The following is a 144,179-nucleotide window of genomic DNA, read 5'->3' as shown; positions in this document are numbered from 1 at the left end:
TGTATTTTGTTGTTCAAGGTACGCTGCACGAAATTTCACTTAAGAGTATTCTAACCTTAAACATTTACCACTACTGCATGATCCTTCGGCCGCTGGCCTACTTAAGGTTGATCTCTGGCAAAAGTATAATAGTAGAGCAGATAAGTCGAAAAATTGTGCAAAATTTGACTAAAGCATGAAACTTTCACCAGTGTTAGTACATTTTATAAGATTCATTTTAAGATCAGGGTGTAAGTCTGAATTGACCTCTGATGACCTCCAAAGGTCAATGACCTTAAAATTTGATAAAAATTGATATGTTGCGTCATTGATTAATGCTAAATATGGTAATGATGTACTAAAAACTCATTTTGTTACAGTGGGATTGTCTTCATGTTCCATAGAACCCTGACAGGTTTCTACCTTTGACCTCTGATGACCTCCAGAGGTCAATGACTTCAAAATTTGATTAAAATTGATATTTTGCGTCATTGATTAATGTTAAATATGGTAATGATGTACTAAAAACTCATTTTTGTTACAGTGGAATTGTCTTCATGTTCCATAGATCCCTGACAGGTTTCTACCTTTGACCTCTGATGACCTCCAGAGGTCAATTATTGACCTCAAATTATCAGAATTTTTATATTTGGTGCAATTGGTTGATGATAAACATAACGATGTCCTAAAAATTCATTTGTGTTACAACTGAATCGTTTCCCTATTCCTCAGATCTAGGGAAATTATTTACACGTCTCTGCCTTTGACCTCTGAGGACTGTGACAGGTCAATGACCTCAAAATATCAAAATATTGATATTTGATGTATATTCAATGGTTAACTGTATACCTGGTGTGTAATCATGCATTATGCTATTAGCATTTATACTACATTGTACAAGAAGTGTCTTCTCATTCCACAGAACATTGGTCATTACCCTGTGTATATCCAACTTTTACCTCTAAGGTCAATGTGAGTTCAGACTTTTAGAATATCACTAAAAATTTGTGTAGGATTGCAAATATTGATGTTTGGCTTCATTGCTTTAATCCTAAATATTTAATCATGTACAAATCACGCCTTGACGTTGTAATCAAAGTATGTATGCACATTCTACAAAGCATTGGTTCATAGTAACAGGTCTCAGGAATGTGAGCGGTCAATTACTTCAGAAATAAAGCTTACGTGTCTTCAGTGATGGCAGTGACCTCAAATATAATATTTATGTTTTGGTTAGTTATGCAGACTAGCTTGCATGAAATTATGTGCAGCATTATCCAATTTGCACTGGACAAAATTTGTACGCTTAAACATGGAAGGTGGGGAGAGGAGTACCATATTTTGGGTTGATGCTTAAAGACCTAATAAAATGCTTGCAAAACGTTTTAATATGCAAAAGAAATGTAAAATATATGTCATGATTATCAATGTAAATATGTTGTCAGTGTCGTTCCGGTTTTTATCGCTTCTAGAAACTCCCCCAAATATCACATTTTTGGAGGACCTCGTTGCAGCTTTCGCGAAAAAGATAGTCACGTGACCAACACCCCTGAACCGACTGATGACGTATAAGCACGGAGTTGTGCTCAGTTAGCAGACGCCGCTCAGCACAAGCACTCAGATTACTAGCTTGGTACACGCCCGTACACGTTAGCTAGCCCGGCCAGGCCCGGGCCCCGCGGGATGTGCGCTCCCGGTCGACCCACTGACTGTCGACATGTACGCATTAGTACCACGTACATTATCACTAAGTTAGCTTGCACAAATACCTGGTACCTCGAGCATAATGTCTTCCCCTATATGGGTAAACTTCGACATTTATGATGATGATGATGATGATGATGATGATGATGGAGACTGCAGCTCTGACGATAGCGGAGAAGAGGAGGCACATGAAGTTGAAGTGGAATATGGGGAGGGAGAGGCAGCCAATGAACCAGAACGTTATCGTGGGGCTGCATCTCCCCCGCTGCCAGTGCAAGAGCGTATGAACATGGCACCAAGTCCGAGAATAGACCTCACGGAAACGATCGCCTGGGAAATACAGAGTGGTATGTCTGGTATACCCCCATATAGTTTAACGTTAGAAGGGATATACTGTATTCTACATGATTGACATTGTAAGTTGCAACTGTTTGTCTAGTAAGTAGTAGAAGAACAGACCCAGCTCGCTCACAAAGTGAGCGGCTACTCCGGCCGCAGCAAGCGGGAGCGTCCCGGCTGTGGCCTGGCCCGTTGGCCGGCGCTAACAAGTTAAACTACTAATGCTAGTAGTAGTCTAGTAGTAGATCTAGTAGCAGTCTACTTTATAGTAGTCTACTAGTAGTAGTACTAGTAGAAGTAGTCTACTAGTACTAGTAGTAGTACTATTACTACTAGGTCTAGTAGACTAGTAAGTAGTAATAGCAGAATCTTTGGTAGTAGTACAGAGGCTACACTCTAACGTTTAATAGGGGGATATGTTACAGGGTGGGTCGTGGCTCAAAAAAAAAAAAAAGACCTAACCAGTTTCCCATGGTCAATTTCTGCAATATTTGTTATCAGTAATTTAGATGCGCCATTTTCTAAGAAAAACGATACCAAGAATGATCGTCAATTTTGGTCGAGTAGTTTTTGTTTTATGCTACAAATCATACTGTGGAAGGAAGCCCCAACGCCGTGCTTATCTCCCGATGAACGCCACGGTGGGGCTGAATTCACGAGTAGGTCTAGGCCTATAAAGCAGGCGAGCCGCCGTAGTATTAGTACAGACACGCAGTGGTGGTGGGGATCTATCGTGAAATAGGCCCCACCGCAGTGCGCGGGCACCGTACCCGTGCGTTTATAGCAAGCAAGGGTAGGTCCTCCTAGGGTTTAGGGTTAGGGAGGGTTGTATTTATGGTTAAATTGGGCGTTAAATTAGTCGAGGGCCATATTAGGAAGTCATTTTCGACGCATTCACGAGTATTGATCTGACTGTGGAAGGCAGCCCCACCGTCATGCTTACCTACCGATGAACGCCACACGTTGGGGCTGAATTCACGAGTATTTAAACAGGCGCGTCGCCGTAGTATTACTATTTAATAGTACAGACACGCAGTGGTGTGGCCTATTTCACGAGTTTGCCGAAAATAATGGATATCCAAGCGTGTCACAGTTGTAATCTGTATTATTGGCAGTATTAAATCCGATACAATTCATTAAATATTCTTTTGTCTAAAGGCTTAGCCAATGACAATAGTGCAGCTCAGCACCTGCTTTGCGCTCGCTAGCTCGCTCCCCCGCTAGCGCTAGCCAGCCGCCGCCGGCCGGCTGTCGCTGCGCTGCGCTAGCATAGCTCGCTGGCTATGGCTAGGCTGGTCGGACAATCAATATCGACGACTCCGTTCTTAGACGTCATCACAATTTAGAAGTGATAGTGCGCCGCATGCGGCGAAAGTATAGACAGTTTTCCGAAACCGAGGAAATTGCATCCATTATGTTAACAAATATAGAACAAAATTCAGAACAGTAAAAAAACCCGCACAACCATAGAATTACTTAGAATTTAACATTTAATATTATTACATCATTGAGAAAAAAATGTCTAAACCATTTTATTAGGTCTTTAATAGTTTGTGAACAGGCATATGGCAAAGTCCCTTGAACTGGATGAAAGGGTGACAGATGCTAACCAGAAAACAACAGGTCCACCTCATCAGATGTACGTCACGAGTCACACAACTCGAGTCGTACAGCCCATGAGTTACGCAGCCCATGAGTCATACATCCCGTGACCTAAACACTAGATAAACAAGGTCAATGAGCTCGACATCATATATAAAAGGCCCACAAGCTGTGCGGTCCGCAAGCTCGACACTCGAGGAAAACAAGACCCACGAGATTAATATATGTATTACATCAGAAAGCTTAATCTATTCAGTGTAGGTCTTGTGGACCTCCCCCTCCCCCCATGTGTCGGACTCTTATGGGCCTGGTTTGCCTAAGTGTCAAGCTCATGGGCAATGCTACCTAGTTTCGAGCTGGCGGGCCTGTGTTGGTCAGTGTCAAGCTCGTGGGCTGTATGGTTCCGGTGAATGACTCATGGTCCTGGAGCATACAGTGACGTCATGGACCATCTGGAAAGCGACATACTGTAAGGCATAACATGCATTCCACATGAAGCAACCCTGTGTCTTGCAACTTGCTATATTGTCATCCAATTAAGTTTGGGTCATTACGTCAGGCAATTTTGGGCATTTTTTCAATGACCTATTTAGGAACCTCAATTCCAAATAGTGGAACTACTATTTACTCTAATTGTCTTCTTTATGCTCGATACTCCTTAACACTTGGGCCTGGCCAAGAGTTGTGCCCCCATGCCCAAATATTGGTTGTTTCCAATATGCCGCCATCCGGTTTGCATCCAATGTGTGAATCAGGGTACGCTGGCAGCGGGTAATATCACTCACCTGCATGATCCGGTTAAGACTCTCTGCCAGCAAGTGATGATTCAGTGTAACCTGCTGAAATTGGTCTAGATCTATACCCTCGAGCTCTTTCAAGACACGGCAGCAACTACGTCTTCAGTGAAGCACGCGGTCGGCACACAGATCCCCTCCACGACTAAACTGGATAGACATCCTGAGGTCAGACCAGCGTTCTCATAGGTGCACAGCCACTGTATGCGATCATCAGAGTCTTCCTATGGCAATATCTAAACAGTTTGGGTGAAGGCAAGCTTGTCTCTATGATGAGTGCATTGCACATAGAGTACAGGATGCACGAGATGATAAGAAAGCTTCTTTTTTGACTCGCGGGATAGGCTACAAGCCTTTCTCAGGCAGAGGTTCTGAATTATCGGGTCGTGCTCAGTCTGCACACAGTGAGCTGAACACCATATCAAGTATACGTGTGTAATGATTATGTGTAATATGGGAAAAATGCATGGAAAAATCAAAATGCATGTTTATGTATTTTACGTGGAATCAGTTCCTGTCTGTTGTCTTGGAAGAAATGCATCAATCTTGCAATGTTGTTGTTTATCATTTTCCCTCTCCATCACGAGTTTATATGGAACGTGTTGATCAAAGTTTTTGTGATGTCGGAAAATGCGAGGCTGTACTGCAGGTGGCCTATTGAATGTGGCGTGTAATTTGTTTTTCACAGTATATTGGCATGTTTAACAGACTGTAACTCACCAAGATGCCTCTTGAAATGTTTTGAAAAACTTCTGCTTGATTTTACATGAGCGGATGATTATCAGTTGTCTTTCTGCTTTTTCATCTTGTGTGAAACAAAGTATTGTTTCTCTTCAAAAGATAGCGTGCCAAGTAATCTGCACTTACTGTTGGTGCTCTATCGGCCCTATAAGATATTCAAACCCACCTTCAGCCTTGACATCCGTAGGCGTTGTGGTGTCGAGCGGGATCTGAACATCTCTCATGAAGCGAGACTTCTCTTTTCTTTCCTTTTCCCCACTAACAATGTGAAACAAAGATATCCGTAGGCGTTGTGGTATGTAGACGTGGTAGAGCGAGACTTCTCTTCTCTTTTCTTTTCTTTTCCCCAGTAACAATAGTCCAGGCTAGGCTCCATAGAAAGTGCACCCAACCTAGTTTTTTGATATGTACAATTTTTTTGATGGTTTCTTGTCAATTCGAGGGTGCTGATTCCAAATCCGATTGATGCCACTCGCGTAACCTTGAGCATTTTCGGTAAAATGCAAAAATCCAAAATGGCCGCCAGATATGCTAATTTGGCCGTGATAATCACAATAATGTGCATTCCGTGACCAATTATTCCACCAAACTTTGTACATTTCTGTTCCTAGAGCTACTCCATGTGCATTTACAACAGAATTTTCATTTCATATAGGTTCATTTGGTATTCAAAGCTCATTTTCAATTCAAAATGGCCGCCATTCCTATGCTCATGTACAATATGAATGACAAAAAGTATGCATGGAAATATGTAACAAATTTACTGTATTTTCAGTTCCGTACCTATGCTGTTATAAAGTGTTGCATGTGCAATGCAAATCTGATGAGTGCCGCTAGCAAAACAAGCAAGCAAACAAACTAACAAACAGAAAACATATTGTTTGTAGGCTTATATATTCTTCTTAAAACAAAACTTCAAAATGGATGCCACTCATATTCCTCTGTACAATATGAACGGCAAAATGCACATGGCAATAAACAAATTTTCTTTTTTTGTTTTCTGTCATGCAGCTGCACTGGTTATCAATTTGGGTGCTGATTATAAATCAGAAGGTTGTCACTAACTAACATAACAAAAAGCTGTTTTAGTTGTGATGCAAACATCCAAATTTGCTACATTGTATCTTAATCTGGATTTTCCCCTAGGAATTGGGGAAAAACCCACCAAAACTTGAATTGACGCCAAAATCAAGATCTTTTATCAGAAATTATTAGATATGAAAATTTCATACTTATTTGCCTTGAGATGTTCAACATCATAATATTCACTGTGTTTATTGAATTAAAAGGCTAAATCTTAGATGATGACACAAATGAAATTTCGAAATAACTGTTCTGTTCTACATTATCTAAAAGCGATATTACACAAACTCTTCAACCCCCTCATCCAAGAAAGAACATGAGGCAGGGGAAAGTGGAACCAGGGGACCACCTCGCTTCCTTTCGTCAAATCTCTGAAATAAAGAAAAAAAAATACGCCCCACATTTTGCCATGTTAACCCAGAATAATGATTTGCTTGAAAACACAAATGACAAATGACCTTCTGTCTTATCTGTATATCGTAGATAAGATTTACCACTGGCTCTGTGATTGCATGATTTTCGCTACTTGCTCAAGGCTGGTTAAAATGTAACAGCATGGACAAGTGTGTTTGAAGGATTACAAAGAGTTTGGTAAAGTATCGCTAGTGGTACCACTATATATATATTTTTTTACTTTATTATAGTAAACAGAAAGTCCATCACACCACAGTAGTCCTATTTTGAAATATCCAAGATGATTTTGTATTTTGTCTAGGAATACAATCACTTTGCAGGGGCGGATCCAGGAATTCTGTAAAGGGGGGGGGGGGGGGGGGGCGTGACTAATATTTCTGGTGGCACTTCCGGGTTTCATTTTATTTTTTTTTATTTCTTTTGTTTTTCACGAAAAATAAAGGGGGGGGGGGCGTGCGCCGGTTGCGCCCCCCTCTGGATACGCCACTGCTTTGTAATGGAATTGACGCATATGATGCTGCCACTGTAAAAGTGACTCATTTTCTGTCTGGACATGAGTACTTTGCTCACACCTTTCCTTCAATGATGAGTTGTGGAATCATGGAATATTTACCAATGTTAATATAACGCAGAAGAATCATGATGAATGTACGTGTAATGAGTCCATTTCAGTCAAGGGGCTTGTTTTACACATGTTTGCCCCACCTCTGTTGCTGCCCAACCCTCGGTTCCGCGACCCCTGCAATCCTGCAATTGTCTTACAAGGGGAAGCGTTTTGTCTGACAAGTTTGTCTGACAAATTTGCTCTCAGCCAATCAGATACAAGGATTTTAGTAGCTTATAACAGCTTGTCAAAAAAAAAATCTGACAAAACGCTTCATGAAATGCCCTCCCCCCCCCAAACAACCTGCCATCAATGCGTTTGAAATCCCACAAGCCAATCTATAGATTTCCCTCCTTCGCTTCAAAGCTTTGACCCCAAAACAGGGTGGTGCAGATGTTGGTCTGATGTCACCTCTGATACCACCCAAGTTACAAAGCCAAAGGGCTTCAAAGGGTGGTGAAGCAAGTCTTTGATGTCTTCATCCTGTTTCTATGGCCAAAAAAAAAAATCACCCTCTGACCCCAGAGGAAGTACTGAACATAATCAGATGTGGTTGCAATTAAGGCAATTGCAGGACTGATATGCATCTTTAGCATGAGAATCTTGCAAATTTGTGGCTGATGTCACCTGCTGCCAAATATCCAATTAAAGAGATCTTTAAAGACAATAAAAATGAAGAAAATAAAGTTTGCTCGATAATATCAAGGTGTTACTCCTAAATTATATCATAACAAAGCGATGGAGGTCATTATCCATTTAAAACTTGCCTCAGAACTCCCCCCCCCCCCCTCCAACTTCTTGCTGGAAAAAAAGCTACATTGTGAAGGGTTGTTAGTTCTGTTATTAATGTTTTTGTCCACAATCATGTATTTCTACAGTACTGTATATGATTTTTCTGTACCTTATTGATAATGGTTTTAGAGGAATGCATAGAAGCTTTGCTTTCTAGCTTCCCCTCCATTTTTAACACTTGATAAATGATATGCATCTAGGCTTCTTAATATATTTTGTTAGTATTACACTTTTATATTCAACTTGCATGTAGAATATGATGGTACATTATTGATTTCTTTTTTGGCGTGGTGTTTAATGCACTTAGTATATATATTTTTTGTTGAAACAAAATAAAAGATATGAAATTGTGTTAAACATCGCAAGGTTTATGATTGTTAAATGCTCAAAACTCCATCCGTAATTCTTAGTGAAAATCCTAATTTATGTGTTAAATTGGGACTTTTGCATCACAAAAGAAAAACTTTTTGTTAAGAACATCCTTCAGATAATGATCAGCACTAAATCTTAACAGACAATGTAGCTGCATGTCAGAAAAAACAGCAAATTAGTTTTCTATTTCCACGTATATTTTTGCTATTCATATTGTACAGGAGAATAAGAGTGGCGACCATTTTGAATTTTTGCATTTAGAAGAATAAAAATGCATGTAGGCCCACTATATTGTAAGTGGCACCCAATATATTAGTATTGGACATGCAACACTTTATAACAGCATAGATACGGAACTGGAAATACAGTAAATTTGTTATATATTTCCATGCATACTTTTTGCCATTCATATTGTACATGAGCATAGGAATGACGGCCATTTTGATTTGAAAATGAGCTTTAAATACCAAATGAAACTATATGAAATGAAAATTCTGTTGCAAATGCACATGGAGTAACTCTAGGAACAGAAATGTACAAAGTTTGGTGGAATAATTGGTCACCGAATGCACATTGTTGTGATTATCACGGCCAAATTAGCATATCTGGCGGCCATTTTGGATTTTTGCATTTTGCCGAAAATGCTCAAGGTTACGCGAGTGGCATCAATCGGATTTGGAATCAGCACCCTCGAATTGACAAGAAACCACCAAAAAACATTGTATATATCAAAAAACAAGGTTAGGTGCCTTCTAGCCTGTACTACAAACAAGTTTAGCAGGAAACATAGAAGCATTCGCACATACTGTTTACATTTCCCATCACATGCTTTTAACATCGGAATTTTCATGTACACATTTTGCCTGGAAAAGAATTACCAAGAAATTTTCAACACAATACATGCTCAGAAGAAGCCATTTGGTTCATATATACTTTACTCGACAGAGTGATTTATAGGGGCCTACTTATCACTGTCCACGTACTCGAACAGTTTTCGCTAAAGATACAAGTATGTTCACAAGACTGCAAACAATAGAATGATTTGCCCCTTAACATATCAGACTACAACATCTCTTGAAATGTCTTCAAACGTAAATTAAAGTCATTCCTCTTATAAGATTACTCTCGGTCGACGAATGAGGTCCTCGTCTGCATGTCATTGTCGATCTCGTCAGTGTAACTGCATGGGCCGTCCGTTGAGCGGTCTGCCGTCACGCTGTCAGTAGGCCTATTCTCTTCATCACCATCACTCTCCACTTTGTATCAGTCTGACAGGGCGCTTCAACATCTCCGATGACACCAGTTGACTATTTGGAGTTTGTAATAGCACTCCAAATTGGCGTAAACCAAAGTTTTGTGTTATCGTGACTCTTAGTTTTTCCTAATGTCCTGCTGCTCGCCGGTTCAGTCATGACAGTCAGATCCTCATCACATTCACAATGTATAGGTCGATGGTGCATTCAGCGTCGATAAAGATTAGTTGGTTGTCTTGGAGGGGGGGGGGGGGCAATGATGTACCAAGAAAGGGGAACTCCTGACTTTATCTCTGTGGTCTCCAACTATTCTCAAAGTTCCTCAAAATTCCAAAATACTCTGCAGCCTTTGCTTCACTACATAGTGTGAAGCCGCTCCCACTGTGCTTGCCACTCTAACTGATTTCTCGGCTGAGACATGTTTTTTTATAACTAATTTACAAACAAACTTCCTTTCCCTAAAGCATTTCATTGGCTCAATCTTATAATGGGGTGTGGCGTTCACTAGAAATTAATTCCTTACTGGTCAAATGTTCAATTTGCTCCTCCTATTCGTTTTTGTGAAAACTCAATTTTCTATGATTCATGTCAATTTCTGATTAAGTCGCCCACTGTCTTTTAGTTTCTTCATTCACTTGTTCTCTGTAACCACTGGTAAAGACTTTATTGTTTCTTGGATATCAAAATGATAAACCAAATGAATATTAGTGTCCTTATGGCAACCAACGTCATCGTTGTTCTGGGTCATTATCCCTGAATTTGTCTTTGGAGTTCCTGTTTGACCCACTCCACTAAACAATAAATGCTAAAATAGAGGAATAAATTCTGGCAGGAGGGCCACCTTCCAGCTCAGAGGGTCACTTATGTTTGAGGATCAGAGGGCAAAAACACGTCATCACGTCATTCCCCGTATTTTGGCGCGGGGCTTTGGGGATGGAGAGTGCTGACCACTAGCGGGGAAAGTAGCCAACATCAAACTCATAAATTCCTATGACCATAGACTTTTCTTGGAAGAGGTGGTTTTGACCCAAAAAAAGGAAAAAAAAAAAGAAAGGAAATAGCTGGAAGGAAGATAAACGGTTTCATAAACTCCAAGAAGGGGAAAAGACTGAGCATATATTGACCTCACAGGGTGTCTAGGAAAACGACTGCAGTATTCTGTTTTCTTTTACTTTCTATCCTATTCTATTCTATTCTATTCTATTCTATTCTATTCTTTATTATAAACATGTGCTAGTAGCCATCTGGGCTACAATTGTGTTTGTTTTGTACATCCTCTAAAGGTCACCAGAGGTCAAAGGTAGAGCCCTATCTGTGCTCTTTGGAATATGAAGACAATTTCTTGTAAAACAGGTATGCTTGTTTTGTACATGTTAACCATGTTTATCATTAACTATTAAAATGTCACTACATATCAATATTATGATATTTTGAGGTCATTGACCTCTACAAGTTCACCAGAGGTCAGAGTTAGAAACCTGTCTTTGCTCTTTGGAATATGAATACAGTTTCATTGCAAAACAGATATCCTTGTTTTGCACATCTTAACCATGTTTATCATTAACTAATAACATCACAGATCAATTTTATGGTTTTTGAGGTCATTGACCTCTAAAGGTCATCAGAGGTCAAAGGTAGAAACCTGTCAATGCCCTGTGGAATTAGAAGATTTATAGTACAAATGCATATTTAGTGCAGCGTAACCAAGATCTAAGCCTATCATTTACAAATGCCTCCAAACATCAATATTCTGATATTTAAAGTTCATTGACCTCTGGAGGTCATCAGAGGTCAAATCAGACTTACCTCCCGATCTTAAAATGAATCTTATGGTATGTACTAACACTGGTGAAAGTTTCATACTTCAGTCAAATTTTGCACAATTCTCGTGATTTTGAGGGCTTAACCGCTCTACTATAATGACTTTCCTTGTCATGTGCTTTTCTGTTACAGTGACGATCAACGTTTTACATTTCTACTACTTGACAGCTTCATCTGCCAGACCTTTTATTCAAATCTTGGTCGCTAGTCCGGTTATTGGCGCTGTCGTCGTACAACACCTGATAAACTGTCACATGTTGCACATCTCAATCAGCAAGGCGCGCCGCGTTTATGCCCTCCATATTAATATTTGCAGAGATCCTCCCCAACGGCAGTTAAGAAATCACGCCATCCGGGCCAACAAACCCTCGCCTGCACATCGGATACCCATAAAAGGTTTGCAAACCATCCTGGTGATAACCAGGGTCCACCTCCCTGTGATAACCGCTTCCCAGTGGATCTCGTCATCAGAGCTCCTGTACGTGCTGTGTCTGATAGCCGGTTATTTATAGATGCCGAAGTAGACAAGCGACTTAACCAGCTTTATAAACATGTTGACTTGCTGGCGGAACCCACTGATATACTACGTAACCAACAAAGCATTCCGCGAAGCCGCGAATAAGCAACTCGGGAGAATTAGGCAAATCGCCTTGTCGTGACATTTTGCGGACTTTGTAATGTAAATTAAACGCTAATTCCTGTACGGAGGTTCAACCAATGAATTGAAGAGCATTTGTTGTTTTTGTTTTTCCTTTACCTGTTTTGAAATACTAATTAAGCTGTCCATCTGCAGTCAACCAACCTCATGTACCATTGTACCAGAGTCGAATTAATAATCTGTGATCGCTCTTCAGTGATGAAAAATTCCAAAAGTTGTTGAATAATATCTCCCAGAACTTTATTTTCATTTAGAGGCGAGTCATCGGATTTCCTAATGTGACCTATATTTTCATTTGGTTTGATTTGCGTCCATCATTTCATTATAAATCGATTAAATCGACTCGTACTCGTCTGCATGGTTTATTCATGACTTAAAGGTATTAGCCCACATTTGTAAACCTGCAGCAATTGGTCTCATAGTTAGCATGGAGTTTGGGTATGATTGCAGTAACACCTGTGCAAAATTTCGTTCCAATTAGTCCATTACTTTCATAAAAATGAATGAAAATGCACCGTATGCATGCGTATAACGCTCGCTAGCTCCGGTCCACGTATATACGTACTACATGCACGCGATACATGTGTAAGTTACATATACGTAGCTAGCCCGCGCTCGTAATTCGATTTTGGGTCGGGTTGACCCGGTTTGAAAATTGATTTTAAAACGATGATTTTCTCTCTTTTATCGAATGGTATGGACAAAGAGCAACAGGTGAGGTATGTTACTGTTATAACTTGTACTTGAAGTCATATTGGACCTGTTTTATGCAGTTTTGATTTCCGTGGGTTTGCAAATGTGGGCTAGTACCTTTAATGTAATGTAGTCATAATAATTATTCATCCTGTGTTCCATTACAAAGACGAGAGATGCAGAGTTCGGCTGGATTGCGCATGCGCTGCTGATGCGTTTGATGCAGACGAGTATCCGTTCAACGGGAAAAATCTTTCACTCGTGTTTTTGATATATCATTCAGCGGTGGCCAATGCGGGTAGATCCGTAGTCAACATAACGTAAAGGCCTACTTCCTGATCAAAAAGTCAATTTTAATAACTTGAAATTCTGTTGTATGACTACGCTACGGATTCTTCGCGCTGTTCCGGGGAGAGATAACCTTCATTTCTTCAGACATTATTTTATCCACTTTTTCGTGGAATAGGGGAGGAAAAAGTCAGCGTTTGCTACAGAAGCAACCAATGCAAGATTGTTGAAAACGTGGTACTACAAATAATCATCTGATTATTAAGCTATAAATTAGTTGGGTCGCGTTTTACATGTATCGTCTTTAAGCTAATTTTCTGACTTTTTTCCTTCTGAAATTCAAGCAAGCATGGATGTGCCGGTGAATTCCTCGGAAGATTTCGTTACTAGCAGTGAAAATATTCTCGACGCATGGGCAGGTGAAAGACTAGGTGTAGTGGTAGCATTGTGCCTTTCTGTCGTTCTGTCTACTTCGTTAAACATCTTCACAGTTGTAGTTTTGAACACGAGGACAATCTTTAACGAACTTGACGCTTTTCTGCTGAAAATACTCTCCGTAAATGACATCACGTTATCGTGTACAAGCGCCGCATCGACATTGCTGCTCCAGGTTGTGTTAGATATCCCCGGAAAATTCTTGTATTTGGTTGTTCAAGGAACGCTGCACGAAGTTTCACTCATGATAATTCTAACCTTAAATATTTGCCACTACTGCATGATCCTCCGGCCGCTGACTTACTGGAGGCTGATTTCCCGCACAAGGATCATGATTTTCCTTTTCCTGTGCTTCTTTGCTACATTGACAATAAACGTTCTGCATTTCTTCTACATGGCCGCCTCGTCCGCTCGGCCCTTCATTCAAATATTGGTCGCTAGTCCGTTGTTTGGTGCTATCATCATACAGTTCGTGATAAGCTGTCACATGTTGCAGATTTCAATCAATAAATCTCTCAGAGTTCGTGCCCTCAATGCCTCCAGTGACCCTCCCCGAGGGCAGATTAAACACAACCAACCAAACCGGGCCAACAAGCCCTCACCAGTACGCCGGATACCCTTCAAAGGTTTGCAAACCGTCCTGGTGATAACCGTCTCCCAGTGGTTCTCGTCATCAGTGCTCCTGTACGTGCTGTGTCTGGTAGCCGAATATTTTGAGATGCCGCAATGGATAGGCGACGTAAACAGCTTCATGTACATGTTGACTTGCTGCTGGAACCCGTTGATATACTACATAACAAACAAGGCGTTTCGTGAAGCCACAAACGCTCAACTCGGGAGAATTAAACACAATCTCCTTGGCGTGACCTTTTGCAGGGCTGCAGAATAATGCGTTTTGAAGCCTTGCTTCTCAAACGTTATTTTTTTTTTAGTTTGCTTGTATTTGTTTGATTTTTTTTTTAATCTGACACCTTCTTCAAAATGCACATTTTTTGTTAGAGGTCCAGTTATATCGAACGCAATTGTTTGTTGTTGTTGTTGTTGTTGTTGTGGGGGTTTGTTTTATTCATAATTTCGGTTACTCTTCGCCAGAGGTGAAACCGGAGACGCGAAGGACATTTCTTCTCTCTTTCGTTTTTTTTTTTCTTGTTTTAAGCTGCTGAGCAGCCTATCTGCCTTCATCAAATTTTATTAATTATTTTACCGGAGCAGAAGCGGTAAAAATGGTCATTTTATCATTTTTTTTTTAAATTAAAGATCCATTTCAGGATTTATTGAATGTACAGAAAATCTTTCTAAACGTGTTCTCATGTAGAAAAGAGTCAACAGAGTTCTTGCTGTGACTATCGTCATTTTGTTGGATTTGTGTCCACTACTTTGTTGAGACTGATTTAATGGAACGTTATTATTATACATGGTTTTATTCTATGACTGCATGAATAATGCAATCATAATATATATATATATATATATATATATATATATATATATATAAGAAAACCGATAAGTCCATTTTTGAAGATTTTGAAGTACGGTCTCTGTCATAAAGTACAAAATAATACCTTTTGAATGAAATATTGGTCACTACGGGTACATCTTTGAAGTTATGGTCAAAAGAAGCAAAAATTTTCTTATTATTCTCTTTATTTTTCTTGACCTTTAATCGCAAATATCTCCATTTGGCAAATATGGACTTATCGGTTTTTGCAAACAAACTCTTCATATATATATATATATATATATATATATTCCGTGAGGTGTGCATGTTTCAAAAAATGAAGTTGTTGCCAAGTTCCGCTGGACAGTGCATGCCCTGCTGATGCGCTTAAAAATCGGACGAAATTCGTCGAACGGGAATAATCTCTTACTCGTTTTGCTGTAATCATTCAGGAGTGGCCAGGGGGGGGGGGGGAGATCCGGATCTAACCCGTACACGTATGTCATAATGCTTGTTCACTGACTTTGAAAGCAACCCTCTCCCCACACTGTCCTTCCCCTTGGACTGCCAACATTTCTTTCACAGGCTTCTCTATTTTTGATGACCCCGTAAATCCGGAGTACTGCTCAGTACACCCCATATCTCAGGCAGGTGAGCACTCGTTCCAACACTCAGGACATCTCAAGACATTGTGGGGGCCCACTTCCGGGTTTCATGAGCTAAAACGCAAAAAATAGGAAAAAAAAGAAAAAAGGTCCTCAGCTCATCTTTCCCCTTCCATTTCCCGTTTTGTTTGTCTATTGGTTTTTTTTTTAGCTGAGAAAAAAAAAGTCTTCAGTGGAAAAACATAACCTTACCGGGCTCACACTTATAGATTTCCATCTATTTCTATTTAGTGCCACTTAAGTACTTCAGGTTTAAAAAAAAAAGTGTGGGGGCCCAAAGTGATGGCGCCTTATGTATTCCTTTGTATGATGCACAAAAAGTGTGGGGGCCCGAGCCCTCACAGCCCCCCACAGCCCCCACGGTTCCGCCGGCCATGAACCCCCTCCCCCACCCCTCCTTACATAAGCTGTCATTATAGCGCCTTTAGAGAATTTGTGTGTGTGTGGACTGTGTGTGTGCGTTCAAAATGGAATCTGACCTCAATAGAAACGACACCAAATAAGAATCTCTTTTAAGATGAATTTCTGAATTTCAGAATAGTCCAAAGGTGGAAAAAATGCAAGAAGGAGAGGAAATTATTATTTTTTGTGTGTGCAGGACTTAGAATCTATTCTAACCATTCGATCCTGAATGACTGAAGATTTTCACGAAACATGAGATACAACTTCATTCTCATACTTATTATTTAACCGTTGTAGCGAGGTATCAGAAAAAGATGTATATTATGGAAGGTGCGTAATTGCCATTTTGTAGTCCGAGAATGATATTTTTGAATGTTTCAATGCACAAATTAATAGGCGTTTTTAAAAAGTGACAGCTTATATCCTGTAAATTCTTCTTGATTGTAATTGAAATTGATGTTCAGTGGCGGATCCAGAGGAGGCACACCAGGCGCACGCCCCCTCTTTAATTGTATTTGTTGTTAAAAACAAAAGAAATAAAAAAAAACACAGAATTCCTGCATCCGCCTCTGGTGTTGGAGAACAGGTTACAATTTAATCGTAGCTTTCTCTGTCTTGTTTTAGCTAGTCTTGTATCATATACATTATACTATTTTGTGTGTATGATTTTATCCTCCTTACTATCAGCAATCATTAACCTGAACATCCATTGATTTTTCACCAGAGATCAACAGAAATCAACATAGAAATGTATTAATTAAAGATTTTTGTTTGGGTGAGGTTATTGTCGAGACTCAGGACTTTTTTTTTCGATTTATGCATCATGCTGGAATGGTCATGATGGTCATGTTTGTGCGTCTGAAGAATTGAGAAACGAAGAACAAATGAAATAAAGATCGAATTAAATTACACAGTTGTTATCATGCATATTTTTGTGTCATTTCTGCATTCTCTCTCTCGAAAAATATGAACGCACAGGTAATATCACAATGGCTACCTAACAATGCGATTGAAAATGATTTAAAATGAATATTTGAGTAGCTTTCTCTTTAAAGTTCAGACTCTACGTTATTTTGTCCAGTTCCATGGGATGCATTCATTATGTATTCTGAAATGTATGAACAGACTACCTGTGAAAAAATGAGGTGTAATGATTGCTAAATATGATAATAAACGCAAAAGGCATTTGGCGTACGTCTTTCCAACATACCTTAGTAATATTTCGTGATATCAGAAAATATAAGTGAATACACATACATACACACACACACACACGCACACACACACACGCACGCACACACACACACACACACATGAAAAATACATAACAGAATGTTGCATTAGATTATTTCGATCGACACCGTTCTCACTGAGGAAGTACATAAGAGCTCAGTCTAAGCCAATTAGAGTCATTTTAACTTTGCAAGTGATCAGCGTCACGGTGTTTTGTACGAGATATAAAACACATATGTATTCCAACGCCGCCTATAGCAGTTTAATCTCTTCTCTTTCTTTCTTTCTTTTCATCTAGATCTATGTCTCTCCCAGTCTCTCTTTCTTCCAGGGAGATGCATAATATCCAAGCCAACGCCATCATTATTGGGAAGTTTGAAATAACTCCCTCATGGTAATTTTCGTTAACTTTAATCTGCGAAGTTAGCCATGATAAGCGATTAACTAATGTGTACATCATGATTTCTAAAGTGATTTGTTGATTTGTACCACGCAGAAACAATTAATGAAATGAAAATAAGTGAAATGAAATGAAATGAAACTATTCAACGATATACAATGCATTATCAGTCAAACGTCCATAAATGGAAATCAATGTAACCACTGCGATTTGTTCTGTCATCATTCCGTCCTATAAAACAGGAAATGTTGTGCAACCGGATGTAATTATGGATTACTAGTGATCTTGCCATGGGAAACCGACGTGAACGAACAGCGTTTCACGATTGGCCATTCCTGATGAAACAATAATAGTGAAGTGAAGAGATGAGTTACCAGATGATCATCTACATGTATACTAAATATTACTTCTGAAAGTGATGTAAATGAGTTCATGCTCGATTTGACATTTTTTTTTAAAAATTATTATGATTTTAATTTCCCCCTTTCAACGTTGGGTTCAAAGACGAAAGTCATTTTCACATAGAAGGAAATTCAAAGAAGTTTTGCCTGGAATCAAATGATAATGTCCAGGAAAATCTGCGTGCATCAAGTTTGGCAAAGACGTGATAACTATTGGCGTGTACAAGAGTTCTTCCAAACCCACGAAAAAGAAAGCTTATGAGTATCAAAACCTGATTGACTCCATCAAAACCCTATATCACTAGACTATAATATTCATTACGCATTCGTGAATACCATACGGAAAGTTTGAGTTTCCGATAACATTGAACTATACTCAGTCGAAGTATATTGGGCAAAGCAGCTGGCAAAAATTCTGGCTCCAATTCTTTGCAATATATTCCGGTTGTCATATGAATTAAGTGAAATACCAAATGATTGGCGTGAAGCAAATGTTGTACCAGTCTACAAGAAAGGTAATCGATCTACTCCTGTAAACTACCGCCCCATTTCGCTGACATGTATTTGCTGTAAACTAATGGAGCACGTTTTAGCCAGCAAAATTATGAAGCACGGGGACGAAAATAACATCATTTTTCCCCTGTAATATGGCTTCCGTAAGAACATGTCATGTGAACAACAATTACTTGGTTTCACAAGCGATTTAAATAGGAACTTGGATGCAGGACGTCAAACGGATGTTATAGTCATGGATTTTTCAAAAGCTTTTGACAAGGTTGGGCATGAGCGGCTTTTACGTAAACTGGACTACTACGGTATCAGGGGGAAAAATCTGAAATGGATTCAAAGTTTTCTCAATGGAAGACGTCAGAGGGTTGTTTTGGATGGTATTAAATCTTCTTCAGTAGCGGTAGGATCTGGAGTGCCTCAGGGGTCGGTTCTTGGGCCTTGCCTCTTTCTACTTTACATCAATGACTTACCTGATGGTCTCGCGTCAAAGGTTCGCCTTTTTGCCGATGATGCAATTTCTTACATGACCATCGACAATCAACATCATACGCAAAATCTTCAAGAGGAACTAAACAAAATTGGTGACTGGGCGAAAAAATGGATGATGGATTTGAACACAGATAAGTGTAAGGTTTTGACAATATCCAGGAAAAGAAGTAAGGTGCAACACGTGTATCGTCTAAATAACGCCCCTCTTGAATCTGTTGAATCCGTGAAGTACTTGGGTGTAACCATCACTTCTGATTTGAAGTGGACCCAACACATCAACAATACTGTCAATAAAGCCAATAACGTGCTTGCATTTCTAAAACGCAATCTTCGCATAAAATCTTCTGATGTTAAAGTCACAGCTTACAAAACGTTGGTTCGACCAATAGTTGAGTATGCTTCCACAGTTTGGGACCCATCTACCAAGAACCTAATCCACCAAGTGGAAATGGTCCAGAGAAGAGCTGCGCGATTCACTTTAAATCGCTACCATAACGCCTCGAGTGTCACCAAAATGCTACAAGAACTTAATTGGACCACTCTGGAACAGCGCAGAGAAAATGACAGGCTAATTATGATGTACAAAATACACAATAATCTCACTCCTCTTTCAGCACAGGACTATATCATCAAACAGGCTACTCAGTTAACGAGAGCCTCGCAACCACACTCCTATCAGGTACCATATTCGAGAACTGAATCGCATCGCCATTCGTTCTTCCCAAGAACTGTAAGGAACTGGAATTCCCTGTCGTCAGAAATTGTTTCAGCGCCATCTGTGGGATCATTTCGAAACCGTCTAACGGTTGATCACAGTGGCTAGTATTTTCGTCAAATTGTCTATGTGCTTGTAAATATCTGTAAATAAATTGTATTATAATGTAAATAGCACCAGTCTGCAAGAATCTTCAGTCTATTGAAGGAGGCAGACTTAATCAGAAGAAGAAGAAAAGCAATCATTACAGAACCGTCAGTATTGCCCTGAAATACATACATATATATGTGACAGTGCACCTCAAAACAAACAAAAAGTCGCCAGACACGAATTTTTAGTTATGACCATATTCTGAAAGAGCAGACTTTAAGCTTTAAAATGATGTATAACTCAAATCAAATGGACTCTTCTAACCTATCTAAATATTGAAAAGAAAGCACAAACTCAGGAAAAGTGTGAACTGAGAAAAGCGGCTCTGAAGTACAGTGTCTATTCAAGCGCTTAATCTTTAACAAACCGTGTTGGCTGTGCGATGAATGGGACAAAAATCAGGAAGTAAACCACCAGAGTAAAAACAATGAAGGGATTATCAAATTAAACTGAAATTAAGCATGCCTCATTAACACATTCTGTCCATAAGTAACGCCAACTTTCAAAGCAGTAGTATGGTCCTTTCAAAAGTTATTAGAGTTGAAAGTGAAGAGTGTGGACAAGGTTTAGAAGTGAAAAAGGGATTCTAAAGACACACCTAATCACGCTATTCTACCAAAAATGTTCGAGATAAACTGCTACAAAACACACTTTCCTGCCCGTTTTATGATACCAAATTTTAGCATAATGTAAAAGAAGACCCGCTCTTTCAGAAAATATGAAAAAGTCAAGTTCGGCGAGGTTGACCCATTTCACTTATTTTCAGTCCTCACGCAAAATCAGTGTGTGCGACTTTATGTTCGTTTTGAGGTGCACAGTCACATATATATATATATATATATATATATATATAAGTAACAAAGCTGCAACAAAATTCATGCTGTATTCACCAACGGTTTATTTCTTCACACAAATTTTCGAAAATTTGTGTGAAGAAATAAACCGTTGGTGAATACAGCATGAACTTTGTTGCAGCTTTGTTACTTATCTTTTTATCTTGCTAACACGTGGACTACCTTATCAACAAATATATATGTGTGTGTGTGTGTGTGTGTGTGTGTGTGTGTATATAGATATATGTGTATATATATATATGTGATTATATATATATATATATATATATATATATATATATATATATGTAAATGAAAAATATTTCAGAGGAAGTGACAAAAAAAGTCGGCCTAATGACAGCGCTGTTTAAAAGCAAGAATTAAAACCTTTGATAGAACTTGATACTTATCTATTAAAGTGAGGGAATTCAAACAGGTTACTCCACGTCTGGAATTGACATAGTTTTCTGGCATATTCATAATCAAGATTGCTCCTAAAGTACATACTGGCTGGAGTGCTCTCCAGGGAGTGGAGAGTGAGCACTGTCAGTGCTGGTTGGAAATAATGTATCCAGTGACCGGGGTAATAACATAGTCTGTATTAAAAGCGCATTGAGATGCTTAACAAGTTTGAAATGCGCTATATAAAAACCAGCTATTATGATTATTATTGTTATGATGATGATGATGATGGTGATTATGATTATTATTAGTAGTATTATTATCATTATTAGTATTATTATTATTGAGACTCATTAGGTCACATAATCCGACTAAAAGAGAGAATGCAGCGTTAGCAAGCAAAGACAGTTAAAGTGTTATAACGAAATTGTATTTCTTAGATAAAATGATAATGTAGATCACAACTCGTGATAGAATAATCATCCACAGAGACTTAAAAGGTAGAGTTGTACATCACAGCTCTTCATTCAAAGAAAGAGAATGCACCAGTTAACTTTGGCATCTTAAAGTCAATCTGTAACCCTCAATAAGACATTTCAAGTGTGAAATATTAGAGAGAGAGAGAGGGATGGGGGAGGAGGGGGAGAAGAAGCCAAAATAAATGTGAAATAGCGCAGAAAAAAAAAAGTTGAAAAGAAATCAAAGGTTAAAAGAAATAATTAAACATAAATGGCAGGATGTCAAAAGTAAATAAAAAAACTTTAAAAAGCTTGAAGATAGTTGAAAAAAGGCTCATGAGTCACATACAAATGGGTCATACAGCCAAAGAGTGAATAGCCAACGAGCTAGACACAAAAGGTAACAGGATCACAAGCTAGACAGGGGCGATCCATGGAGGACCGGAACCGGCGCACGCCCCCCCCCCCCCTTTATTTTTTGTTGAAACAAAAGAAATAAAAAGAAAAAATGGGGGGCGGGGTGCGTGCGCCCCCCCCTTTATTTTTGTAAACGCGCCCCCTCTTTACGGAATTCCTGGATCCGCCTCTGCTAGACACTAGCCAAACAAGGCCCACGAGCTCGACACTAGACAAAAAAAAAAATTCCATGAGCTCAACACCACGTAAATTAAGCCACGTGATGCCTTATTTGCCTGGTGTCCAACTCGTTGACCTTTTTATAGCTCGTAAATCTATCTTACTTGATTTTGAGCTCGTGGGCCTTGTGCACTAATAGAGTCTATGGGCTGTATGACTCGGGAGCTGAAAAACTCGCGTGATGGGCAGTAGGACTCGTGAGGTGTACAGCTCGTGGGCTGTGTGACTCGTGAGTGTAGAGTTCGTGCCGGGCAAGTAGGCACACATCATTGTTTTCGACAAATATCCATACCTTTGCTATTCAGCATTTACGTGATAAAAATAACATTTCTAAAACAATTCATGGAAATATTTGCATTGATACCTCTTTCCTGTAGTCTATTCTCTGCATTTTTATTTTCTTTAAGTATCATTAATGAACGCAAGTGATGCAACAATGGAGCTTTTCAGGTCTATCTTAAACGAATGGGGAACCTTTTTTCTGTCGACTGCAAAAACGGACTTCGTTGTATACCAAAAAAAAACTTTGTTGACTGTTCCGATATTTTGACCAGTCAATAAGCCACCTTATAGGTAGTTAAGTGGATGATGCTAACATAAGAACATACGTATATAAAATAATTCTGAGACAAGAACATACTGATATAAGAACGTACTAATATATTACAAAGAGCATGTTGGTATAAGAACGAGCTGATATAAGAACATGCTGATATAAGAATATATCATGTCTGAACGCATACAACGCTGATCTGAAAGAGAAAGTTCAGTTCGACCACGTTAGCACTAGAAGATTTGGTTGATCTTTACGGGAAACGGACTCTTCGAAGTGAGAGGACGGACACCGACCGACAGAATCGAAGTTAATCAGAATGTGCAAAGTGATCAAGTACTACTGTAAGCTGCTATTTTCGCGAATTTAGCAAGTCACTGTTGGATCACTTAACAAAACGCAAAAATACCTCGAATTGACACTCACATATAGTGCACTTTTGATAGCCTCGGAGTCAATCTCGCGAAAACAACATCTCACGATAATGTCGTGTCCTCCTCATTCGCGAAAATATTTGTCCGCCATAATAACAGCTCTATATACAGTAGTGTCGTCAAACCATGAACAAATAAGAGCAATGCACGAGACCATGCGATCTAGATGACATTTATTCGTCGTTCCTTCTATTGTTTTAAAAGTTCACGCCTACATGCAAGAAAAAATAAATCCTGGTTAATACTTGTCTTATGATTGCATTCGCAGCTTCCCGAAACTTGCGATTTGTGGCGTAGAAGATGACGACGTTCCATGAAGAGTTAATCGAGGTGGTAAATATAACTACAACCGTGAACCATGGGGGAAATGCAACATAGTTTGTCTTTTCGATTATATAGCATATCCAAGGGAGCCAAGCAATGCAGAACGCTCCATTTATCATCATCAGCGTCTTTAATCCCCTCAAATTAGGCCGTTGCTGAAGTCCTTGAAGATTGTCGTGTGCATTACCCGCTGCCTTCCATGCAGCCCATCTCATGTTGCTTGGTGGCGCAATTTTGACCATCTTTCGGTGTTGCTTAATGACAATGAGAAGAATATGAGAGGTAGTTGCTATTTGAATGACAATTCCTATAAGAACGGGAGTGATCGCGATCGCTATCTGTTTTTCACTTGTATAAAACTTTATGATGAAAATAATGACAGTAATAAAATAGGATAAGAAAACAATCGAGGCTTCCCATGCCAGAATATTTCGCTTCGATACCAAACTCACGAACCGCAGTGGCCTTAAGATCTTCAGATAACGGCAAATATTAATTGTTAGAATCAGGCCAAGACTTTGGTAGTAGAGTGGAGTCCCTATGATATATCGAAGGGCATCAGAAGTCGTTTGACTCAAGAATATTGGTGCTGTCACCTGGGATAGAGTACAAACGCCGGCAAACGCAAGCAGCTTGTAAAGCAGTGAGTCGATTTCTTCAAACGAATCACTCTTTGTAAGAATGAAAAGGAGAAATGAGTTAGACACCACAGATATTGGAAACATGGTAACTGCAAGATAAAAAACTTCCTTTGAATAGTCAATGAGGATAGTTTCCGTTGAAAACTTGTCATGTCCGGATGTTGTTGCTATGGTGTCCGCTGGGGTTGGTGTTTGGTTCGTCATCTCAGTCGCAGTGAACAAGAATTGGAATAATGGCTCGATTTGACAATGTACTATGTCTCTTAGATGGTGATCATAAAAACAGGTTACTGGAACATGCAAGAAGATGCTTCCCAATCATATGAGACCGTGTGTAGGCCGCTTTCTGACGATTCCACAGTCAAATGGCAATGACTGCGCAGATGGGAGGACACTATTTTGATCATGCACGATAATAAGACTGTTCAGCTAGACAGAGGTAAAAGGATTTCTTTTTCACGCCGGTCTCTGACGAGATGATAAACGGTCAGTGCTAGTCTGAAGTCCGTATGCCCTTTACGAGCAGACAACGCAATATGACATGTCATGCTTGTACGTAACGTTAGTTTGCTCAGTCCTCCAGACATCATATATCTACCACCTTCTAAGTAATTGCTGGTCGTTTGCTGGCGAGTTGACAAGCATATACTCAAGGCTATAAATAAGACAGAGTTCAAAAAAGAAAAAAGGAAAAGAGACAAATACCTCTAAATCTTCTTTGAGGAAAAACAAAAAGAGCCACACTTCAACAAGCTGTCACGATTAGTTTCCATTTGTCACATGTGTCAAAAATGTCTGTGATAATAATGTCCTAAATTAGCTTCAGCATGAGATAATCATGTAGTGTGCATGCGCGTAATCATAACATCAACGAGATGTAATTTATGATTTTTGGTGGTGGTGGAGGGTGATTTATACAATTCCTTGCCTGCGAACTGTCGAAGGAAATTACACTTGATTATCTATGAAGCTTCACCTGAGATTCATTTCATTCTTATATCAAATCACACACGGGCGACAGGTACACACACACACACACACACACACACACAATAATTTTATGTATATATATATATATATATATAAATATATTTTCTGGTGATGGTGGTGGTGGGGGTATATATATCCAAATCTAGTGAGTCTACTTCTTTGAGAGACATGACCTCAATTCTTATTCTTATCAAATTACACACGTTCTTATATTAAATTCCTACTACTTCACAGCAAAAAGCGCTCTAATTGGAAGAAGAGAATTGAATCATTGGGTATTGATGTTGTTGTTGTTGTAGTTGTTGTTTATTGAAACTAACAGAGAAAAAAGGGGGTAAAATGTTTCTGGGAAAGGGGTTAACTGGAACAGTTGAATTTCACATCTGACAAACAATGCTAACACCATTGTGTAAAACTTAGTTAATGATCGAAAAATTTTCCCTTAGATATGGCAGCTGGGAATTTAAATTGAAATATGTTATCTTTCCCTACGTGATAGTGCTTGGAAGTATGCACAAGGAAAAATATAATGCAGACACAGTCATATATCCATGAATCTTCAAGATATCAGTCGTGAGCAGGTTAGTACGAGAGGCTGGCTTGTATGAATGGACGGAACAATTATGTATATTATATATATATATATATATATATTTTTATATATATGTATATATATATATTATATATATATATATTATATATATATACATATATTATATATATATGTAAATATTATATACATAAATATATATATATATTAGTATATATATCATATATATATATAATTATATTTGCAAAGCGAACACACACACACACACACACACACAAGACACATTACCAGATCACGGATTGAGTATGATATATCTCTGCCCAGCTGGACGTAAATGCTCAGTTCCACCTCAAATAAAGTTTAATCAAATCCTGTTAGAACTACAATGTTCAAGTAAAAAAAATTAATGGATAAGGTCAAATCAAACAGACAAGCAATAAAAGTTCCAATGCCACAATTGCAATCTATACAGCATACATTGTATATATGTAATAGTAATATATTTACACTGTTTTCATCACATAACTATATACAATTAATATATATATCATATTATATACATTTTATGTAAACTTTATTGATATGAAAATATTCAATTAAGATGTAACGATAATGACATAGTCTTAAACCTATCCCATGTGGTATGCATCATACCAGTGTAATTAACTAACAATAGATTTCATCTAATGACAATAACGCTGCCAGCGCTTCGCTTTTGCAATTTTGCAGCAATATGATACGAATTACATGATCTATACTGAGTATCCTTATGATAACGTGAAACAAGGAAATCATCAAAATGCGAAAATTTGACCTGCACGTCAATGGGAAGTTTGAAAAGAGAAGAGGTGTCATCTTTACCTCATAATCTATGTTTTGCGTCTGACCATTATCGCATCTGTTATATCACCAGTTCATCAGTGAAATACCTAACGAATTCAGATGCCGACAATTGTAAAATGTCTATCATGCTTTATGCATATTCCCATAAGCACATCAAACTGCAGTCTATACGTTTTTGTTTGGTTTGTAGTGCATCATTTCGTTATTGTTTTTGCATTATTAATGTGCACAGAGGCATGCTCATGAATCTAAGTTGTAAAAACATTATGCGCCATGATAAGAATTAGGGTTTGTATTTTGACTTTCCTTTTTCAATGAGTCAAAATCAAGTCATTTAATCAAACCAAAAGAAAAACGTTGATACAATAACCATTAGAAATATTTTACCAAAAAAAATCAACAACCGCTGAGTGGAGATCTATTACATTCATCACTCTACAGAAATTTGTGAATTGACCCTGAAGAAGTGCATGAATGTAGGGAAATATTGCGCTTACTAAAAGTGTGATGGAATGATTCAAACGAAATGCGCCATGATAAGAATTAGGGTTTGTATTTTGACTTTCCTTTTTCAATGAGTCAAAATCAAGTCATCTAATCAAACCAAAATAAAAACGTTGATACAATAACCATTAGAAATATTTTACCAAAAAAATCAACAACCGCTGAGTGGAGATCTATTACATTCATCACTCTACAGAAAATTGTGAATTGACCCTGAAGAAGTGCATGAATGTAGGGAAATATTGCGCTTACTGAAAGTGTGATGGAATGATTCAAACGAATAAGGATATGTTACTCCGAAAAACTACTTCAAGTTAAAATAAAAATCAATGCAGTAAGTCAAAAGTAATTGATTAATATATAAACATCAAAATACATTGAACAAGAGAGTTTTCGTAACAATGAATCTTATTCAAATATCGAATGTATATATTGCAAGCAGTGAGCACTTCTTACCTGACAGCCATATCAAAACAGAGTCAAATACTTTTTTTCATGATGTTTATCTTTGTCCACTGCACTTGGTTTTCTCAAGAAAACATATGATATAAAGCATTTTTGTACAAACTTTATGCGGTACCTCCTTGCTCTGATACAAATATCTAAAATATTAACAAAGTGAGATATTATCTTTTTACTGTACACATTCAATACTTAACATATATTATACTGACAAGCGTTAGAAGCATTTGTGACGGGGATTGAAGTTGAACAATTAAAAACTCATTAGTGACAATAAATCACTTGACAATCATGAGTGTGCTTTCTTTGTCATGAAATTTCATTAGGGCTTACATTAAAATACTGTACGTGATATACAAATGTATATCTGAAGCTTCAGTCCAACCGTGCCGGCTACAATAAAGAAGGGACAGTTTCGTCACAGGTGGAGTAAAAGATCCTTTGGAATAAACCGTCCCCGGACATGGGTAGCCGACACTAACTTGGTTTTTTTTTTTCCTCTCCGATGGCCTGAAATGAATGGAAACATAACAATCTATTTTGAGCTTCCGATCGGGCCAACCACAGCAAAATTTGGTGGCCCGATATTAAATTTTGATATGGTTCTGGCATCGCTAATGTCGAGCCTTGCCGAACTTCCTATCTGATACCATCTACAAGGCATGCCCTCCGGGGCCAGTGGAACTTCCTTTTATGATTATGGGGAGTGGAGGGGGTCGTGCTTATGGTTAGTTTAGTCGGGGATCACTGATTTTTCACACACTTCCGTTCTTCCGCCTCCAAATGGAAATTTGAAGGCAAACCCTTGTGTTTCATTTCCTTTTTATTCCCCCCTTTTTTTTGTTTCGGGGAGGGGATGGGGGCTTGGTTTCTTTCCTTTTGCTATTACAAAGGGCCAAAGGGGTGCGTGGGGGAGTGTCCCTCCCCGCCCCAAAGCAATCAATGCTTTAAAAAAAACCACCAAATGCAAATGACTACAGGACCGGACGATATTCACATGTTGTTCATTCTATTGTTTTAAAAGATATTCCTACGGGCCAGCGATATTCCTCCTTGCTATTACTTGTCTCATGATTGCATTCGCAGCTTCCCTGAACTTTCGATTTGTGACGTAGAAGATGACGACGTTCCAGCAGGAGTTAATCGACGTGGTAAGTGTCACTACCACTATGAACCAAGGGGGAAATGTTACGTACTCTGTCATTTCGAAGAAATAGCATATAAACGGAAGCCAAGCAATGCAGAACGCTCCATTTATTATCATCAGGGTTTTCATTCCCTTCGCTTTGGGCCGTTGCTGAAGTCCTTGATGATTTCCGTGTGTCTCCATGATAATACGGTCACTCTTTGCTTTCCGCACAGCCCTCATCGCGTCGTTTTGTGGCGCAACTTGCACCACTTTGCGGTGTTGCTTAGCGACGATGACTAAAAGATGAACTGTAGTTGCTATTTGAACAACGATCCCTATCATCACGGGAACGACTGTAAACGCAATTTGCCTTTCACTCGTGTAAAATGCTATAATGAATATAGTTCCAGTAAGAAGATACGAAAAGACAAAAATGAAAACTTCGCAAGCTATGACATTTCTCTTTGATATCCAGTTCGTATATCGCAGTGGCCTTAAGATCTTCAGATACCGGCAAACATTAATTGTCAAAATCATGCCGAGACTTTGGTAGTACACCGGAATTGCCACAAAATATCGAAAGACATCCGAAGCGATTTGACATAAGAAAAGTGGTGGGATGACCTGGGTCATCGTACAAGCCCCAGAGAAAATGTCTTTAACCGCAAGCAGCTTGTAAAGTAGTGAGTCAATTTCTTCGAACGAGTCACTTTTTGTGAGAATAATAAGGAGAAATGAGTTCGACACCACGGACACTGGAAACATGGTAACTGCAAGACAAAGAACAGCCAATGAGTACTCATCGCGGACATCTGCTATTGGACATTGGTCATCTACAGATGTCGTTGCCATGATTTCCGGTGTTAGTGTTCGGTTCATCATCTCAGTCGCTATGAATTAGGACTGAAACGGTGACTTGAGTTGATAATGGGCTAATTCTCTTGTACAGTGCGTCATAAAGTGTAATAGGTTACCGGAAGGAGCAACAAGACATTTCCGAATTATACGACATAACGGTGCAGCCCATTTTCTGGCGATTGTACATGACTTAGTCGAATGCGTTTCAATCCAGAGGTACTAAATTGTGCAGCGAGACTGAAATATCAGGGCTCTTTTTTCCACGCCCGTCTTTATAGATAAGAAATTAAAAAAAAAGAAAAGTCAGTACAGCTCTGTAATTATGGTGTCACTTTGTTAGCAGATAATTAACACGATGAGTGTAAGCAAAGTTTGCCAAATCCTCCAGAATCAGAATCGTACCACCTCTCTAAATAATTGCTGATTGATCGATTGCTGACGCGTTGCATACTCATTGTAATGATCATGACTCCTTCTCCCCCGCCCCCCCCCCCCCAAAAAAAAGGGACAAGGATCTCCAAAAATTGTACGGAAAAAAAAACAACAACAACAAGAAACACATGTCGGCAAGCCTGGGGGATTCATGATTATTATTAGTTTTCATGTGTCAGAAATGTACGAGACTGAGTGAAGTCTCCTAAATTAACTACCGGGGTAGCAAAACTAGCGTTTGATCAGGGGTTTGGAAAGAATTATATAGTCATCTCAGTGTGCATGCGTATCATTAGCGATTTGCAAGAAAGCTTTCTTTTCTATCAAGGTTGTTTATGCAATCTTCTTGTTTGACATGACAGGACATTTTTGTTTTGCTTCATACGTTTAACAAAGCTTTCGAAATGTCAAAGAAAATTGTGCTGGGTTCTAAAGGAAGCTATATTTCTTTTCTTCCCGTTATAGGTATTACTAGTATCCAATCTATTATTGTATCAGATCACACACAGTGCCAGACGGAAAGACAAAGATCGAAATTTCGCGAGTTTACTCCCGTTAGATACGTTACTAAAAGTTTCAAGCTATCAAAATGTATCACAATGTACACTCAGCAAATAAAAAAAGAAGAAAGTAAACACTTTTTCCCGTTGATATTTTTCATAGAAACTTTAGATAAAAATCAATGTGTCATATACCATATCAACGATTTTTTAAGTGGCTATCAACCTGGTCGGTTTATACAAAGGGAGATTTTACGTATGAGTGAACACATTTGTTTTTGTCCTCCAAGGCAGAAAAGTAAAAATTGCAGAATTGGACATATTGAAATTCATTTGCAAATGCCTTCCAAGATAGCAATGATAAAAAAGATCAATTTAACGCAATGTGAGACATGAATGAAACAGCAGAAATACGTTTCCGTTACCTTGTTTCCCTTCATAGTAAAAAAAAAAACATAGTGGGGAAACTGAAGGTGCAACGTAAGCATTTTCCGTCATTTCAAACTTTAAATGACATAGGGAACAAGCCGTAAAGGTGATAAAATCGACAGAATTTCTTCATTTTACCTTTTACTGAAGGAATTTAAGAATGCATGAGACAAATTCAAGATCCAAATATCATTCAAAATTTTCTTAATTTGGAATAACGTTTCAAATTTAACTTTCTTTGTTACCATAATTTTTTCTCTTATGTCTTTTGACTGCAGATTTGACAGAAGATTCTTCATTTTCCTCCATTATTTTTTGCCTTTCTTCATCTTTGGAGGTTTACAGAGACATTATTGAGATCATAGGTTGATTTTTGCAAATTAATTTGCATTTCTATTGTGTTAAATTTCTCTTTTGTTCCCATTATTATATCAAAGAGGAAATACACTTGAATAACAACTTGTCCATTTTGCAATTTTTACTTTTGTGTCTTGGAAGAGAAAAACGAATGTGTTCACTCATGCGTAAAGTTAACATTTTCATTGACCTACTAGGTTGATAGCTAATTAAATTACCTTTAACATGGTATATAAAACACCATTTTTAGCCAGATAGTCTATGAGAAAGATAAACTTGAAAGTGTTTACTTTCTTTTTTTGCTAAGTGTATGTCGAGCTCGTATGCCTTATTTGCCTAGAGCATAGCTCGTTGACCGTATCATTGCTCGTAAATCTATCTTACTTGATTTTGAGCTCGTGGGCCTTGTGTACTTATAGAGTCTAAATCATAAGGGTTGTATGACTCGTGAGGTGAAAAACTCGCGTGATGGGCAGTTTGACCCGTGAGGTGTATGACTCGTGGGCTGTGTGACTCGTGAGTGTAGAGCTCGTGTCCTGCACCTAAACACACACCATTGTTTGCGACAAAGACCCACACCTTTGCTATTCAGCATTTACGTGGTACAGATAGCAATTCTGAATCAATTCATGGAAATATTTGCATTGCTACCTCTTTCATCTAATCTATTCTCTCTATTGTTATTTCCTAAAAGTATCATTAATGAACGTCAAAGTGATGCAACAATGGGGCTTATCTGGGCCCTATTTCATAAAGCTGTTCGTAAAGTTGCGAACAACTTACGAGCGACTGGTGATCAGTTCTTAAATGCTGAATTATGGAAATTCTGATAACTATAGCACATCAAAACTGATCACCAGTTGCTCGCAAGTTGTTCGTAACTTTACGAAAAGCTTTATGAAACACTCCCAGGTCTATCTTAAACGAATGGGGAAAATTTGCTGCCGACTGCAAAAACGGACTTCGTTGCATACCATAAAAGCTTTCTTGACTGTTCTGACCAGTCAATTAGCCATAAATGCACATTATACGTAGGCCTTATTAAGTGAATAATGCTAATGTTAGAACATACGAATATAAAATCATGCTGGGACAAGAACATCTTGATATAATAACATGCTGTTGTATATAAGAACATTATGTCTTTACGCATACAAAGCTGATCTGAAAGTTCAGTCCGACCACGTTACACTGAGAAGAATTGGTTAAACTTTGAAGGAAACGGACTCTTCGCGAGTAAGAGGACGGACACCGACCGACAGAATCGAAGCTAATCAGAGTGTGCTGAGTGGTCAAGTACTACTATTACCGTTATTTTCGCGAATTCTGCAAATCACTTTTTTATCGCGAATTTAACAACACACAAAATATCTCGAGATAAATGGCACCCCAGTGCACTGTTGATAGCCTCGTAGTCAAAGTCGCGAAAACAACATCTCCCGAAAATGTCGTGACCTCCTCATTCGCGAAAATATTTGTACGCCAAAATAACAGCTTTATATACAGTAGTGTCGTCAAACCATGAAAAAAAAAGGAGCAATGTACGAAACCATCCGATCGAGATGACCTTTATTCGTCGTTCCTTCTATTGTTTTAAAAGTTTACGCCTACATGCCAGAAAAAGGAATCCTGGTTATTACTTGTCTTATGATTACATTCGCAGCTTCCCGAAACTTGCGATTTGTGGCGTAGAAGATGACGACGTTCCATGAAGAGTTAATCGAGGTGGTAAATATAACTACTACCGTGAACCATGGGGGAAATTCCATATAGTTTGTCTTTTCGAATATATAGCAGATCCAAGGGACCCAAGCAATGCAGAACGCTCCATTTATTATCATCAGCGTCTTCGATCCCCTCAAATTAGGCCGTTGCTGAAGTCCTTGAGGATTTTTGTTTTCATCTAAAATAATATGGCCACCCTTTGTCTTCCGTACAGCCCATCTCATGTTGCTGACGTTGCTTGGTGGCGCAATTTTGACCATCTTTCGGCGTTGCTTAATGACAATGAGAAGAATATGAAAGGTAGTTGCTATTTGAATGACAATTCCTATAAGTACGGGAGCAACCATGACCACTATTTGTTTTCCGCTAGTATAGAACGCTATGATGAAAATAATGACAGTAACAAAATAGGATAAGAAAACAATGAAGGCTTCACATGCCAGGATGTTTCGCTTCGATATCAAATTCACGTACCGCAGTGGCCTTAAAATCTTCAGATACCGGCACACATTGATTGTAAGAATCAAGCCAAGACTTTGGTAGTGGAGTCCCGGTAACATAGCGAAATGCATCCGAAGTAGTTTGACTAAAGAATAATGGTACTGTCACCTGGGATAGAGTACAAGCGCCAGTGAAAATGTCTTTAATCGCAAGCAGCTTGTAAAGCAGTGAGTCGATTTCTTCAAACGAATCACTCTTTGTAAGAATGAAAAGGAGAAATGAGTTAGACACCACGGATATTGGAAACATGGTAACTGCAAGATAAAAAACTTCCGATGAATAGTCATTGAGGATATTTTCCGTTGAAAACATGTCATCTACAGATGCCGATACCATGGTGTCCGTGATTAGTGCTTGGTTCATCATCTCATCAGTCTCGATTAACAAGGATTGAAGCAGACTTTATGGGTTGACAGTGTGCTGGCTACACTGCTATTTCTCTTGACCGGTGCTTCACAACGCAGGCTGCAGGAACAGGCAATAGCACGTTTCCATATCACAGGACGTAAGGAAACCGTTTTTTGGCTATTGATGTACATAAGTTGACTCTATTTTAATCCAGCAACTATTGATCTGCGAGGCTGAAATATCGGGGCTTCTTTTCCACGCTCGTCCCAGAATAGATAAGTAATAGAGGGTCAGATTAGTTCGTCACTATTGATAAGCAGATAATTAGTACGATATGACTTTATGCATTTTATTAAAGTTTGACCCGTCTTCCAGAATTAGAATCTATACCACCTCTTTATTTATTGAGTGCTGATCGGTTGCAGACGCGTTGACAGGCATACTCATAGATAATTATAATCATGAACCCTCGCCCAAGTTCTGCCCCCCCCCCCCCCCCCACCAAAAAAAAAAAAAAAAAAAAAAAAAAATGACAAGAATCTCCAATATTTTGTAGACACACACACAAAAAAAAAAACAAGCACCTTTCAGCTAGGTCAGACAATTACCAAGGATTATTAGTTTCCATGCGTCAAAAATGTGTGTGATGCCTCGTAAATTAAACATCGCGTAAGTGAAGATAACATTTGATAGTCGTTTATTGTGTGCGCTCAGCATCAGCGGAAAGCAATTAAACTTTTCTTTGCATTTTACCTATCCAGAGGAGGTCGCACGGGGCGCGGGCAACTTTTTATTATTATCATTTTGTTAAAACTGAAGAAATAAAAAGAATCCGGCCCTGGTATCCGTAGTCTTCCTGCTTGATATGTTATGACTTTTGTTTTTGTTCGATACATTTACTTGACGCTTGCAAATTGTCAAAGAAATTGTGATGGGTCCCAGATGACGACGTTCCTTTATTATCATAATTATCTTTATGGTTGTTGTTACTATTGTTATTATTATTATTATTATTATTATTATTATTATTATTATCATTATTATTACTATCATTATTATCATTACTGATATTATTATCTCCATCATCAATATCATTGTCACGTTATTGTAATGAGACATTTCATTCTTTTTTTTTATCACGCACGGCGACAAACGAAGAAGAGTATATTCCTTTTGAGATGGGGTAATCCCACAAGACACTCACGAATCATCGCACCCCACGAGTTCGACATTGAAAAAAGTCCATTACTCATGCAGCAGTTCGACACTATAGGCAAATATAAGGCCCATCTAAGTTTGACACCAGGAAAAACAGCCCATGAGTTTCTTATCACAACACAGATCCCGTGGGCCTAATTGTTAACATCAATAGTGTCGAACTCATGCGGTTAATGTGACTCGTGTGCTGTGTAACTCGTGGGACGTATATTGACTCATGGGTGTTGGTCTCGTGACGTGCACCCTTCAGGATTTGCTACTGAAAATTTCAAATCATTGGATGCTAATATCAGGCTACTTTATTACTTAATATCGGAAGTGCCTGATAGGAAGGAGAGAACGGGGTAGCCAGACTAGTGGATTGTCACAACAGATAAAGAGAGAGAGAGTGAATTTCACGATATTGGTGACTAAGCCTATTGTTACCAATATTATATCAATCTTTTGTTGAGGATTTCCTAGAAACAATGCCCTTCTGAGGAGGATGTTTTTACTAAAATTGAACAATAATTATCCTATCATTTTCGACGACAAGATAGACCTTGGAAACGCGCACATGAGAAGTGCAAAAATCGCATTTATAATCACCGCATGAACCTGGGAGATGCTATTCTTTAGGAGGCTGCATAAGAGGCCGGAGTGGGATGACTGTACAGCTGCGCTGTTATCTGATATAAGTCAGAGGCCAACATAGAGAACTAAATTTCATTTTGAAATACCAGACCTTGACAGTGCGAATATGAAAACAGGGGTCCTGGAGGAAGCGTTGCAGACCATAGTTCTGTGTGCTGTGATGTGCAGACGTCGACAAATTATACGTCCAATGCTTTCTTAGATATCTCCTAAAATAACAGCGAGATACAGTTTTTTTTTTGTGTGTGTCGTTTCATGTTTGTTTGTTTGTGTGTGTGTGTTTGTCCTTGCATCGTTAATTTACACCGAAGACTCTTGAATTCCAAATAAAAAAAAATAATACGTCATGATAGTAATTGTGATTTGTTTTTTTAACTCTCATTTATCATAATTAGTAAAAATCAAGTTATCCTAAACTGAAATAAAAAAAGATAAAATCAAAAGTGGAATTATTTCACAAATAGCCCCGCAATGAGTAGAGACCTATTACATTTATTACTCTCCAGACATTTGATTGAAAACTGACCCTGAATAAGTGCATGGAATATAGAGACATAGTGCGCTTATACTTCAAGTATGATGAAATGATGCAATTGAGTAAGGGCACAATGTTACGCCGGAATTAAATCAATTTAAGTTAAAAATTCGATGCCGGAAGTCAACAGTCATTAAAGGGCCAAGAAAATTTGAACAGGACATTTTTGTAACAAGAAATGTCATTCAAATTTTTCTACTTTTATTGTTGTAAGCAGTGAGCATTTACATCTCACAGCAAAATTTGGTAAGGGTCAAATATCATTTTTCTTCTTTATCCACTGCACTTCGGTTGCCTCAAGCAAACCAATGATATAAAAGCCAAAGTAAAAACAAAACAAAACATGCAAAAACTTAGTGTGATACCGCCTATGTATAATGCAAAATAATCTGATAATCTACAAAGAAAAAATATCAGTTAGGTACCAAAGTGTTACTGCACACTTTAAGTATTTTACATCTACCCATCAAGCGTATAAACATTCTGACTGGGATTGAAGTTAAACAATTCAAAACTCTTTACTGACAATAAGTCAGTTGACAACAATGATTACACTCTCTTTGGTATTGAGTTACATAAGTGCTCATGTTCCTCGTGTAATATACAACATTGATATGCATGTACAAAATACAACAAAAATTATTTGAAGTTTCATTCCCACCACGCAAGATATCAAAGACGGGGTGGTTTTGTCCCAGGTTGAGTAAAAGATCCTATTGAATAAAGCATCTCCGGACATGGCTAGCCGACAATAACTTCTTCTTTTTTTATCCGGTAGCCCTAAATAAACGGGAGCATGACCTGATGACAATCTGTTTTGAGCCCCCGACCGGGCCGACCAAAAGAAAAAAAAATGGTGGCCCGACATCAAATTTTTATGGTCCCTGTCCACCAGGCCGCCGCTATTCTAAATATTGAGCTCTGCCTAACGTCTTGTCTGATATCATTCTATGTATTAACAGGCCTCTGGGACCAGTGAAACTCTCTTAAGTTTGCGCGTAGGGGCTCATGGGGAGTGAAGGGGGACGTGCTCATGGTTGGTTGGTCAAGGATCACTGCTGATTTTTTACACATTTTCTTTCTTCCGCCTCCAAATGGAAATCTGAAGGCAAACCCTTGTGCTTCACTTCCTTTTTATTATCATTATTTTTTCCAGGGTGGTTTTTTTCCTTTTCCTATTACAAAGGGCAAAAGATGTGCCTTGGCGAGTACCCATCCCCATCCCGCCTCAAAGCCATTAATGCTTAAAAAAAAAAAACAGCAAATGCAAATGACATTAAATCACATTTATATCACATTTAAATTTTGCTCATTCTATTGCTTTAAAAGTTTTATACTTGATGGCGGGCGATATTCATCCTTGATATTATTGGTCTCATGATTGCATTAGCAGCTTCCCTGAACTTGCGATTTGTGGCGTAGAAGATGGCGACGTTCCAGCAGGAGTTAATCGACGTGGTAAGTGTTACTACCACTATGAACCATGGGGGAAATGTTACATACTCTGTCATTTGGAAGAAATAGCACATAACGGAAGCCAAGCAATGCAGAACGCTCCATTTATTATCATCAGGGTTTTCATTCCCTTCGCTTTGGGCCGTTGCTGAAGTCCTTGATGATTTCCGTGTGTCTCCACAATAATACGGTCACTCTTTGCTTTCCGCACAGCCCATATCGCGTCGTTTTGTGGCGCAGGTTGCACCACTTCGCGGTGAGAAAAAGATGAAACTGTAGTTGCTATTTGAACAACGATCCCTATCATCAGGGGAACGACTGTAAACGCAATTTGCCTTTCACTCGTGTAAAATGCTATAATGAATATAGTTCCAGTATTCCAAGATACGAAAAGAAAAAAAAAAGAAAACTTTGCAATCTATGGCATTTCTCTTCGATATCCAATTCGTATACTAGTATTGATGATTATTATTAGTTTTCATGTGTCAGAAATGTACGAGACTGAGTGAAATCTCCTACATTAACTCCCGAGGTAGCAAAACTAACGTTCGATCAGGGAGTTGGAAAAAGACAATCATCTCTGTGTGCATGCGTACCATTAGCGAATTGCAATAAAGCTTTTCTCCGTGTCACGGTTGTTTATGCAATCTTCCTGCCTGACACGATAGGATTCATTTTTGTTTTGCTTCGAAATTTCAAAGAAAATTGTACTAGGTTCTAAAGGAAGCTACATTTCTTTTCTTTCCGTTATAGGTATTATGCAATATATCATTGTATCAAAAATTTAATCACTCTCGGTGCCACACGGAAAGATGAAGATCGAAATTTCGTGAGTATCCCTCGAGATACTTTAGAATACTGAATGTTTCTAACTATCAAAATGTTAATCCATTCAGAATCTACCTTACTACTACTATTTCACGTCCAAATTGCTTGGTAGGAAGAGGATCGAATAGTGAGAACTGGGTGTTAAACCAATAGAACACAGACAAGGGACAGATAGGAAAATAATAGGGGAAGGGGTTGTATGCAGGGGCGTCACCAGCTTTTTTTCAAGGAGGGTGCGTTTTGACACTAAATGTTTACGAGATTTTTTGGACAGACATTTGGAATATAGGAAGCTCTCAATCCCTAGACTTTTACTGTTTTTTGAGGGAAACCAAGCGGGGAAAGGGCAACGGCGCGCCGGTAGCTAGGATTTCATCGGGGGGGGGGGGGGGGGGAGGGTGTGGAAGTGCCGGAGAGGGTTGCATCCCTTATAAGTGGATTATGGAATGACGGTGTGAAACGACAAATTACTGGCAGCGATATCAGGGGAATGGCATAACGACTACATATACGAGCGAGCGGAGTGAGCGAGCTTGGAAATTTTGATATTTTACAGTCCAAAAAAATGCCGTTTGTAGCCATATTTTTTTTTTTGCTTTGTAAATGAAGGGGGGCGCACCGAGCGCAACTGCTGGCAATTACTGGCAGCAATATCAGGTGAATGGCATGATAATTAAATGCGAGCGAGCAAAGAGAGCGAGCTTGGAAATTTTGACATTTTACAGTCCCAAAACTGCCATTTGGAGCCATATTTTTTCGCTTTGTAAATAAAGGAGGGGTGGGGCGCAACGGGCGCAACTGCCGGTAATTACTGGCAGCAACATCAGGAGAATTGCATAACGACTACATACGAGCGAGCGAGCGAGCGAGCTTGAAAATTTTGACATTTTACAGTCCAAAAACTGCCGTTTGTAGCCATAATTTTTTGCTTTGTAAATTAAGAGGGGTCGCACCGAGCGCAACTGCTGGCAATTACTGGCAGCAATATCAGGTGAATGACATAATGATTAGATGCGAGCGAGCAAAGAGAGCGAGCTTGGAAATTTTGACATTTTACAGTCCCAAAACTGTCATTTGGAGCCATATTTTTTCGCTTTGGAAATAAAGGAGGGGTGGGGGCGCAACGGGCGCAACTGCCGGTAATTACTGGCAGCAACATCAGGAGAATTGCATAACAACTAAATGCGAGCGAGCGAGCGAGCGAGCTTAAAAATTTTGACATTTTACAGTCCCAAAACTGCCGTTTGTAGCCGTATTTTTTTGCTTTGGAAATTAAGGGGCGCACCAGGCGCAACTGCTGGCAATTACTGGCAGCAACATCTGGTGAATGGCATAACAATTAAATGCGAGCGAGCGAAGAGAGCGAGCTTGAGAATTTTGATATTTTACAGTCCCAAAACTGCCATTTGGAGGCATATTTTTTTCGCTTTGGAATTAAAGGAGGTGGGGGGGGGGGGGGGGTTCACCGGGCGCAACTGCCGGCAATTACTGGCAGCAACATCAGGAGATAAATGCGAGCGAGCGAGCTTGAAAATTTGACATTTTACAGTAAAAAACAAACTGCCGTTTGTAGGTATATTTCTATATTTAAGGGGGTCCATCGGGCGCAACTGCTGGCAAATACTGGCAGCAATATCAGGAGAGCATAATGATTACATTCGAGCGAGCAGAACGAACGAGCTTGAAAATTTTACATTTTACAGTCCAAAAACTGCCGTTCTTTTCTTAGCCATATTTTTTCGCTTTGGAAATTAAAGGGGAAGGGCACCGGGCGGAACTGCTGGCAATTACTGGCAGCAACATCAGGTGAATTGCATAACGATTAAATGCGAGCGAGCGAAGAGAGCGAGCTTGAAAATTTTACATTTTACAGTCCAAAAACTGCCGTTCTTAGCCATATTTTTTCGCTTTGGAAATTAAGGGGGGGGGCGCACCGGGCGCAACTGCAGGCAATTACTGGTATCTTGCAACATCAGAAGAATGGCATAAAGATTAAATGCGAGCGAACGGAGCGAGCGAGCTTGAAAATTTTGACATTGTTACAGTCCCCAAATTGCCGTTTGTAGCTATAATTTTTCGCTTTGGAAATTAAGGGGGGGGGGGGGGGCGCACCAGGCGCAACTGCCGGCAATTACTGGCAGCAACTTCAGGAGAATGGCATTACGACTAAATGCGAGCGAGAGGAGCGAGCGAGCTTGAAAATGTTGACATTTTACTGTCCAAAAACTGCCGTTTGAAGCTATATTATTATTTTTTTTCGCTTTGGAAATTAAAGGGGGGGGGGGGGGCGGACGCCCGGTGCGCCCGGTGCGCCCGGTGCGCCCCTCCCCCTGGATCCGCCACTGGTAGTCAAGGGTGTGGGTTTATGTTCATGACTGGGGGAGGTATGACCAGCGAGGTGGCGTCGAAGTGACCAACCGGGGAAAGGATGTCCAAAATCTGCACTTTAGAGCATCCCCTAAACTAATTGTGCGTGTTTGTGTGTGTGTGTGTATTATATATACATGGAAAAGTTAGGAATTAGCCCAGGTCAAGTCTATTTATCGGCAATGCAAGACACTTTTACATACTGTACAGTAGACTAGTATGTAAAGCAACACTGCAAAAGCAATGATCTAGCTTTGATATAACGAAGCGTAAAGTATACAAAGGTGCTGTACATTCTACATCACATTGCGCAACATTGTAGCGACTCTTCGTTCGGATGTACTGAGTACACTGCGCACATCCTGCTTATATGCAGAATGCCAACCAGGAATCACGCTGAATCACAATCTTTTGTCGGGTCCGGGCTTTTTGAACAATGTTTCACACTATATACCTATCTAATTATGGTTAAAAGAAATCATAGAAAAATATCTTATTTCTTGATCACCCTTTCATTCAAAAGCAGTTTACTAACACTTGAATTACTATTTCGGTAAGTCTTTTTTTTTTACCAGCGGATCTATGAGGGGGCGCACCCCCCCCCCCCTCCCCCCCGTAGTTACGCCACTGCTTTTGGGTGAAATAATTGGACAGATTTCTTGAATTCTAACAAAAAAGCAAGACAATCTTTTCATCGCGGGAATTATGATCATGTGGGGTGGGGCAAATGGTGCCCTTGCCTTCCAATATTTTTATGGGGGCAACATTTTTGTTTTATTTCAAAAGCCAGAAAATTTCTCATTTCGGGAATTATTAATTATGGGGGGGGGGGGCAAAATTAAAATATACTTACCCCTCCAATATTTTATGGGGGTAACTTTTTGTTTTTCGGTCAAAAAAAAAAAGAAAATCTTCTCGTCTCTGGAATTATGGAGGGGGGGGGGGTGGGCAAAATAATATGCTTGCCCCTCCATTTTTTTTTTTCATCTTTTTTTAATGAGGCTAAGGCTCGCTCTTGGGCTGGTAATATGGATTGGTCAGAAGTAATGTACATAGACCCTACTATGTACTTGTAAGTAGCACACGTACATGCAAACGTTTATAAGTGCTCGGTATCGTAGGGATGTACAGTACGGTCGATAAATAGTAAACACTGTAGAATACTAATATAAAATCAGTGCTGCCAGAACCAGGGGTGCGAATTGATTTTTTTTTTTTTTTGTGTGTGTGTGTGTGTCCCTGGTGCAAAATATGAAAAAAAAAAAAATAGAAAAGAGTAATTATTTAGCGTCCGGCGTTGAGGTCGCTCGCAGACTGATTTTTTTTTTTATTTTTTTTTTATTTTTTTAAGGATCTGAAGGGGGGAGCGTTCGCACCCAACGCACCCCCCCTGGTGACGCCCATGTGTATGTGTTGAATTTCTGCACCATATTGGGAAACACCCTTACCATCGTTAAGCAATACTTCGCCAAGGATTTCCCAGAAGCAATCTCCATTATAGAACAGTGTAGAAATGGAATTTAATCTAAAAGGTCTGATCATTCTCTAGGAGCTTGTGCTTGGAAATATACACACATGCAGGAAATACAATCACAAACACACTACAATGAATCTTGAAGATGGCATTCTTGAGGAGTCTGTGTGCGAGAAGCTTGACTGGGATAAAGACATGTGCGGTACTATGAGAATAGTAATTGGACATCGTAAAGAAAAAATGCGCCTTACAATACAAGACACTAACAGTGTGAATATAAGAATAGAGGGTTTTTTTTAAAATGAGGAATGCATACACGTGTATGAAGTCAGTCTATACTATATGCGTAAATGTATTGTATGTTATATATGTATGTATGGATAATATGACGTTATAGGGCCTATAATGTACATTAATAAATATATCCCATACACCATGTCCATGTAGTATTATGTGTGTGCAATGTGCGTATGTGTAGGTGTGTCAACAGTACTGTAGTATCATAAAATTGAGGAGGCAACATCAGTTCGTGAGATGTTGATTACACAAATCAAAATAAGGTGGAACTGTTTTACTATTATGATCAAGCATTCATGATTTTATAGTGGCGTATTACATCAAATTTGTCAAAATATATACTTAGTCAAGTACTTGGCTTGTTTAAACTAGCTAGAAGATTCATTTGTCAGTGTTGGTATGCTTGACTTCGGCTGGAAATTGATGAAATATTTGATAGAAATAAGTCTGTTATGATTAAATATCGCCTAGGGATATACAACTAACTGTGTATGTGAGTGTGTGTGTGTGTGTGTGTGTGTGCGTTATTTTTGCTCAATCGGATGTACAATGTTTGATATAAAAGCGTAGGTGTTAAGTTTTAACTCAACAAAGTCATGCTCAAAGTATATTTTTTTTCAAATCCTTTTACGACTACCGATAGACATTAAGTTAATTTAGATGGATTATCCTTAAGTTCACATGAAATAGTAAAAAACGTTGAGTTACCAAACCATCAATCAATGATACTTTTTTTCTCTCTCTCTATGATACATATATAAATTATATATATATATATATATATATATATATATATGCGTAAAACATACTTTGTTTCCATTGCAAATTAAAGCATGTGATGAATAATCCTAGGATACTACCTACCCACAAGCAGGTAAGTTAAAGTACAAGGAAAGAAATACAGTGGACCCGGTCCATCACACCACTATTGACAGTTACACAAATATATACATGTATACAAGTACATTTACACACATTTATATATATATATATATATATATATATATATATATATATATATCACGATATATATGTATATATTGACATCAAATCTTGCACATTAATAGACGTGGCTGGTGTTGGGTAGCACCCCTTTAATCATCGAGCTTTCGGGCGAAAAGCCCTTCTTCAGGATCTATACAGTCAATGACAACAACGTATAAATAAAATCAATCTAGGTATAAAATCATACTAAACTCAACTAGCCTCATATACTATACATTTCAAAATATACTCAACATAAAACATACCTCAATTCAGCGCATTTTATAACAAAAAACAAATCAGCATACTATTACTAAATACAATCGCAAAAACAAAACTTACTGTGTTGGTGCTGAGTGTGGTCTTGTAGTGTTGTCTGTGTGAAGATTGTGGTCGGGTATTCAGTAATAGTATGCTGATTTGTTTTTTGTTATAAAATGCGCTGAATTGAGGTATGTTTTATGTTGAGTATATTTTGAAATGTATAGTATATGAGGCTAGTTGAGTTTAGTATGATTTTATACCTAGGTTGATTTTATTTATACGTTGTTGTCATTGACTGTATAGATCCTGAAGAAGGGCTTTTCGCCCGAAAGCTCGATGATTAAAGGGGTGCTACCCAACACCAGCCACGTCTATTAATGTGCAAGATTTGATGTCAATAGATTTACTGTTCTTGCACCGCCCGCCATGTTGTGGTTAAGTCTTTTGATGCCAGTATATATGTATATATATATGAAGAGTTTGTTCCCAAAAACCGATTAGTCCATATTTGAAGATTTTGAAGTACGGTCTCTGTCATAAAGTACAAAATAATACCTTTTAAATGATATATTGGTCACTATACATAAGGTACGTTTTTGAAGTTATGGTCAAAAGAAGCAAAAATGTTGCTATCATTCTCTTTACTTTCTTGACCTTTAATCGCAAATATCTCCCTTTGGCAAATATGGACTTATCAGTTTTTGTGTACAAACTCTCTCTCTCTCTCTCTCTCTCTCTCTCTCTCTCTCTATATATATATATATATATATATATATATATATATATATATAATACATAATACTGTACATGCATAATGTACTGTATATAACAAGGGATGTTATTTACAAGAATTTCATTATTGATAGTGACATTACGAACGCCACGTTACGGCAATCTACAACACTCATCGAGAATTATTTTGACATCACGAAACAAGAAAATGATTGAAATACTAAATTTTGTCCTTCAGATCAATGGGAACTTTGAAGAAGAGAGGTCATCCTTACCTAATATTTTCGTTTTGGCGTGTGACCGTTTGCCATTGACTCCTTAAAGCAGATTATTATTATTTTGAATTCCAAGTCCCATTTTATATGAATTTTCCGTGGTTGCTTATGCAACTTGAACGTGGAATGAATGATAAATTATTTTGATTTCGGCGGTGGGAGTAGGATATGATCGCATTTCAGTATTTTCTCATTTACTTATTTATTTACTTGTTTATCTATGTAATTATGTATGTATTGATTCATTTATTTATCGACCTATCTATCTATCTATCTATTTATTGATTTATTTATTCTTCTTAGCATTACATTTCCTCTTTTTGTATTGTTTTACCGGTATTATATTCAGGACCGATATTCATTCTAACGCGGCAGAGTTTTTATCAGTGCTCTGATATTGGTGAATTGAGTACCGCAGAACTTGACAGCTGAGAACGTCCGATGTTTAAAACATATTTTTCTATGAGCACATCGAGCGAAAGTTATCTGTCATTTAAAGCATTTTTCCGTGAAGCTCTATGGTAAATTTACACAACAGAGTAATTGCAAACGCAAAACGTCATGATAGTTTTTACTAATTGACTCATTTATTATACTCAAATAAAATAACATTCATGTGAACCGAGGTAAAAAGAAAAAACAAACTCAAAGTAGTTTTTGCAACTAAGTGCTCAGCTTCAGATCTACAACTCTGTCGCTTTACGAGCAGTATTTTAACTGACGGAATTACATGGTATATGCTTTCATATTTCAGAAGAAGTTTCTTAATATCTCACCATAATGGTAAAGACCTGAAATTACGTCTCAAACAGAACTATACGATCCATATAACTTATGTTTCCACATATCTATTTGATACTCTGTAACAGCGACAGTTATTTCACTTCTTTATTATTGTAAGCATCAAGCATTAACTATCTGACAGCTCTGGCAATAAAGCTTTGTCAAACGTTCTTTAAACTTTGATATTTGTCGACTGCGCTTTCCCACCATATCTCCTGCCTGGACAACCAATGATATGAGGCATATTTTCCGAAGTGTGCACAGAATATGCACAGCATCACCGAAGTTTGTTATACATTTTACTGTAGCCCACATACATTGTATAAATATGATAATTCAAATAAATCCAAGAAGCGTAGATACTTTTTGACTGGATTTGTAGTTGGATGATTCATAAGTCATTCGTGAAAATAAATCATTTGACAATAAGTTACTATAACATGCTCTTGGATGTAATTTCAGTTGTGCCCACTATACATGTAAGATGAATGTGCTTGTGTATCTATTGTGTATCAATACAAGTTGATCTGAAATTTAGTCCACTACGCATCAAGCTCCAGAAAAGGGACATTTCAGTTAGAGGTAGAGTTTGTAGTCCGAAAGTCCCGTCTGAGACCAATCAATTAGGGTACAGCGCGGAACTCGTGAGGGGGCTCCTGAGAAAGAGGAGATGAGGATTGGAATAGACCTATACCGAGTCTCATTTATTGAGGCACACAATAAAATTTCTCACGCCTACACGCTTTAAGACCCTTTTCTCACACCTCGCAAATCCCCAAAAGATGAATTTCCATTCAAATGCGTCACGTTTTGAGACGTTTTTTTTCTTTCATAACAATTAAGGCACAATAATATTTTTAGTATGCACCATTTCAAACTACAGTTATATAGATTACAGATGATGTATCTCCGTACCGTGTCAAACACACACACACATATATACACACACACACACACTTTTTCTAATTTCGTTCAATTTCATATCACAAAATTCACGTTCACAAAAACAAAGCCAAAACATTATACAAAGACAAACTGCATTGTACACAAACATTGTGCCATGCAAAATAGTCTCAATCTTACATTGTGACTCTTTGTTTTTGTTTTTGTTATGATGACAATAATAACAATAACAATAATAATAATAATGGTAATAATAAGGGACATTATTTACCCAGGGTAGCCTCTTCAGTGTTGCCACTTCTTTACCAGAGGGCCCTGCCATTATCAGTACCCTATATAGGGCTCACACCTGTCTAAATGGACCGTCCCAGATCCCTTCACAAATTCGTACCAAAGATACCAAAATAAATGAAGAAAAAATTAATTAAAAATCAATGATGTAGTTTGGCACAAAACTAAATAGCTGTAGATATTGAGTATGAATTCCTCTACAAACTGCATTTTGGTTGGAAGATGAAAGCTTTTCTGATGGAATTTGAGGGGACTATAATTCATTGGGTACGTGTACGGAAAATAGGTCCTTTTTTGAGTGACAAGAACACGTAGTCTGGCTTTGCGGACCCTTGGATAGAATTTGAGAAGAAGAACCTACCCTGGAGATTTGATGGATGAAAGGGTATATCTCACTTATCCAGGTTAGTGAAGCTGAAACACCTCATTTCTCCCAGCTATTTTACAGATTTTTTTTGAAATTTGAATTTTAACACACGTCTCTATGGGCAATTATTTACCCATGTGAGCCCTATAGAGAATGCACGCAATGCACACAAGTCTATGGGGAGTATTCATCCCATACAAGCTATGTTGATCTATTGTGTCAGATCTCTTCCTCCCTCCCCCTTCTCCTTCCTACCCCCCACCCCTCTCCTCTATCACCCGCAACTCTGCTTGGCTACAATTTGTTTTCTTATGTTGCTGTACTAGATCTTTGTACATAGCAGTCATCAGTATCACACAACTTTGAATGACTGTTTTATTTTAATGTATTTCTTTGTTTTGGCTACCATTGAAACAGCTCAAAATACATGAAGTTAGTCTGTTTGACAAAACAAAGTCTTTTAAAGTACTTTGCAGGCAAAAGGTGATGATGACACCCCCATAATCAAGGATAACTGCCTGCATCTATGTATTCATCTTATGAAGCATGATCAACACTGCAAGATTTATTTTTGAAAAAAAAACCCAAAGGGCATGATTTTCAAAAGTGTCCCTTCGAGAAGCTTTAAATTGAATGTGTAATTTCTCACAATTATGACGTAGGGGCAAATCATCAAAAACACATTTATGATGTTAAAAAGTCAAATAAGAAATATGACCTCCACTATACTGTTGCCAGGTACCCATTTATACAATGGTGCGGAGCCTGGGTCGAGAGGGACATAATGGGTAAAAGCATCTTGTCCAAGGACGTAAGTACTGGGCGGGATTCGCACTCGTATCCTCCCATTTTTTTTCCTTATCAAATCATGTGTGTGTGTGTGCGCCCTTGCTGGCGACCCCTCTTTTGACTCCTCCAATTTGTTGGCTTTTTGCATTGTCTGCTGTGATTTGTGAGTTTGTGAGTGCTTCTAGTTGACCAGTTTGATACCTGGATACCACTGGACATCTATCTGATTGATATGGAATTTCATCTCCTCAGAAATTGTAGAGTCAATTTCTCAGCTTGTGGTCCTATTTCACTTTTACTTGCCTGCCTGTCCCATATGTACTTCTTCATGTCTTGTTCTGAAGTTCATGGGCTTTAGCTGGGTGCTTCTTCTGTGCAACCAACCGGAATCACACACAATAGGATGACATGCAGTGTCCATTGTGTAGCTTCTTCTTAGTACCACCAATGTCAATAGCTCTGCCAGAGTGGACTCTCCCCAGGAATGCCACTTATTCAGTACAGCACAAGTGAACTGAAGTCAATATGGAATGGTATGAGCTTTAACCAACGCATGTTAGCTGCTTCTACTTATGGAAAATTGAAGACCTTGGGAATACACAAGAGGCGCAATGGTCACAGGGGCTGCCGTGGTGGTAAGAAGAAGCAGATTATTGAGAGTGAGAGTTCAACTCTTCCTGTAGTTGTGCATGCTCTCTTTACTCTTGGTCTGATTAACTGTCAATCAGCATGCAATAAATCTGATTTAATTAAGGATCATCTGATAGACCATGATATTGATGTTCTAGCATTGACTGAAACTTGGTTCAAGTCAGGCGAGCCCCAGAGCGCAGCGAGAGTAACTCCTTCTGGATACAGACTGCTTCATGTCCCTCGGAAGTATCGCAGGGGTGGAGGTGTAGGTCTTTTGTACAAATCAAGTCTGTGCTCAAAAGCAGTAAGAACCAACATTCAACCTAAATCATTTGAGTTTATGGAAACTGATTTGTCACATGGTACTGCAAGGATTAAGGTAATTGTGGTTTACCGTCCACCACCATCACGTAAGAACTGTTGTACGTTTACTGAGTTCATCCATGAGTTCTCAGTTTTGTTAGATAGACATTCCTTGTTCACTGGGAAATTGTTCATTCTTGGTGACTTTAACATCCACTGGGAAAACAAACAATCCAATGACACTAAAGCTTTCCAGAGACTTCTCCTAGATCATAATCTGCAGCAGATTGTGGATGAGCCTACTCACGAGTCAGGTCACATTTTAGATCTGATCATCACCCATATTGATGTGGAAGGCATAAATTCAGTATGTATCCTGGACTCGATATCAGATCACAGCTCTGTCCACTGTCTCCTCCAACTCGAGAAACCCAAGCCTGTGAAGAAGAAGATCACCTACCGCAAGTTGAAGACTATTGATTCGACTCAGCTTAGGTTTGACCTGAAACATTCCGGTCTGTTCTCTAACACCTGTGGTGCCGTGAATGACTCAGTCCATCAGTATAATGTGGTTCTCAGGGAATTGTTGGACAAACATGCTCCTGAAAAGACATGTGTAGTTGTGGAACAGCCGGCTGTCCCCTGGTACAGTGAGGTTATCGCTACTGCAAAACGCACGCGGCGACAGCTTGAACGCCGATGGAGGCAAACTCGTGCCCCATCTGATAAACAACTCTTCAAAGAGCAGAGAAATCGAGTCAAGCAGTTGTTCATGTGTGCCAAAGCTGCCTACTACAATAAACTAATAGTTGATTGTGGATCTGACCAAAAAGCACTCTATGCCATCATCAACAAGCTTCTGTACAGAAAGACAGAATCAGCTGTGGCACTAGGGCATCATTTCTCTCCTGGTCGTGTAGCCTCTAAATTCTCAAGGTACTTTATTGGTAAGATTGAGTCTATAAGATGCAATCTACAGTCGAACATGTCTCTTACTGTAGAGCCAGAGTCAGACAGTGATACAACCTCAAGTGATGAACATCTTACTACACTCGCGCCCACAACTCCAGCAGAAATACAGAGTGTTATCCGCAGCTCTCCTGCCAAGTCATGCTCCCTGGATCCAATCCCAACCTCAATTGTGAAAGAGAGTTATGAACTAATGGCCGTTCCTATCTCCAGGATAATCAATGCTTCCTTACAGGAAGGAATGTTTCCAGATGAGCTGAAGCTCGCCCATGTCACTCCTGTACTCAAGAAGACACCCTTAGATCCGGATAAGATGAGCAGCTACCGACCTATATCTAACTTGCCATTCCTTGCCAAAGTCCTCGAGAAAGTAGTTGCCAAAAGACTAATGTCACATCTCCAGGTCTGCAAACTCTATGAGCCGATGCAGTCTGCTTATAAGAGACACCACAGCGTAGAGACAGCCCTTCTGAAAATAGCTGATGACATCTTGCGAGCAGTTGACAACAAGAAAGCAGCCATGGTACTTCTCTTGGATTTGTCAGCTGCATTTGACACAATTGATCACAAAGTCCTCATTCACAGGCTGCAGCAGGATTTCAAAGTTGGCGCCACTGCCCTTCAATGGTTCAGATCTTATCTCCATTGCCGAAGACAGTCTGTGAACATCAATGGAACTCTGTCAGAGCAGGCCTTCCTGACCTGTGGCATCCCACAAGGTTCAGTCCTCGGACCATTACTCTTTACACTATACACTTCCCCCCTTGGGAACATAGCACGTCAGCATGGTTTAGAACCCCACTTCTATGCAGATGACACTCAACTTTATGTGACATTCGATCCAAGAGTGGCAGCTGAAGAAACAGCAGCAGCTACGAGGATGACTGAATGCCTGTCAGATATCCGACAATGGATGGTGAAGAACTTCATGAAACTCAATGACGACAAGACTGAATGCCTCATCATTTCTTCTCCACAAATGAGAAACAAGATCGTCTCCATGGATTTTCAGGTCGGTGATGTGTCTGTCTCTCCTGCAGATAACGTCCGTAACCTTGGGGTCTACTTTGACCAGTCTATGAGGATGGATAGGCATGTTTCGCAGGTATGCCAGACTGCTTACTTCCAGCTTCGTAGCATCGCAGCTATTAGACCTCTGCTTACAAGGATAGCAGCAGAAAGCATCATTCATTCACTCATAACATCAAGACTGGATTTTTGTAACAGCCTCCTAGCTGGCCTTCCATCTGCAACCTTGAACAGACTTCAAGCAGTACAGAATGCAGCAGCACGCTTGCTCACCGGGCTGAGGAAGTATGATCACATTACCCCTGTCCTGGCTGAGCTGCATTGGCTTCCCATCAAGAACAGAATTGATTTCAAGATCTTACTTCTCACTTTTAAGGCCATTCATGGTCTGGCCCCAGGATACCTGTCTTCCCTAATTGAGCGACGGCAGTCTCGCCCTGGCCTTCGTTCATCTGGCCTCACTCTCCAGGTGCCCATCACACATCTCAAGGGATACGGAGACCGGGCGTTTTCCTCTATTGCTCCTCGCCTATGGAACTCCCTCCCATCTTTCCTCCGTGAAATTGACAAACTGGATCACTTCAAAGCCTCACTCAAGACTCACATTTTTCACCAGACATTTAATTGCTAACTGTCTTGGAGGAGTCTGCGCCTTTGAATGTTTCTGTGACAGATATATGGCGCCATACAAATGCTGTGGATCATCATCATCATCAAAGAAACCAAATCCGTTTTTCTAAACACAGTATGTGTGTATGTGTTCTCACAAAATGCTCGCAAAACGGGGAAGTAATAGTTTGCTCAGGCAATTAGGCATAATTCATTACTTGCACTGACTTGTTTCTCGATAAGAAAAAAGAATGATTGTAAATAATATTTTCCCTTGTTTCATATATACCCTGAAAACCTCCCAATTAAAGGGTGTGTAGTTCTGGTGGAGGTGAGGATTTAGCTCTTAACATTTTGAGAGGTATTTAGAAACTACTCTATAATATGAGATGTCAAAGAGCATGCAATTCTAAAGGGTATCAAAAGTTTATTTGATGAAAATCTGTTTTGAAATGGCTGAGATATCCAAAAACAGGGTGAAACAAAGAGATCCGAATAAAGTTGTGGCATGTCGCCTTTTATTATTATCACTTATTTGGATATCTCAGCCATTTCAAAACCAATTTTCATCAAACAAACATTGAATCCTTCTTAAAATGACATGCTCTTTCATATTTCATAAGAGGTTTCTCATTATCTCACTTAGAAATGTTCAAAACAAGAATCCTTTACCTCAACCAGTACTGTACAGTGTCTTTAAAACGTAAATCCTGCTTATGGTTCTATAACTTTTGAGTCTACACAGTAGCAATGTTCATCCTGACTATCACTTTTCTCATGATTGCATTCGCAGCTTCCCTGAACTTGCGATTAGTGGCGTAGAAGATGGCGACGTTCCAGCAGGAGTTAATCGACGTCGTGAATGCAACCACCACCCCGTACCACGGAGGGAAAGTTACGTAGCCTGTCTTGAAGAAGATAAAGCATATCCAGGGGAGCCAAGCGATGCAGAACGTGCCATCTATTATCAACAGTGTTGCCAATCCCTTCATATTATTCTGCCGTTGCTGAAATCTTTGATGATTGGTGTTTATCTCCATAACTCTTTTGTCACTCTTTGCCTTTCGTACAGTCCCCATCACTTTGTTTGATGGTGCAACTAGGACGATGTTGCGGCGTAGCTTTGAAACTATGAGAAGAATGTGAGAGGCAGTTGCTATTTGAATGGCGACTCCTATAACTACGGGAACGATCATGAACACAAAATTTTGGCCGTCTGTATACGTTGCCACGATGAAAATCATAACAGTATACAAATACGATAAGAAAACGATCAAAACTTCGCACGAGATGATTTTTCTCTTCGATATCAAATTCGCGTATCGCAGTGGTCGTAAGATCTTGAGATACCGGCAAATATTAATTGTTAGAATGATACCAAGACTTTGGTAGTAAAGTGGGACCCCGATAAGATATCGAAGGACATCAGAAGTATCTTCGCTTATGAATTGTCGAAAAATGATCTGGGATTGCGTGCAAGCGCAGGTGAAAATATCTTGAACAGCAAGCAGCTTGTAAAGAAGAGATTCAATTTCTTCAAACGAGTCACTCTTTGTAAGAACGAACAGAAGAAATGAATTAGACACTACAGATACTGGAAACATGGCAAATGTGACACAAAGCAATTCCATTGAATAATCTCTCCTGTAATTGGTCGAAAGATTTTGCTCATCTGTAGCTGTCGTCGCCATGGTGATCGAGGATAGTGCTAAGTCCGCCATCTCAGTCGAAATCGATAAAGGTTGAAACAAAGATTTAACGATGGACTTCTTTTGAAGTAGCAGTGCTTCACAAAATGCGTTGCAGAAACAAACAATGAGACGTTTTCCAATCATGGGACAGACTGTAGGTCACTTTCTGAAATCCATACCATCTCAACGTATCCGGTTTGAGCAATTGTTCTTCGAGAAATACTTCTCATTAATATCGTCTTGAGATGTTCCTAAAGAAAGTTGTCGTCGCAGCGCGGAAACTTCGATTGGTGAAGTAGTAGATTAGGACGTTCCAGCAGGAGTTGAGGGAAGTGGTAAAAGTGGCAACGGGGCGTATCCATTTGCAGGTTTGCCACTTAAAGACATACACTATCCACGGTAACCAGGCAACCGCAAAAGAGGCGTCGATGAGAAGCAGTGTCTTGACACCCTTCAGGTTGACGCGGTCACGCACCTGCTTGGCGGGATGCTGCGGATTGGGCGTGTCTCTGCATCTTGCCGGCTCGCTCTCGAAAGCAGGGACACACTGAACGCGTATCTGTCTGGCGTGCTTGACCGAGATGTGCCCAACGTGAGAGCTCATTGCCATGGTAACACCAATGCCGGCCATGACCGGAGCTGTTGCCACAACCGTGTACAGACTTTGGCCATATGCACACAGTGCGTGCAACGTGAGGCTGTGAATGATGGCAACAACAACAACCAGGGCCAAGGCGATCGTGACCTTGCTCTTAGTGACCCACAAGTGGTAACGAAGTGGCTTGAGAATCATCAGGTAACGACAACCGGAGATTATCACAACTGCGCCGAGGTTGATAAAGTAAATCGTCACTGTCACAATTTGAATTACTGGTACCGCATACGAATATCTCATGAAATCCCTCGCAGAGCGCAACAGAGTCCCTGCGGCCGAAATCATGTCGACGAAAGCCAACAACTTCAGTAGCAGACCCTCGGTCAAGTTAGATGCATCACCACCTCTCAAGATGAAGAGAGTAAATGCATTACAAATGAGAGAAAGTAAGAAGAAAACAGCAGCAATAGGGACAGAAAACGTAAAGTTCGAATAGTCAGTGTATTTTTCACTACATGTGAATGTCAGGTTCCCTTGTGGTGCCGATAGACTATGGCTGTCGTGGAGAAACACCGTTGGAGTTGCTGGCGCCATTTTTTGACGCTATAAGCTGTTCCTAATGTCGCGATTGTTGCCTGATGTCAATTTTAAGGAAAGGAAAGATCTTGTTTCAAGCAACATTATCAGTCATATTTTTTCTGAATACCAGCTGGTACACTGAGAAGACTGGCGACGTCAAACACATACACACACAAACACACACACACACACACACACACACACACTCACTCACTCACACAACAACAACCCTTTTTATAAGGTAGTAAGGGGAGACATCTTTTCTACTTCTTTTTACGCCCACGTGAACCTTCCAGGAAAACTGTACAAGATAATTATAATCTCCCCATCGCGATAGCCACGTTTAAATGATCGAAGCCAAACAAACAGAATTGAACATGACAAGAATAGAATAATATAGTGTTCATTAAAGATGTGACATCTATCACCTAAGAGAAGAGCAATCTCACTTTCTCCAAAATTAGCTCTTTATACACAGCCGCAAAAATTGTGTGCGTTTCATTATTGATGCCATATTCATGGCCCATCAGAGAGAAACGAACTTTATGGTTCTTTTTATTCCTCTCTTCCCACTCAAAATAACATTGGATAATTTTTTTTTTCTATCTGTATGTAACATCGAGTACTTCAATAATATCAGCATTGAGGGTGTTGGTTGTGGTAAAGTAAGTCAAAGGAAACATTGACATGGTACACATGTAATTAATCGTCGACTTCATCAGAATAAGCAAACACATACGTTGGGTTGTTTTGTTTTTTTTTTTTTTGGTCTTTTTTTGAAAGCAGTAACCATTATGAGACAGCCCTAGAATATGAAGTACATTGATGAATGACAACTTAATTTGCCAAACGTTGTTTGCTGGGCGTCGGCAAAGTGTGGACGATAAATAAACGAGTGAGTGAAATGAGCTCGCTATGATTAAGTTGTCACTCATGTTTTATGCAGTGATGATACATCACCGATTAGAAAAAAAAAAACACCGACAACACCAAACGTTTACGTGTTGATGCTCCCCGGTTTTTTTTTCCCAATGTTCAAACTGTAGTACACGTTGTATCTGATTTTAAGAGTCGTAACTATAACGTAACCCGGAGTGATACTCGTCTTGGTTTAGTCTGTCGCCCAAACCCAGAATATTTATTATAACGATCATGGTGTAGAGTGTTCGGAGGTCAATGGGAAATTTAAAAGAAAAAGAATGACATCAATTTATCACCTAATAATTCTTGCTTTACAGTGTGACCCATTTCACTGTTAGATGAAGATTATTAACATGATTAAACGCACATTTTGTTATAAATTAAAGACCACTGAAATTTCTTATATTACCGCATTTATTTGTCAGGTTTTATGGAACTTGCTTTATTTGCTATGTATTTATAATCTTTATTATCTTTATGTATGTATTATATATATATATATAATCATTATAATATTATATTCATCTCACTTTTCATTTATTATTGACTTAATCATGAATTGCAGGCTTTTGGATGAGGGAATATAAATCCGTTCCACATCATTCATTAGGTCAAGACGTGTCTTATAGTTTCCCATAGATTATCATAGACAAGCATGCAAGATCTCCCCGGATAAGAACTGTCACTGTTCACGAAGTTTGGGAGTGTATAATACTCCGAGATGAACGATTTCAGTTAAATAACTTATTCTCACATGATTTCGAGCAGACAAACTGGGGGGGGGGGGATACGCAGGGTAGTCATGAAGCTAAAATAATACTGTCAATCATTGGAATTTAAAAACGATGAAAACTATAATACTCATAATGTACGTATGTATGTATGTATTTTGAATTAGTTTGTATGACCGGATACTAAGACTTACGCGATGTGTAATGTTATTTCCAAATTGTGTGTAGGCACCTATTCTCTTGTCATGTGTGATTTGAAAAAAAAAAAGAAGCAAAAATAAAAACAATCAAAGAAATAAGGGAACATTAATTTGTTGACCGTCACCAAGCATTCATGATTATGTATCAGTAGCATATCATACAACATAGAATCATAATGTTTTTACGTAATTTAGAAGTCATTCGATGATCAGCAACAGTTGGTACTGAGAGAGTCTGCTCCTATAGACCGATTCGAGCGACTGTTCATGGAAGTGCGCCCTCTTAAAGACCTAATAAAATGCTTGCAAAATGTTTTAATATGCAAAAGAAATGTAAAATATATGTCATGATTATCAATGTAAATATGTTGTCAGTGTCGTTCCGGTTTTTATCGCTTCTAGAAACTCCCCCAAATATCACATTTTTGGAGGACCCCGTTGCAGCTTTTGAGAAAAAGATAGTCACGTGACCAACACCCCTGAACCGATTGATGACGTATAAGCAAACGGAGTTGTGCTCAGTTAGCAGACGTCGCTCAGCACAAGCACTCAGATTACTAGCTTGGTACACGCGCGTACACGTTAGCTAGCCCGGCCAGGCCCGGGCCCCGCGGGATGTGCGCTCCCGGTCGACCCACTGACTGTCGACATGTACGCATTAGTGTACCACGTACATCATCACTAAGTTAGCTTGCACAAATACCTGGTACCTCGAGCATAATGTCTTCCCCTATATGGGTAAACTTCGACATTGATGATGATGATGATGATGAAGACTGCAGCTCTGACGATAGCGGAGAAGAAGAGGAGGCACATAAAGTTGAAGGGGAAGATGGGGAGGGAGAGGTAGCCGATGAACCAGAACGTTATCGTGGGGTTGCACCTTCCCAATACCATGAACCAGCTGCATCTCTATTCTATTTCTATTCTTGCTGTTTCACCAACCAAGTCATCCCTAAGATATGGAGAAAAGCCACTGTAATTGCTCCCCCAAAACCAAACAAACCAGTTGATGACCCCAAGAGCTACAGACCAATCTCCCTTCTCTGTGTCCCTTACAAGCTTCTGGAACGTCTCCTTCTGGCGAGGATAGAACCTGTGGTTGACCCACAATTACCAGATGAACAAGCGGGCTTCCGCCATGGTCGGAGTACAGTCCACCAAATTGTCAAGCTGACCAATGACATCGAAGACAGCTTTGAGAAGAATCACAAAGCTGGCGCCATCTTTGTCGACCTCACTGCAGCCTACGACACTGTGTGGCACCAGGGTCTGACTCTGAAATTATTAAAGACAATCCCTGATCGCCACATGGTGAGGTTCCTCTGCAACATTCTAGCCAACAGGAGGTTCGTTCTGAAGACTAGTGATGGACAGTCCAGCAGACCACGCCAACTGCGGAATGGAGTTCCTCAAGGCTCTGTACTATCCCCCTTGCTATTCAACATATACATCAGTGACATCCCCTTCACAACCTCACGACAGTATGGCTATGCAGATGACCTTGCCCTTCTTCACTCTGACAGAGCCTGGTCAAATGTAGAGAATACTCTCACTGCAGATATGTCGCAAATCGCGAAGTACTTCAGGATCTGGAGACTCAAGATTAGCATGTCCAAGATAACGGTAACAGCCTTCCACCTGAACACCAAGGAGGCTAATCGGCAACTCAGTGTCATTCTTGATGGAACACCTCTTCCATACAATGCTACACCAACCTACCTTGGAGTGAAGTTGGATAGGAAGCTGACCTACAAGGAACAACTCAAGGCCATAAGTGCAAAAGTGTCTTCAAGGAACAACCTCCTTCACCGACTTGCAGACTCAAAATGGGGTGCCAGTGCAACCACTCTCCGCACTAGTGCGCTAGCACTGGTATACAGTGCCGCGGAATACGCCTCCCCTGTGTGGTGTAGGAGCTCTCACACCAAGAAACTTGACTCAGTTCTGAATGACACCATGAGATTAATAACAGGATGTCTCCGGCCTACACCAACAGAATTCCCACCTGTTCTCTCAGGCATTGCTTCTGCCCCCATGCGCCGAGAACATCACACACATAGGCTGGTAACTAAGGCCTCCAGCAACCCGGACGACCTCCTCCACGACGTAGTTGAGGGCTCTGTAACTCTGGGTCAGCGGCATCAGCGACTAAAGTCTCGCCGCCCTTTCTCCCGCCATGCAGCAACGCTGAGAGGATCAGACTTCAACATCTGCCAGACATGGAGAACAAGCTGGGAAGACACCCAACGACCTGCCCAACTCGTTGTCACGCCCAATACATCTGTCCCCCCAGGAGCAAACCTCCCAAGGAGTGAGTGGGTGTCTCTAAATCGGATTCGAACAGGAGTTGGGCGTTTCAATGAAGCAATGCATCGTTGGGGGCTACGCCCGTCAGCAGCTTGCCAGTGTGGTGCACCAGAACAGACTGCTCAACACATCTTGAGTGAGTGCCCTGATCTCCGCCCTCCTGACAACATGGACCTGACACACCCTACTCCACAGACTGTAACTTGGCTACAACAATTGAGGGACATTATTTACCTGCTGCTGCCTCATAAGCAAGAAGAGAAGAAGTTGCATCTCCCCCGCTGCCAGTGCAAGAGCGTATGACTATGAACATGGAACCAAGTCTGAGAATACACCTCACGGAAACGATCGCCTAGGAAATACAGAATGGTATGTCTGGTATGCCCCCATGTAGTTTAACGTTAGAAAGAATATACTGTATTCTACATGATTGGCATTGTAAGTTGTAACTGTTTGTCTAGTAAGTAGTAGAAGAACAGAACCAGCTCGCTCACAAAGTGAGCGGCTACTCCGGCCGCAGCAAGCAAGCGGGAGCGTCCCGGCCGTGGCTAGCTGGCCCGTCGGCCGGCGCTAACAAGTTAAACTACCACTTGTAGTCTAGTAGTAGATCTAGTAGTAGCAGTCTACTAGTAGTTATAGTAGTCTACTAGTAGTAGTAGTCTCTTTAGCACTACTACTACTAGTAGTAGTAGTACTATTACCACTAGGTCTAGTAGACTAGTAAGTAGTAATAGCAGAATCTTTGGTAGTAGTACAGAGGCTACACTCTAATATCGATTAGGGGGATATGTTGTTACAGGGTGGGTCGTGGCTAAAAAAAAAAGAAAGAAAAAAAAAAGGCCTAACCAGTTTCCCATGGTCAGTTTCTGCAATATTTGTTATCAGTAATTTAGATGCGCCATTTTCTAAGAAAAACGATACCAATAATGATCGTCAATTTTGGTCGAGTAGTTTTTGTTTTATGCTAAAAATCGTACTGTGGAAGGAAGCCCCAACGCCGTGCTTATCTACCGATGAACGCCACGGTGGGGCTGAATTCACGAGTAGGTGTAGGCCTATAAAGCAGGCGAGTCGCCGTAGTATTAGTACAGACACGCAGTGGTATTGGGGCTATCGTGAAATAGGCCCCACCGCAGTGCGCGTGCACCGTACCCGTGCGTTTATAGCACGCAAGGGTAGGTCCTCCTAGGGTTTAGGGTTAGGTATAGAGCTGTATTTATGGTTAAATTGGCCGTTAAATTGGTCGAGGGCCATATTAGGAAGTAATTTTTGCCGCATTCACGAGTATTGACTGTGGAAGGCAGCCCCACCGCCGTGCTTACCTACCGATGAACGCCACACGGTGGGGCTGAATTCACGAGTATTTAAACAGGCGAGTCGCCGTAGTATTTAATACTATTAGTACAGACACGCAGTGGTGGGGCCTATTTCACGAGTTTGCCGAAAATAATGGATATCAAAGCGTACCACAGTTGTAATCTGTATTATTGGCAGTATTAAATCCGATACAATTCATTAAATATTCTTTTGTCTAAAGGCTTAGCCAATGACAATAGTGCAGCGCAGCACCTGCTATATGTATGCGCTCGCTAGCTCGCTCCCCCGCAGCGAGCGCTAGCCAGCCGCCGGCCGGCTGTCGCTGCGCTGCGCTAGCATGCGCATAGCCTTGCCAGCTCGCTGGCTATGGCTAGACTGGTCGGACTTATAATCGACGACTCCGTTCTTAGACGTTATCACAATTAAGAAGTGATAGTGCGCCGCATGCGGCGAAAGTATAGAAAGTTTTCCTAAACCGAGGAAATAATATTGCATCCATTATGTTAACAAATATAGAACAAAATTCAGAACAGTAAAAAACCCCGCACAACCATAGAATTACTTAGAATTTAACATTTGATATTATTACATCATTGAGAAAAAAATGTCTAAACCATTTCATTAGGTCTTTAAGGCGACGCCATAACTGGGGGCCATCCAGGCCCGGCCGCGCCGGGTCATGCGCCAGCTAAACGCAGGCAGCGATCGACGCGTCTGGCACAACTGTGTTTCTTCGCTCGCTTCTATCAACAGTATTACGCGAAATTCTCGAAATTTAAACCCTCGAGAAAACAGCAACTCATACCGAGTATGAGCGAATGGGTAGATGATGTTTGGCTATGGCCAAAACTTGAATTTCAAGGTAAATATCGATACGATCTGCGAGTACTTGTATTTCTATGGCGATGACTAACCAATGTTATAGGCTAGGGTACTCGCGTGTATATCTCCCATATACACGCATACTAGTATATTCGTGGGAGCATAATAAAGAAACTAACTGGTGATGCATTTTTTGGTCAACAAAACTCATGCTTTATTGGTCGAAAAAAAAATGCTTTACAAGTTTGTTTCTTCGTTTCTTCGTGGAGCCAGTACGTAAAATCTCAACATGTTTGAAAGCACTATATGTATTTTACGCGCAAATATTACATTCGCACGTGTGGGGGCGCTGTGGCGTAGTGGATAACAGTGGTGGCTAAGACTCCCGATTCTCGATCTGAGGACCCGAGTTCGAATTTCGCCCAGTGCTTACGTCCATGGACAAAATGTTTTTACCCACCATGTATGGGTAATAATGACAAAAGGATCCTCTGGTAGATTAATGGCAACACTGAAGAGGCTTCCTTGGGCCATGGGTATAGATAACACATTGTTATTAATATCACAGAGTATCATAATTATTATCATAGTTTATTTCCGCATTTGTGTAAGAGAATAAAAGCCGCTGGGGAGAGGCGGACGCTTTACGAGTGAGCCTAGAATGTTGAAAACTTAATTGATATAATTAAATACAGATATTGGATTTGAATCTTTAATAGGCTAGGTAAGACTGAGCCTTAGACTCTAAATTTGAATTTGCATTTTTGATATTGATACTTAAACTGTGGATCGTGGCAAGATTTCACCGCATATTTTGTAAAGTTAAGCTTGAAAACAGACCTGCCAACTGTCCCGATTTTCCGACCATCCCCCCCCCCCCTTGCCCAAATCGGGGGGGGGGGGGGGGGGGGGCAAAAAAAAAATATATATATGGGTGAGAATTTTGAACGATGTACAATTGCCAATTTTCGCACCTTATGACATTCTTTCCCCTAGAACACGCCAGGATGATCTAAGAAATCAGATTTTTTCATGTTATCTCAAAGATTGGTAAATTTCCTTTCAGGAAATATATGGTTTGGTTGACTTTTGCCGGATATTTTTCATTTGACAAGGACTTAAAGCGTAAAAATACGGTAAAAACGCTATTTTCACAATAATTTTTGTTTTTCAAACTAATGATGTGCATTTTTAAGCGTACGTGGCATCTAATATCTGACTATGTTCTGGATCTGACATATCATGGGTATGACTCACAAAATTATAAGAAGTTTATGAGCACGTATAAAATCACAGAGAACAATTGAAATATCAAAGTCCTAAGCAGACGAACGTCCGTGATGCTTGTATTTCTATCGCTGCTGCAAATTCTTTGTTGTCCCAACTGTAATGTATACGAAAATTTGGTGTTCTACCTAATGAACATATCCTCAAAAAATTGTATGTTTGCTGGCTGTACATGGGACGTAGCATTCTTTTATGCAAAATTATACTCAGTTTTCGTCACGGACGTGCTTCCGCTATATTCTAATAAAGATCGTATCCCATTAAACATTATTGATGATATTGTTCTGAGTCGTAATCAACTAATATCTAGCCACACGATAATATGTTTGCTTTGAGTTTCTGTCCATCCTTTGTCAAATAGGAACCGAAATTATATTTTTAGACGAACCTCCGAGAAAAAAAGAACGTCCGTGATGATTAAAACGTTTTAGAGATGGACACCATCTTGCTTTGATGACGGAAGTGCATTTTACCATTGGCTCTCTAGCCGAGGAGCTGCATGTTATTTTTGGAGCGGACTGAAGCTTGTCCGCATTTTTTGAACCATGCAATTCACCGAAAACCAAGCAAATAATTAATATTTTCTCTGAAAATTTACCTCCTGATCCCCCTCTGAGCAATACATATGTTGTAAGGATGTCAAATTTCTTATAATTTGCATTGACAATACCTTTTCAAATTTTTAAAAGCGTTAGGAAGGCTAGGTACTCTCTGCCGATTAGTTATCCGTCCTGGAACATGACCCTATCAGTAGAACGAACGTCCGTGACAATTCCAGCGAACGTCCGTGACGTATGCAATCCCTTCGATAGGGATAAGTTGTCCCGAAAGTGTCCTGTATTCTTTAAAACTTTTAGTTCCAATAGCCACAAGTAAAGTTTTACAAAGTAAACAATAAGTTTAGGGCAGCAGTTTCAGAATCTTTAAGGCGTTATGTGATCATGATGAACAAACAGTTGAAAATTTACTCACAATTTTACGCTAGTTTTCCCTCTAATTATACAAAAACAGCTGAACACTGAAAACAAAAGTTATAGGAAAATGGAATTTTGCGTAATCTGTAATTTCTGTGCATTCAAATTTCTTTCTAATGAGGATCTGGAGACAATTTGTACTGTTACAGGTTCAGAAAGTTTCGCTCACGGACGTTCTGTCCGAGAAAGGAAATTGCTGATAATTACAAATATATCACTGCACATAAAGTTAATGTTAGTTGAAAATAAATTATTACCAAATCACCGAGCCGCTCATACCCAAAAGTGAATAATGTTCAGCACTCAATTTACTTGTAATAACAAACGGAAAACGTTTTGGTCACGGATGTTCGTTGGTAGAATAAGTCAATGGATTACATAGTAGGAGAAAGAGGATCAGTGCCACTTTTTAGTGACAGGTGCGCCAAGTGTTTATCTTTTGAGTATGGTAGCTGCCGTCTCAAACAGAACACATCCAGTTTTGGTCTCCATAACGGACGTTCGCTTTAATTGTCATGATATTAAATGCCTTAATTCATTCTTATTTTTCTCTTCATGACGATTTTTCTCTCATTCCCTCAATAGCCTGGACATGCTGCGACCAAACAGAAAACAGAAACAAAACAAAACAAACCAAAACAAATCCGAAAAGTGCTATAGTAATCACATGCAGGCTAATGACGGGAGAAGTCTGTAATGGGCATGTGTTGAATAAAAAGTGGAAAAAGTTTCAAAAGGACGTGGAAGCAGTTGAATGAAAATGACTGAGAAACAGAGAAGGGATCGAGCTCCAACACACAGAAAAAAGAATTGCCAGTGCACTCCCGTTGTACCAAATTCCTCTGGAGAAGTTTTTGTTTGTTTGTTTATGTTTTTTATTCATCGAAATGCCGTCACAAGCGAACAAAAATAATGCAGTATACAATTATTGTCTGATGAAAACAAACAAATCCTCAGATTATCATCACATGGTGTTGTTTTATACTCATCAATGACAAGCAATGTTCATTTGTAATTCTTTCCAAGATATTTGTGTTTCATTTTAAATTTAAGAGACAGAGAGATCGTCGATTTGTTTGTGCTTTTGTTCTTACTTTGAAAACATATGTTAAAAAAGTAATGATTAAGAATAGGTTTAAGGTTGCACTTTGATACGTTCGCTCTTCCTAAGATTCATTACTCCGATTTCCAAAGGTTTGTTATTCCGAAAATGAAAAAAAAAAAGAAGTTTGTAGTTAATTAAGGAGGTCTGTTATAAAAAAATTTCTTATTCCGAAAGTTTGTTAGTCCGAAAAATAAATATTAAGGATCATTATTTTTAGGTCCGTTCTTCTAAAAGTGGAAAGGGCCTGATATTCGTTTAGGGGAAAACGGTTATTATGAGGTTTTGAAATTTGGAGGATTTTAGTTGTTAACTTGTTTCTCCACATTTGGATAAGTAAACATGATTTTTCATGTTCCATCAATTAATAAACCTTTCGATTAACCTTCGGAGATTCCTATCATTTACCGAATAAAAAAGCTTCATACTTATACAAACTCTATCAATTTTCGTATTGACAAACTGTATGAATAACGAGCCTCCGAAATGACGCGCTACAAAATGTTTGTTATAACAACCCACATTGTATAATATCGAAGTCACAAACATCCATCCAAGTTATATGGACTTATTGTGTCTTGTTATGACGAAACTTCGCAGTATCGAACCTATTATCATTTCTGACTGATTTAATAATACAAATTCTCCTCGGTAACAGTGTGTAACTCAAGGAACAAACATAAAGGGATTTCTTCCCAACGTATTCGTTTGCCCTCCCCAGCTAAACTTCGTATTTCTATAACGGAGCACATTTCTGTTGTCTTTCTATGTTAATTCTTTGTCATAATTTTAGCTGTGACCATGTTCTTTACAATCAAATTTTGCATTGTAGACTTTATATAACAAATTTAGGACCTGAATATTTACTTCACGATAACGAAATTTTAATAAATATATTCGTTCTCAAGGATGGACTACGTCAATGAGATTACACGTACGTTTGTACGTTCATTTACGAGAGATGGAAAAATTGTTTTCTTTGATTACTCAGTATGAGAAGATAAACAAGCTTATATAATTGATTATTGGTAATATCTATTCAGGATTTTGCAGAGGAGTTTGTTCTCGACATGAAATTGCTGTTTGTTGTGAGTAGAATGCGTTTCCAACTCAAGAGAGGTGCATCTTGTTTGTTCCGAACGTCCGTGAGCTACATGCGAACCTCCGTGATGAAAACTATGCTATGTTTGTTGGGTTATAGAGACTGCCTAGATCAGATACATCTTTAAAATGTATGTTATTATTTGGGAGTGAGGATTAAAGTATGGGATAGTGAAATAAGAGGTCAAAATATTGCGTTTCTGTAAAATGCGCGTAAAGTGGAGAAAGTGTTTAGCGGAAGAGCAATATTTCAACAGAAACGACGAATTTAGTGAAATCATCAGTTGTCTACCATTACGTACAGGTTAAGAGTACAAGCTTAATATTCTGCAAGCACGTACACATGTCCCTTAAGATATTTCGTTAGGATTTTGAACTGAATCAAAATTTTGCAAACTATGTTAAATGGTATTCAAGTGTATGTGTTGTACTATTCCTTACGGACGTTCGCTGCTCTGGACATGGTAAACTTCAGCGATGAATAAAAACTTGTTCCTCTGGGAAAATCCTAGTATAATTGGGTTCATATTAAAGCTTGAGTTATACTCTTTCAGGTAAGATGAATAATTTGGAGAATTTCCTACTTTTTAAATTTTGCCTTGTTTTGGCTCAATTGTACATCGTTCAAAATTCTGAACCATATATACAATAGGTAAATAGACTCGTATGACAGTTTTCGTGATATTGTCATTCTTGCATTCTATCGTAATCGTGAAATAAATTATGTCAAAACTGCTGGTAGACAAGTCTAATTATAACGTGTATTTTGCATAGCAAATTAAAACGATTGTGTGCACATGCATGTATGATATTGTAGTGTGTGTTGGCATGCGGTGAAACGTGCACGTGCACGGTGCTGGTATAATGTCAACGTTTTCATATGCGAACGAACGAAAGTGCACTGCAATGTGGTGGAGTGATCGAATTCAGCGCAAAATCAACGCAGCGGTAAGCAAAAAATCATGCATTTGTCAACAAACTGAGCAAATTTTAGAGAAATACGGCAAGAATTCCTGGAAATTCAGCTGTTTTAAACGAGGATTATTGAATTTTGAATCTGCGCTGATTTAGATCACACCTTCAACGGCTTCATACTGCATGCACTGATCGTGATCGTACTGTATAACTGACTCGCTTCAGCGGAAAGCAAAGACGGTTTGGCCGAAGTTTCGTCCGTTGATTGTGTGCAACTCATCCAGAAACAAGGATTTACCGGGAATAACATCATGACGGAAGGGACAAAAATCAAACTTACCACTTCATAGCGGACTTGCGTCTACAAAGAAAGCTACAGCACGGAATATCCTTGTATTACCAGCTCAAGGAAGGGTATCAATTATGCATTCTGTCGTATTTGGAGAACAGATCTTGGCATTTCGCATGGAGGACGAAACGATATTGATGGCCATATCAGAACTGCCAAGCATAAATCAAACGTAAGCAAAGCAAAGCAAGCAACTTTTCAGAGCTCTTACAGCTACAATGTAACCAGCAGATGTAAGGTGGGGATAAATTCAATAGAAGCTGCATTCTAGTTTTTTTTTTTCCAACACTTAGTCTGGCAGATTAATTTGAGGAAATAATAATGACAATTGTTCAATTGAAATTTTCTCCAAATACAGTTTAGTTTAGGGCGGCAGCAATGCTGTTTATTATTCTACAGATATCAGCCTAACATCCCAGAAAGCTTAAGGTTCTCTGGTGGTATCAGCAGGGAGAAAAGTAATAATTTAATCATTTTTAATTATGTAAGGAATGATAATGTTCATTAGTTTGTAATGTTAAATTGAATAACAGCACTGAACTCCAGTTCAGTGCCGTTATTCAGATCTGATCATTTAATGGTAAACAAATACTACAATGAAATTGTCTCTAATATGCACCAAATCTCTCCACTTGAAGTTGAAAATTGAAAAAGTCTCTGGTGTGGGAGGGGGACACCCCCCTCCCCCGCTCGTTCGATACGCTCCCTCGCTCGGTCGCTTCGCTCCCTCGGAAAAGTGTCCCTATTTCTCAATTTCAAATGTTGGCAGGTCTGTGAAAATCACAGTAGCGCAATATTAGGCTAATAATTTTTGCTTACTTACATCAGATAACGCAAATTCAGTTTACAGTTTAGATCTACATTTTATTTCGTTTAGCCTTGCCTTTAGTTAGCAAGAAAAAAATGATATACCCCGCTGACCTAAGTAACGGCTAAAGTGAATGAACGCCCCAATTGATTACGCATGCTAAATGGCCAATGTAATGGTGAATCTACTTAACGCAACTTGAATTGAAACATTACTTGTCTGTAGGCTGCAAAATGTACTGTTGTTATCTAAGTTAAGTTGTGTACAACATAACGCAGTGAATTAATAAAACATTTGATATCAACTTTTCTAAGTGCAACACATTTGTGAATAAAAATACAGTAGTAGCCGAAGTGTATAACTTTTTAAAATGATTGTTTTAAAGGTATAAATTAGATGCAACTTTATGTAACTATCATCTTGTCTTTTTTGCATTCAATAGATATCGACGAGTATTTTGTCAATGCTCCCTCCTGTGACAATCAGCCCAACAGAAATTTTAGGAGCATCAGCGAGGGGATGAACTACCTCCACTCAGGATGGGTAGATGTGGTGAAACACAAGATATCTGGTGACAACATTATTCTAAAGGGCCAAGTGCGTTTCTCTCAGGCCGACAATAGCTACCACCATGTATAAGAGTTGACTGTCAACAAAGAGGACAGCTCAATGATCACTGTTAAGTGCGACTACATCGCATCCGAGGGAAAATGTTCCAGTGATTCGGCAGGGCTGGCATTCAAGATATGCCAACAACAAAAAGGGGTATACATAGGAATCGCCTGCACAGATGAGTCGTGTGTATGGAACAGGTGTACGCAAGAAAACGTCGTGCCAGATACAGTGGAAAACATTCGGTGCAAAGGAAACAGCTCGGTGGCAAGCAATGTCGTATCTTTCAGCACAGATGACCAAGTCACTGAACACCTCAAGCAGCCACACATGCAGGCACTTGCATCAATTCCTGGTACAATTCTCCACCACCTGTTTACAGCGAAACCAAAACCCAAATCGGACCAGCAGCCAGCCGACGGAACTATACCAGCCATGGACTTCACAACACAGAATGGGAATGTGGTCCATGCAAGAAAATATACGAGGATTATAGTCCAAATTTCGCAGGCTCTTCAAAGCAGATACACTGTCAGAACAGACAATGAACCAGAATTCTGCTCTCTGGACCTCCCATGCAGTGTAAGCTGAGGATTACGAGCAGTTGTGCTGCTATAGCGTCCCACGTCATGACACAAATCCGACCAAGTGGATCAAAAATCACATGGATCCTACCTTTATGGGAAATGCAGCAACGAAATGCGGTCAAGATCACGAAGGAATCGCAAGGGCCCAATTTGAGAGAGAGAGAGAGAGAAAAAAAAAAAAAAAAAAAAAAAAAAAAGGTGCAGACAACGGGATTAATTGTGCGACCCGACAAGAGCTGGCTGCCTTGGTGCCAGTTTGGATGGCATCATTGACGATGAAACTATCCTTGAAATCAAATGCCCAACCGAGCAAAAACTTGCAAAGTACAAGTCACTTCAAGGACTCATTGAAAGTGGAACATGATGTCAGGACCAAGGATGGAGAGTAAACGGACAACTGCAGCAAGTGGATACTACATGCAGGTACAGGTTGCCATGTTCTGCTCCAGGAGGTCCAAGTGCAAATTCATGGTGTGGTCACCAACAGAATGTGTAATTGCCGATGTCAAATTTGATGATGAGTGGTTCAAGGAGCAGCTTTCCAGGCTTCAGGCATTTTATTTCACTACCCTGCTGCCGGCTATCACGGACCGCATCAACTCACACGAACTACAAATAGTAAAACGCGTTAGAGCACTTGAATATTCGTACAGTTGTCATAGAAGTACGTATATACGCAGTACATGTTTGATATGGATCTAAAAATAAAGAAAATAAATGTGGTGGTCATACAGTTCATCGTATATAAGTCTGCTCTTCTAATTTACATTTTCATTGGAAAACCAATACAATGAATGAAGATTTTTGACAAAGTACAGCTTCAGTCCCGATAAAATCAATTATTTAAAATTCCATTAGTATCCTTTAATGAAATAACTCATTTTGATACAAGAAATTAATCTCCTTGATCAATAAGTTCGTTTTGCATGTTGTCAATTAGCACAGCTACATGTACAAATGTACTTAAAAAGCAGTGTTATGTGGCAAACTAAGAACAGGAGATTGCATGCATGAAACAGTTTTTGAAGCTTTGTCATAGCTGTTTGATTATAAGCATTGTAATAATTGAGAAGGACATACTTTGCGACCTCATGAAAAAAGTACATGGCATTACGTTCAGTTTTAAATGGGTGTCATTGCTTTGGAGATGAAAGTCATGAAAGTCCTATGTGTAGTCGGGAAAAAAAAACAAGCAAAAAAAAAAAGATGAAATGGTACCTGTTACAAAGAAATTGAATGTACAGTGTACATGTATAACTATAACGAGATTGAATTTATAACAAAATCTTTCTAAAAAGATGTGATTTTGCTGTTACCACATCTTAATACTATTTCCTTTTTACATGTATACTCTGATGCAACAAGATGCCTGATGTAACAAGGTACATGTAATTCTTATGTTCCATGGTCCTCTCTGAAATGAGGTATCTTTGTATCGAATGCTCATGGACACTTTGATTGCAGTATACAGGCACAGAATGAGTACTTTGTTCGGCTTTGAACAAAAGAATAATCTCATCCACAGCAAAAGCGTGGAGACGTTACATACATAATCCTGTTTTTATTTGCATATCATTATATGATGATGACCATTCAATGCAAGGAAATGGTATATAAATCAATATATTTTCCATCACTTCTATGTCTATACTTATTTTCCTTGAAAATTTGAAATCATGTTACAGTATAATAAATCAGATTGGTGAAAAGGGGTCAAGGGACAGATGGAGAGAAAGAGAGAGAGAGAGAGAGTTGGGGTAAGAGAGATGGAATAGGAGAAAGAGAGAGAGAGAGGGAGAGAGATAGGACTTTAGGTGAGGGAAGAATGCAAGTTAAAAAAAAAAACATGGAGGAAGCATATATCAATAGACGAAGTCAGAATAAGGAATAAAGGGGCATTTAACTGAGAAGTTAACGGGAATTTTAAAGGGGATGGCTAGTAACTGATCAGTGGGACTCAGTGGGAATGCATGCTGGAGGATGATTGTTCCAATCCTTGTGGGATTCATTTAAGGGTACATTACAGTGTTGTATATATCTATTGTTGTATTGTTGCTTCAGAATGGTCTCATATTCAAGTAATGTGCAGTTTAATGTTTCCAGATTAGCGTGCCTGGTCAGTAACGGGGCATTAATCTGCACATTTTTACTTGAATATGAGACCGTTCTGAAGCAAATAATTTTCACACAACAGTAGATATACAATGTTTAATGTACTCTTAAATGAATCCAACAAGGATTGGAACAATCATCCCTCAGCATTCCCACTGATTCCCACTGATCGGTTACTACATTGTAGCCATCCCCTTTAAGCCATATGGACTAATGAATATCACCATCTAAGGCTCAAAGTTGGGATTTTACAGGGAAAATTAATGATTTTTGACACTATCATTATTTTTTTCTCTTTTTTACATGAGCAAGAACATACTATGCAGGCCTACAGAGGAAAAAAAATTAATCAGTTGCTTCAGTATGTCACAAACAGGGACTCTGATTTGTGAAATTACTCATCACATACATACGTTTGTGGATCTTTATAGGAGGATGGGATGTATCATGATTTCACCTTTTTATGATTCACCAAGCAAAAATGAAACAATACATAAATCATTATGCACAAAAACACATGAATGCCTGCCTTAAACTTTAAATTAAGAATCAAGTTCCATTAATTTCATTACTAAGATTTCTTCTATTAAAGTATAAGCCTCAACATCATTGCGCATTTGGATGGACTCTTCTGCATTTGACCCTCACTTCCTTCGTCTACAAAGTATGTCAAGTGTCTCTTCTCCACCATCTTCATTATTCATTTTCTCCCTCAGACCTGTTTTCATTAATCAAAAGGGGTTGGAGATTGAACAAACCTGCAAAAAAAAAAAAAAAAAAACACACACACTCAAAAAAAAAACAAACGATCTTCATTTTGCACACTTGCTGGTATAACGCTAATGAGAAATTTTATAGCATTTAAGATGCTTTATGGCCCTCTCCATATGTATGAAAACAGTGTTATCTGTCCTGTTTCTTCCTGTTCACACTTTTTTTAGTAGCATTCGGTCTTTAAACTTTCACGTGAAGGCTGTAATCGACAGAAAATACATTGTATCACTAATTGTTAACCCTTCACCAGCCAACACTTTATCACCTGGTTACAGAACATGCTATACAGCCATTCACAGAGAGAGGAAAAGAGATCTAACTGTGGTTGCTTTATTAAAGTATACAGATACTTTCATGAATTTAAGATCGAATTTGTGATCGTTCTCCACAATATGGACCAGTACTGAGAACTTAAAAACAACATGGATTCCACATGTAACAGGGAGACAAACAAACACACACACACACACACACACACACTGTCACAAATAGGGCCTCTGATTTACGAAATTAGTTATACACAATTCATGTGCAGGCAGCGGCACATCCAGAAATTGAAATAAAATGGGATAGCATAATTCCAAAGAGCCAAATTAATTCCTACATACAATAACACCATAATAATGTATTTTTTTCAATGGTTCTTCAAATGAGGATGGGATGTGTCATCTTGATTTTATCTTTTCTTTTACTCATCATCCAAAAGTGAAACAGCATATAATTATCATTACGCACAAAACCACATGAATGAATGCCAAAATTTCACATTTGAATTTCGCATCCCACTCAATTAATTTCACTACCAAGACTTCTTCCAAATTAGCCTCATGCCATTGCATGGACTCTTGCATCTATTTTGTCCCTCACTTCCTTCGTCCATGTCAATTGGAATGTCTTGTGTTTGTGGTATAATGTTAATCAATCTGTGAATCGATCATCATTATTGAGATCGTACAACCGGAAAGTATCAAGTGAAATTCTGCTACACTATATCCACCGTCTCCAGTCTAGTTTATTGAGTGTTCAAGTCCGTCAAACCACCACATGGTGCCAGGAACGGGATTCTTTGGAGACTAAATATGGGAGAGGACAAGTATTGAGTTAAATAACAGCTGACACAAAGTGAAATTTGACGTCAAAAAGGACAGTCACCGAACGGTACAACGTGTACAGCGTCACTACAGTCCCACCCATACGTTGTAGTGTGATGGAAAAATAGTCATAGTCGGACTGTGTTACAGTCATGACAGTGTAATGACTTGTTGATCTCGAAGTGAATTCAGCTAAATGGCGACTACAGAAGTGAAAACAAGTTACCAGATAACTCCTCAACCATTTAACTTTTGTGCACCAAAAGAGTGGCCGAAATGGATCCGTAGATTTGAACGTTTCAGACAAGCTTCACAACTTGCAAAGTCTGACCAAGAATCACAGGTTGGGACATTGAACTATTCAATGGGTGATCAGGCTGCTGATATCTTGATGTTGTTCAAACTCATCAGTGAAGAAATGAAAAACTATGACAAAATTGTGGAAAAGTTTAATCACCATTTTGTCCCTCAACATAATGTCATCTTCGAACGCGCAAAGTTCAATCAAAGGAATCAAAGAACTGGTGAAACAGTTGACTCGTTTATCACAGACTTGTATTGCCTCAGTGAACATTGCAAGTATGGTTCTCTCAAAGACGAAATGATCCGTGATCGCTTTGTAGTGGGACTTCTTGACAGAAAGCTGTCAGAAAAGCTGCAACTACATGAAAAACTCACCCTACAGAGAGCCGTAGAGCAGTGTAGACAATCTGAGACAATCAAAAATCAACAAACTGAGTTGTTCAGTGAGGATCGTGCGAATGTTGATGCTGTAAAACAAAAGCCACAAACAAACAAAATTACATTCAACAGGCAGAGACCGCAAAATCGTGGTTCTAAACCAAAACAGTCGGATGGAAAACAACGTCGTGGTCGTTGTGGGCGATTCCCTATGCACAAAAGGAAGAATGCCCAGGAAAAGATGTGAAGTGCTTCAACTGTCAAAAGGTGGGACATTTCGCGTCGTTTTGCAGATCAAAAAGAATCGCAGAAGTAACAGAGTCTGAGTCACAACCAGAACGAGCATTCCAGGGAGAAGTCAAAAGTTCATGTAATCCGAGCCCCTGGGAGGTCACTGTAGAAATGAATGGTGTATCCGTGACAATGAAAGTTGAAACAGGAGCTGATGTCACTGTGATCAGCCATAAAACATTCACCAAATCTTTCAGTGTGCCTCTTCAAAAATCATCCACAGTCTTGTTTGGGCCAGGAAAATCTGCGCTGGAAATGTGTGGAAAATTTCAAGCAAATCTTGTTTCGAATGACCGATCCAGTCAGGAGGAAATCTATGTTGTGAAAGGGGTAGATAGAGCACTCCTAGGCAGACCCGCAATTGAATCGCTGTGTGTCATCAAAAGAGTGACTGAAATCAGTGCCCTTCAGAAAGAGTACCCTAACTTGTTCAAAGGACTTGGAGCAATGAAGGAGGGATACACCATTGAGCTAGAAAAAGATGCAAAGCCATTTGCCATATACAGCCCCAGGGGGGTACCACTCCCGCTCATGAACAAAGTTAAAGATGAGCTGGAAAGAATGGAACAAGTGGGAGTGATTTAAAAAATCAGCGAGCCAACGGAATGGTGTGCAGGTATGGTAGTCGTGCCAAAACCAAACGGACAAGTTCGCATATGTGTAGACCTGACGCAGCTGAACAAAAGTGTGAAAAGGGAGACACACCCATTACCACCAGTTGACCATACATTAGCACAGCTTGCAGGGTCAAAAGTTTTCTCAAAGCTTGATGGTAACTCTGGATTTTGGTAAATTCCGTTATCGCCAGAATCAGCAAAGCTGACGACCTCCCTTACGCCGTTTGGGAGGTATCATTTTAGGATTAGGGCAACCGTCTTCCTTTCGGTATTTCTTCCGCACCAGAGCACTACTAGCGAAGGATGTCACAAATCCTTGATGGACTTGATGGAGTTGAGTGCCTGATGGATGATGTCTTGTTCCATGGGCCAACTACTGCCATCCACGATGAGCGGCTACATGCAGCCTGATGGAACACATGGAAGCAGCAGGGGTGACCCTCAATTTGGACAAGTGTGAACTCTCCAAGCCAAGCATGAAATTCCTACGTCATATCATAGATGACAATGGAATTCATGCCGATCTAGAAAAGGTCAAAGCAGTCACTGACCTTGAGCCACCCAAAAATGTGAGCGAAGTATGCAGAATCGTTGGCATAATGAACTAGTTAGGGAAATTCATTCCCGATCTAGCAGAAAAGACTCAATGCGTTAACTGTTGAGCAAGGAAAATGCATGGCACTGGGACAAAAATCAGCAAAAAGCAGTTGATGAGATCAAGTAAAATCTCATCAACAGCCCGGTGTTAGCTCACTATGATGTCGCAGCCCCAAAGAGTGTCCGCAGATGCGTCGTCATTCGGACTGGGAGCAGCCCTCATACAGAGACACAATGCGAGCAGTAAACATGTGTGGAAACCAGTGGCATACACCTCCCGTGCAATGACCAGTGCCGAACAAAGATATGCCCAAATCGAAAAGGAGAGTCTTGCTGCTACATGGGCTTGTGAAAAGTTCTCGCACTACTTGATTGGTACTGATTTTGTTGAGACAGATCACAAGCCATTGGTGCCCTTGCTAGGAAGTAATGACATTGCCGAATTACCAGCGAGAATTCAACGCTTCAGAATGCGCCTGAGGAAGTTCGGCTACAGTGTAGTGCATGTTCCCGGAAAAGATTTGCACACAGCAGACACTCTCTCACGTGTTCCAGTTGGAGATTTTGAAAAGAGTGACCAGCAATTGGAGGAAGACACCCAAGTCTTTGTAGACATGGTCATGAGTGACATTCCTGCAACAGAGAAAAGACTGCAAGAAATAAGGCAGGCACAAAATGCAGACCCCGACTGTGTCAAATTGAAAGAGTACTGTGAGAAGAGCTGGCCAAACACAAAATCGCTAAGCCCAGCAATGACTGAGTACCATAAATCAGCAGGAGAAATCACGGTACAAGGTCTGCTGTTGAAGGGGTCGCAAATCATCATTCCTTCAGCAATGCGAAAAGAAATGCTCGCAAAAATCCATGACGGTTATCAAGGACTGAACAAGTGTCGCGAACGAATGAAGCGATCTGTGTGGTGGCCTGTTGTGAGCAAACAGCTAGCAGATGTGGTACAAACATGTGATGTTTGTACAAACATGTGATGTTTGTATCAAGCAGCGTAGAAACCAAGCAGAGCCAATGATCCAATCTGCAACCCCAGCAAGACCATGGCAACGTGTAGGAACTGACCTATTCCATTGGGAAAACAAGCAGTACTTACTTGTCGTGGACTACTTCTCGCGATACATAGAGAAAGCGTTGCTGAAAGAAACGTCGGATGCCGTGATCAATCATTTGAAGTCGATTTTCGCAAGACATGGTATTCTAGAAGTTGTCATTTCAGACAATGGACCGCAGTACGCGTCCTCATCATTCGCAAAATTCGCGGAAAAGTACGGATTTGAACACATCACAAGCAGCCCTCGCTTTCCACAAAGCAATGGGGAAGCGGAAAGAGCCGTACAAACAATCAAAGGACTGCTGAGCAAAGCCAAAGACCCATACCGTGCTTTGCTTGTGTATCGATCGTCACCACTAGCGACTGGCCAAACTCAAGCACAGCTACTGATGGGGCGACAAACCTGTGAACAACATTACCTTCGCACCCATCACAACTTGACCCCAAATGGCCAGACATAGAACAGTTTCGTGCTCAGGACAAACGATACAGAGCACAACAGAGCGAGAATTACAACAAACGCCATAGGGTCGCGCCTCTTCCTGAGCTCAAACCAGGGGAGAGAGTATAGCATAGAGAGCTGAATCAGCCTGCAACCGTCATCGGGGAAGCAGGAATGCCTCGATCGTACATCGTCTCAACATCTCGTGGTACGCTAAGACGAAACCGGCGTGCGCTTGTTCCTCGACATCGAGCGTGGGAGCACCCGAACAACAAGCCACCAGAGTTTCCGGCCCGAGAGCAGGAAGTCGAGCAACCACCTGAGCCAGAGAGATTCCCACCACGTGCCGCTCCGAGACAGTTCTACAGGACAGCCCGTGGGAGAATTTCAAAGCCACCCGATAGATTAAATCTTTCAATTAAATAAAACAGTAAACCAAAGGAGAATTGAATTGGGATTATTCTAGACATAGTTTTCACGAAAAAAAAAATGTATTTGGACTTTGAAATAAAAGAAACGGGTTTGAAGTAAACTCAAGTTTTGGAAATGCTTTTGACATTCGATTGTGGACATTATTTTGAACTGGACATTAGTTTTTAAAAAGTTAATGTGAAACTCAGAAAGGGGGGTGTGGTGTAATGTTAATCGATCTGTGAATCGATCATGAATATTGAGATCGTACTACTGGAAAGTATAAGTGAAATTCTGCAATCTATATCCATCGTCTCCAGTCTAGTTTGAGTGTTCAAGTCCGTCAAACTGCAGTCTCCACCATCTTCACTCTTCCTCTTCTCCCTCAAGACTGTTTTCATTAATCAACAGGGGTCGCAGATTGCACAGCCCTGCACAAATGATTAAAATGTCATCTACATTTTGCACACTTGCTGGTATAATGCTACTGAGAATTTTGTAGCATTTAAGACGTCGTATGGCTCTTTCCACATGTATGTGAACATTTGCAATTCGTCTTGTTTCAGTCACACTTTCTTCAGGTAGCATTCGGTCTTTAAACCCTCGTGTGAAGGCTGGTATCGACAGTTTTACCCCGGGGGGTAAAATATCACTAATTGTAAACTCTCTATCAGCCCATACTTCATCACCTGGTAACAAATGCTCACTAAATCCACAGTTACGTGAAATGAACGTGTCACTCACTCGACCACCAAACAGTTTTGAAACATACGTCACAAAGCCCTTGGGCGCAAGACAATACAAGGCTTTATAGGTGTTATGGTGCTTATGATTGGAGTAGGTCTGTGCTTGCTTCTTCAAATTGCTTGGTCTTTGAACAAATATTTCAGTGCAATCGATTATACAAGTTGCTTTTGGATGAGAAGTTGCAAAACTTTGAGGGCGAATTCTTTATAATATGTCGCGCGGCGGCCAGAAGATGATATCACACGTCATGTACTTTGCCATGTGTGGCAGCCATGTTGCGAAAATTGTGTTCACAGTTGCACATAATGAGATATTAAATCTAGCTGCTAGATCTGTAAACATAAGACCTAGTCTGAGTCTCATGAGGACAAGGAAGATTTGATCAGGATAACAAGTTTGAAGCTAGGTACATGCGTAGAAGGCAGCCACATTACGAGTCAGCTTACAAAGCTCCAAAACATAGCTGTGCTAAGTCCCGTGTAAAATTTGACAGTCCTGTCTTCCATGTTGTTAACAGATATTTCCGGGCAATGGTCAGTTTGTGTTGACTTCGACTGGGAGCGGAACACTGGGTCTTTGGCATAGTTATGATCGCTAAGTGTGAAATCATACCACTGAAAATACGAATTCTTCCTCTCTGGTTCAGCATCAGTCTGCACAGAGGTATGAGTAAGGTGATCCTTTGCACTTTCATCCTGGTTATTATTGTGCTGTTCATTGTCAGTGTCCGCCTTTGTGTGTGGAGAAGTGCACCGGTTTAGTTGTGGTCTTCCAGCAGACATATGTTTCTGAAAAAAACAAAACAAAACAAAACAAACAACAAAATGAACAGAAACAAAATATGAATTCCTGGAGTGAAACAACATGTTGCATATGTATAATGAACAGTTGAAAGCCTGAAAATGACCTACATTGTAATGCAGTAAGAGAAAATAAACCAAACAAACAATACTGATTAAAGATCGTTTTACACATACAATGTATACAAAAAAAAAATATTACAGTGTATTAGTGAGCTATTCTCTATATTTTCATAAAAATTCAATATATAACATGAGAAGTAACTTACATAGTTTTTGTAGCCCATGCGCAGAACTGGATATGGATGGTCTGAGGTTGGTCTCCCGTCCTTGAAGTGAACAGAGCATACCTGCATGTACAATTCAGAGAGTGAAACACAACACTGTACCATACACTAGTCAAGAGGCCTACAAATTGTACATAAATTCTTTACATCACCTAGGTGATCTAGGTGAACTAAAAAAGCCTTTAGTGAAAGCAGACAGACCTCTCCTTCCCCTTTCTTTTTTTCTACTATCCTACACTGTATCTCTACGCAAGCCGTCCCTCCCTTCTTTTTTTTTCTGTGTACCCGTATTTATGTACAGTATGCAGGCTTCACGCAAATCAAGCCACAGCTGTAGCCCTTCTGTATCATTCACTGTACGGTTGTATTGCTGAAACATTTATGCTGTACACTGTGTAAAGGCAATGAAGAAAAAATATTTTGTTAACAACTGATGTTTATGTAGATAGCTCCAACACTTGAAATGTTACATGTTAGTAGTAGTATGCTCATGAGTCATGTACAATGATGATACAGCACAGGAACCAATAACCAATTCAAATCAAATCAAATCGATCAAAAAAAAAAAAAAAAAAAACCTAGCCTATCATCAATTCATATTACATTTGTATAAAAATTTATTGGTTATTGGTCATCAATATTTTGATTCAGAGTCAGTCATTATTTGACATTGATAATGAAAGAGAAGCCTTGTGTAGTGTGGCTTTAAATTCCCAAATTAGAACATTATACGGCCTAGGCCTAGGTCTGTTAATAGAATAAAGTAGACTAGTTAGAAGTAGAATAGTCTACTGTCTATTAATAAACTAGGCACTAACTAGTAACAAGTTAGGCCTAATGTTAGTTTTAAGTTTAGTTTATACTACAGGACATGTGACAGTAACACAACTAGCCACAGCCTAGTAGCTGATTAGTGTAAATTCGCACAGCGTACAACAGCCTCTGGTCGGGCTACTCCATAATGCACTTGTCAATGTAATGACGCACCCCACTACCCCCGGACATGGGTGCGTCATGGTCATTTTTTGACTGACCACACGGGGTTTTTGACGGACACCACAGTCACTTTTTTGACGGACATAACGCTGCAAGTGACGAACACCACAGTCACTTTTTTGACGGACAACACGTTGAAAGTGACGCACACCTCGGTCACTTTTGTGACGGACATCCTCGGTACATGTGACGCACCCCCGTAAATACTGAAACGATTTTTGCATACGTTTTATTCAAGCAATTTCATTTTCTTTTGGTTCGTACACATGATTTGTAAAAGTTTCGGCAAGTTTCCCTTACCATGTAAGCACCGTATTGTCATTCACCGTACATCACGCTGCTGCTACGATAAAGTATTCCGTATAGTAGTACGTATTCTGTGCATGCAATCCATACATGACAATCACATGTGTGCAGAATTTGCGCTCTGTGTGCGCGGCCATTGCTAGTGCGGTGGATGCATACTGCTGCAGCGCAGGTAGGTACACACCACGCCACGGCATTCATATTCCCGCTCGAGTACTGCGTAACTACAGCCTACTAGTCGCTGTACGTAGAGATTCGCACATACATCTAACGTCGCGCGCGCGTCTGGCCAGCTGGTCGGGCTATCCCGCGAGCAGAAAATGGCATGCAGCAGGCAGTTCTTCTGCTGCCGTTTCGACAGGAAAGATTGAACTAAGTTGTTACATCGCTGAACAGTCCCTGGTTTGAGATTGAGTATGCATGATTTCATGGGTTTGTTGGAGGGAAAATGTAAGGAGAAAGGGTGGCTTTTAAATTCTTTGCTTGCCAGATTCTGGCAAGCATTTTTTCCTCTTATTCCAAAACGCTTCCCGACTTTGATTTTCACTTGCCGCGGGAAAGCGCTCACTGTAATTTCACTCGCGGTACGTGTATCCGGGACGCGGGGACCGGTAGTGTGCAAAAATGCGTGCAGTTTTCCACAGCCAAGTAACGTGCCATGACGCACCCCTCGGTTCAAAATAATGCGTGTTATTTTCCATAGCCAAGTGACGTACCATGACGCACCCCTCGGTCAAAATTTTGACCGACAATGATGGGATTTTGACGCACCCCTCGGTCAAAAATTTGACGGACAAAGCTGGTAAAATGACGAACACCTGGGTCACAAATTTGACGGACCAAACGAGGAAATGACGCACCCATGTCCGGGGGTAGTGGGGCGAGTCATTACATTGACAAGTGCATAATGACCCTTCTTCAGGCTTGATCAACTATTAACACGTACGTCGTAGGCCTACATTGTATGACTTATGAGGCAATAAAAGGAAAATATTTTGATCCTAAAAAGTCAATTGTGTCAGGTAGGAAAAACAAACTCATACAAATTATTTTTATTGACATATAGGATAGGGGAACAAGAGAATACAACTTCCCTTCGATAGGGCCATTTTTTATCAGGCCTTTGACCCCTTTCGAATTTTTGGCTAACTATACACAGCCCTGTTGCTGTACACAAGTGAGTGCACGGCGTCTGGTCGATATGGTCGGGCTAATTTTTGGCAAGAATTAAAAACAGCCATCATCGACAGATCATTGACAGAGTCAAGATATTGAAAGAAAAATGAAGGAAAGACATTTCAAGTAAGCCTTAGCCGTTTTTTCCACAAACTCACTCTGCTATTTGCATTTGGAAAGAAACTCTTTCTGTTGATATTCTTCAGCCATTCCTTCAGCTTGGCAGCGGACTCAGTTCTAACTCCGATTGGAAATCTGTGCATTTGATACGGTTGTACGCAGATACATTCATCATGTGTCAGAGGTGTATGAATTTCACACACTGCCAGCTTCCATTTCCGTAATTTGTTGCTGCTATTTGTGCAGCTAACAACTGCACAATTCTTTCCTGATCCTTCCCTCTTATTAGAAGTTTTCATCGTACTTCGTAGATCAATGCGTCTTGGTCCAAAAGAATGACAACACGGGCCACCGAAACAGCACTCCTAGCGAGCTCCCGAGCGCTAGTATACGGCCTAGGTAGCGGCCCGGATCGAAGCGACCTAGCTAGCTGGGTGTTAGCTCGCGATCGCCAGCGCAAAACACAGACAGTTGGAAGTGAATAGCTAGCTCTGTGCATACCTTGTGCATGTGGGGTCCCAGAGTCTTTCCTGTCTCTGTAGAGGGCGCACTTAAACTTTGTAATATTTTTAACGAGAAAAATGGCGACGAGCAGTGACGATTACTCCGTGAACTTGGCCACGTATAAAGCACAGTTACAGCAGGTAGGTTTCCTAAGTTTACATGGTTTCAAGTCGTATGATCAACAGTCATTACCCTCTTACATATAACTTCAGTTTTATTAGGGAGAAACGCCAGGTAAGGATCCTTTTTTTTTCCATTGTGTGCCATGCACAGTCAGTGTCTTACTACTACTACTACTAGTGCAGTGTCAGCAGGGACCATAACCGCAGCAGCGACCCCATACGGACTGTGTTACAGCGCCCCGCGACGGGGTTACAGGGACCAGTGCATTGCGTGTCGTGCACCGTCCCGTCAGTGAGCAGTGGGTGTACTTTGTAACTTGTTAACCCGTTCCTTACGGGAACCTGGTAAACCAGGTTCCCGTGGGAGCAACTATACGGGAACCTGGTTTACCAGGTTCCCAAATTGAAGACAAGGGTGCCTGCTTCAGTGGCCTAAATTCATGTTTCTTTGTGTGAAAATGCTCAGAAAAGTGGGTTTGATAAAAAGATCAGAGTTTATTCTATCAGGATTTGTTCTCCTGTCTAAAAAAAGGGGGGGGGGGGGTTTAACGTTAACACTGAAACAGTTAACAAACGTTACAGTATTATGTACCTTTTCCTGATTTAGTTTTTTGCTTGTTCTGCTGTAAACTCGTACGAACATGTACATAATGATCAAGGCTGAGATCAGTTAGAAATGCGGGTTTGCTGACCCCAGTCACCTCATTCAGGTACCTGGTTTTGTGTCTAACAAAAGATTCTGAGAGCTCATCAGCGCACGCTCTATTCATACCTCGCACCCTATCGATATTTCCATTGACGATATTGTTCACGGGCACATGTAGTTAGCCGTAGAAAGGGGGATACAATGAACCGCTTGACTGCCTTCACACAGCTGGATTACAATTTTGTACCAACCTGTGTGCCTCTCTGTCGATAGGCGAAAAGAATCTCGTTTGGGGGCATTAAAGGCAGAGAATTGCGGAAGGAACGGGTTCAATTTACACCAACTCCATCACTTTGTCGTACGACTCGTAGCTCCGTACTCAACACGTCTGTTCTCGTTGTCCATGTTCTTACAGTAAATTTAAGTTTACTGTGTGTGAGTGTAGTCTGTAACGTTAGAGCCACACTTAGAAGTTTCTGTTTCTGTTTCAGTTCCGTCGGTAAACAGAACATTGCATTATCTTCGAATTCCTAATCTTATCACCGGATGAGGATTTATTTATTTATTTATTTATTTTGTAAGGGATTTATCATTCGTAAATTGTAACAGTTAGACCTAGTCTAATTAAGGTTAGGCTCTTTACATCTAGGGACAGTCTGTTACGGTGTTAGGGTATTATTAGTATAGACACGTAGTCGTAGATGGCACGTCTCGACCCCATTTACAAATTAACACCTTACAAATACAACTGTACCACTACATTACAACTTGTAACTTGTTAGATATCTCTGTTGGAGTACTAGTAACGTTGTAGAATTCTATTTCTAACATTAGAGGTTCTAGAATTCTGTAGACCAGATCTACAAAAACTAGAAAACTGGAGTTGTTCAAAAGAGAAACAAGTGTTCAGACTGGTTCAGTGTTTGATATGCTCATTCAATAGAAATCAAAAAATGTTCTAACGTTATACGTTCTTCAAAAGAACACTCATTGCAAAGTAAAAAACCATAGAATCTTACCTTGTGCCTTGGAACTCAAAAATATGCTTTAAATCAGTAAAAACTGACCCTGAAATGTGATTACAATATGCAAGAAGTTACGTGTTGATTTTTGGACCACAAACCACTGCCGATATCGCGCGATAGCTGTGATCGAACCTTATGCGCTTCCGTATTTACAATAACATTCACAGTAATTATGTCTATTGTACTTGTCTGTATGCAAACTTCAACATATACAACTCCTACAGACACACGCACAGGTTTGTTCCCGCGCGCGCGGAGAAAATGCAACAACACGCAAACTTTGACTCGAGAACGTCTGAAAATGGTCTTGCAGTGCCCTACTTCCAGCTACCACAGACCTGTCATGCTGGCTGGCGCAGTTTAGGTTGTGCATTTGAAAAGTCGTTCATCTCCTAAGTTTTCCAAAAATGTCAAACAAAATAATGAAGTTTGCATTCAATATCTAGGTAAATAGACAAACAAAGACAAAACTTAACAAACTTTAGCTTAAAATTTGGTACATTCCGTCAAAAATCATCTCGATTTGCGCTGATCAAAATTCCAACTTTCCAAAGGCAACTGTCACCTTCGTTGGTAAGTGAAAATCCTGTATTCTCGATACATACTGAAAAATGCCTGTTTACACAAAGTGAAAACTAAAATCCTTCCTCATTTCCATTGGCACATGCACAAAAAATTTGCAGCGATAACACAACGATAGCTGGCATACAACACGTATGCCTACACTTGTATGGTGATACAGTGACACACAGCGCACATTGAATTTCGGTGCACATATGCGGCAGCGCCAGCTAGTGCCATTGGCGGTGCCTATGTTTGTTTGTTTGTATTTTGTGACTTTATGAGAATCTATTTTATGTTAATTTCTCTCCTTTTTCAATCCAGGTTGAAGCTGCCCTGACCAATGATGCAGAAAATGAAGAGCTCCTCAAGTTGAAGCAAGATCTACAAGTAAGACAAAAAGGAAACACAGTAGATTCTAGACGTCTACAGTATTTTACGGGGTTCCATGACATCTGCTTCTGAGACAATTGCTCCCATGAAATATTAAGTATCTGCACTGTAATTCTAAGCCAAGCATGATTTCTACTCGCACACATAACTTTAGCCCAAATCCTAATCCTGACATCAAACTAATCCTAAAACCCTAACCCTTTAAATCCTAAGTCCTTGGAGAACATAAGACCGGAGCAATTGTCGCAGGAGCATAACAAGTCATGTCTACACAGTAAACTTTACAGACAATGTGTAGCTCTCCAAACCAGTGTCTGTTCTGTAAGCTTGAAATGTCAAGCAAAAGAAAACAGCTAGAACTTAAAAGAAAAAGCAGCAACACACAATTACTAGTAGATAACAAATATTTCAGCAATGCCTCGGTTAATATCAGCACAATTTTGCTGAAGTTATGCAGGAAAGTGGGCCTTCAATACTGCCAAGAGTCACAGTTATGAATGTCAAAAGATGATCTTTTTTACCTCTTTCATTTTCTTTCTTTTTAGATCACCGAAAAAAAAAAAAAGCTCTGACATCTTTAAATACAAGGCAACACATTTTTGATAGTATCATCAGACTTTGCATACATATGGCCCATTTCAGAGTAGTAAACAGTGTGTGAAACATTCTGCCGGTGTACCAATCTGATTTTTGGGGGTGCAACATTATTTCACTGAAATTTTAAAAAGTAAAAGGTTGCTCGAAGACTTGTCTTTAAATGGTGCCAGTCCAGCAGAGGTTACAGAATTGACTCCATTTTGACTTTGCGAACCATACTAGTGTGAAACAAAAAGCCTAGGAAAGGACAAAACCGTAGAGATTGCACAGTGAATAACAAAAACAAGGTACAGTATGTATGAACTTAGCCTTTGTTGAAGGCCCTTTTGTTTTCTTGCAAGGGCAGAAGACGAGAGGAGACAAAGTTATGCCACCAGTGAGAGGCAAGTCAAAGCCAGTCGGCCGTTGGAGGCTTGTCCACAATTTGATATCCTAATATTAATGAGTTACATGAATTATTGAAAGCACCTAGTATGGCCATCCCATGAGTGAAAATAGCAACTTTTTTGTTTGATGAGACTATTGAATTACTCAGAGGGAGTGGTACAGTCGTATGGGCCCTCAAGACTCACAAATATTATTCATGATCACTGATCTTGAAAGGCCCTCACGCCGACACTTGTATTTCACCTCACACATAGTGGTACAGCAAAGACTACATCATGTACAATTTGTAAAAACCGAGTCTCGTTGCAGCTGATTGACAAATTGCCCTACATCGACGTAAATAGCACTGAATTGATCAGTGTTTTAGTAGTAGCCATGATGTGACGTTATGTCGGCTTTAGGGCACCCAGGTGCCATCATTCCCCTGTAGACTGTTTGTCCGTCTTTAACATTGATTGTCTCTCCGGAATTGTCTCTCTGGAATTATAGGAGGTCATTGACCTGACAACAGACCTGCTGAAAGCCGCCCAGGGTACCACCGCTTCGGCCGAGTCAGACTCAGAGGAACCAGCAGTTAGTCACTCGTGGAATGTTGCAGACAGGTGCTTAGCATGTTGGAGCAAAGATCAGCAGTGAGTATGACTACTTTAAAGTACCGGTAATTAATATCTTGTTTTGCTCTGTGAAATCTTTGTTTGCAGGTTAGAATACCACTTTCCACCAGAAACATGCCTTTTCAGCCCTCAGAATAGCGTAGTAACTGCTCACAAGGATGGCATCCATTTGTTTGTGTGATTGTAAATTATCCACACTTTCCTGCTTTGTATACAATTTCTACGTCTGTCAACTGTTTTGTAATTTAGGAATATTTCTTTCCTTCTTTTTTTTCAAGAAAGAAAAGCTCCCTCAAATGAGCAGTCTTCTTATTCTTATGACCTTACCATCTGGTATTAAATTAACTCAGCAATATATATGAAAATTATTCTTTTTTTCAAATATTTCTCCCATTTGTGCCAAGTTGTTGAGTGGCAGCATTACAGCATGTATGACAGTGACATTCTTATTTATCATCATTTTAAACCAATGTCACACTTGTGAAAAGGAGACAAGTTCTTGTGTGTGTGTGTGTTGGTTTTTTTTTTTCCTGACATTATTCATGGTGTTTGTAGGTTGGACCCCAAATCAAATTTTCATTTGATGACATGTTTGTTTTCTGGGGGGTTTTTTTTGTACCCAAATGAATGTCGGAATACAGTGACAGGTGACATGCCCCAAAATTGGAATTGTGTCATGAAGTTGATAATTTTAATGTTCAAAAAGGATAGGCGCTGCTCTCTTGCTGAAGAGCTTGTAAATGATAACATGCAAATGAATGCTTATGGCCTTTCATGAAGGCTGTTTTTGATGTGTCCTGAAGTACATGATAGATATATCATTGTTCCATTGATTTGCTTTTGTGACAGACAATAGCGAAGTAATACACGTGTAGTTTAAAATTACTTATTTGCAATTTCCTTAAAGAGCTCTAAAAGGAGATCATTCAGGAATGGCTGAAAGATTTGGCTACAAGTGTACTCGTGTACGTGTATATCTTTGTTTTTTTTTCCTCTTTCTCTTTCAATAGGTACTACCCAGCAACAATAGACCAAGTTCATGAGGATGGTACTGTGACTGTAATCTTTGATGTCTATGAAAACATTGAACTCAAACATGTGAGTATGAGCACTCTGGTCTAAATATTTCATACTTATATCTGTCTATCTGTTTATTTGCAGATATGCACAATGTACTTCCATTTGTTTTTAATGTCAGTCTATCATGTCTTTTTCAATGTAGGTTGTATGTACATGCTTGACATCCATAGTCATATATGAGACTACAAGTTATTCTCACTAGACTCCGAGAAATCTCCAAATTTTTATTTTACTTTCCTTCCTCATTGTTTTATTTGCTCCATTTATGATCAGGTGTCCAAACTCAAGGATATACCAGAAGATCAGAGAGAGAAAAGACCAGCTCCTGATGGCGACTCAGACAACAGATCAATGTCAAAGTGAGTGCTTTCAAATACTGTACCTGCCATATGTTTAGCGAGTGTAATTATTTGCGAAACAGGACTTCCCAACAATTCCGTGTGTCCTTACAATTAAATTTGTGATCGTGGAATACAGTAAATAAACGGGGAAATATATGCATGCTTTTATAGCATTCATTTTGGGATCAGAGTAGATTTTTTTTTTTTGCATTGATTAATTTGCAAATGGGCAATTCCGTGGTAACGGAATTACAAATCAGAGAATTTTGGCTCATATTCTTTCACGCTGTATACTAGATTGATTACTTTGCCTTCTCTTGATACATTTAAAAGATGCAGAGGTACATTGTACTCACACTATCACCCCAAATACAAATTTGTTAAATATTCTCACTTGGTTGGTTACAAAGGAGGTCTATGTGCAATGGTAACGGAATTACCAGAAAATTGAGTCACAACTTCAATTCTGACTTTGGGGGTTGTTTCTCTGAAATCTACAACACATACACTATAGGTTGTTGTCTGATTTCATCTTTGATTGTGTCAACTTCAATTTAGTTGTCCCCGCCGAACGAGTTCGAGCAGGGGACTATGAAACGGGCTCCGTACGTGTGTGTGTCCGTGTGTCCGTCCGTCCGTCCGTCCGTCCGTCCGTCCGTGTGTCCGTGTGTCCGTGTGTGCGTCCGTGTGTGATCAAAATCTTCAATTTGCTACTTCTCTGTCATTTATGAGCCAATTTTGATTCTGTTCGCTTTATATGATAGCACTACATGGGAGCTTTGAAACTTCTACACAGAATTTCAGTCGTGACCTTTGACCTTGACCTTTGACCTATATTGTACATTTTGCTACAAAATGCTACTCCTTCGCCATTTCTAACCCGATTTCGATTCTGTTTGCTTTATGTGATGGCACTAGATGAGGGCTTCAAAACTTCTACACAGAATTTTGACCTTTGACTTCTTTGACCTTTGACCTTGATTTTTTGACCTATATTGTACATTTTGCTACAAAATGCTACTCCTTCGCCATTTCTAACCCGATTTCGATTCTGTTTGCTTTATATGATGGCACTAGGTGAGGGCTTCAAAACTTCTACACAGAATTTTGACCTTTGACTTCTTTGACCTTTGACCTTGATTTTTTTACCTATATTGTACATTTTGCTACAAAATGCTACTCCTTCGCCATTTCTAACCCGATTTCGATTCCGTTTGCTTTATGTGATTGCACTAGGTGAGGGCTTCAAAACTTCTACACAGAATTTTGACCTTTGACTTCTTTGACCTTTGACCTTGATTTTTGACCTGTATTGTTCATTTTGCTACAAAATGCTACTCCTTCGCCATTTCTAACCCGATTTCACTTCCGTTTGCTTTATGTGATGGCACTAGGTGAGGGCTTCAAAACTTCTACACAGAATTTTGACCTTTGACTTCTTTGACCTCTGACCTTGATTTTTAACCTATATTGTACATTGGCTACAAAATGCTACTCCTTCGCCATTTCTAACCCGATTTCGATTCTGTTTCCTTTATGTGATGGCACTAGGTGAGAGCTTCAAAACTTCTACACAGAATTTTGACCTTTGACTTCTTTAACCTTTGACCTTGATTTTTTACCTATATTGTACATTTTGCTACTAAATGCTACTTCCGGCGGGGACATATATTACGCACCGCGTAATTTCTACTTTTCCTTGTTGTATTGTATTTCAAATATTTCCTCACATTTTCCCAGCAGCAGGCTTTTTCCCTGTAAAGTCAGTGGTAACGGAATTACACAAATGGTAACGGAATTACGCCTTCTGAAATACACTTGAAAAAATACACATTTTTGGTACTCATGTATTCTGAAATGTCTTGATAAAGATTGTGTCTGCCTTTAGCTATAACCACTAAATAAGTACTCTCTAGCCTTTGACCTTGAACTGCTACAAGTGTATAGGTGCCAAATGAGTTTTCATTGTCAAAAAACATAAAATTTTCATGCTAACGACTGTGATTTGAAGTTGTAACTATGTCAATCAAGATCTTGTATTCTTGTAAGTACCACATCCATCAACATTTGTCTACTTTCAAGTTAAGAATTTCACACTCTGCAGGTAAATGACATGTAAAACACAGGTAACGGAATTACGCTAGAATAGCACTACACAAGTACAATTCTATAAATTCAGTCAACAACACTCAAATTTTCTTGTATTTCTTTTGTTGATATCATGCAAGACATATTTCTCTGTTTTCTTCTTCCTAAATATGCTAATAATTGATAATATGTGTAAATTACTTACAAGTATTGTACATAGATATTATGTGCACATGCACAAGAAAATAATAAAAAACTGTCCGGATTGACAATGAATTTAAATCTAAATCATAAAATGCCAATTTACAGTGCAAGAGCACAGTGTGCAGCCCCATCATTGAACACAATGTTTAATATTAAGGATGAACACAAAGGATGCTTGAAACTTTTAATTTGTTAAAGGGGATGGCTAGTAACCGATCAGTGGGAATCAGTGGGAATGCTGAGGGATGATTGTTCCAATCCTTGTGGGATTCCTTAAGAGTACATTGTATATCTACTGTTGTGTGAAAATTATTTGCTTCAGAACGGTCTCATAGTCAAGTAATGTGCAGTTTAATGTTTCCAGGTTAGCGTGCCTGGTCAGTGACGGGGCATTAATCTGCACATTACTTGAATATGAGACTGTTCTGGAGCAAATAATTTTCACACAACAGTAGATAATGTACTCTTAAATGAATCCCACAAGGGTTGGAACAATCATCCCTCAGCATTCCCACTGATCAGTTACTAGCCATCCCCTTTAAGTGAAAAGATGCATTTGCGGTTCAATGACAAATATAACAAATTATAATTCAATCATAAATTGAAAAGAAAATGTTCTTATATGATTATGGTACTGCACCAGTGCTCAATCGTTATTATTTACAATGTATATGTTGTGGCTTATATTAATCACTAAAAACTTGTGACATTTTACTAATAATAGCTGAAGTTGCCCTCTAGTATATAATGTAGTGCATAATTTGATAATTCCCTTACAGTGTAAGTCCTACTTAAGCCCACCAAAATAAAATGAACTAAACTAAAATGAAATAGAATACAGCAAAATAACTTTAACAAACTACAACTTTTTGAACCAGTAGATGAGTCCACCAAATTCTGTTAATTCATAGAAAGGTAAGAGGGCCTCTTTTATCCATCTGCAACTCACTGAGTTAGAGCCAGATTAATCAACCTGTGAATAATGTTAGTATTTACTTCTGACCACACAAAATTTCCAAATGACGTCTTCAGAAACACGACAGTAATTTGATCATTGACTGTAATCATGTCTTGGCCTATAAATTTCCTGTCTCTGTCTTTCTTCTTTGACTGTGTCTATTTTCTCATCCTGAGTGTTGCCATACAATATTTACTCACAAGAAGTGTGCATCTTCTCTTTTGCAGTAAGTTGTATTTTGACTGCCTGAAAGCAAATGATAAAATACACTGTAGTGGCACTTGTATGAAAGGAAACTGGCTTGTACAGCAAATGGTAACATGAAGAGTAAAGGTAGAAGCAGAAGCCCATTGACTTTAATATTTAAAATCTTCTTCGGACGGGAAAGTATAGGCCTACAGTACTGTAATTAGAGCTGTATCACAATTACTGACTGGGTAAATGTTCATCACAAATGGTGTTTTTGTCTTTATTCCTTTTAAAAAGAAAGGATTGAAGAACAAATTTCAAAGGATAGCAGATGCTCTGTATCAAATGGGCATGGTTGAAAATACATGCCTCTTTGGAGGAACGATCTAAGAAACAGATGAAAGAAGGTCATAGTCATACACTTACATGTACAACCATTAAAGATAAAGGACTTGAGGATGAAAACAGGACATGTTCAATAAAAGGTCAGACTATTGACTTGGTGATAATAAAGCCTTTAGCATACAGACAGATCAAAGGTGTCACATTCAGTGGGCATCCCGTGTCAAATAATGACTTCTATCACATTGTGTATGATCCTTCTCTTAAGTTCTTGATCTTTCCTCACAAAAATTATCCTGTTCATTTCTCTTTGTCAGTAGCAGTGCTCTCTTTTCCTTTTGAAGAAATTTTATTTCCTTCCTCTTGATCTTTCTAACCTTTGTTCAATTTATGCTGCATCACACCCATTCCATAGTCCCTCATCACTATACTTAGATTTTGTATGAAACCATGAGACTTTTTAGCAAGAAAATATACTTTGATATCTTAGAATTCAGTATGATTTTAACATTTGAGAATGAGTATTTGTAGCAAACCTTATAAGGTTATCAGTTAGCACAGTCTCCATGTAGTTCTTGTACATGAGAAAAGGTGAAAGAAAGGAGGAGACTTTCAGCACAAGAAGAGCAAGCGTGTACCCTGATGTCAGGACTCACTGTCAGAGGCATCCAGCTATGCTGAGTCATGTCAGTGTATCATACCATATGTATATATTTCAACTTTCACTCCTTTACTGCCAATCACTAACACTGTTAAGCTCAATGATAATGCCCTGAAGCTATTTCATGAACAGTTCAACAATTATGTATTGGCACGAAAGTAGATTGTGTCATTCTCCTCCATATTAGATGTGCGTGTAATTCCGTTACCATGTAATTCCGTTACCACAATTACAGAAGAACTGAAGGAGATATTTCACAAAATGTTTTGTGAGTTTTCAGGGAGTCACATGTAGAGAAAAAATTTACAAGGGGAGAAAAAATCAGTGATTAGTTTGTTCAGGAGAAAACTTTTTTTCAGTTTTATGGTAATGGAATTATGTCAATTTATCAGTAGATTTTGAAAATTTCTCAAAAAAAATATCATAATGAGAGTGACTGAATGCTTCATTAAATGTGATTGTTGAAGCATAGGAAGAAAGATGTGGAAGTATGGATAAAGCAGAGAGATATTTAAGTTGTTTCATTTTAAATTTTCATTTAATATTGTAAAATTGTAGATGAATACAATACATGTAAATAGTCCTTCAACTTTAAAAGTGTGCACAACAAAAATGAGGAAAGTTATTGGAAAAGGGTTTTTTGTTTCCATAAATACATCAATCCGTCTCTACGGGAAACTTAAATTTCTGAGCATTTACTTAACTTTGAATTTTGCTGTTTTTGCCCTTCCCATACGGAATTGCCCAAATAGCACCAGATTACGCAAAATTCACAAAACTATAAATCTGGAGAAGCGTATGGTGCTTGCAGTAGCCATTTCTGTTTTAAGATAGTCATGATTGGTTGATCATTGCCTTTGTGTTTGCATGTGGTCTATGTGTGTGTGTTTGTGTGTGTTCACTTATAGGCCTACACGTAACTATGGCTACTCTTGTGATGGATACAAAGTAGTTTGGGATGACCTGCAAGATACATTTCCTGAAGCACAGGCATGTCACATCCAGTTGTTTGTTGCTTCCTGAACAAGCAGTTTTTTAACACATACACAGTCAGCCATGCTTGAAGTCAACTTCGAATAAGTTGAATAATCGCCTAGGTTGAAGGTCTTTTCAAGTCCTCTTCTCGTAATATTCTGTCAAATTTTCTCCAAGTCGAAGAGCTTATTCAGTCCAAATAGATTCAACTTGGGCAAGGTTGACAGTATACAAGTTGTACCTGTTAGTGGAACAGTACACTTGTGAACTTGTGAATTTTGTTTATGTTATTTCTTGCATACTCTCATTGCTGCCATTTTTACCTCTGCCAAGGGGGTAGGTAATGTTTTTGTTACCGTTGTTTGTTTGTTAGTTAGTTAGTTAGCTAATAGTTCGTTCGTTTGTCCGTGTGCAAAATATAAAGTCAAAAAGTAGTTAACGGATTGAGATGAAAATTGCAGGAAAGGTTTAGAATGACACAAGTAATAAACGATGAACTTTTGGTAGTGATCCGAGAACTTCTGGGGAATTTATGAAGGATTTTTGATATTTTGGCAGGTAGGGTCAATGGACTTGGGAGTTCAGGCTGGGCGTATTTGAGGTTTGCGTGCGCGCAATAAAGTGCGTGCTCTAGTTTCTGCTAGGGCGAGGCGCGCGGTGCAGCTGAGGGTTTATGACGGGCGGCTTTCAGCACACAATGCAGTACGTATGGGTTGAAATCAATGATCTCTGTGGAAGAACAAGATCAGTGTGGGTGGAAATGGGCTACATGCTTGGCGGAGGTCTGCGCTCTCAGAGTGCTTCTCTAGTTTCCAATGTGATGTTTTAATTTTGTTTCTGATTTCGACAACCTGCTTCTTTGCAGGAAACAAATGCTAGCCAAGCAGAGAGAATACAAGAAGAAGAAGCAGCAGAAGAAAGCGGACCGGCTCAAACAACAGGAGCAGCTGCACGAGGACCAGAAGAAATCATGGCAAAATTTCAGCTCCAAGGTGAGCTGCCATTATTCTTAATTCTGTCTTACCAACAACTCTGATGTTTTGATTTTATTTGATTTTATTTTGTTTATTCACAAAATGCATATACATACATTATTCACAAATATGCATATAGTTTGTACATGAAAAATATTACACATTTTCATTTGTTGACTTTTACAAGTATGCGTCTGGGCCCCGTCTTATAAAGCCTTCAAATCAATCACAAGTCCCCAAATCAATCACAAGTTGCATTGCAGCTCACAAGAAACTTGTGATTGATTGCTATCACAAGTCTTTATAAGACAGGCCCCTGGTCCAAAGAGTGCCTTAAACGTGACATTTTATGTGTGTGCTTGTGTGTTATTTGTTTGTCTGTATGTCTGTCTGCCTCAGATTCTGTCTTTAGCTTGTGAGAGGAGGTGCCAGCCGCAAAACTGGCTGCTGTATTTAAAGTTTTGACTGTATCATTTTGCGACTGAAGCTGTTCTGAAAGGCAACTTTAGTTTGTTGTAGCTGCTTGTTTGGGAACAGAATATAATATCTACTGTATATATGATCCTGCATAATCTCCTCCTTCTACAGTTTATCAAAATGTCTATCAAAAAAATGCAAAGATGTGAATGTTAAAGGGGAAGGCTAGTAACTGATCAGTGGGAATCAGTGGAAATGCTGGGAGATGATTGTTCCAATCCTTATGGGATTCATTCAAGAGTTCATTGTATATCTATTGTTGTGTGAAAATGATTTGCTTCAGAACGGTCTCATATTCAAGTAATGTGCAGATTAATGCTCCGTCACTGACCAGGCATATGCTAACCTGGAAACATTAAACTGCACATTACTTGAATATGAGACCGTTCTGAAGCAAATCATTTCCACACAACAATGAACTCTTGAATGAATCCCATAAGGATTGGAACAATCATCTCCCAGCATTTCCACTGATTCCCACTGATCAGTTACTAGCCTTCCCCTTTAAGAATGACCCGACAATCATTTGATATCATGCTCTGTAATGCAGTAAGTGATAGTTGTATAAAGATCTGATCATGACTGTGGTTCTGCATTCAAGAGATGGTATTCCATGGTAGGAAAGGCAGCTTATCCCATGGGAAAGTATGAGAGTGCACAGTAGAGCAAACGTTGTATTCAAATGAAAGATGAGTGGGAGTTTACATAGATTATATCACAGTATGGTTCCTCTAGAGATACAATGTATACAAAATTACAGCATTATAAAAATGAAAGAACAACATTCATGCTGTCTTGAACTTCAAGTAGAACTGTTGAAAGGAAAAAAAAAATATGTAACTACTGCATAACATTGTGGTACCATTTTGTTTACATGCACAAATTTACATTTGTGTAAAAATCTAGGTAATGATTGAAATCTTCGAAAGTGAACCTGCTCCAAAGATCTGCAGTAAGTTTGAAGTCAATGTTCTGTATGTGAATGGAATGTTATTCTTATTGCGATGTCCCTGTGCGTTTGTCCACCACACAGGCACTGAAAGGGAAGAAGGGCTTCACAAAGAAAAGCATATTTGCATCGCCGGACTTCAACGAGGGCAAGGTGGGCGTAGGGACGTGTGGAGTGGGCGGTCAGCCCATGACCAAGTTCAAGATGCCCAAACACAAAGTCGTGAGGAAATGATGGCACGGGGGGCGTGGCCAGTGAGACCAAAGCGGAGGAGCGCGGGAGGGGAGAGAGGGACGGAAGAAGGTATTCTTCTGAGAGCTGCGGCTGGATGCCAGGCAGTGATGGCGCCGTTTGTCATTGTGGGTTGTGTAAATTTGTTGACTGATGATGAGGACAGCCTTCCGAGTCATCTTCTGCTCATCTCTCCCTGTCCCCACCCTTAGAGAGGATGAACTATCATCCAGGTTTACCCTGGGGAGAGCCTGGCCGGTAGTGACGTCATGGGCTAAAAACGTTTACTCTCAACGCTTCCAGCTGGCTCAGACAACTGTACTGAATAGCTCTCCAGAAGCATGCCAAAGTGTATGTTTGCACAGAAATCTCTTTAAAGGTAGACATTTAATTCTGGTGTGTGTCCTGTTACGGCAGGGCAGTTTTAGACGGGTAATGCCGAAAAATGTAATCAGGGCCCTGTTGCATAGAACAATGCAATCAAACATAGATTAAGTCAGAAAATCAAGCATAAGTCAGGTATCAGCCACTTGAGATTGAGTTTTCACAGGCTTACGTTTGATTTTCTGACTATTGTTTGAACTCAATGGTCATGCAGCAGGCGTTGTTAATTGTAAATGAATTACTGTACCAAGTTTTTTTTGTTTTTTTTTCCAGACTATATATTGCAATCAGCGTAATTATTCATATGGAATTGAGATGCCTGTTTTTTAGGTAGGTCGGTTGAATGTATACCCTACATAAAATGGTTACGTCAGTATCGTGTTCCTATCTGAGATGGCTGGCAGTGCTAAAATGCCCCCCCCCCCCCCCCCCAAAAAAAAAAAAAAAAAAAAAAAAAAAACCAAACCCAAAAAACAACAACAACAACAAACAAACAAAAACAACACACACACACACACACACATTCACAAAGAATGATAATAATGATAATAAACAGTTACATAATTGAAGATGGTTAATTTGACCCCTGGTTCAACGAAGAATTGAATGCACTGCAGAGTGTCTTCGGATGATACTTGGTCCTATGGAACCATCAATTGTGTAATTGTTGTGACAACCATTGTATATTTTCTTATCTGTCTGTTCATCTGGTAGGAGTCTTCACAGTGGAACTCATAACGAGCTTTAGATCAGTGATGCAATGCTTTATAGACGACGCTGCCTCCCGGGTTGGACAATCGAATCGGCTCTTTCGCCCATGTGCAGAACACCAGTTTTTTCCTAATTAGTGTCGTCTAAGCGTTGGCAACGCAGATTTAAAACTCCCTATTGTTATTAGTGATACGGTGATGATTGCATGAGGCTATTTGCAGAATCTGTCATGTATATGAGATGGGCAATTAATGTCAAATGATAGCCAACTGTACATGCATCACTCAAAAAACAAATTGGTAGCACCTGTAAAGTTCATGTATACAATGATTGCCTATTTTGGTTTCATTCTTTCTCTTCATATTTTCACACTCTCTTGCTTGTATCTATCTTTGTACTGTGGTATGTGAATTTAGGTATACAGTATTCAGATACTTAATGCATAATTATACACAGGTATGTTCTATATAATATGTCCATATACTCCAGGGGAACCCCATTATAATGAGCACATTGGACCATTGAAATGTCCTTGTTATATATCGGATATCTTGTTATATCAGGGGTGAAAACAAAACAAACAAAAAGAACATAAAAGAAATGAGGCCTGCAAAATTACCTCATTATTTCAGGTATTGCACTTTATCCCACCTCGTTATAAAGAGGTTCCAGTGTACTGATAAAATACACAATATGCAGGTGTTATTTTCACTTTGTATTGCGCAAATGCCAGTTTCTTTGGAGCAGTTTCATACTTTCTCAGCTGGTCTAGAATGTCTGCCTGTTTGTTTATTGTTGGGTTTTTTTGCAAGTATAACCAATAAAATAAAGATTAAGCCAGATTTCAATCCTTTTTTCTCTTTCCCTTTTCTATGCCAACCAAAAGTGTACCAGAGTTATAAAATACAAGTATGTGTATTATACTAGTTTCATGTAGCTAAAGTTAATGAAACAAATGTTTTGTAATAAATCAAATGATGGGACTTGTTGGTGGGTTTCAGACACCATGTCAAACGATGTCAAGTTCAGTGTTTTGCACATCTTATACAGCAACGTGCAAATCATCAGTTGAATTTACAAAAATCAAGGAGGACAACAGGAAACTGATGAATCTTGAAGTGCATTCTAAATGAAAAGTAGAGCTCTTTATCTACTACATTGTAGGTATACACAGCAGTGGTATAGCTTTAACAAATGCTAGCCTTACTGTGCAATAGCCTGAAGGTGTGTATATACATGGGACCAGTTTTTAGACCGGAGAGCTAATGATGTAGGCGGTGCAGAGTCTGAACGCAATGGCCAATTTGTGTATTATACGTGGATGGAATATATATCCACTGATGTACACTCGTGACTACACTGAAGCCCATTACATTGTATTTGGTTCACTCAATTCATCAAAAGATGCACATGAGTGTAGTAGATCCTTACTACCCAAGATCTGAAAATTATATCTAGTTTTAGAATACACCGTAGCTGAAACTGCAACATTTAGCTGAAATCTGTTAACTTCCTCCGTATTTCCTTCAGCAGATATCCCTTATCCTTACCACTTGCCTTCAGGGAGATGTTCCCATGGACTGGTTTAAGTACTTTACTTTGCAGATGAACTGAATACTATAGTGTTAGCATATGTGTGTATGATTGTTATTCCTAGATTTTTTCAACCCATTACAAAGCCTGCTGTGTTTTACAATATTAGTGCTACACTATCTTGGCAGTAGAGTCCAATAAACTGAAGAGAAAATTATTGACATTGATCAGCCTGGAAGTTTGCATTGATTACAGTTACTGTGACTCAGTCACTGTTTGGTTATTTCCTGGCTGTTGCCTTTTCAACTGCAAATATTGCAGCTTACAAGAATTGCAGGTCTCTGTATGATAAGGCCCGTGGACAGTTTACCTCATAACCTTTGCAAAATAAATGTAATAGATGTGAGAAGTTCAGATCAGTTTAGAAAGCATAGAAGGCAATATTGAGGTTTAAAATGTGATGCAAATGCAAAGTACATGTACATGTATTTGGAAAATTCTTTTTCCAGATGAGTTGCCCATTCTTTATCAACTGTTCAGTTTGGTGCTGATATGATTTGCTTTAAAAATCAAAACAAAACAGTGCAGACCAATCTTGAAAGTCTGTTTTAATACTTGTTTCTTATGCATGATGATAATATATCCCTATCTTTGTGTTTCTTGTATATGATGTAAATGTGTAATTAAAGTTGGAAGTACGTTGTACAATATCTTACCTGATGTCTTTTACTTCAATTCAACATGTGACTTGTTCGTGTAAGAATGTGGAATTTGTGCATTTGTGTGTGTTTGTGTGTGTGTGTGTGTGTGTGTGTGTGAGTGTGAGTGTGTGTGTGTGTGTGTTTGCGTGTGTGTGTGTGTGTGTGTGTGTGTGTGTGTGTGTGTTCAAGAGGAACATTCAGGTATCTGATGAACAGGAGAGAGAGAAAAAAAATGAAATCAGGATAGTCCATATCCATGTTTGGTATCACACAAGTCTGTGACAAAACAATCAAACCTTAGCAATAAGCCCCAATGCTATGCCACGATGCTGCATGGTATTAATCATAACCATATAGATGAATGATGAATTATAGAGGAAAAACTAAAATGAATTGGATTGGTGTGAGTGATGAGTAAGAAATGAGGCCAACTGGTGTGTTCTCATCCGTGAAATCACAGCGAGCGTGCATATACAACGTCACGTGTAACACACGATTTATATGATACACGTGTACTGCATACAGTTATATCGGCAACGAACCTCATCGGACATCGGTACGGATGAAACTGGGAACTAGTAGCATGCAAAGAAATGTACCTTGTTGGCTAAAAATTTAGATATAATGGCTAGGTGACCAATCATGACAATACAGTGTACTACGGCCAGTGTCGCTGCAATTTATCGGCGAATATAACCTCGTAATGCGAATGAAAGGAGTGTAGCAAGAGGTAACGCCAAGAGCCAGGACTCCATCGAGAAACAACGGGAGCGCACCGGGGTGAGTGCCAGTGAAGAATCGTTTATTTGCCCAAGTGCCTACACTGTGTGTACGTGTACCAACTCCATTCCAATCGAGCCTGGCAGGTGGTTGGGTGTTCATAATACCGGACACCTAACGTTTTTCTATCAATAGAAACGTGAAAAATCTCACAATTTGACTGAAATTTTACTCACGTGTGGAGAAAATACTCCGGATTCACAAGCGCTCACTGAAAATGCGATCTGAGGTACGCGCTCTTAGATGGCGGCTTCGAACGCGTGGGGTGTCATTTTTTCCGCACTCAGTTGCCCTGCTCATTTCAACCGACCACCCTGACAATACGTATAAAGGGCACTTAAATGCGTTTTTTCGACAGGCCGCTTTTTTTTCTAGCCGTCATTTTTTCCCCAATAATATTTGAATATATTTTGAATCCTTCGATATTACTTTTGAAGGACTGTTTGATGAATTTGACTTGATTTTCATTAGGAAACTTTTCATCGTAATTGAAATAAATTAGATGAGTCGGTTTGTTGTTTCACATTCATTTCTCGTTTCTGCATCAACTCGTACGGTCGTAGCGGGCGACAAAATGTTTATGTCATGTGTATGTGTAACGTGTGTGCACGATCGTACAAGCGGCGGTGACAATTTTGCGGTCAAAATCGTCAAATTTATTACGGAAGGATACTCTACATCTAACAACCAGTCAGCAAAGGTAGGCCTAGTTATATATAGTTACACGATAAACCTTACTCGATTTTGCTAAATTTCGGTAATTTAGAGGGAATACTTTGTTGTTTTCGCCACATTTTACTCGGTAGCGTAGCCCAGTGAAGAATCGAACACCGTTGCGCGTAGTCCCATGCGTACATTTTCTTTCTGTACGCGCAATGCCATTATAATGCGCGGTCGGTCGTTATGGACCCGGTCGGTAGGTTGAACACCTACCATACAATGACAGATTTTAATGGTAGGTGAATAACTCTACTGCGTAGAGTTCTACCACTATACTAGGTGTAGTGAAACTACATTAGTTCTACACCTCTATATTAATTACCAATCTGGCAAACTCTATCCAAGAGCAGTAGGTACGGGTAGTCGATCGAGAAGATGGGTACAGGTAGACCTGCATGCGGAATTGGTTTTAGCGCATTGACAGCAGATGTTCACTAAAAAAAAAAAGAAGGAAATTCAGTTATCCTGGTTATTCGATCCATCATATTTTAGGAGTTGATACATGATTTGGGCCCATAATAAGGAGCATATATAGCTCAAAGGATTAAAGTGAACTTTACAATTGAAGGTATATTTCCTTTTGTCTTTCAAAATAAGTAAAAAATAGTAGGCCTAACTTAAAAGTATGCACCTGATCGCACCATTACGAGCTAAAAATTGAAAAAGGTCCCTACCGTGGGAGGCCATGGTGGTGGGGGGGGGGGACCCCTCCCACACCCTCGCTTGCGCGCACATGCCGAGTCATGAAAAACTCACTCATAAAAAATTTTTGAACTTGGCATCCCTGAATCGGGATGGGGGGGGGGGGGGGGGGGGGGCGTGCTCCCCCTTTAATTTTGTAAAGGTGCCTCCCCTAGCTTTATGGAATTCCTGGATCCGCCCCTGTGGTAGTCAATGTATGGGAGTAATTGTTGCCAAATCATTTTCTGAGTTCTGACATTAAGTTGCAAGGTTTCTCCTTTGTCAGTTAATCATACAGGTATACGTTTTCTGTCTTCTTCACAGCCAGCTAGGGCATCAAGATGGAGCCCAGTATGTCTCAGGACAGTTGCCAAGGTAGGCCCCTTCTGAAAAGTGAAGTATTCATATATGGCCTACATGTCACCATTCTTAATTAATGACCAAAAGATTGGTCTGTATCTTGTCGGGGATACGATTACCGGTATGTTCCGAGGAGACTGCAACTGGCTTCACGGAATTCCCTTCTGCGGAGGAGAGCTGTAAATGTCCCCCCCCCCCCCCCCCCCCCCCCCCCCCCCCAAAAAAAAAAAAAAAAAAAAAAAATTAAAAAATTTGATCCTCTGGACAGACGGATTTTTCTGTCTACATCCTTAAACCCCATACGTGAATAGCAAGGTGAATGTGGAGGATGTGCTTGAAATAAGAGAGAGATTGTTTTTTGGTTTTGTGTATAAGTGTGTATTTATGGCACGGTATTTCAACAGTTTATTTGTTTGTAAAATAGACAGTGCAGTTTTGCACATTTGTTTAATTGATAAGAAATAAGAGAGAGATTGTTTTTTGGTTTTGTGTATAAGTGTGTATTTATGGCACGGTATTTCAACAGTTTATTTGTTTGTAAAATAGACAGTGCAGTTTTGCACATTTGTTTAATTGATCTGATTTTATCTCATCAGCCTTGCAGTAATTGATAAATTTGTAAGTGTAACAGGAATGTGACTAACCTTTTCATAGTACTTAGTAGAGTCAATTGATAAATTTATGATACAATTTGTATACAGATGATTACAGAGTACCGTAGGCCTATGAAGTACAAATGTATAGTCTACTTGCAGCATACATCATCTAACAGTATACAGTGTATTTCACTCTGCTCAGAGTTTCAGTGATAAAATGTCAGAGGAATAGAGAATTTTCCCCTCAGAAGAGTCAAATTTTCTCAAATCTTTGCAGTGAAACTACCCATTGCCTGTAGAATAAGTTTAGAAATTTGAAATTCAATACCGGACAACTTGCTATTTTCTAAAACAAACAAGCTATTCTACAGTACTCCCAAAATCAGCTGACAAGCAAAAAAAAAAAAATTATTTATGCATAAACTGACCATCCAGTTGATACATCACATGGAACTCCTTGGGCTCAGGATTGAATCCTTTGAATGGCCCTCTACAAGTCTTCAACTTAGTGGGCATCATTGTAGGTAATTCAGATAAGGTTACCAAGGAGAGGTGTAAAGCCCCTAAACCCTCTGTAGATCTTCCTGCTTGAACTGTAACCATTTCACCATTATTAGAAGGCTCCTTATCCCATTGTTCCTTGGAGCATGGTAGGCCTTTTATTTGCAACTCATGTGAGATATCATTGGCAGAATCTATTACAGTGGTAAATACCAGAAAATGAGCTGCACAAGTAGGTCAGGTAAATAAAATGAAAATCACTGAGTGATTATAAAACATGAACTTTGCAGACAAGACAATCAATGAAATCAAAGTTCATAAAACTGTTTCTAAAGGAATTGATTGTACTGTACATCCTTCTTTTTTTTTTTTTTTTGGTGACCTGGCCCTCGATTCCATTTCATTCTCTCTCTCTGCAGCTGCCGTCCAAGGAGCCCCCAACCCCTGGCCCCAACCTAATATGACTCCTGAGGTGGAGTGTATCATCAAGCTGGGAGGTAGTGCCATCACCAACAAGGATGTCATCAGGACGCCCATCCCCAAAAACATCTCAGCTGCGGCGGACATCATCACCGGCATCAGTGGACGGTGCATCGTGGTCCATGGAGCAGGGTGAGAATAGTAACAGTGGTGTGTGTACTGCACACATTTTTTTTTTTTCATTCTACCTCTTTTGTTGTCCTATTTCTTTCCATTTTTAATCCAGAATGTGAGCTAGGTTAATTAAGTTTTGAAAATATCAAAGTGGGTGGTTCAAAACTTGTCACGTTCATTGCATTAACAGACATTCTATCCACTATGATCTACTCTACCATGGTTTGTGAATGGGTGTCCTGTGGAAAATCAATCTGTAATTTGGGGATGGATCTTTAGGATGCATCACTGACACTGTGTGACAGAAAGTAGACTGCTGCCTGGTCAGAATACTAGTACACTGTACATGTACCAGTGTGTTGCACAAACTCGAGTGCTCTGCATAATGAACAGGTATTACTTTGATTCCAGTGACAAATATTGTGATGTGTGTGGTGTGCTTTAATGTAGTCTGAGCCACCATGTAATGGACAGGTGCTAGATGGAAAACATAGTCTATTGGCATCATCATTCTATACACTCCCAGCTACATGTATTAATGCACACTGCAGGTATATAGAAATTCTTAAAAAAACTAGACTTACAAAGAGATAAATGGTAAGTTAAGAGGAAAGAGGAAGAACTGTGCAGCATCAGACACACTTCTTTTTGTCTGTATTGACCAGTGATTCATACCCACAGTATGACCCTGCTATCTATGTATCCTGTAAGTACTTTAAATAATAACTATCAGTACATGTAATTAGGTGTCTTGAGCCAAGTAACCCTTTATTATTTTCTCCCCCTTTTCAAAGCTCCTATAAAGCTCAAATCACCAGCCAGCCTGTAGACAGTGTTGTGCCCTCTAGTTTCTGAACTTCTGTGTTAATATTTGACCCTTTTTATCCCTCTGGTCATCATTGCAGGTCATTTGGGCATTTTGAAGCCAGTGAATACAAAGTCTCACAGGGATACAGACATCTGTCATCAGAGCAGAGGGCTAGAGTTCAGGAGGGTTTCTGTAAGACCAGGCTGTCCGTCACAACGGTATGTCTATGAGACATCTTTGATTACAAAAACTTGAAAGAGAAGATGTTTCCCAAATGCTTTTTAGATTTTTTCTAAAGTCCATACAAACATGATTGCTAAGAATAACTGAATTCAGTATTTTATTTTTTTTTTTTGAACAAAGAGAAGCTGTTTGCAAAACTGTGGAGGATGGAGTACAGTTTGACTATTCAAAAAATCATTTGATTTTGCAGTCAAGATGAGCAACATCATTTAGCAATGGCATGAGCCCTTCAAGTTAGCTTCTTGGTAAGACTCCCCAAATTTGAGCCAATAAGAGGAATAGAAGTTTGTAGCAATGTATAGCTGCATGGCCAGGTCCCTAGAAAACTACATGTACAAGTCGCAAAAGAAAAAGAGATTTGTGAAATAATAACCTCATAACGTGGAGTTTATTCGTAAAGTCAGTAAAATGTACTTCACAATGAGCCTTTGCATTAAACAGTCAAAAAATATTTGTAAAAGATTCTACATGTACTTGCACTTCACATGAGGTAATACTTCTGTGTTTTGTTATCATTCAAGACAATGATAGCCTGTTGCATATTTTGAGCTTAGTTATCAACATGTACAGTACCATGCTCACTGTAGAAACCATTGTCTCCACATTGTAAAATGCAATAAATGCAATGAGAAATTGATGCCGGCAAGACAAAGAACATTGCTTCTGTCCAAGAGTGTAGAAATGCCAAGCATGATGAACAGCGTTAGATATTGTATGCATTTCTATATGTGATCATACATTTCTCTGTTTGATTCTCTGTTTTTGTCAATTATTGTCTTCCTTCTCCTTTTTTCTCTCTCTCTCTCTCCTTGTATCTCAGTTGAATCACCTGATAGTTCAGGCTCTGGTTGATAAAGGCATCTCAGCTGTTGGTGCATCTGTGAGTACCAACGTTGCTCATGTTACCAGCAAGATAAATCTTCGCAGTATAAACTTAGAGAAATATATTACTGTACTCATGAGTTGTGATTGCTTTATACATAGCCAGCACTTGTAAGAGAAAACCAGCAGTCCCCATGGCAGATTTGTAGTGTATTAATGTTGTCATGGCCATGAACGTCAATTTTCTTCTTTTTTTTTCTTTTTTGTACAAGTTAGTTTGTGAGTGGCTGTTTTAGAATGTTGTTGAGGCTGTTTATCTGATATGTCTGTTGAGCCTACTAGTTATACGCACATAAAATGGGTGTCATCCATTTCATTCTTGTATAGTATGGTTCAAATGGGTGTATTCTGTTGTAAAAACGAACTAATTCAACACAAATAGTATGCTATCCTTGGCATTCTGTCTGTGTTTTGCCTTTCTTGGTATGTCAAAAGATCAGCCTTGGATGTACAATTTCACAAAGGATTTCCAGAGGAATGTTATGAAGAAAGATATCCCATTTTGTATGTTTACATCATTGTGAATGGATAGGAAGAGAGAAATCCAAGGAGAGCCCCACACTTTTGTTGTGGTGTTTTATCTTTGTATCACATTCAGTATTGAAGCAATGTAAGATATATCTAAATGTAATACAATTGTATGTCACTTCATACATGTATCACTTTCTTTTGTTTGCTTGTTTGTTTGTTTGTTTGTTTTTTTGCCATGGAGGTATGCAGAGCTTGGAAGACAAAGGGAAGGTCAAAGGTCACCCAGAATGACTGCCAAAATGTGGCCGAGCTGCTGAGTGAGAACTTTGTGCCTGTGTTGCACGGTGACTGTGTGCTTGATGAGGATCTTGGATGTACCATTTTGAGCGGGGATAACATCATAGAGGTAGGGCATGCTACTTGGAAAAGAGACAGTTATGAAGGTCACATGATACGCAATTCATTACATGCATTGGATACTTAACTCTGGTTCTTCATCTTCATGAAAGGAAGTCGGACAAAATAGAGACAGTATACAAATGATGCACAGGACAGAGTGGATCGGTGAGAATTGGATGTGAGTTTACCTGTGAAACTGTTTAAAGTTTTAGACTGTTCCTAACTTGAACGAGAGCTTCCAATTTTCATTGATCCACGAAATAGGCCTGTGCATTTACCGGATGCATGGCCATGCGTTCAGATTTTATCGGACGCATGGCTCAGTGTGGATCAGTAAAAATCAATGCATGACAATTGACCAATCAGATTGCAAAGATTCTAAAGCCCATTTTACAACTTTTAATCAAGCAAACTTTGCTGATAACTAGCATGTCAGACATCAGTTTACCAAGTAGCAGTAAAATGGAGGTAAGTGTCTGATAGCTGTTGTGAGGTACAGGTAACACGTAACCAAAAGACACATTATGTACAGTGCACTCCCGTTACAACGAACACGGTTATAACGAAATTTCGTTATAAGGAAGTAAAACTTCTGGTCCCAAAATTATCGCCATTAATGTCTATGGTACAAAATTCGCTTATAACGAACACGGTTATAGCAAAATTTTCGTTATAACGAAGTCTTTTCCGAGCCCCACAGACAAAGAAAAACAAAAGAAATGTGCTCCATTATAACGAAATGCAGATCGCTTTCGAAAATTCGTAGCGGAACAAGCATGGGCGAACGCTTCACATCACGGTGTGTTCGCTCCATGTGTCACGCACAGTTTCCGTCAATTTTATGCTCTCTTTAATGTAATATACAAATGAAATTTAAAATGTACAGTGTATCATTCCGTTTAACATATCTGCACAGTGTAAGATGAGTATTCAACAAACAAAGTATGATACATGCGTGGTTTCTTTGTTTTTGTTATATATTGTATTTGTTCGGTTATAACGAAATTTCGTTATAACGAAAGAAAACTGCCGGTCCCGAGCATTTCGTTATAATGGGAGTGCACTGTACTATGTATTTTGGAGATCAATGATGCTGACTGATGCAAGAGTATAATAAATTTTAACAGTTCATGTAAAAATTCAATTATGAGAAATACATGCACTTGTATGTTTATATAGATTATTTGATTTTCATGTTTGGACATTTTACAATGAGCTAATTGTGTTTATTAGTGATGAAAAGTAATGCCAACACAGGAAAGTCATTTACAGTGTACAGCAGATTGTTTTCGTAGTAAGACTGCTAGTGTAGTGTAGGCCAATGTATCTAACACAGATTCAAGGTGATGCTTAATCTATTCATAGACAAGTTTGTAGCTGATTCACAGGGATAAGAAAACAATTCTGCATCCTTGATTCATACATCTGTCACAGGTGCTGAGCCGCTACTTCCGACCGAAGAGGGTAGTCTTCCTGTCTAACGTAGATGGGATATACACAGCGCCCCCACAGGAGCCCACCGCCAGCCTCATTCCACACATCTTTGTTCGGGAGGACGGTAGCATAGCAACCAGCATAGCAACCGATCAGTTGGATCACGACGTCACAGGAGGCATAAAGAACAAGATTTCGTCGGCTTGCTCGATAGTGAGGAACAGTGAGGGCGCTATGTCAGTCTTCGTCTGTCGGCTTGGGAGCGAGGCGGCCATCAGTGCATGCCATGTAGGAGATGAGGCGGGATGGACTGGAGGAACGTTGATTCAGCTGGAAGGTCGCCCAGTTTCTAGGCAACGTCCATCTCCTCCGCATCACACCTCCTCTTCAAAGAACTTGGCAGACTGTACAGTTGATCGTACATAGTCTTATGTGCAGTTAAATACTCTTCCTTGTTTTTCACCAGCAATTATGTGCGGAATGATATAAGTTTTGTTATGCTGTTCAGGACAGATGAAATCAGATGCTTGCCAAAGACTGTGAACATGATCATAGAGGTAGCAGGATTAAAGGACAAGTTCACCTTCATAAACATAAGGATTGAGAGAATGTAGCAATATTAGTAGAACACATCAGTGAAAGTTTGAGGAAAATTGGACAATCCGTTCAAAAGTTATGATTTTTTGAAGTTTTTGTGCAGTAACCGCTGGATGAGAAGACTACTGCAGTGTAAGATGTCACATGCGTACAACAATATAAGGAAAATATAAAGAGAATTTCACAAAATTCCATCTTTTGGAAAAAGTGCACATTCCCCTGACTCGTTACCGACAAATGTTATGGGTAATATTATTCCCCCTGCCTTTAGAAAGAGGCAAGTCAAGTGCTCTTTTATTATGCGAAAAAAGTGAAAATATGTTGAATTTTCTTTTACATTTTCTTTATACTGTTGTACGCATATGACTCACAAGCTGTAGTAGTCTCCTCATCCAGCGGTTCCAACACAAAAATTTAAAAAATTCATAACTTTTGCATCGATTGTCCAATTTTCCTCAAACTTTCAGTGATGTGTTCTACTAATTGTTGCATTTTCTCAATCCTTATGTTTATGAAGGTGAACTTGTCCTTTAAAAAACAAAGGAGCACAATATTTGAGGAAGCCTTTAATACAGAATGATGTGGAGGATTATCTTGACATATCTTCAGGAGGAGTACCAATTTGGAGCTGCACATGACTAACACGTGCATTCTTCACTTGTGTGAGTGACTCAGCAAAGAGGGAATTCCGTAACAGCAATAAAAGCACAAAATACAATGTCCCTTTGTCTTAAGTGTGCTCTGTGGAGTGAGAACCCAAATTGCTGAACGAAGGAAAGGAACTGATCCTCAAAATTTCATTTTGCCAATGCCATGGTTATCATCGAACATAAGGATTTAAAAAGGAGTTAGAATATGAGAATGTTAAGGTAAATGACATATCATGTAAACAACAGAGCTATGTGTACATGTACATGTATTGAGATTCCTTTTATGTGCATTCAGTAACATACACATGTACTGTCACTAAACTGTATTAAATTTTCTCACATGCAATGAAGAACTAGATTGTGGAACATTGGATTCTTTCAATAAGATTTATTATTCACATAATTATATTCATATGTACACTACATTTCAACATACATGTGCACAATATTCACAGAATTAGCATGCGAGTAGGGAGTACAATTTGAGACATTTTGTGAAAAACACAGAACTGAATTTCCTTGCTTGCACAATCTTCTTAGAGAACACATCATACCACATGTGTAAGGGCTATAATTACTCAGAAACTTTACCGTAGTCTGGCCATTTGAATTTCTGATATACAGGTTCAGAGAAGAAGAAACGAAACCTACACAGCACTTACATGATCATATACCTGCCAGCACTTTCTCATGTACAGTCTTAAGAAGTCTTCACAATAGAGCATTTAAAGTAAACTGTGCAATCCAACTTAGATCAGTGTCTTGGAATCAATGGTTGGCTTTCCTCCTCAGAATCCCATATCTTACCCGTATTGTTACTGTTCTTAAAACCGTTACAGTGCACTCCCGTTATAACGAATAAGGTTTTAACGAAATTCTGATTACAACGAAGTAAAAATTCAGGCTACAATATCATCGGCTCTATATTCTTTTATTGTCTATCTGTTCAGTTATGATATTTCGATATAGCGAAAGAAAATTGCCGGTCCCAAAGACTTTGTTATAATGTAAGTCCGCTGTACTACAAAACTGAAGGTAGGGTAATAAACCATAGGATTTCCCTGGTACGTATACTGCTTTGTCATCATAAATTTCCAATTGTACTTTAATAATAGAGTGTGTCTTTGGAATTGAAACTAATCTAGAGAAAGAATCAAGAAACTTGCAAATTGAGTACACGAACCAAATTTTGAAACCATTATCAATGCAGCACACTGATACAGGCGACTCCCGTTATAACAAAGTCCTCGGTACCAGCGGTTTTCCTTTGTTATATGAAATTTCATTAACTGCCAAACAATAAAGGATATGAAGATATACAGATAACGATTTGGGTACCAGAATTTTTACTTCGTTGTAACAAGAGTTTCATGATAAGTGTGTTCATTATAATGGGAGTGCACTGTACCGAGATGTATACTCAAGCCAATCGAGAGTATCATTTACCAGAATGTTTGATGCTATTACTATGATGGAGTTTTAAACTTCAAATGTGCTTTTCTACCATGACACTTATAACGTATTGTGCAGCCATGGCTTGTGTATTGGCAACTCTTGATAAAAAAAAAGTATTTAAGATAACAATAATTTATACACATGGCATTTTTGATACATTCACTGCCTTTGCTGGTTAATCCGTGGCCAGATAAGGTATATGCAGTATAATTTTGCAGTGTTTTTATTTTTGTGTTTTTTGTGAGTCATCTGTTATTTGCAAAATGAAGAACTCACACAAATATTACCACCTGTAATGCAAGTGTGGTGTGAATTAGAAGTTAGATGAATTACTTTTTTTTGGACATTTGATACTAAAGTGAACCTTGCATATTGGTAAGTCAACATGCATGGAGCTGGAGAAAATGTGTTGACTTACAATTGTATGCTAATGTCAGCTTACGCGGGAATCAACAAAATAACAGGAGGAAAATATGGGACTTTCATTATGTTGGCTTACGTGATTTGTTGACATATTGCAATGTTGACTTATGTAAAATCTGTACTTTTTCTCAATTTTGTCCATATTGTGACAAAATTGTTGTACATGCACAAGTCTGAATTTATGAAATACAGTCAACCTCGGATACCTCGACGTCGGATAAGCCGAATATCACTTACCTCGGGTGCAAAATGAAAGTCCCGATTGTTCCTATGGAGTTTCCGTGTATTAAAATTCGCGTAGCTCGAAGAAAATAACTCAAAGTTCGGTTACCTCGAAGTGAAATCTACTGTCCCGATCTTAATTAACTTATTGTTTTTCCCAGCATGTAGCTCGAATCGAATTGCAACGTCACTCAGAATCTCCGATTAAGCGCGCGTGGACAGCGGAGACATGTCACAAATCTTTTCACACTCGACTGTAAATATTCTTGACAATCGCGCGCCCAAAGAAATACCCGGTAGGCCTACACAGCTGACAAGAAAAACCCCCAACACCTACCTACTACACACGTACACGATATGCACATAGCACCCGTGCCAATGGAGTACACTTGTACTACACTCTCAAAATAAGAGGGGTATACAGCGATTCTTACAAAGAATTTGACAAATGCATCATGAGTGATGCTAAGGCACCAGTCATTTACTGTCTCTCTCGTAATGAAGCAAAAATCCAATGATGCGTCTTCACCTAATCTTAGCAGCTGCATGCTCAGCATCCCCGCTGTTCTTTCCCCTTGGTTTGGGACCAGATAACGATAGTGCGAGAGCCTCCACTGGAGAACGAAAGAAAAAGGTTAAAAATGCTCTGAACAATACCATGATACAATATTGAAAGATGGAGAAATAAAAGAAAAAAATAAAATGCACACACACTTGCAATAAAGCAAAGGTGTATAGTCAATGAAAAGTACCCTAATTCCTCCTGAAAAGTCAGAAGTTGCTCTTTGTAAAAATGGGATTATAAATCTTGAAGGCATGTCTCGACCATTTCCAATCAAAGATAGGGAGGCCTAATATGTGTGATAGAGTATTGAAAGCAGAACAATGTTCCACGATAATTAAAGTCACATTTGAATCTGGCCCAATTATAAAAACAAAAACAGAAACAACAAAGAGGAAAAGAGACATAAAAAATTCATTTTAAATATTGTTCTATTGTGCTCCCTGTACAGTGAAAGTGGTAAGTTTAGTCTTATTAACTTTCAAATGAAAGATTTTTAAGCCATTTCTGCTCTCTGAATAAGACTTGAAGTATCCATCCATGACCAAACCAGGAGGAAAGCCAACACTGCACCCCCCCCCCCCTTGCCCACTTCAAAGAAGTAAATCTGGACCACTGCTCTGTGCTCTCTCTATCAGGTTCACTGAAGAATGTTATATCTCCAATGTGGCATACAGTCAAATCAACATGAGGAATATTATAGTAAAACGCATCACTGTATATGCTAGATATTTTGCGAGGTTTTTATTTTTATGAATTTCGCGAGTCAGATGCAATTCGCAAAATGAAAGACACACGAAAATAATGACTCTGTTCCTGGTATGAATATGATGCACAAATATACATTTCACCATTCAGTACAGTACTCCATGATCGCGAATTTAACCACTCTCGAAATCGTCAAGAAGTCCCAATTCCCCAAAATTTGCGCTTGCTAAGTGCATATATTTGGCGTAGACAGTAACTTGGACGATATTTGATCTCTGTGTGTACAGAGAAATAACACACATAAGGTTATGAATATGAATCTGGACTCATTTCCATAAACATTGCCGACTGATCAATATAATATGCCTCATGCCACTGACGTATGCGGAATTGACATAAAAGATATGAAAGGGGGAAGTACTCACAATGGGGAAACGTGCCCCTTCTGATGATGTTGGCCAGGAGAGTTGACAAGAACTCGTTGCAGTTACTGAACTCCTCCTCCATTTTGGCAATGCTATCCTCACTGAAATTGCAGATATCAAATACAGTGGAACTTTGCTATTAAAGTAGGTCGAATATAACAAAATCTTCTTGTAACAGGGTAATTTTGTAGGTCCCAACTCTTGATATTTCTTTATTTTTGAAACCTGATATGAGAAGGTATAATGTCACGGTTTTTAGGTGAGCACTGTTTTTAAAGTAACTGGGTTCTCCCATCACAAATTCACAAAATGCGACTTTAAAGGAAGGTTTGCCAAGTCTCTCTCCTTTTCTTTTCATCCGTTACATACAATTTCTTGATACACTCATACATGGCAATTACAACTGCAGTTTACTTCTTTTTCTTTTCTTTTTTTTTCTACTTTTCATGAAAGAAATCTTGTGCTACACAATTTGCAATTTGAAATGCGAACAGCATGCAGGAAGTTTCATGGGAAGTTTCGCTGATAACTTCTCGAGAAGTAGGGATGCCATTTTTTCAGGCAAACGCTTGAATTCAGGCCTTGGCAGTTTCAAAGTTCAAGCTTTTTAATGTACAAAGGAGCTTCATGTAGATAGATTTCAGGCCCTCTCTTTCACTCCAACTGGCATCCCTGGAGAAAAAAGACTAATCAGCAGTCAGATGCACTGACCTGATGGCCTGCAATCCCGCGTCCCACTTGGTCTGGAAGCGGATGGCCATGTTGAGCACCTTGGCCACCGCCTCCCGCACGAAGGCCACCTTGTGGTGGAGAAGGCACCGCTCAGACACCTTGGCCAGGTAGCCCCGGTGGGCCCCCAGGATCTGGTCTAGGTCTGTGGCCTCCTCTACGGCTGCCGTAAACTCTAGGCCGGTGCTGTACAGGATCTTTAGAGGGGAGGGAGTGAGGGAGCATTGGTGAGGAAATGGTCATGAAAAAACAACATGTATATATTGCAGACTTCAAAATGGGCCAAAAAAAACCTTGCAGAGAAACCCCGACAGATGATCACCTATTTCCATTGCGATGAAACAATGGTGCATAGATTATTTCCTACAAAATGTACAACGTATATTTGATTCACCACAGTCCAGGTAACAAGCATGTAGCTCAAAGAGATAAGAACACTCTTCACCATTTTGACTATTTTACAGTTATTCCAAGAAAACGTCTTTCTGGCTTTTCTACAGTACTTATAAAGCACACTACTAAACACTGTAGTACTGGCAGTTTTCTTTTGTTGTACAGAAATTTTGTAAAATCGAACAAATAAGCAATGAAAAGTAGAGAGTGATAATGTTGGGGCCTGAATTTCTATTTCGCTGTAACTGGAATTTTTTTTTTTATAACCATGTTTGTTATAAAAGGAGTGCACTGTAATGGAATGCCTGTACACAAATATACTTCAAAATAAAAGAAAAATATGCAAAATAATCCAATCATTATTTCCTTATGAGGCAGATAAATTAATAACTCAACACAGATAACCCTTTATTTGCCCAGGCACTTGGCTTAACTTGCCTACTTTTTTTTTTTTTTAACCATGCAGCATCCCCTGCAAACTTGATCTAACTGTAAAATTAGGAAGCCCACTCGGGTGCAACAATGTGCCTCAGTCCAACAGGAAAGCCATGGTGACACAATAAGGGATTACGTAATATCTATTCATTGAAAAATACAGTGCACTCCCGCTATAACGAACACGGTTATGATGAAATTCCAGTTACAACGGAGTAAAATTCAGGCCGCAACACTATCTCCACTATGTATTTCTATTGTTATAACGAATTGTCGATATAACGAAAGAAAACTGCCGGTCCCGAGGACTTCGTTATAATGGGAGTCCACTGTACTTTCAAGACATCTGTGGCAATCAACAAAGAAGGCGCAGTAAGGGTTCAAAGAATGCCTTCACGGTTCCATGATCAAAATCCTGATCGAGACTACCCACCCTCGTCATGAGGTAGTTGTGCACTGCATTGACAAAGTGCATGAGGCGAAAGCGAAGGAGGTGGAGTCGGTGGATGAGGGGCAGCTTCTCTCTCAGCTCATCGTCGCCTTGGAGACCACGGTGTAGGGCAGACGTGGTCCTGCCGTCACCAAAGTTCATGCCGCTGTGGTCAAGGCTATTGTCCCTCATAGACATAGCCAGATCTGTACATTGAAAAAAAAAAAAAAAGACTAAGCACAAGAACAAATGAAAACAGAAAACTTTATGAAAGTAAAAGAATAGATAACACTCTGACCCTGTCTTTAGCCATGAAAACTCAGAAACTGATGTGTAGTAATTGATGACGCTGTGTTAAATGATATAAAATATGAAAATAAGGGTGGCACACACTGACCATACTGGAATATCGTACATAATTATGACATTTATAAACAAAAAATGTATACAGTACCGTACCGCAAGATATGTTCCTGGGGCATACGAAGAGCTCACAGTTTGATTCTATCTACAGCTGACTTGGCTTGCTGCAAAATGGACAAGGCTGTGGCTTAATTGAAAGCATTATTGTTCTTTGTGTGGACTTCAAACACTGAAGTGATGTTTCACATTCGGCTACCTGTAAGGCAGTGAAATTGAATGAGGTGAAACGGCTGCAGGGTTACAGGAGAATGCACAGTCAAGTAATAGCCTTGAATGGAGACTAAACTTCAACCCGAGTTGCTGCAGACCTAACCCACCTTGGAACCGGACTTGCTGGAGACAGTACTGGGCCCTCTTGACTTGGAGCAGGAACCGGAAGACTTGGTTGTAGACCTCAAAGGAGTGGCGGTTGATGATGATGTCAATCGGCCAAGGTACCTAGACATGGATGAAGTAGGAAAATTCATTTGATATTTTAAGTTACATGTGCACCCACCCTAATGAGACAAGGAGGCTGCTATGATGCCATTGGCAATTGTCCCAAGCCAGACATAGGACATGTTCTTAGTGGCTATATATTTATTTGTAGCAATACAATCAAACAGTAGTTCTGATTCTGACATTTCTGGCATGCCGAGAGTCGAATGATGTCTGATTTTGGGGGGTTGGCAAAGTTTCTCGCTCTAGAGCTTGGGATCAGGATATGGATCAAAATCTGACCTTAATCTGGATTCCAATATACACATGGCTCCAAAGCCTACGAGTTGCCATGAACAAATGCTGTGCCAATGCAGTACAAGATCTCACACAGCAGACTGCCAAAAACTGACGAACGTACTAATCAACTCTTCAGGCCTATTTTCCTTTCTTACTTTAATATTGGAGTTTCATTGCACTGATATGCCCACAACCCACCAAATACTAAGAGCCTTGCTGCTGGTAGGGGGTGCACTTTACCTTGTAATGAAGAGTCAGGCTTTCCAGAGCTCTGATTGGTTCTCCTTCCCCCTTGCCAGCCATCCTGTGTGGTTCCACGCTGATCATTATTCTTTGTAAAGTAAAAAACAGAAAGGACGCACATTTGATTGCTAAAAAGCACTTACAAGATACAGTGGACTCCTATTATAACAAAGTCCTCGGGATCAGCGGTTTTCTTTCATTATATCAAAATTTTGATACAACTGAACAGATAAACAAAAAAATATGGAGCATATAATGTTGCAGCCTGAATTTTTACATCGCTGTAACCGGAATTTCGTTATAACCGTGTTCTGTTTCAATATGTATGAGGCAATTAGAAGCTCTGAAAGATGATGATGATGATGATGATGTTGGCTACGATGATTATGATGATGTCGGCTACGATGATTATGATGATGTTGGCTACGATGATTATGATGATGTCGGCTTTGATGATTATGATGATGATGATGGTGATCAGGTGGTGATGGTGGTGATGATGATGATGGAGGTAGTGGTTATTGTGATGATGATAATTATGGTGATGACGACGATGAGTAACCTTTTTCATTCTCATGGGCAACATGTTTACCCAAAATTTTAATAGGATAAGATTGTTCGTCAATCTCATCATATGTTTTAGGCAACATGTGCCGCATCAGCAGTCCGCTTGAGGGGATCCAACGACCACCACCGGAAGATAAAGAAGTGAGGGACTTTCACTCACCTCGCTGCCTCATCTGGGTATCTGGCACTCAGCGTCTCTTGGAGATGATAGTTTAGATTGAGGGCATCCATCCAAGACTCCTCCCTCCGCAGTTTGTTGAAGAGGACGGAGTAGAAGTCATACATCACATCGCCAGCTTCAAGCAGAAAGTAACGCTGGTTATGTGTCCAAAGAATGATAACAAGAACTTATCTTATGTATAAGTTTGCTTTTCGAATGGTCACACGACCTCAAAGTTTAAGTTGTACATGCATTGGGTCTGTTTTAATAGGTCACAGTGAGAGTGCAAGGACTTCCACGTGTATCATGGTTGCATGCCAGGGATGGGAGTAACAGTTACCATGCTCCCGTCACAAAGTGTGTCTGACATGAAAACAAATGAACAAACAAACAGAAACAAACAGAAACAGAAAAAGTTGATAATGACACAGGGAACAGATGATTAAATTCTTGAAATGATCTGGACTATCGTCTGGATCCCGGATTTTTTTTTTCTTTTTTTTTTCCAGCATGTGTGTATGGGTGGAAATAAGCGGCTTGATAGAGGTCTGCACTCTCTGAGAGCTTTTCTATGATATTACATGTATGTTCTTATTTCAATGTCTTTTGATAGTGTAAGATAACTGCATCCTCTAGACATGGTATAAATGTATAAATGGATGAATTCAACATACAATGACTGTATGTCTGGATAAATGAATGAATATATAACAGAACAAATGAATAGCTGTGGACAGATCAAGCAAATAGATAATTAATCATCTGATAATGACCAGATCAAGTATAAACAAACAAATACATACACACAAACATGATACATAAAGTAGTGCTACATATTATACACATACATAATAAATGAATAGATTGATTCACCAATCAATCAATCAATCAATCAATCAATCAATCAATCAATCAATCAATCAATCAATCAAAATATCAGATGCATTGTAATTTCAAGGTCCCTTACCCTGAGACAAAGCAAGTGATCTTGAAGCCTGAAGTCCTGTTTGAGGACCGAGGCCAGCTGGGTACAGACTGCCTGGCAGCGTTTGACGATTGTAGGGTACAGGTGGCGATACAAGATCAGCTCCAAGGGTTGGGACTGGATGGGCAGGTTGGAGTCATCCTTGGACCTGAAAGGGGAAGGCAAATCATAAAACATTGAGACTGGAGAACCAAGAGGGCTTCATCAAACTACAGTGACAAAAAGTTGTAGATTAATCTCTTTTATGCCATACTTTATATGCTGCTTTGAAGTTTTTGGCATGTGCTCTCATAACTGTGCCCTCTATCTATAAAATGATTTCATTTTTAATTCATGTGTCATCTTTATGCAGCAAATTGCTGTTATCATCTTCCAAGACAACAGCCAGAAAGATGTTGTTTGCACTGTCCACCATCCGGAGTATCACACAACAGTATTGTGATCAGGGCTACAAACAAAAACAACAACAAAACCTACATCTAGAAGAAAAAAAAAAATTAATCAAACATTTTTTAACTAGAAATGTCGCTATGGCGACTGGTATGCCTCAGCCATAATGCATGGTTCTCTTAATAGGTCTATAGTACATGTGGACAACGTGTGATTACATTTTAACAAAATTGGCAAAATATTAAAATGACAAGTTTGTCACAAATGTGTTGAATGTTCACCTTCCTTGACCTAGGTTTAATTGGATGGATAGGAGAGCATGCATTTGGAGATTTAAGAACTTTAACTTGACTTTGATCCACTCATAAGTTTATGCACTGAGTAATTTTTGAAGGTACATGTATGGAGAAAAAGTGTAATTTCTGTATTGAATAGTAAATTGTTGCCATTTTCATCTGGCCTTTCATCTGACCTTTTGACCTTTGAACTTTGACCTCATGACCCCAAACTTTCACCAGAGAATCTTAATTGGGTAATACATGCATACACTATAAGTTTCAAGAAAATATCTTCTGGCAATGCATAGATATGGAGGAATTAAATAGTGAAATTTGGCGTATTTGACCTTGACCTTTTGACCTTTGACCTTGAGCATGTGCACCCAAAAGTTGCACAACTTCACCCCCTAATACACATGTATACATGCCAAGTTTCATTAGGATTCCTCAAAAGGTTTTTTAGTTACGCTTGCCACAAAATTCATTACGGACGGACGGACGGACGGAAGGACGGACAACCCGAAAACATAATGCCTCCGGCACCACTTCGTGGCGGAGGCATAAAAATGCACAGCTAAGAATGCTGTTGCAAATTTTAGAAATTGAACATACCAAGGGTATTCTCCATTCCAATAGGACATTCTTACTGTTGATGCAGAGAAACACATGACAGATATCCCAAGAGCATTGGTGGCTACATATGATGCCAAGCTATTAAAAGCGATGTTATACTGTATACGCCATATATTTCGCGAGTCTAAATGTTCGCGAATCGGGACTTCCCGACAATTTCGCAAGTGGTTAAATTCGCGATCGTGGAGTCCTGTACTGAACGGAGAAATGTACGCGTACGCCACATTCATATCGGCACTAGAGTCAATATTTTCGTGTGTTTTTAATTTTTGTGAATAGCAGCTGACACGCAAAATTCGCGAAAATAAAAACCTCGCGAAATATTCGGCGTATACAGTAATACTGACATGAAAAAAGTAGAAAGCAAGCAAAAGTTTGCATACATTTGACTGGTACAATAAATTGTAAACAGACACAAAACTAGAAGCACTCTGATGGCTTTCTACCTAACCATGTCCTCGGATCTAATTCAGGCAGATAAAAATTGAGCCTTTCCAAACTTGTAGATCTCGTGTACAATGTTGACACAGAAGTCTACCTGAATGCTTAGTCATACTGTATATGCCATATATTCAGCGAATCTAATTTTTCGCGAATCGGGACTTCCCAACGATTTTGCGAGTGGTTAATTCGTGATTGTGGAGTACAGTACTGAATTATGGGTGCACATCTAATTCAAGTCGGGATCAGAGTCAATACATTTGTGTGTTTTTAAATTTGCGAATAGCACCTGACTCACGAAACCTGCAAAAAAACGAAAACCTCGTGAAATATTCCGCACATACAGTAAATCATTCTATGCCAGGATATTCTGCCCTCAAGATTGGGTGGGTAGTACGCGTAATTTTTTGGAGGGCATTTTATTTGCTTACCCCTTGTATGCCATGCCTTCCACTGGTGAGGAGCCTTGAAGCTCCCCAACGCTAACCTCGCTGATCCCCCTGGCGATCAGCGGGTCGTTGTAACCGCGGAGAGACAGCTGCCGCTGCACGACTTCCACCACGCTGGTTTCTGTGGACAGAGAGGGCGGTGTCTCCTTCGCGCCCCTTGGAGTCATCCGAGGCTCTGGTAGTGACTGTTTGACTGGTTCCACGAGTGGATGACGGAGACGCTGGGTGTCAAACTTGAAGAAATCTAGTCATGAAAACAAGTTGAAGTATAATCATGAGACTGAGAAGACAAGCACCGAAAAAGAAAATGAGTAACTTGTTCTCTGTACTTCTACATGGCAGAAATGATGTACAAATATTTGTACTTGGTATCAAAGCATAATGCGAAAAAAAAAAAGAAATCAAGCATCTCTCCATGAAGAAAAATATTAAATATTTTGGCCACATTTGATCAAAAAGTAGTTCCAACAGCTTAATTCCTACGAAAAGTACCTCTTTCTAAGGAGAATACTGATTGCATAATCAGTTAATATTCATATCTTCAGAACAAATCATACCCTTCAAGAAAAACCACAAAAACAAAACAAAACAAAACACAGAAGCATCCCTATAGCACCAATAATCGGAGAAATTTAGTTTATCTTTCAGAGATATTTCAATATGGTGAAATGTGAATGGGATTGTCTGAGCTGATTTCCTCAGACACACTCCTATTTTTTTTTTCCACCTGATGTATAAATATGCTAAGTCTCTTATCAGCTATCTGTCATGATTGTCAAATCATTGATTTTTTTTTGTCTTTTCGCCCAATATTACAATTTTGTAATTTGTTAGTCTTGGTGGAATTGAACAAATAAATTGAAATTGAATTGAATTGAACAATACCTCCAGTTTCTGCCGGCCCAGCTCTGTTCAGCTTGCCTGTAGACTCCAAGATCTCCATTGACTTCCCGGCAAGTAAGACGTGGGGCAGGACCGGCTGCAGAAACTCTGGCACCGCGTTGGGTGGCTCCCTCCGAGACGATCGGGAGGACCCCCGGGCCGAGCGCGACCTGTGATTGGCCGGCTGTGAGTGGACCGTTCCATCTGTCTCTTCCGTCGGCGGGAGGGACTGCAGGCTGAAAGCTTTCTTCCAGTAGTTCTCAGACCTGATACGGATCTCTTTATTTCTGAGGGTGAGTCAAAGCAAATGCAAATACGAAACAAACATACGAGAAAAAAAAAGAGTAATATCTAGTGGTACATCTGTTGGCTGTTAGGTCTTCTTCTCCTTCCTCTAATACCTTTAGGCACTGGCTGGGTGCCTAGAGATACAAATATTAAACTCCCCAGCAGGCAATTGAGTATATGAATATAAGAACGACCCAAGTCCAATTTTTGGCCAAATTCAGTTTGACATGGGAAATTGTAGCTTATGCATGGACTCATCTTGTGTATAAATGATAAATCCTAATTACCCCCGGAAGTGCCTGAAATAAATGAGTTAAATCTTATATGAATGTAAGAATGAAGGACTTGGGTCATTCTTACATTCATATTATAGCGCCCTCTCTCATCCTCTCATCTCTATAGCAGAATATCATGTATATGAATCAAAGAACGACCCAAGTCCATATGAATCAAAGAACGACCCAAGTCCATCACACAAAATGGCCTCTCCACAATTAATGTTAATGTTAATTGTCATAATAATATATGTTCTAATTTGCATATACAATGTTGCCTTCCCATCACAGTTAAATAGAATATTATTGGACAAACAAAAAAGATATGAAGTTTTTTTTAGTTTACTCGAAATGGTCTTCCATGGACTTGGGTCGTTCTTATATTCATATACTCAATTGTATCATAGCAATAATGCATGAAATACTAGCACAAATCCATATTATAATGAGGTACTACCAGTCATCATACAATGAACCCACTTCAGTTTGAAATCTCCTTACCCTTCCAACCATGACAATGAAAAGGAATATCAACATCTTCATGACTATAAAATCCTTTTGTTTTTGATGTACCTTAATTGCATAACTGCAACAACAACAAAATAATAATAATAATTTTGAAGTTAAAAGTTGTAGTTCTCACATTAACTGTATCAGGCTATCTGTAACATTACCAGCAGTGCAAGCTTATGAATTACTTTGAAAGGATGAATTTCTAGTATTCCACCAGAAACACAAATAAGTCACTGAACTGCAGTACAGTACTCTGAGCTGGGAGAACTACCATGGGTATGCAGTGAGGTATAAAGTGCAATAAGATATTGGTAACACTGCTGAGTACAATTTAAAGACAAAAAAAAAAAGTAAAAACGGCAATGCAACCCATTAGGTTGAATCATAATTATCCTGAAAATATAACAGATAACAGATTCACTGGGGTGACAAAACCTTGTATCTCAAATTTCAGTGACAATTACTGTTTTAGATTAGTGGTCAGATAATCAGTTAAGGTGATGTCTTGTCCAAATCCTAGCTGTCTTACCCTCAAAGTGAAGCCTCCATCACAAGTCAAAGGAAAGACGATCGCATTTGATAAAGTGCTCTGACTGCCATCTTGTTTGTTTGTTTGTTGGATGGTTTTGTTTTTTTGCACTCCTGAACATTTGACAGTTTTGAGATATGAGGTCTTGCCGCCCTGGTGATATGCTTTTTTTTTGACAAACAACAAAAGAAAGATTTTAAATTATGCCTTGCCCACATAGACACCTGTGATGGATGAGACATTGTTTGCCTGCATTAAGTATTAAATGTTATAATTTGTTTCAGTGATTTCCTGTTTCCATTTGGGCAGTGAGGTAACGAGGAAGGGGGGGGGGGGTATTTTTACCTCCATCAAAGAAGGACATGCTGTAGGCATTATGTTGTCAGAATTTATTTGTCTGTGTGCAAAATAACTCAAAAAGTTGTGAGCGGATTAGATAAAACTTGCAGTAAAATTCAACAATGACACAAGAAACTGATGATTAAATTTTAATAGTGATTTGGGAATTTTTACGAATTTTTTATTTGGATTTTTAATTTTTTGGCAGAAAGCTGCGCACATTTGAGGTTTGCATACATGTACATATGCACACTAAAGCGGGTTCTCTGCTCGGGTGAGGCGCCGCGCAGCTGGAAGGTGATGACATAAACAGAAGGCTTCTATATTGGGATACTGGGCAATTTTCAGCATGTTCTTATCACTGGAAACGAACTGCTTGGCGGAGGTCTGCGCCAGCCGATTGCTTTTCTAGTTGAGCACGTTATTGAATGTGAGGATGAGGTAGAATCACTGCCATGTGGATACCTGTGTATGGCAAACTCCCTGGCTGGGTCTGAGAGAACACCGTGGGTCAGCCACTTGCTGATGAAGCTGATGTAGGGTCTGGTGGTCGCTGACCACAGGTCCCAAAGAAGGTCCAGCTGATGAGTGACCAACCACACAAACAGATCAATAAACTCTGACATCGAAACATAACAAACTATTAATACAGTATTACAACATAACTACTGTTCTATGGTAGTGCTGCACTGTAAAGTTTCACACATGGGAATATCTTTTCCTTTACCCCCCAGTGCACATTCCTCATTTATGTTGGTCAGTACAGAAGGAATGTTATTCTACTCCAAGAACATCTGCTCACATACACATAAGTCAATAACAATAAATCCTGTGGACATAACATCAAACAATAAGTAAGTCGCTTTAGCTGGAGCCTCGACCCCAAGCACTGCATACCACACTCACTTGTGGCCGTGATAATTAATGCTCGACTAGACAACACTGAGTAACACTGAGTGTAATGAAAATGAGTCCTACAGCTGCAACCGAAGGTGTCACAGGTACCAGCATGCTGTATTTATCTTTCTGACTATAAACTAGCCAAAAGTTTAAGGCTGTAGTCAACATTTGGGTGCGGTTAAAGGGATAGTATTGTTATTGGTTGAGGTGAGGATTCAGATTTTAACTTTTTGCAAGTTACTCAGAAATACTCAGAAACCACTTTATGAAATGTTTAAGAGCACACAATTTTAAGAGGAATTCAACATTATTTGATGAAAATCGGTTTTTGAAATGGCTGAGGTATCCACAAACAAAAGTAAAGCAAAGCGATCCTAATGAAAGGTAGGTCCCATCTGTGTATCAGGATCGCTTTGTCGTGGATATCTCTGCCATTTCAAAACCAATTTTCATCAAATCAACTTTGAATTCCTCTCGGAAATCATATGCTCTTTCAAATTTCATAACGGATTTTACATAATCTGAAAAAAAAAAAAATCATCATCAAAAAATGTTTGCAACTTGTAGCCCTATCTCAACCAAAACTATACCATTCCTTTAGTACACTGGGGATTATGGGGCATAAAAAGGGAGCTACGTATCTGACCAGGATCCTACCTGTTTCTCCGCCCCAAAGTCCAGGCAGTAATACTCCTTGATGGCAGCCTGTAAGACCTGGAGGAGGAGGAAGACCCGATGGGAGGGAATCGTCACGGCAACCTCTTCCACCCCTCGCCGACAGACATCGTAGGCCAGGTGGAGGCGCGGCCGCCACGAGCCCAGCCAAGCCACGAACATGGCGAGGGTGTACGTCTCCTCTGAGGGAACAAAACGGTGACAGGGATGAAAGTGATTGAAAGTGATTTCACACAAATCAGAAAACTTCTTGGCATCCTTTAGTAGTATTCAAACAGAGGATTTAAACCTCCAGAAGATCACTAGTTTTCAAAATACCATAAAAATCTAATGTAGATTAGCTGCAAGGGGTTATGAAAAAATCAATCTTCTTTACCTTGGGCCACAACTTTCTTCTCCTCTTTTATGAGGTCCTCTCGGAACGATGAAATGAACTCTGCAAGGGCTTCGGCAAAAGCCTCATAGGTCTGACACGTGAAATAGCCAGGCGTGTCCGGCGGTTGTCCAAAAACGTCTCCATTGCGCACTGCGGTGCTATCGCGGACAACGTCCGGAAGAGAGTTCAGCGGCTTCCCTGGGGCTGTTTCCAGATCACCCACAGATGGTATTCTACCAGAGGACCGCACTGGCCCGGGGACATCTTTGTGGGTGGACAGAACAAGAACAGGGGAAATTAGACTGAGTAGCATGTAAATCATGTGCACGATACAGCATTGCATTAATACTACAAGCAGACTTAATCTCATCTCTCTCACTGGTAATCAACATATTTACACAAAAATTTGCCATATATCTATATGTGTGTGTGTGTATGTGTTTGTGTGTGCTCCTAGAACATAATGAATTTCATTCAATTTCATTACATTTTCGTTTTCCATTTTGCTCTTCTATGACATAAATGGTCTGTGAGTGATCTTGATGAATTTTTACAGAAATATCAATTACTTTTTTATTATCATATAGGGTCATATGGCTGTAGGTATGTACAATTTCAATCTTTTGTTACTGTAAATGTGGATATTTTCGTGCGAGTAATTTCTTGCGCTGTGCAGAATAAGAAGAATTTCACATGTTTTTAATTCTGCAGAATCAAGACATTACACTGCAGTACATTAACAAGCAATAACATTTGCGGGCTTTTATTTTCAAGCTAGTTTCTGGTCGCGCAAAATGTGCGAAAATTTCCACAGCAAAAAAATTCTACTTTTACAGTATTCTATCATTTATAACATTTTCAAACGCATACAATGTACAATGATATCAAGTCTTATATTCCACATACTAAGAATGTTGCAATAGGATTGGTCCAGAGCTGATCACGTGATGAAGCGTAGTTTTGCCCATCACATCACCTGAGAAGAAAAGTTTGTTACACTCTACTTTGATAGTCCCTTTTGTTTCGCTAATCTCCACACAGTCCACATAGTCCTAACGCAACATGAGTACGCGCGAAATAAAAGTGCGTTGCACTGTGGACTATCATGTGACTTAGGTTACTTGATAGTAGACAGTGCAACGCACTTTCACTTCGGTGCCGCGCGGTGTGCGCAGCAACTTCATTGTTTTGTCATCTACGCGCACACGTAGCCTAAGCCCTAAGGATACCTAAAGACAGCTAAAACGGTTTCAGATGTGGAATAAAATGGGAATTTCTAGGACCCTAGATGTGGAATATGAAGCAAATAATCAACTTTTAGTTTCAGGCAATGAGACAAACTATCACCTTCAACAACGTTGATTATTTGCTTAATATCAATAAGAGATATTTTGTGTGTAATTGTCACCTATTTAGTATGATCTCAGTAGTACTGAATAAAAGCCATAACTTTAATATCAAAAACAAAACAAAAAAGTATTGTGGGTTTGTGCGTGTAGAAAGCGACAACAAGAGAGAGAGCATGTGTGTGTGTTGAGAGGGATATACTACACGTCAAGTACATACAAATTTCCAAGCAGTTTACAGTATCCAGTCGTGGATAATGTAATGTGGTATGACTTACTTTGTGGGGAGGCTTCCTCTTTCTCAGAGGAGACAGAGCCCAGCCGCGTGAAACTCCGTGACCTCTGACCTTGGCAGTAGGTCATGGGGTGCGCCCTCATGCGGTCGATGAAGGACTGCAGCCGCAGGAGCTGGGAGCCCAGCTGTGCCAGCTCTCTCGTCATGCCTGTCAGGGCAGCCTGAGGGCAAGATAAATGGACAGATCGATGCAGTCAGAGTAATGGAGAGGGGTTTTCAGACTTAACCCTAACTTACCTGGGGGGGGGGCATAATGGCCCCCCCCCCCCTCGACAAATTCCGCGACCATTCCGCCGCGCAAAACTTTTTGACCGCGCCGCTCGCTGACTTTTTACTTTCAAGTCTCGCGCAACTTTTGAGACCAAATTTGTTGCGCCCGGGCATATCGTTCCGAAGCCACGCCCCTTCAAAAAATTTTTGTCAACCAAAAAATTGCTCAAAAACGTGATTTTGTGTACAAAGTCAATACAAACTGTGTTTTTTCAATTAATTCATATAAAGATTCATATTTTAAATTTTAATGGCTGAAATAAATTTATTTTAGTATAATTATGCTTCTAAAGATGTGTATGACAAATTCTGCTGAAAAAAACAACACAAAACAAAAGTTCAAAAAAACAATGAAATACATAAAAAAAGATAAAACAATAAAAACATAAGAAATTAATTTTTATACTGATATTTTTTTTTTACGCACAAATGTTCGGAATGTCTCTAGGAATATACTAGTATACACCAAAAATCAGCATTCCATAAGCTTTTATAAGCCAGTTACAGACGAAAATGAGGTTTTTTGCATTTGCATAATTAATTAATCTAAAATAGAAAATGCAAAATTATTGACAATTTAACTTAACAGTCTTGTAGATTACATCCGGCTTTATGTTCATGCAAAATTTTGCGGTGACGCGCGATCAACGGCCGAGATCTGAAGGGGGGCCATAATGCCCCCTCCCCCCCCCCCCACCCCCCCCCCCCCCCTTCCCCCAGAATTCAAGCTTGCTAAATAGCCCAGGTAAGTTAGGGTTAAGGAGGAATTCCCCTTCAAAACATAAACTTGTCTGTCATCATGCTTCGGAAAATCATTTGAATATGTGTCTACAGTTACGTACGCTTCGAGACACTGAAATTCATCCACTGAGTGAGTACTATATGTATAAACTACAATGTAACCGATGATCAATGCAACAGCTCTGTCACAGGTTCCAGAGATTATGCTAAGCTCCACCTTTCTTATTATGTTTTTAGATGTCAAAGTGCTGAGACACTTACTAGGACCTCTTCTTTTCACTTTGTTTTTATATATCTCAGCCTTTTCAAAACTGATTAAACTATGCCATCGCTTTAACTATTTAAACACAAAATGCCTGAAATCACATTGATAAACGTACTGGGGTCAAATGGGAAACTTGCAGGTCATCTCTTGCTCTGTACACATTCTCCTCCAGCCTGTAAACAAAGGACTTGCCAGCACCCAGCAGCATCCTATCGATACAATAAAAACAAAACCAATAAATAACACGGAAGAAATGCATGAGTACATATTTCAAGGTTTGCAGTGGGGAAACACTACTCAGCAATGTACCAAGATAACCAAATTAAACTGACACACAAATATGAAGGTGCTCTTTCATCATCACTTTTATAGTGTATGTGGATGTGTCTAGTTGTTTGGGTTTTTTTAGTAGTATCGGATCCCTTTGAAAATCAGCACCAGCTGACAGGGCTTCCAACCCAATAGTGGAAATAAATTCACATGATATGATATGATATTATATCATATCATATCATATCATATCATATCATATCATATCATATCATATCATACCATATCATATCATATCATATCATATCATATATCATATCACATTATATATCATATCATATCATATCATATCATATATCATATCACATTATATATCATATCATATTGTATCATATCACATCTTCTGAGATCACGTTCACTGCCGCAACTACATCAACAAAAGCGATGAAAGGATGTTCTTGGTCGTTGTGTGCACAGTGGAGAACTGCCGACGCTCCACTCACCATACGGACTCCCTGATGATCTGGCTCTCTGTCACCTGAACCCTCTGGCTGCCGGAAGGGAACGCTTGCCTTGACTCTTCCACTACTTCCCTGCAAAGCAGTGAAGGAATAAATAATTGGCTGTAAAGGCATTGTTTAACAGTGGTTCCAGTTTAAAGGAATGGTATAATTTTGGTTGAGATGGGGATTCAGGTTTTAGCTTTTGGCGAGAAAATTAGCAACTACTTATATGAAATACCAAAATGCATACAATTCTATAAAGAAGACTTAAGATGAAAATAGGTTTTCAAATGGCTGAGATATCCAAAGACAAAGTCCTTTTTAATAGAATTGTATGCTGTTTAATTTTTCATATGGATGGTTTCTTATTTCCTCGAAAAAAAGTGAAAACTTGAATCCCAATCTCAACCAAAACTATACCATCCCTTTAATAAGATCTCGCTGCAATGTGCTACATGCTATCAGTGCCTTAGTTTGATATTGTGGGAAACTGAAAGTGAAGCTGTGAAAAAGATTGCCCTTGATGTACAATACTTTTGATATTTCAACAAAGTGGCCTTTACAGTTTTACCGTGCTCAATATTTTCCCAGAGCAAGAGTTTGAGAATCTATTCTGTGAATAAATGGAATGCTAGCATGGTCGAATTTCTTTACAGATCCCTCACTAGTGAAAGAATAACTTCAAAAATGTTTGTACAGCCAAGATGCAAAATAAAAATTAATTAAAAAAATACGAGTACAGAACATGTTTTAGCTTCATGATGTATTGATAAGATTGGTGCTTCTTGGGCTAAAGCAGCCAATCAGCAAGGATATATATTTAAAAACTCAACACCTGTCAAATATCTAAATCCAAAACTATTGCCAAATGTTGTATGTTTTGCTTACTTCACGACAGTGTCATTGTTTTGAAGGTGTTGACTACATCCAAAGCTTTTGAAATACTACATGTATGTCAAGCTAAGATAATACAGCACTCACCAATGCCTGGCCATCCTGTTGCTAAGGTGGTTGCTATGCACTGGGATGCCCTCCCTGTCTCCGTCCCAGTATTGGTCCACCACCAGATCGGCCAGCTCGATCCAGTCTGCGCTCTGCAGCCCCGCCCTGTCCCTGAACCTTCCCAGGGAGGTCGTGCGCTGCAGACCTGAAGCGGCTGGAGCAAGACGCTCTTGGCCGGCAACATTCTCTCCGTCGTCCTCCTCCTCCTCTTCCTCTTCTTCAGACCACTCCTAGAGACCAGAATGAACAGGGCAGGCAATCATCATTGATTTGTACTGTGAAGTACTGTTGGGTATTGGAAATCATGGTTGATACATATGCAAAACAATAATAATCTATCAAAATCAACAGTGGGGATCATTAACTTGGAACATGCACACCCTGCACTTGGGTTTGTTCATTAATCAAGCTATCATATCCCTTTTACTTGTAATTAACAAAAAATCTAAACAACATTTTGGCTGGGAAAATGCACAATCATTTCATACAAGTAATGTTACCTCTTTAGATGGATAACAAAAACCATAACAGATTTAGGTAAATACAGATGTACACAGTAATGTAGGCAGGTGACTACATTTGTACTTGATTCATTCATTAATTCTTTAACCTGCAGCCTGGCTGGATTCACAATTTGAAAGCAAGAGGAGGGGATACCTACAACACTGTAGTCACCATGGCTTCAAACTGTATGTGTTACAACATCAACATGCATGGTAAAGTCTTGCCTCAACAAAAAAAAAAAGAAAAAAACGGAGAGACAAAATCAACAACAAACTGCAACAGATATCTCTGTTTTGTTTGTTTGTTTGTTTTTTGTTTGTTTGTGTTTGTCTCTTTCTTCTTTAAAAACACTAATTTAAAAGTGCAAAATGAAAAGGTCCTTGGCTCACTTCATCTGAAGACTCTTGAAATGATCTGATTGGCTGCAACCCTTCCAGTAAGAAGCTGGCCCAGTCAAACTTCTGCTCAGGTGCTTGATTTATTATCACAGGCACAGAATAAGGAGAATTGTTGAGTGAAATTCTACACTACAGTCAAGTTTATGCCAATGGGCAGAGAAAATTGGATGAACAGAACGGTTGGGGTTTCATCAAGATCACACACACTATTGACAAGATGAAATGATATGAATTCCAAAGCTTCCTATATTTCTGTCAAACAGTAATACTGGTCAAAACTACATTTTGCAAATCAGCACAGGGAACAATGTTGCCAACTCACATCTCAGTTGCAATGTGCACAAAGATATCATAAAGATCATCAAGGTTTGATTCAAAAATTGGAAAAAAAAATCACCCAACAGCCCTTTCCTATTCATTAAACAGATTACTTGGTACAGCATTCATCAATTTGAATAAATATTTGCAGTACCTGCTCGCCACAACCAGCACTCAACATGGCTATTGGGCAAAAGCTTGGTAGTCTAGTGGATACAACACCTGCCTTATGTTCAGGAGGTTGTGGGTTAGAATCCAACCTAAGTATGTATGCCCATGATTTTTATCATAGCTACTTCTAAAAACACTGAATAATGCTTTACATCTACAATGTATTGTCAATGAAGGGCAATTTGGCAATCAGTTGCATTTCCTTCCAACATACAAGGCATCACTAATAGAATGAAATTTCTCTAGAATTATACATGAGGAAGTTGAAACTATACCTTCTACTTTTGGTGGCCTCTCGTGCAAAACTGTGCTTGACGGAGAATGCGACAGATTGAGCAAGAAGGACAGAACCGCATAGTGAGCTTCACTCTGTAGAGATCACGACAGCAAAAAAAAAAAAGGAATGGAACCCAAAATCATTCATTTTGTGTGTGTGTGTGTGTATGTGTGTGTGTGTGTGTGTGTGTGTGTACAAAATGACACAATGAGCAGGAATAATATAACATGAAGACACAAGCTGTATATCATAATAATAATAATCCCAGAAATGAATGCCCTTTAAAGTCTAAAACTGGTTACACAAAGCACATTACTTTTGGCAACTAAAACAATGAATGAGAAAGTCAGTTTCACATTTTTTTTTTTTCAATGAGTCAGTATAATATACAGCTTCATTTTCATGACATAATGTGTTCAATGTCATCCCCAAGCAAAATCATAGGATTACCTTCCTACGTATCTGCATTTTGAATTCATGCTCAATAAATTCAGCATAATTTCCGTTTTTGTATTTGTTTCCCTAAAAAGATATTAAGAAGTTCACTACACTAGAGTCAAAACCTGCCTCACCTTAACATCTTCAGATCTGTCGGATAAGGGATTATTCAGAATGAGTTCGATCCATCTCTTAAGGGCAGCTGCTTTCTTAGCCTGGGAGTGAATGAGAAGTTTTTCCTCTATGCTACAAAACAAACAAACAAACAAACATCACACAATCAATCAAATGAACAAGCAAGAATGGTGAATTGTATGGAAACTCAAGCATAACATTTAACAACGATATACAGTGCACATTGTATCTAATGAACACATTGGCCATTGAAATACATCAATCATAAGTGTAACTTGGTACAAGCATAAAAAAAACACCAAAAGTTTACAAGAAAATTAATGTGATATAACATCAGACTTGATATCAAATGATACTGTTTGAAAAAGAAAAAGAAATAAAGAGTATAATAATAAATGAATGTCTATCTTTTAGGCTAAACATACATGTAAACAGAGATTTTCTTTTTGCACATTCTTTCCCTCTCTCTTAAAATGTGAAAGGGATCGCATAGTTTTGGTTGAGACCTAACCTCATGTTTCTTACATTTTGGGGTGAGATCATGAGAAACCTCTTCAAATGAAATATGAAAAGCACGTAATTCCAAAAGGAATTCAATGATTATTTGATGAAGATTGGTTTTGAAATGGCTCAGATACCCAAAACAGAGCAGTTCTAACAAAATGTGGGACCCAGCCAGGAAATGATTTTCCTGGTATCGCATCGCAATTTGCTATGCACTTTTACACCACTGCTACACAAACTATCTTTTGTGTAGCAGTTTTATTCCATAGAAGTGTACAGGATACCATTTGAAAAATTGTTCATCAGCTGAAATTGCTAATCAAATTTGAGTTGGAAAATTATTCCCTGCCAGCTTTTATTATGATTGCTTTGTTTTACTTTATTTTTGGATGTCTCAGCCATTCCAAAACCGATTTTCATCAAATAAACTTTGAATTCCTCTTAGAAAGGTACGCTCTGTACTAATTTACAAATGGTTTCTTGATATCTCGCAAAAAGTTAAAACTAAAAGCCCAATTCTCACCTCTACCAATACCTACTGGATACCACCATCCCTAAAACTGCAACTGTGTGCAAAACATGAACAAAGCTGCTAATTGTTAGATATTAACTCTTTAGTTTTAATAAAAGTTCTGAGCTGAAATGTAGGTAATTGTGTTCTGTAATCTATTCCTCAAACTTTGGGGGGGGGGGGGGGTGTCCAGTAAAAAAGGAAATACCCCCCTATATTAAAAAAAAAAATGTTAAAAAAAAAATCCATCATCTGCTTCAAAGCAGTCATACAAATTTCATTTTTTTGAAGAGTGTAAACTCACCCATCAATAGTCCGCATGATCTTGTGACTATCCGGTGTCAGGTATCGATGAAATCTGAAGTTTGACTGCACAAATTGAACTGTCCTCTTGAAGTTTTCAGATCCATCCTGTGAAGACAATGACAAAGTATTGGCAGGTTTAACATTAACACAAACTTGTGGTCTTATTAAAGAGTTTTAAACTACTTTATAGCCCTTGATCTAACATTAGCAAGTACAATAATGTGTATAGCAATTATAGATCCAAAACACACTTGACAATACATACCTACATGTACTGTACATACCTTGCAAGTAGGATCTACGTAAATCTATAGTGCCAGTGGGTATTCGAATTCTAGATTCTGAAATACTGTCATTGACTGCACACATGCAAATCTCAGTGCAGAGGTGCCTACATACAATTGTAATTTGTAATCGCTGTAATCACAATACACATGTAGGTCCTCACCACAATCACATGTAATCATGGAGCTGTTACTTATGATGTAACTGTTAATCATTCAAATGTGAAATGGTCTCAACGAAAAATACAAATTTAGATCTGTCTACCACTGTCTACCAATATCTCAAAAGGTGACTTTTAAGTTTTAATCTAGTGGCTAGAAATCTGTTTGTTTTGTTTTCTTGTTTTGTGTGTGTGTTTTGGCCTTTTGCTGCTTGGGTCGTATTTTGATTTTTGTGAGGCATGACTCGTACTCGGCCCGGTAGGACCTACATGATGTACAGCTGTAGACTAACGTTAGGTCTACATTCTTGTAGACAAACATGTGGGCTGTAACTGTTAGAACCTCTCTACTACACTATATAGCCAGCAACATGGTACATTGGTAGCCATCCTTGACCTTGGCCTTGTTTGTTGTCGGTTGCATTGCAGTCTATCCATGGATACGTAGCTGGCCGGCTTAGAATACTCGGTGTAACAACAGTTAGGCATGTGTTAGGTGGGTGGTCTAGCCCACCACTCACCAGTCTACTCAAACAACAGTGCAGAACTAAATTGAACTTTATCAACTTGTAGGAAACCAGAAGGTTGTCAGAATCTCTGCAGATTGCTGGTAGACAGGATAAGTCAATATAATGATTTTCCCGATGATTTACATCGATTCGAGTTAATTCTATGGTCCACTTCTCCAAGACCAAACGCAAAGCCCAAAGGAACGATCAATGATAATCTTATCCGTCCGCCCGAGAATGCGGAATGCTCACAGTCAGCCACCGGGCTGCGCCCACAGAACTCTGTGGCTGCGCCGCCGCCGGGCAGAAACTGCACTACAGATTGCTACACTGCTGCTTGCTGGTATGGTATAAGTTTTACAGTATAGTCAGGTATCCTATTACCGAACGGTATCCTATTACCGAACGCGTACTTTGTCAATGGAGCGCGTACAACAGCTCGAATACGCATTTATTGCACTACGCGCTGTTATCTCACAGGGGAAGCCAGTGCCGAAAATTGCTAAGCTGCAGCAAAACACAAAACAAAACGTAATTTACCTCAAATTTACGTAATAATTGCTAAAATTTCGATGTTCATTGTCCAGCGTTAATAAACATTGACCGAAAATACAACGTACGAATTTCCCCATACAGAGGGCGCACGTTCGGTAAATACAATACGATTTGCGTCGGTAAAAAGAGACAACTTTTGTGGAAGGGTTATTTGAAATACGGATTTTTTCTAGAAGTTGGCTTATTTTTCAAGTATTTTCGTTACAGCTAAAGTCATCAGCATTTCAATTATCTATAAGGATATTTTTGGCTGAATTATTGCATAATGTTGTCCGTTTGGAGCAATAAAACAAAAATCGTTCGGTAATAGGATACACCTCCATACATGTACAACCGTACAGAGCAGAGTACACGCACGCAACAGCATCAGCATGCAGCACTAGCGTTTGGAAACACTGGTATTCAATTTTATTAATCACAAATGTAACCATACATACCCGAAACCCTGTCAGCTTCTTCACTAAGTTTTTGATTGTCTGCTCCATTTTCAAATCCGTTATTGCCTTTTGATAATGGTTCTCTCTTTTTGAACGGAGCGGGGAAATTATCGCAACCCCTAAAACGCCATCTTGGTTTGTTTGTTTGCTAAAAGCTGAAAACGTTGAGTTGCGTAGCATGCTACCTGCTGGTTCTGGGCATGGGGAGCAGTCACTGCTACTGAGACTGAGCAGTCTCACCCGAGCAGTCTGCGCGGATCGCGGGATACCATCCTCCACTGAGTAATCACATTCTATCCCATCGTACCTTGCTCCTGAAACTTCCTCTTTAACTTTGGCCATACAGTATGGGTATGGAAACTCAGATAATCATTGTTAAATCTTCTCAAATCTCAGCAATCTACACTTTTCTTCAATAAACGTCGCTTCTATATGAATAAGGACTTAACATTCTCTTACCACGATTGACTTTGTATTCACACTGTATGATTTTCATCGTAAAAAAATGAATATTTTGGTTGATCCTGAACGGAATAGACACATAACGCATCTCACTGTGCTCACACAACGTGAAATGTACATGCAGGATTCATCGTGCGCCTTCTATGTAAAGACTACTGTGCTGTGCTTGCTCCAGTACAGATGATGGCTCACAAATTAGACTGATAATATACCAAGCGCCTTAGCGGGCATTAAAAATTTCACATGCGTCTTTTCAATGTTCAAGTAGAAATGACATTGCAACGTCAGTTAACCGTATACCAGTAGATTCTAGTCGCCACTTGCGTGTATTTCCTATGCACTCCCCGGGTTGGCGAACTACAGCTGTAACCACGATAAGCACTGTCAAACACCTGAATTAGTTCGGATTAGTTCGCGGCCCCATAGCATAGGGAAAGCGCGCCACGCTACGTAAACCTTAGCCCGTGTATCAAACTTTACACACACTTCAATGTAGGATGCATTGTGCATCATCGCGTTTGAAAAACTTTGTTAATCTGTCACTTGAAATCTATTCGAAATAAAAAAAAAAAATCGCATTAAAAATGGTTTTGTCACCTGTTATATATGGTAAAGACAAAGGCGCTAGATATTTTCTAACATTAGTAAAATACATTTGGATTACACCGATACCCTATTTGTGTTTCCCTGGAGGGAAAAGGTGCATTAGGAATGTCTTTTGAGAGCGATGAAAATCCGTCGCCCCAGCTGATCTTCGATCACGGCGCGCAGTATACTTGGGTGACCCGCACCTCGTCATAGTTAATCATAATGTTTGCGCATATTTGAATCACATTTCGCCACTGAAATTCTTTGAAATCCAACTCACATAGGGCCTACAGGAAAAATGCTGAAAATTCCAATGGAATCACAAGCTCACTGATCGATATCGAAAATTTGCAGCTATCGTCGTCAAACGCGAACGATGCGAAATAGCTGTGCGCTAAGGAAGGGGCCCGCAACTCGTCACCCGCGCTCCCATAGACAAAGCACGTAAAAGACGTGTGCCGGTGACCGTGATGCTCCCGTAGACATACACGTAAAAGATGCGTGCGGGGACAGTGGTGATACTTATAACACGTAGGGTCCTATTCCGATTAAAATTTCCGATTTTCGCGAAAAACTGTTCGGTTTTCACCAAAATTTGCTTGGCCCTGCCAAGTTTCAAGCATACTGAACACAGTCCCAGGCATAAATTTTTGTTTAGTGCGCTTAAAACGATTTTAAGCGGGGTGACGGTATTCGGGCCCCTGATGAGGTGCGGGTACCTCGCTATACATGCGATGGGAATCAATGTCTGGCGACTTTTAGGTAGTGGTGACTTCAATGGTAGATTTTGACATTTTCTGGTCCATCCGGGCATTATGGAATTAAAGTCGATTAGCTAATCGACATTAATTCCATAATGCCCGGATGGACCAGAAAATGTCAAAAGCACATTGTTAAATTTGGCACGGGTTGATGTTGATACTGATCGCTACTAAACATTAGTCTTTAGGCTCCTCCAGCAGCTAGCTTGAGACAGCTAGAGTAGATTTAAGTGTTAGATGTGGATCTACTAGAGTTTCTACACCCTCGAACTGTGTTATGGTGCTATACCTATGTACTTTTTTTTTGTATCCATGTCAATAGCTCACATTCTGTCAACCCAAACTCCACCAAAATCACGCTGTATTCACAGGAAATATTTGATACTAATAGCTTCTTGTTGTGTCTTAAAGAAGAAAGAGAGAAAAATTGGGCCCTATGCAACAAATAGTTTGCCCCAATAGCCCTGATAGCTTATTTCCAATCATTGACTTTGAAGCAAATCAGTTCTCAGGAAGCGTTGATATTGATGTTGACTTTCTTGTTCTTGCTCAACACGAAGCAACTCCCTCTTCGCTAGTGTTCGAGGCATAAAGTAGGGGTTCTAAGCGATCCAAAATCCGACAGCCTGTCAGAATCTGACTACTTATCACTAACGGTGTTATAATAGGGCGACCTACCTCATCATCGTGATCATAATTGCCCTCTAGTCTAGATCTTTTCTAGATCTAGACCAATAGTACGTGTATCTACAACAACAGCAAATTCTGTTGTTACAACATAAACAAATCACATCATTTCACACACTGCCACTGGCATTGTCATCGACTAACATATTCAAAACAGGAAATTCCCTTGGTCATCTCTGAAAAGCTATTGAAAATCCCAAATTTCAGTTTCACCATCAAAAAGCAAAATTGGCACCATGTGTCCGAAGCATGTGGGGTTCAAGTTCAGTGTTCAGACATTGTTGTTGTTTTGTTTTTGTTGCATGATTTGTGACAAAGAAAGGACATTGATGATTCTGTTCAGTTAATCAGTATGGCAGTTGCAGTACCAGGGTGGTCCACGAGGGGTTTCAGCATGGCGCTGCAACACGCTCAAATTCTTGTGCAACATTCTCAAGAATTTGCAACAAGCTCAAAAAAAAAATGTATTCAAACATGTGGAAAGCATAAGAATCGTCAAGCTACCTGACACTTAGATATTTGTGTGTAAAACAGAGAGAACATTGAATCAGAAAACATAAGAAACATCAAACTACTGTACCTGGTACTTGGATATTTGTGTGCAAAACATAAGAGAGAAAATTGAATGCAAGCAGCACAAAGAGAGATGAACTGTAAATATTGCGTACTGCATGCTTGTGATGTGCGTTCCGTGCACATACAATTCTGCAATATTCTCAGATTCTGGACGTGCAACATGCTCAAATTTCAAGTTGTGGACCACTCTGCAGGACATGATTAAATAAGTGCTACGCATATCACATTTCAGGGTTATGTCTCATTTTGTGTGTCTCTCCCACTCCCATCAGGTATCTCACGAGACAGATGGCACAAGAGACGAAAGACGGGAGGTCGGTGTCCTCCCATTCGCATGAAGAGGAAGTTTGAGCTTGGACGCCCACCAGCAAACACCAGGGTACGTTTGCAAGATCAGTGCAAATGATGCTTCAGTCTCCTTGCAGCTTGTAATTTTACACATGTTTTTCTTCTACAGTATGCCAATGCTGCTCCTGTTCATAATTGCATCTAATTACTGGCAGTAAAGAGGACATATCAACCAGTGTCATTTTAAGTTAATCTGGAAAATGATTGCTGTTAACTCATTTAGGACGAGTCCCGAGTGTACTCGGGCAAGCGTCTACGGGAAATGTGTGTTGTAGCAAAATCGAACCGTCCTCAATGGGTTAAGCAAAATTTGACTTTCAACATTAAAAAAAGGAAGGTACAATGTTGTACCCGTATAGATCTTTGTTGCATGTATATGAATGATGCAGATAGTTTGTCTAGGACTAGTAGTAGCTTCGGTTGTTATCAAAAGTGTTTGTATTTTACCCTTGTCAAAATCTGAAGGTGCAATTTTTCAGTAATTGCAAGTTGAAACAGACGATGTCATTGTTAAGCTTGGCTGTATTTTTTCAATCGGCAGCTCGGAGCCAAGAGGATTCATCTTGTGCGATGCATGGGTGGAAACATCAAGCGCCGTGCCCTTCGTCTGGACAATGGCAACTTCTCGTGGGGCTCTGAACGTAAGTAGAGCATTGTACAAGCTTTCCCAGTTACATACATGTACATGAAATGTTTCTGCTTTTGATTGTTCGGTAAAATCAGACCATCTGGTCCATCATGTTTTGCTGTGAAAGTAACATGCATTTGTAGATCTTTCAATCTCCCAGCTGTATTCCATTTGAGTGCCCATAATGTCCTTCATTTATTTGAACACAGCTGTTCTCACTTTCTTGACTCTAAATTTTTGCTTGATTTGATCACAGTGCATTGAGAGAAATATTTCTCAGTTCCCATAAAATGAAAGAAAAGAGAGACTCCATTCAGGATTTCATTTTTATTAGAAAAGTGTTTATCTTTTGTTCCATTATATGCTTACCTGCCTTGAATACTGTATACGCTGTTATTTTCGTGTACCGATATTTTTTCGCGAAAGACGTGGTCATAGACATTTTTTGGAGATGTTTTTGCGAATCGACGCCGACCTTTACGTTGTGCTCTATTAACAAAGGTCATGTAGACATTTTCGGGTGTTGTTAAATTCGCGATCCAACTGTGATTCGCAAAATTCGCAAAAATTAAACCCTCGCAAAAATAACAGCTTACACATTACTGTGCCAAACTTTTTGAGCATGAATGAATCTATAAAGAGAGGGAGGGTTAGCATGGCTTCAGAGATATATTCCCACCTCACCTCACACTCCCTTAAAAATGTCATATTTACATATAAGCAGAGTGATGTCTTTGATTAGTCTTTCTGATGGACTGAAGGTTCTCGTAACATCTCAGTTCCATGAAGGCTCTAATGTCATAGTTACACTGACTGCTTTGTCAAGTTATTAGTATGATGTAAATGAATGCCCACCCTTCTAAAAATAACAATTCAGATTAGCATGCAGACCTCCCAACCATTCTGAATTTGGAGAAAGAATCCAAATTTTACTCATTCCCAGCTCTAGTTTTAATTAAGATTTGCCTATTTTCTTGATATTTTTACATCATATTCCTATGGGAACTGCTCCTTCTTTCCTACTTTTTAGCCAAATTTAGCACCACTTTTCAGTCTGAGGTTAGGAGGTGTGTAAAATAATGAGATCTACCTGCCATTTTTCCATGTGTTTACCTTTTTTTCTCTCTCTCTCTCTCATTTCTCTTATGGCATATTCATCACAATCGGTTTCAATTAGCAGAAACATTTTTCTCTTTCCACAAGCATTATCTTTGTACTGTATAAAAGGATGAGTTGAGTGGAGCACAATTTGCTGTCTTGAATTCAGTTATTATGCGATGATTGGCATTCTTTGAATTCCTCTGCAGAGGTAACCCGCAAAACCCGCATCATCGACGTCGTCTACAACGCCAGCAACAACGAGCTGGTGCGTACCAAGACCCTGGTGAAGAATGCCATCGTCCAGGTGGATTCCGCACCTTTCCGCCAGTGGTACGAGTCCCACTACGCCCTCCCCCTCGCCAGGAAGAAGGGTGCCAAGCTGGTATGCTGTTGTGACACTTTCCTGGAAGCTTTTAACTCATGTACATTGTTGTTTTCATCATATAGAAGATTAGCAGGCAATTCTTATACTTGGTGATGTGTTCATGGCTGTATGTTCCATTTCAAAGGAGCATGATATTTCACAAGTGATTGAATTTGTGATCTAGAATCACAGTGGAAGGTCGAGGCAAGTGTATTCCCTATTGCAGAGAAGAGGTACTCTGCGTTTGTCACACTTTGAGATGATACATTCCATTTCTGTTACAGGAGACCCAACGCATTGTTAATTTTATGGTATTGCCAGACTTGAAAAATTGGTGGCATGGATGGTGATTGAATGAGTCAGTCAGGAACCCCCTCCCATGCACACCAATATCAATTAAGATTAAATTTTGTGTTGCCAACACTGAACCCCAAACACTTCCCTGAATAGACTCCTGAACTCGCAGTTCACCGCAGAGATCCGTTGGTGGGTGCAGCAGAATGATGCCTGAGATTAGTCTTTCTGATTGACTGAAGGTCATCTTGACCTTGATACAGTCTCTAGTGAAGACCTAAATGTCATAGTTACACTGACTGCTGTTTGCCATCAACACTGGCACTATCCATAAAGGTGTCTAGTACTGGTATAAGGGTAGTGCCCTAATTGTATGTAAATATTTAACCATTGTGCGCAGGGCTCAGCATTGGCAGTGGCGTGGGACCACTAAAAGTTAATGTCAGGCCACCAAATTAAAAAAATAAAAGAAGAAATGCTGTCTCTTGGTGGCCTGATCAGGCATCAAAAATTCATAATGAATTTTCATATCGCTTTAAATGTTGGGCCAGTACATTTCTTTTCTGGGCTCACAGTAATTTAACAGATGGCCTTGCTTGAAGGAAATAGCAATTCAGCTGCATATTCTGTAGACCTATCATAGTCGTGAGTTCAGAAGCTGCCAAAATTAAGTTGTACAAAATTATATGAATGGACTGGATGGGTTTAAATTACTTCTTTATTATGCCAACCAGTATTTGAGATTCATTTGTTAGTCTGTGCCCTTACACCTGGTATCATTATGACAAGCTCTCTCCTCCCCTCATCCCATGTCGTTTCTCTATCTCCATGTCAGACTGAAGAGGAGCAGAAGGCCCTCTCCCGCACCGGCTCCAAGAAGGTGCAGAAGAAGTACGAGGAGCGCAAGAAGACCGCCAAAGTCGCCCAGGCCCTGGAGGAGCAGTTTGGCACTGGACGTCTCCTTGGTAAGCACCACTCAATTTCAGCAGGATCATCTTTTTACACCTTGCCTGTGTTAGCTTGGTGAGAGAGTAACATTTAAAAGCACACTTCCATTTGGAGCTGGTTTGTTGCCATGTGGGCTGTTCATGGTACACATGACACTTGTGTCATATTTGTTTCGTTGTTTGTCTGATGTGCAGTTTCGAAACTTGTCAGAGTGACTCACTAAGTATTACACATGTATCTATGGAGTTAAAAAAAAAACCTGTGGAAGTGGGGAGGACAAGAACACCTCTGTCCAACCTTGACAAAAGGTAGCAAGTGACAAGTTACTAAAATCAGAGTTCTATTTGTTTGGAGATTGGTCTCCTGCATAAATGAATGAATGAATGATGACTAACTGGAGAATACTTGTCTTGTATCAGTTTTATGTGCATAGTCTTGAAACAAAAAGCGCGAGAAGGCACTGTTGTCAACACCATAGTAGTTGGCCCTGTTTTGCATGGAGAAAACAAAAGCTGGCCAGGCAGAATGATGTACAAGATTAGTCTTTCTGATGGCTTGTGGGTCGTTTTGACATTAACACAGGCCTGTGAAGACTGAAATGTCATAGTTACACTGACTGCCATTACCCAGCCCACGGAATGTCCAGACCAAAATATATTCAAGAGATCGAGAGGGGGGGGGGGGGGGGGGGGGAGTTATTGGGCCATCTGTAAGATGTGAATCAGTAATGGTGTGAAGTATCAATTGGGGTGCACAGAGAGCTAAAGCAAAGAAAAAGTAAGGCAAAGGCAGACCTTCCAAACATTCTAATTTTGGAGGAAAGAATCTGAATTTTGACTATTCTCGGCTGTTGTTTCAATAGGAATTCCTACTTTTCGTGATAATTTTACTACACACTCCTAAGGGAACTGTTCTTTCTTTCGATTTTGTTTTTTTAGCAAAATCATCCCTGCAAATGGCTTTTCTTGGTGGGAAGGTGCTTGATGGAAAATTTGAGGATTGTGGTAGCATGCATCATAGAGAAAAAGAGGGAGGTCTCTGAATTTCTTTGAACACTAGAAGAGCAAAATTGTCAGAGATGCTGTTAATCAGAAGTGGAACTTCGGAAGTGGTGCATTGTACTATCCCTAAATCAATATTGTCGCCGGCTGATGCAAAGTGTTACGCAAAAAAAAAAAAAAGAGAGAGAGAGAGATAAAAGTTATTTCCTGTGATGTAAAGTACACTGTATCTAATGTTTTCTCTCCCCCCCCCCCCCCCCACCAACTTCTATTGGTCACTCTCTTGCTTCAGCCTGCATCTCATCCAGACCCGGTCAGTGTGGACGATGCGACGGCTACGTCCTGGAGGGCAAAGAGCTGGACTTCTACGTCAGGAAGATGCGTGCCAAGAAGGGGAAATAGATCCGTGGTTCTCTGTAGGCCTGCCAACTCGCAAGACCTGTTGTAATTAAAGTGATGTAACAAAACATTCAAAAACACGGCACAATGGCAGTTTATCGTCTTTTTTTTTTCTTCCCTCTCTTCTGTCGGTTTTGTGAAACACAACAAAGTAGACTTGGACCGCGGTGAGATGGGTGTGAATGGCTATGTCAGTGTGTCATGTGGAAGAGCAAGCTGTACATGTACTGGATGTGGTGTGTGCAGAGCGCTCCAGTTAAAATGAACAAGGTTATAACAAAATTTCATGACAATGAAGTAAAAATTCAAGTCCCAAAATTATAACCTGTGTATATGTATCTTTACATACAAAACTTCTTTGACTACAATAAAATTTTGATAATGAACAAAAGAAATCCAATCCAGCAGCACAACCCAAAATGGATGTTGTGATGCACTGAAGAGTTGCTGTAAGCAATAGGTCGTAGATGTATTTTAGCGTAGCTGGGATTGTGTTTCTTGGATGTACATACAATGTAGTAGGGTGGAAGTCCAGTGGCCACGTATGTACTTGAGGTTTATGTTGTGTGGTGTGTCAGATTCCTAGCCATTCCAACTACATGTACACTATTGACAGGACTACATTAGTACAGAATGTTGGTCATTATAAGTGTGTGGATATGTTTGATGGTGTGTACTCTGTATGTCTGTGTGTCGGGGTCAGGAAAAATGATTAGTCCGTAGATGAGTGTAATGGGCAGCAAACTGGGAAACCGATTAGCATAGATTGAAGGAAGCAGAAAGACAACACCTTTATGTAGAATTGCATTTACACACGCACAAGTTTAATTTTCATGCTTTTAACCCTAAAAAGACTGGGCTATTTTGGTAGCTCGAAAGACTGGGGGGGGGGGGAGGGGCCTAAAGGGCCCCCCCCCCCTTAAGATCTCGGCCGTGGATCGCGCGATCGCCGCGAAAATTTGCACAATGGTAGTGTGCGATGTAATCTACAAGATTGTATATTTAGATTTTCCAAAATAGTCTTCTTTTATTTTATTTTGATTAATTATGCTAATTTATGCGAGAAATCAGACTCTTTGATCTAAATCAGTAAATAAAGCTCCAAAAGTGCTCATTTTTGGTCTTATTATTCTTTGTGGCATTCTTAGCAAATGTACTTGAAAAAAAATTCGGTATCAAAATGAATTTCTTATTTTATTGTTTTATGAATTTCTTATGTATTTCTGTGTTTTTTCGACCTTTTGTTTTTGTTGTTTTTTTAAACAAAATTTGTGGCAGACACTTTTTGAAGCATAATACTCCTAAAACAAATTAATTTTAGCCATTGAGAGTAAAAATAAGCATATTTATATGAACCACGTGAAAAAACTCAATTTGCATTGACTTTGTACACAAAATCACATTTTTGAGCCATTTTCAGCCTCACGTGCATGTACAAAAAGTTATGTAACTTCAGAACCGTACCCCCGGGCGTCACAAATTTGGTGTCAAAATGTGCGGGAAACTCGAAAGAAAAAAGTCATAGAGCATCGCGGCGAGAGCATTGCGTGTTGCAGAGTAATCGCGCGAAATGTTGAGGG

General features: G+C 39.5%; 4 protein-coding genes and 2 pseudogenes across 4 annotated transcripts; 4 read left to right on the top strand and 2 right to left on the bottom strand.

The window, feature by feature from the left end:
• The first annotated feature begins 54,251 nt into the window (after positions 1–54,251).
• On the top strand, positions 54,252–76,600 carry LOC139728031 (uncharacterized; annotated as a pseudogene).
• On the bottom strand, positions 74,352–81,401 carry LOC139728057 (uncharacterized; annotated as a pseudogene).
• Positions 81,402–81,590: 189 nt separating this feature from the next.
• LOC139728058 (survival of motor neuron-related-splicing factor 30-like) lies at positions 81,591–96,060 on the top strand. Its single transcript, XM_071639020.1, has 7 exons — positions 81,591–81,678; positions 84,217–84,282; positions 85,759–85,901; positions 86,894–86,981; positions 87,237–87,322; positions 93,587–93,713; positions 95,206–96,060. Exons 1-7 carry the CDS (start codon positions 81,616–81,618, stop codon positions 95,353–95,355), a joined length of 723 nt encoding a protein of 240 aa, XP_071495121.1. The 5' UTR covers positions 81,591–81,615; the 3' UTR covers positions 95,356–96,060.
• A 2,660-nt stretch (positions 96,061–98,720) lies between these two features.
• Positions 98,721–142,680, top strand: LOC139728043 (small ribosomal subunit protein eS8-like). The gene is made up of 6 exons (XM_071639009.1): positions 98,721–98,724; positions 137,788–137,895; positions 138,406–138,505; positions 139,800–139,975; positions 141,087–141,216; positions 142,493–142,680. Exons 1-6 carry the CDS (start codon positions 98,722–98,724, stop codon positions 142,600–142,602), a joined length of 627 nt encoding a protein of 208 aa, XP_071495110.1. The 5' UTR covers position 98,721; the 3' UTR covers positions 142,603–142,680.
• Positions 102,780–107,576, top strand: LOC139728029 (uncharacterized). The gene is made up of 5 exons (XM_071638995.1): positions 102,780–102,931; positions 103,819–103,939; positions 104,785–104,844; positions 105,559–105,723; positions 107,151–107,576. Exons 1-5 carry the CDS (start codon positions 102,780–102,782, stop codon positions 107,574–107,576), a joined length of 924 nt encoding a protein of 307 aa, XP_071495096.1.
• Positions 111,023–134,540, bottom strand: LOC139728060 (gamma-tubulin complex component 5-like). The gene is made up of 22 exons (XM_071639023.1): positions 134,443–134,540; positions 132,495–132,601; positions 131,175–131,286; positions 130,601–130,694; positions 129,828–129,910; positions 128,914–129,164; positions 127,933–128,022; positions 127,275–127,368; positions 125,867–126,044; positions 124,243–124,506; positions 123,849–124,048; positions 122,757–122,872; positions 120,351–120,634; positions 119,448–119,709; positions 117,257–117,422; positions 116,290–116,444; positions 115,560–115,650; positions 114,920–115,040; positions 114,183–114,385; positions 112,904–113,118; positions 112,193–112,293; positions 111,023–111,111 (listed from the first exon to the last, which is right to left on the bottom strand). The coding sequence occupies exons 1-22, from the start codon at positions 134,488–134,490 to the stop codon at positions 111,023–111,025; spliced, it is 3,324 nt and encodes a 1,107-aa protein (XP_071495124.1). The 5' UTR covers positions 134,491–134,540.
• Positions 142,681–144,179: the final 1,499 nt, after the last annotated feature.

Source organism: Diadema antillarum, unplaced genomic scaffold (genome assembly GCF_040938485.1).
Source record: "Diadema antillarum isolate AM-2024a unplaced genomic scaffold, OU_Dant_1.0 seq00000162_RagTag, whole genome shotgun sequence".
NCBI classification, from domain to species: domain Eukaryota; kingdom Metazoa; phylum Echinodermata; class Echinoidea; order Diadematoida; family Diadematidae; genus Diadema; species Diadema antillarum.
This window is presented reverse-complemented; position numbering and strand designations above follow the sequence as displayed.

Bases quoted from the DNA above. Each gene is read 5' to 3' on its own strand.
- LOC139728058 (XM_071639020.1), top strand. From the start codon at position 81,616: ATGGCGACGAGCAGTGACGATTACTCCGTGAACTTGGCCACGTATAAA. The intron at 84,283-85,758 runs GTAAGACAAAAA...CTGGAATTATAG, and splicing joins AGTTGAAGCAAGATCTACAA to GAGGTCATTGACCTGACAAC. The intron at 93,714-95,205 runs GTGAGCTGCCAT...TCCACCACACAG, and splicing joins GGCAAAATTTCAGCTCCAAG to GCACTGAAAGGGAAGAAGGG.
- LOC139728043 (XM_071639009.1), top strand. The intron at 137,896-138,405 runs GTACGTTTGCAA...TTCAATCGGCAG, and splicing joins GCCCACCAGCAAACACCAGG to CTCGGAGCCAAGAGGATTCA. The intron at 138,506-139,799 runs GTAAGTAGAGCA...ATTCCTCTGCAG, and splicing joins CTTCTCGTGGGGCTCTGAAC to AGGTAACCCGCAAAACCCGC.
- LOC139728029 (XM_071638995.1), top strand. From the start codon at position 102,780: ATGACTCCTGAGGTGGAGTGTATCATCAAGCTGGGAGGTAGTGCCATC. The intron at 102,932-103,818 runs GTGAGAATAGTA...TCATCATTGCAG, and splicing joins ATCGTGGTCCATGGAGCAGG to GTCATTTGGGCATTTTGAAG. The intron at 104,845-105,558 runs GTGAGTACCAAC...TTTGCCATGGAG, and splicing joins TCTCAGCTGTTGGTGCATCT to GTATGCAGAGCTTGGAAGAC.
- LOC139728060 (XM_071639023.1), bottom strand. From the start codon at position 134,490: ATGGAGCAGACAATCAAAAACTTAGTGAAGAAGCTGACAGGGTTTCGG. The intron at 124,507-125,866 runs GTAAGTCATACC...CCACCCACAAAG, and splicing joins AGAGGAAGCCTCCCCACAAA to ATGTCCCCGGGCCAGTGCGG. The intron at 116,445-117,256 runs GTAAGGGACCTT...ACACATAACCAG, and splicing joins ATCACTTGCTTTGTCTCAGG to CGTTACTTTCTGCTTGAAGC.